Source organism: Papaver somniferum, chromosome 9 (genome assembly GCF_003573695.1).
Source record: "Papaver somniferum cultivar HN1 chromosome 9, ASM357369v1, whole genome shotgun sequence".
NCBI classification, from domain to species: domain Eukaryota; kingdom Viridiplantae; phylum Streptophyta; class Magnoliopsida; order Ranunculales; family Papaveraceae; genus Papaver; species Papaver somniferum.
In genome coordinates, this window is record NC_039366.1 from 21,428,919 (window position 1) to 21,573,097 (window position 144,179).

General features: G+C 37.2%; 10 protein-coding genes, 1 long non-coding RNA gene and 2 other non-coding genes across 14 annotated transcripts; 8 read left to right on the top strand and 5 right to left on the bottom strand.

Moving 5' to 3' along the window:
- The first annotated feature begins 26,419 nt into the window (after nt 1–26,419).
- LOC113307897 (inhibitor of trypsin and hageman factor-like) lies at nt 26,420–26,955 on the top strand. Its single transcript, XM_026556366.1, has 2 exons — nt 26,420–26,520; nt 26,644–26,955. Exons 1-2 carry the CDS (start codon nt 26,424–26,426, stop codon nt 26,835–26,837), a joined length of 291 nt encoding a protein of 96 aa, XP_026412151.1. The 5' UTR covers nt 26,420–26,423; the 3' UTR covers nt 26,838–26,955.
- A 5,973-nt stretch (nt 26,956–32,928) lies between these two features.
- LOC113307898 (inhibitor of trypsin and hageman factor-like) lies at nt 32,929–33,510 on the top strand. Its single transcript, XM_026556368.1, has 2 exons — nt 32,929–32,995; nt 33,116–33,510. The coding sequence occupies exons 1-2, from the start codon at nt 32,950–32,952 to the stop codon at nt 33,289–33,291; spliced, it is 222 nt and encodes a 73-aa protein (XP_026412153.1). The 5' UTR covers nt 32,929–32,949; the 3' UTR covers nt 33,292–33,510.
- A 5,374-nt stretch (nt 33,511–38,884) lies between these two features.
- LOC113308492 lies at nt 38,885–39,407 on the top strand. Its single transcript, XR_003339824.1, has 2 exons — nt 38,885–38,956; nt 39,075–39,407. It is a non-coding gene; the product is annotated as an uncharacterized LOC113308492 (long non-coding RNA).
- Nucleotides 39,408–40,103: 696 nt separating this feature from the next.
- LOC113309271 (GDSL esterase/lipase At3g48460-like) lies at nt 40,104–41,466 on the top strand. The gene is made up of 2 exons (XM_026557694.1): nt 40,104–40,773; nt 40,859–41,466. Exons 1-2 carry the CDS (start codon nt 40,126–40,128, stop codon nt 41,336–41,338), a joined length of 1,128 nt encoding a protein of 375 aa, XP_026413479.1. The 5' UTR covers nt 40,104–40,125; the 3' UTR covers nt 41,339–41,466.
- Nucleotides 41,431–46,655, bottom strand: LOC113309270 (endoplasmic reticulum metallopeptidase 1-like). Its single transcript, XM_026557693.1, has 13 exons — nt 46,224–46,655; nt 45,724–45,965; nt 45,438–45,591; nt 45,101–45,178; nt 44,815–44,889; nt 44,484–44,603; nt 44,073–44,237; nt 43,434–43,959; nt 43,177–43,333; nt 42,922–43,031; nt 42,621–42,733; nt 42,057–42,417; nt 41,431–41,876 (listed from the first exon to the last, which is right to left on the bottom strand). The coding sequence occupies exons 1-13, from the start codon at nt 46,569–46,571 to the stop codon at nt 41,563–41,565; spliced, it is 2,763 nt and encodes a 920-aa protein (XP_026413478.1). The 5' UTR covers nt 46,572–46,655; the 3' UTR covers nt 41,431–41,562.
- A 14,197-nt stretch (nt 46,656–60,852) lies between these two features.
- On the top strand, nt 60,853–63,926 carry LOC113308115 (putative aluminum-activated malate transporter 3). Its single transcript, XM_026556601.1, has 6 exons — nt 60,853–61,208; nt 61,314–61,454; nt 61,544–61,816; nt 61,948–62,087; nt 62,162–62,308; nt 63,497–63,926. The coding sequence occupies exons 1-6, from the start codon at nt 60,869–60,871 to the stop codon at nt 63,845–63,847; spliced, it is 1,392 nt and encodes a 463-aa protein (XP_026412386.1). The 5' UTR covers nt 60,853–60,868; the 3' UTR covers nt 63,848–63,926.
- A 6,022-nt stretch (nt 63,927–69,948) lies between these two features.
- On the bottom strand, nt 69,949–71,682 carry LOC113308725 (putative pectinesterase 63). Its single transcript, XM_026557187.1, has 4 exons — nt 71,114–71,682; nt 70,805–71,011; nt 70,470–70,711; nt 69,949–70,380 (listed from the first exon to the last, which is right to left on the bottom strand). Exons 1-4 carry the CDS (start codon nt 71,627–71,629, stop codon nt 70,218–70,220), a joined length of 1,128 nt encoding a protein of 375 aa, XP_026412972.1. The 5' UTR covers nt 71,630–71,682; the 3' UTR covers nt 69,949–70,217.
- Nucleotides 71,683–72,289: 607 nt separating this feature from the next.
- Nucleotides 72,290–73,243, top strand: LOC113311556 (F-box protein At3g07870-like). Its single transcript, XM_026560383.1, has one exon. The coding sequence runs from the start codon at nt 72,290–72,292 to the stop codon at nt 73,241–73,243; it is 954 nt and encodes a 317-aa protein (XP_026416168.1).
- A 7,680-nt stretch (nt 73,244–80,923) lies between these two features.
- Nucleotides 80,924–81,026, top strand: LOC113314507. Its single transcript, XR_003342447.1, has one exon. It is a non-coding gene; the product is annotated as a U6 spliceosomal RNA (small nuclear RNA).
- A 2,259-nt stretch (nt 81,027–83,285) lies between these two features.
- Nucleotides 83,286–83,924, bottom strand: LOC113311557 (chlorophyll a-b binding protein 40, chloroplastic-like). The gene has a single exon (XM_026560384.1). The coding sequence runs from the start codon at nt 83,922–83,924 to the stop codon at nt 83,286–83,288; it is 639 nt and encodes a 212-aa protein (XP_026416169.1).
- Nucleotides 83,925–86,097: 2,173 nt separating this feature from the next.
- LOC113313699 (F-box protein At4g09920-like) lies at nt 86,098–89,167 on the bottom strand. The gene is made up of 4 exons (XM_026562496.1): nt 88,793–89,167; nt 87,509–88,454; nt 87,222–87,368; nt 86,098–86,655 (listed from the first exon to the last, which is right to left on the bottom strand). The coding sequence occupies exons 2-4, from the start codon at nt 88,433–88,435 to the stop codon at nt 86,368–86,370; spliced, it is 1,362 nt and encodes a 453-aa protein (XP_026418281.1). The 5' UTR covers nt 88,436–88,454; nt 88,793–89,167; the 3' UTR covers nt 86,098–86,367.
- A 74-nt stretch (nt 89,168–89,241) lies between these two features.
- LOC113314505 lies at nt 89,242–89,344 on the top strand. Its single transcript, XR_003342445.1, has one exon. It is a non-coding gene; the product is annotated as a U6 spliceosomal RNA (small nuclear RNA).
- Nucleotides 89,345–115,906: 26,562 nt separating this feature from the next.
- Nucleotides 115,907–124,163, bottom strand: LOC113309944 (serine/threonine-protein phosphatase 6 regulatory subunit 3-like). 2 transcript variants are annotated; one of them, XM_026558459.1, is made up of 19 exons: nt 123,778–124,163; nt 122,876–122,979; nt 122,219–122,305; nt 122,021–122,096; nt 121,850–121,924; nt 121,682–121,735; nt 121,513–121,572; nt 121,277–121,393; nt 121,089–121,183; nt 120,778–120,983; nt 119,809–119,906; nt 119,582–119,685; nt 119,325–119,490; nt 119,054–119,176; nt 117,934–118,016; nt 117,590–117,716; nt 117,478–117,507; nt 117,149–117,219; nt 115,907–116,944 (listed from the first exon to the last, which is right to left on the bottom strand). In XM_026558459.1, the coding sequence occupies exons 1-19, from the start codon at nt 123,814–123,816 to the stop codon at nt 116,188–116,190; spliced, it is 2,472 nt and encodes an 823-aa protein (XP_026414244.1). In that variant the 5' UTR covers nt 123,817–124,163; the 3' UTR covers nt 115,907–116,187. The 2 variants fall into 2 exon arrangements, with proteins under 2 accessions (XP_026414244.1, XP_026414245.1); XM_026558460.1 differs by lacking the exon at nt 117,478–117,507.
- Nucleotides 124,164–144,179: the final 20,016 nt, after the last annotated feature.

Sequence of the window (144,179 nt, forward strand, 5' to 3'; positions counted from 1 at the left end):
TTCCTTTAATTTTCTGGTACGATTATCCTTTAATTTCAGTTTTAGTTTTTGGTTCACCTGAATTTGCTATTTATTTTATGTATGAGTTTCTGTATTATAATAAGGTGAGTGATCTGTGTTTGAGAAAATTACAAACTGAAATTCGGATTGTATTTTGTGGTGAATCAATCCAATACATTACATAAAACAAGGACGAAGAATTCTGATTGTGTTAATCTATGGTAGGTGCTTCTACATTTCAATTCCATTGGAGGTTTGATTTTTACCTTTCAATTTTAATGCTTATGGAGTAAAGATATGTAGACTGTTTGAACATAGTGCGGACGTACTGAAAGACATTAATATGTATTCAGGGTTTTTATTTTCAATATACCAAAATAATGTGCACATCTGCTTCCATCTCTCCGTCAACAAAGAGTGAAATTTCTAATTACTGCAGGACCCTCATTCTCAAAAAAATATATGGTGATATTTGGTGGGGTTACACTACTGATCCACTCGGGTTTATCTATGACTGGCTGGAAATTCACTAGTGGTCCCTCTTATGTCTGACGAAGAATGACCGGTTGAATTTGAAAAAATATAAGCATTCCCCTGAACATAAGAGGTTAGTGTTGGCATTGCCTCTTTGTTACCTTTTTTTCTTCCAATTTAGTTAATTTGCACCTGAAACATTTGTATTATATTCCCCCAAAGAAATCCGTATATTTGTTTATTTTAACCTTTCAACTATTCGTTCGTTTATAGTGTATCTCTTGTCAAATAGTTTAACCTTTCAACTATTCGTTCGTTTATAGTGTATCTCTTGTCAAAAGAAGTTATATGCACGATAAAAATAAACCAGAATACATAGGTGAGCCAGAACTGAGTTGTATAATTTCATGATGCCGTGCTATTTCAAGTGGAACTAAGAGATTTACTATCTTTTATGGTTTAACAATCTATACAGTAAACAAAGGTATGGATACTTAATATTTAAATATATTGGTGCAAAAGGGGTCTGAGTATCATGTTTGCTCTCCCATTTTGACTATGCAACTTGACGTGATTTCGAGATCATTTGCAGCAGGTATTTGGCAGGACTAATTGACTGGGTGATGGTTAAAAGTGGTTCAGAGGTAAGAGGCATCATCAAGAGCAGAGTTGACTTGTAATATCGTTTTTTATTTCAAATCTATTTTTTTCTTCTATTTTGCACTGTTAGACTGGCAATATCGTTTTTGTATTAGCTAATTGGTGTTTAGGAATTGAGTGTTATTATGGAAGTAACAAATTGTACCTGTCTATGTAGGAACCTACATTTGAATATGTGCAGCAGCCAAGAGTAAGCCCTGACCCTTTGCAGCTCAACTTACGTCAACATTTGGTATCTGTTGTTGTTGCCTTCTCTGTACTATTCTATCAGTTATCTTGCCTGCACCACCTAGTGATCGTAAATTTTGGATTCATTGGTCTGCTAAAATTAGTAAACATGCAATTTTTGTAAACTTTGTTGTTCGAACTACTGTGTTTTCAGGAGCCTTGCTATTCCTATGAAGTTGGTGTCCATGTTATCCAATATTGTGCATGATTACCTTGAGTTCGAATCAGTAGTCAATGTTATACATGGTTAATTTTTCATGTTTGTCAACAATTTCATTTTGATTTTTTCATTTTACAGGCTTCGTTTGCAGATAAGTTCAAGGCTATGTATGAAGATATATGATTAACTTTGAAAGCAAGGAATCCACATGTAATATTTAATACATTTTGTTCTTTCACATGTCCCATTAAAATTTTCTTTTGAAACCTGTACTAGACTTTAGTATCATTTTTCATTTGCCTTTCTTGAATGCAACCAATCGGACAAAATTGTAGTATTTGTGTTTTTCTCTGAATGAATGGATTGTATTGTCGGAATGGTTGTGTTAATAAATATTGTTTATGACTGATTTAAAAACATAGTCGCAAACAATAAAACCACTAGCGATAACCCATGGCTAGCAACCAAAAATGATTTTGTAACCATGAAACAAATGGCAAATGATATTGCAGTAATAGCCACTACAAAACCGTGGGTAATGACATGGGTAATAACCTCACGCGTGTGACTTCCAATGTTAATCAGCCACACAATGGAACCGTGGTCAATGCTCTGGCATTATTAGCCTCGGCTGAGAACCGTGGCTATTCTCGTGGCAAATAGTATTAGCCACTAAACTATTTGTTACGGCAACACATGCATGGAAAATTAGTTATTGCCACAGATTTTTGATCAATTTCCACAGTTCTTCCGCGTGACTGAAACTTAGTATTTTTGTAGTGAAATATAAATAGCTTCAGATGATCAAAATGATACAGGACAAACTTCGGGTTTTGTATGGAATGCTTTATAATATATAAAGGAACCTTAATTAACTTCACTTCACTTGATATCTATGAAATGACGAGGGTACCCAAGTACACCACAATATTTTCATTTGATCACAACCTATTCAAGACCCACCGTGTATAAGCCTCTTTAAGCAACAATCACAAAAGGAATATTTCAACACGGTGTCCACTTGGAACAGGGTTAGTTCGGACTGGCCTAACAATGTGAGAAATCAAAGCCAAGCAGCGAATCACAATACACCTTGTGTAATTATCTATGGATACAAGATTGGGATAATACAACAATAAGATGTTCACTTGATAGTTACGGTACAAGACCGAAACACCATAGGATCGATATCAAGTTCCTAGTTAACGTACAAGTGTATTTACTTTAATTATAAGATAAATATAATTATAATTCGGAAATAAAGTAAAGCACACACCAAAATTTTGATAATGAGGAAAAGTACAATTTTGTAGAAAAATCCCGGGACTTAGTCCAGTTTTGGATACTCAATGAATTAAGACGCTGCAAAAGTAAACCTGCAACTTCGTTTAGATGAGGCCAAGGAATCTAAAAGCCGAGTTACTCAGATTCAGTAGTATTCTTGCCTTGATATCATCTAGCAGAATCGAAGTTCTCAATAGACGTTAGAATACTAGATATCCTAGCAGAACAAACGTTCTCTTTAGGACTAGATCTAGTAGATCTTCTTAATGGTTCACAATAACTTCTGCTACCAATCTTTCAACTGGTATAAGCCAAGATTCCTTTGTATCGTATTTCAAACAATAAATGATCAAAAATGTTTGGTAACCAAACTCACTTTCTAATCACAATACCGAAATATGTAATAAACCACAGTTATAGATCTTCAAACCTTTAGATCTGTTACCATATCCGAAGCTCCTAGGTTACGAGATCAAACAAGACAATGATTACCGAAATAATCAATCTTGATTACAAGGTTTATGATAAAATGACAAAAAACTTGTTGATATCAAAAGGATTGTGTTTATCGAAGATAATCAACCTTTTAATCCCGGAAAATCAAGTCATGGAAAGTCACACCAAGATCAAAACACAAGAACAACGTGTTCAATCTTCGATTTAATCTTCAAAGTAACAACCCGCAAAAAAGAAACTTGATTCCTCTATTGATTTGTCGCACAGAACGGAGTCTTAACAATGGAAAATCAATGAATCTATCTTACAAATCTAGAATTACTTAAATCTGTAAAAACGTTATATCTATAATCAAGTTTGAGTGTCCTTATATCATAAGAGAAGGATCTTAGAATAAATAAACTAGGTGAAATCAAAGATTCAACAACGTTAGGTAATCAAATCAATAGTCGAAAACTAGAATAACAATGCAAATATCTAGTTTCCCACCTACGGTACTCGTAGAGCTTCTTGATCCCACAAAAGTCTTTAAACGAGCAGTCATAAGAGATTTCGCCTAATTAAGGTACTTTCCTCTCTGGATATACGGCTGCCCCAGAAACAACACGAATGAAGTTTTCCTAGATCTTAGGATAGTTTGCAAGAAATGCAAACTCAAGTATGTATAGACCAAGGTTGTTTGGTCTATAAATTCTTGAGTATGCATTTCAAAACCGAAAGATTCTCAAGATACAATAAAGTACTAATTTTGGTTTTCCTATTTCCAATTAATGTCAAACAATATTTCCAAAATCTCTCATAGAAAATTAATATTATTAGTTTAGCACATTTAATAATAATCCTTTTTTAGAGTATATGCTTTAATTGCTGGTACATATAAAATCAAAAATCATAATTAAATACTTTTCAACTATTTCGGTTTGGGATCACCTTGAGCATCAAGGAATATCTTTGAACAATTATTGATAAGAGTTATGCACATGTTCAAATAATGTCGACATCTAGAAGTTTCCTATCTTAGAAAACCCTAATTTCAAATTCACACACAACATAAAAAAAATATGTGAATTTAGGAAACTTTTTGCTCTTGGGACCGGTTCTACCATGACTCCCAAACTAAGTTAGGATCGGTTATACCATGACTCCCAATATAGGTCATGACCGGCTATACCTTGCTTCCCAATACTAGTTAGGATCAGTTATACCATGTCACTAGATATAGGTTATGATCGGTTCTACCTTGCTTCCCAATATTAGTTAGGATCAGTTATATCATGTCACACAATATATATAGGCTATGACCGGCTCTACATTGATTCTCAATATAAGATAAGATTGATTCTACCTTTTCACCTTGCATTGGTCATCCAAATATTCTTGGATGAAAAACCGGACCAACACACTTATTGATTTCCCTTTCGATTACGAAACAAGTTCGCATATCTACTTCCTTAAACCAATGTAATAATACATAGTTTCGTTGGATGAAAATCACACCTGTATCCCACACATAATCAAGTAACTAAATACATAGATTATGCTGATGTCGTATTTAAGAAGTTCAAAAGATAAGCGTTATACTTCGTAATTCAATATTATTCCTTGATACTATCATAATGCTATGACCAAGTCTAATCATTAGAGTGTTATAAATATAGATTCACATGTTATGTTTTCAATATAAAGAAACTTGAAAGATACGTTAGGAATGAAAATAAGTCAAGTCAATATTACTAACCTCAAGTGGAAGGACGATGTCTTCGTTGTAGTCTTTACTTCTTCACATTCTTTAGGTCTTCAGAGTAATACTTGTAAATCTCAACATTCCTAGAATTTCTAGTCTAACTTAAACGAAGTTGACTCTAGTAATTAATCAAGCGACTCTAGATGTGTTTTGATACTAAAATATATGACAACCAAACTTGACACACCAGTGCTTGGTGGGTTCAACTGAGCAATGCTCTAATAATTTAGGCGAATGGAAAAGTATGGAAATGGATGCACTTTGTTGTATTTTACGCCCCAAAGATGCCTAAACTGGAAGAGTTCTTTTCTTAGCATTCGCAGCCTGTATACTCTGTTTTCTTCCACCATCGGCAACATCAATGATGTTAATTAGGAAGTTACCTTCATCATCAAAACCATCAAATGTTAGGAATGTTTTGTTTAAATTGATTAGAGAATCCAATATTGACGTCGTAATAGGGGATACCATAAACTTAAGGGTGGAGGTATATGAATCATAAATGGAATACACTAAATTGACTAAAGAAAAATGTAAATAGCAAAGAAATTTATGGATAGGCAAGGAAGAGAAATTGAAACTAATTACTAACTATATGTGTAATCTGGTGCCAAACACTCTTTGCATTGTTGCGCCCTTACAACACTCTGTAAAGAGGAGAGATATAGGAATCAAACGGTTCAACCAAATTAATATTGCTTTTATGATGAATAGGACATAAAAGAGCTTCTTCTATTTGCTAAAAATATGCTTGTTTATGAACAGTGCATGAATGCGCAATGACACGACAATAACGCACTACGAAGGTGAGTCCATGCCCATAATGCAAATAGTCTTAACATGCTTTTGAGTCTAGTGATCCATTATTTATTTTGGCAAATACATTTTTTGTTGATGTGGTAGTTAATATCAACCTACAGTGGTTGGTTTTCTCCGATATTTTACAGATTCAAACTCCATTGTTGGAATCAATTTATCTTCTAAATATCCAAGCAGTAGTATGTTACCAATTTTCAATATCACTTGAGTTTTCTTCAACCAACCCAAACTCCATAAGCCTACTTATCGGTTAGTAATCTATAAATGTCAATACTGTAGAGTAATAAAATTGAACCATCAAAAAATTCTCTAGAGTATAAAGAATCCACGACTATAATAAGATTAGGAACTTATCTTATCTAACCCCAAAATTGAACTTAATGGTCAAATCTATATCACATTGTAAGGTACGAAATGAGATGAACACATAACGCGTATTTTGTCAAACTGTTAAAGAAAACATCAAACATGCATAAAAATAGGTATATCTTAACATACATTAATGATCAGAATTTACCTATTCGAAGTTCTAAAGGAAAGCGTGATGTTTAAAAACTCCATAGTCGTGAATCCAGATCAACCGAATCCACCTAAATCAGTGAAGCAAGTTGTGCATGTATAACGAATGTGAAGCAGAACCCCTAATTTTTAAACTTAAACCACGTGAAATAATTTGCTTATACATAAATTGAAACACTAAAATTTTGAAACCAGGTGAAGTAACTTGTTCCCGGTAAAAGAACAACAAAATTCCAGGTTAGGGTAAAAAGAGAGTTTAGATTTTTGGAAAAAATTCTTAAAGAAAATGGGATTCAAGATTTTGTGAAATGGGGGAAAGAAGTACGGAGGGTATTGTGTGGTAGTGGTAGTTTGTGTAAGAAAATGAAGGAGGAGACGGTGGAGGCGAGTGGTGGTGGTGACAATCGAAGTAGCGGTTTGTGTATGAAACTAAGTATAGTAAAAATTGTGATCCCGGATAGGTTTAAGTATTTCCTGGTGGTGCTGCGCTGGTTACGGTGGTTGTGATCTTATTAGTGCTGAAGGAATGATTGAGGTGCCAAATACTGAAGGAAGAGATAGAGTATTCATCAATCGATTAGAATTCGTTCGTACTATGAGTTGTTGACATAAAAGGGTATAATAGTCTTTCCGGACGACCAAAAAATGTTGATGGTCGAAAGTCGAACTTTTTCTTTATTATATTATATATATATCAAAAGTAGACATAAAAACCCAAGGTGACCAAACTTGTGGTACAAAAAATCCAATCATATTATTTTTAATGAATAAAAACCATTTGATTAAAAAATGGCACAAAAATCCCATGTCAAATAATAATGAGTAAATTTAGTTTTTATTATTTTTAAAAAATCCAAACATACCCTTTTTATTTTCATTTCTTCTTCTTCTTCTCTCTTTTCTTTTTTCTTTTTTCTTCCGCCTCATTCTCCCCACCACCACCAGCAACAAATAGCTCCGCGAAAACCAGAAGCAACACCTCCGTTACCACCATCAGCAACACCTTTGTCTCCTCCGTCTCCTCCACGAACAGATCCGTCTCTTTTTCTTCTACTTTTATGTTCAGATCTATCACCTCCTCTTCGTTCCGCACCACTACCAAATCGACGACCATTTCCAAGACCACCATCACCTCCTCCTTAACTTCTTTAGGATTTATTTATTCCTCCGTCAACATCATATCACTGTAGAACTTAGGGTTCAAAATCACTTGAAACAGAAGAAGAAAAAGAGGAATTGGATGTCAGCAAAATAACAACAAATCAACATATTGTTTGGAGAATTGGGAATCTGGTGCTCATCTCTTCGTCCATTGATTCACTTCTTCAATAGTGTTTGTACAACCACAAACCATGACTTCAATCTGGTACTAATTTCCCACTTGATTTCATACGAGTTGTTGTTGAATTATAATTTTATATGAGTTTCTGTTGAATCCATTTGATTTTTTATTTTGAAATTGAGATGAAATTTTGGTTATCTTTGTTTAATCTGTCATTGGGTTTATATTTTTATGATGGTTTGGACCCGATTTTGGTTTTTTTTTTTTGGGTTGAATTGATTTTACATTCCAATGAATTTTAGATCTGAATTTGAAGTCATGATTGTTTCAGTTCGATTGATTTGTTGTGTTTAATGATAATTTTGGCTCAAGCACTTACAAGAGATGATGTTTGGGATGTAAATATATACGCCAACACAATAGTTCTCTGAAAGTGTTGGAAAAGGCAAATTAAAACACTCATGAGTAAATTTTGGATGAAACCAATTTCGGTTTCATCTAATTTTGGTGAAAGCGATTTTGGTTTCATGTAATTTTATTTTAACTTTTATCGGTGAAATTAACTTTGTTTCATTTTTTTCATCTGCATCAAAAATATATTCCTTTGTCATTGTCGTGTGTAGCTTGATCAAAAGACTCATAAGTGATTTAGGTATAAATGAGAATCCGTTTACATGATGTTTTTTCCCTTCTAATTCACGATCTTGGTTGTACAAAATTTATCTTTTTACATGTAATGGTTGAATACGTTGTATGAGGAAGCAAGTCAAGTTGCTAACGACGTTGTCCGAAATATAAGAACAGTGGCTTCCTTTAGGTGATGGCTTTGGATAAAAAGAAATGTGAAAGTCCAGTTTAAGCTGGTATAAGGCTTGGACTAATTTGTGGGATTGTATTTGATTAATGAGAGCTCGATTTGTGGAGCTTCGAAGAATGTAATTTTTTTTAAGGGTTCCCTATATAGATCTCAAAACCGTTCACTGAGATATTATTTATTATATAAAGTTCTTGGAACTATTAAGAATGGTACACATTTATTTAGTTATTCATTTCCACAGTTTGTGTTTCACATGAGAAGTTTATAATTGAAGTGGACCTAATATTTTCACATTCTTTCTGTTTGGATTGTTGAGTACTTACATATCAAGTGGTACTACAGGACCGCATGTTGCTTTCCACAAACAACAATGAATTTCCCAAGAAGCTTAATTGTTATACAACGTTTTGATAGAAACCTGGAAAAAAAGGTATCATCTGGACTACCTTTGAATTCTTCATAATATATTTAATATCTTTCTTTTTCTTATTTATTTTTGGTACAACCTATTTCGTCGACGAAACCAGTATTGTTGGCAAATTTATGGGATTGTTCTCATTGAAACTCAATTGTTTGTTGCTTTCATTTCGTCAATTTTGTGTCAAGCAATACTGGTCGGTTTACTTTTTGTAGACGAAACCAATTATTGGTGGTACTATGATTTGTGATGAAACAAGTTTTGGTGAAACCGTTTTTGGTTTCGTCTAATGTTGTTTTATATTTTTGGTGGGCGGTGGTGGTGGTGGTAGTTTCATTTGATGCTGCTAGTAAGCTTCGATTGCAGCTGAAGTTAATATTATAGAGAAGGTGGTACTGGTGTTGGATTTGAGTTGGTTCTCTATGAAGAATGGTTTGAGCTGATGCTTGAGAATGGTTTTTAAGTACAGTTGCAGGTTGAGAGTGTAGAGAAGAACTGAGATGCCTATGTTGGTGGTGATTATGAACTGAAGCTGGTGATAATCAGAATCCATGGAGGAACTGGTGTTGCTCTGGTTGAATTAATATGGATATTGCAGGTCCAGTTGAAGATCAAACTGAGCCTGAGATGGAGCATTTGTGGTGTTCAGTTATGAGCTTGAACTGAAATGGAAGGCAGTAGTGCAGTGGGTATGAGACTTGAAGTGAATTTGTAGTTACATGTGCAATGAAGTGCTGCAATACAATGAGGAATTGCCTGTAAACCTAGATGGAAAGATATACCAGGTGAAGCTGAGTAATGGGTCTTGAGACATAACTGGTGGTATTGTTGGTTAAGCGCAGAAACCAATTATGGTTTCATCTTTATTTATGATGAAACCAAAATCGATTTCATCGTATTTCAACAATGTATTTCTATCCATGAAGATGTATAATACCTCTTAAAAAATTTCTTGCAGGTGATTTCTCACGAAACCAAGATGAAACCAAAATCGGTTTCATCGTATTTATGATGAAACCAAAATCGGTTTCATCGTATTTATGATGAAACCAAAATCGGTTTCATCGTATTTTTGGGAGGTGGTGGTGGTGGGCGGTCGTGGTGCTGGTTTTGGTCGGCGGTGGTCGACAGTGGTGGTGTTGGATTGTAGGGTGGCTGGTATTGGTGGTGCAATTACGTAGTATCGGTGGTGGTGGTCGGAGGTGGTGGCGGTGGTGGTTGACAATGGTGGTGCTGGATGGTAGGGTGGCTGGCAGTGGTGGTGCAATTGCGCAGTATCGGTGGCGGCGGCAGAGCGGCGGAGCGATGGTGGTCGGTGGCAGAGCGGTGGTGGTGGCGGCGGAGGTGGTCGGTGGTGGCGGCGGTGGTGGTCGGTGCGCGGCGGCGGTGGTGGTCAGTGGCGGCGTGGTCGGTGGCGGCGGTGGCGGAAGGTGGCGTTGGCGGTGGTCGGAGGTGGTGGCGGTGGCGGCGGTGGTCGGAAGTGGTGGCGGTGGTTATCGGTGGCGGCGGTGCGTATTGGTGGTTGTTTATTTCTTGTTGGGGGTGACAATATAATAAGAATTAAAGTGTGGTTGATTTTTGTTTTTGTTGGGGTGATTTAAACTAGAAGGGTAATATAGACAGTTTATATTAAATGGGGTTTTTGCGAACAATTTGTTTTGTTGGAGTTTTTGTATATGGTTAGTGACACCTTTGGGGTTATAACTCGCGGACCGTATATATATATATATATATATATATAAGATATTTTTTAATATAGAACGAGTCTCACTGGATTATAAAAAATATTTATTTATATAAAAACGGGTCCCAATATGTTAATTTGTCCGTTATCCTATTGTGAGAAATCACATTTGCACGTCCACATGGACAAACAAATGAGCAAACCTAACTTAGCCGACTGGAGTTGCCCTAAAACTAACACCTTTCAGTAATACAAGCTTATTTACCAGAAAAAAAATAATATGCACCATGAATTTATATGATTTCAAGGATTTAAAATCCCATGTAACTATAAATATTTCGTAATTACAATTTCCACAACAAAACACACCAATACAAGTGGGGTACATCTTAAAAAGATTGTCCAAATAGTTTGGTGTAAACTTTAAAATACATGTATTTAATGCAACGGTAGTGTGAGCAAAAACAATGTTTTTATCTTGTGAGCATACACAACTTTTCCTCCTTACACTTCTTCTACTCTTCCTTGCGTTAATATCTTCATTCTTTATTCCTTGCTCTATTTTCAGAAACATGATCAAAAATAATTCTTGAATTTTTTCGTAAAAATATCACCTTTCTTCTCTCTTTATCCCAAAAAGAACCTTGTTTTCTCCATAAACGAAGTAGAAGAAGAAAAACACCACTCAAAGATCATATTTGTATTTTAAATTCAAAAAACTCTGAATTTTCAGTTGCTAACTTCACTGAAGAAAGTATTCAGTGAGTAATCGGTGATTTTTCTTTTAAATAAATCTTTTTTCTTGCTAACACATATAATTGTAAAATTACTCTTAAAATCGATTGTATCTCTCCGTTTCTTGTGTTTTCAGGACATGTTTTTGGTATTAGTATTAACAACAATATCTTTCTTTTATCACGATAATAATCTCACATTGCAAGTGCTTATTTACTTTCATCGTGTCTTGTAAGATTTCTTTTTTTTGGTAGATTGATGATGGGTTTGTGTAATTGGTTATTAAGGAAATAAGATTTTATGGAATCGAGGTCTTGATTCTATGAGTGGGTTCTTTGGATTCAATTTAATGGAATTTTTTAGGTTATTAGTATTGTTTATGAATATCCGAGAAAGAAACTTAGGGAGAGATTTTATTGGGGTTGTGAGAAGAAGGGACAAAGAAGAACTGCATATGCATATTTGATTTTGGTAGAAATTCTTCTTCATCATATCACACAAACCTGTTTTATTGCTTTTTGGCGGAAATTGTTTTTCCTTTCTCACGTATCTTTAATAATGTTTTGTAGGAATAATTTTTTACAAAAAGATAAAAGAGTTGGAAAAAAATGTTCCTTACAATGTTTATGTTAGTTCTTTAAGCGCATCTAAATAGGGTATGTTGATACCCGACACGATCAAGGTTCACGTAAGTCATAAAGTTTATGGTTTGACTATAATTTGCACCAACGACCCGGGAGTCGCAATGGATTGGGTCACAAAAAAATTGATAGTTTCAGCAAGTTATGATGTACGTTTCCCTATCACCACGTGATCTGATCTGGTGTACGGTTTCATGGTGAACAAAGAAGTATTATTGTACAAGATCATCAGGAACGTTATACCAGATGGCCTGCGTAACCTATTGAAGGATGATTTGCATCTTCATTTCCATTGATACAAGACTGATGATAACCTTCTCAGGATGTTCACAGATAAATTAGGTTTGACATTGAACATTATGAAACACTCGGGCCGGAATATTTTCCCGTTTAAAATATACATTGAGGAATTTGCAGTTATTTAGAGTATAATTAAAAAGAGAGAAAGGAAGGACCAGACTACCGCAACTCCGATGGTAACGAACAATGGAGATGGTGCAACAATGGAGGGTAAAATTCCAATCCCAGTGAGTTTGTATCTCTTGCGTGTTAAAAACATGGTAATTTGAAATTAAAGTTAAAGTTTCATGCATGCATAAGTTATCTAGATTTTTAGTCTAGAATTATATTTTACAAGAGTGCAAAACTCATGCATAAGGTTTTATATTTAATGAAATAATGTAGTAAGTGAAAAAGCGGGGGCTAACAACACCACCCAATATTTCGCTTAGCAATCTGTATGGACAAACTCCAATATAATTTTTATGAGAATCAACTAGACAGTTAGACTCAATCAATAAAAAGATATATCAAAGAGTTTATATTTCAATCTCTCGATTTGATCTTTACTCAAGCAAATGGAAATCTGCGAGTCTTTATCAAAGAGAGATAACTTGGACGGCACCAAAGACCAATGTCCAAGGATCAATCAATATCAATTAACAACCAAAGGTTGAATTTCCAGTCGATGATCTTTAACGCACAACCTTTATTATTTCAATTATATAAAAAATATAATGCGGAAAAGAAATAACACAGACACCAGAAGTTTTGTTAACGAGGAAACCGCAAATGCAGAAAAACCCCGGGACCTAGTCCAGATTGAATACACACTGTATTAAGCCGCTACAGACACTAGCCTACTCCAAGCTAACTTCGGACTGGACTATAGTTGAACCCCAATCAGTCTCCCACCGATCCAAGGTACAGTTGTACTCCTACGCCTCTGATCCCAGCAGGATACTGCGCACTTGATTCCCTTAGCTGATCTCACCCACAACTAAGAGTTGCTGCAACCCAAAATCGCAGACTTGATAATAAACAAATCTGTCTCACACAGAAAAGTCTATCAAAGGATAAATATGTCTCCCACAGAAAAACCTTAGGTTTTGTTCCGTCTTAAGATATAAAATCAAGGTGAACATGAACCAATTGATCATCTGGTCTTATATTCCCGAAGAACAACCTATATTAATCAATCACCTCTCAACAATCCTTCTTGACTACACAAGCGGTTGCCGAGGAATCACAAACAGTGAGACGAAGATGTTTGTGACTTCTTTATCTTGCCTATCGGAGAACTCTCACGATCTCAAGACAATCAATAGATTGTACTCGTACAATAGAAGATGCAAGATCAGATCACACAACTATGATAAAAATAGTACCGGTCTGGCTTCACAATCCCAATGAAGTCTTTAAGTCGTTAACCTGGATTTAGAGAAGAAAACCAAAGGTTAAAGGAGAATCGACTCTAGCGAGCGCACTAGTATCACACATACGTGTGGGGATTAGTTTTGCACAATGCTATATGTCTCCTTTATATATTCTTCAAATCAGGGTTTTTCCTAAGTTACAAAGAAATCCATATTCACCGTTAGATGAAAACCTGATTTAGATTCAAGCTAATATTTCTCAACCGTTAGATCAAAAACTTAGCTTGTCGCACACACTTGGGTAGACGTTTACTGGGTTTACCATTCCCAAACGTGTACTTTATGTTGGTTCAACATAATAACCCAAAAGGTTAACCATATGAGCATTTCATATTAACCTAGTTCTTCTTCACCATAACTAGTTCAATTGAATCAAATGAACTAGTTAGAGAGTTGTTCAATTGCTATGAGATCTTATGTAACTACACAAGACACAATTGAAACAAATATGATTCGATTCGATGAATCGGCTCATGAACTTTATAGCCACGGTTTGCATAAAGCATTCCTTAGTAATTTAAGTTTCATGTTCAGAATACATCTTTAGATCATAACCACTTAAACTCACAAACAAGTTCGCGGACTTAAGGCAACCGGCAGAGTTTTCCAAACTCAGCAAAAAATCTCGGCAAAGAGACTTCCGCCAGTTCGTGGACTAGGTTCGCGGACTGAGTTCGTGGACTAAACACGCAAACGAGTTTTTGGAAAATCCCAGCAGAAATTCTCGGTAAGAGAACTTCCGTCAGTTCGCCGACTGAGTTCGCGGACTGGGTTCGCGGACTTGGCAAAGCCAATTCCTCCAGTTTCTCTCAATCAACAAAGTTCGAAAACTTCGGATTAAGGAATACATGGTTATGTAATCTAAACTCTCATTCCAATCATTGAGACATTCTCAGAGGACGTTATATAGTCGTTATTCACAAACCGTTTCACGTCAGAGCAATTCTCAAAGTAAATGAAATTTTTCATGACTTTCGTCACTAGGTGAAGATAAACTTGATCAAAGGGAAGCGCTTTACCAACACATGATTTCGAGAAAAAGATAAGTAGTGAATACTCAGCTCGAAATGCAAATGTGTATGATCCATTCTATATAGCATACGACTTTTTGTCTCATAAGAAGTAGGAGATATAATAGATAGACTTTTGAGTGATAGACAAGTTCAAGTCTCCACATACCTTTTTGTTGATGAAGTTCCACGGTTCCTTGAGTAGATCTTCGTCGTTGTATGATGAATCGCCATGAAGTCCTTGAGCTCAACTACACTTTCTATTCTAGTCCGAGACTTAGTTATAATAGGCTAGAAATCAAGACTCATAGTTTTGATCACTAACATTGACAAACATGCTTGATATAGCAACGCATATGAGGTTGACCGAGCTATGCTCTAACAATCTCCCCCTTTTTCAATTTTAGTGACAAAACTATTAATACATATGGAATACAAAAAAGATAAACTTTAGTGGCTCCTATTCCATAGTCTAATCTTCAACATTCCTTGAAATCTTCGTCCTTCCAAGTACTCCAATGATCCCAAAGGTTGTAAGTTTAGCATCACCGTTGTTGAATATCCGTAGCTATAACAATGAGAGAAATCGATATTCTCGATCATTATTATACAGTGTCATAGTATCATTATGTAACATCAAATTCCAATTGCATCACGACTTTAACAACAATACTATGGTGATATGTATCACTCCCCCTTAGTCAATACTCCATCTCGATCATGGAAACCACTCCCCCTTACACAATGATCCGAAAACCATATGTATTTGTAGTGGGAACTACATTATTTCTCCCCTTTTTTGTCAATAATATTGGCAAAGGTAAAAGAACGGGATCATAATGAAATTTCCACAAGAGACATTTCATAGACTAAAAGAAAAATACATACCAACTTAATTTAGATGCAATCATAAAGCCGAAGCTAAATGCATTCATCAAGGAGTTTTAAGATACAAGATAACCCCTATAAAATTCCACAGCCGCACACACCGCAAGATATTACCATTAAGCACAAGTTCAAAATAACTCTCCCCCATTTGATGTCATTCCCGAAGGAACAACAAGAGCGACCTTAGTTTCGAAAAAAAAGAAGGATTTTTAATTGGACACCAAAAACCATGGAAATGATTTTCTATATCCAAAACTCAACCAAATTAATCACAAGTAAACCATGATTAATTTAATCGGAATACGCAACTAAATCAAACCACAAAAGTGATCAATTTAATTGATTGTGCTCAACATAAGAAAACTCACGGAGCTACGACTAAGATAACCACACGAAGAATCGTTCAAATACTCAACATAAGGAAAACGTTATGGAATATACGACTACATCAACCAATAGAACATGATTAGTATATCCGTTCATATACTCAACACAATAACTTGTGGAATATATGAAAAACTCAACTAGATTAATTACAAGAGAACCTATAATTAATCTAATTGGAATACACAACCAAACTAATCACTGAAGCAATCAATTTAATTGTCAAAAGATTTTGCTCGACAAAAGAAGACTTTCGGAGTAAATAACTAAATAACCAATCAAGATGATTAATTTAGTTCAAGAATGCTCAACATATAGCATCTCACGGAACAACCAACAAGGCCAATATTGATCGACATAGTTGTAAGGTGCTCAACATAAGATACACAATGGAGCCTTCATGGTAAAACATAACAAAATGGATCAATGAAGATCAATACCGTGGATAACATACAAGGATCTATTCTATTTTCCATCACTATTTGCATAACGACATAATAGACTTTATTCTTGTCAAAAGACTTCATCCTATTTTCCATCAAATAAATGACTGCATAGGCATAACTTTTGTAATTGTCAAAAGTCCATTCGTTATTTCATCAATATGGATATCAATTTATGAACGACTTTACTTTTGACACGTTATGGACCTTCAAGTTCACAGACGCAAACAATACATATCCCATAAAAATATTGCAATACTTCAAAACATATTAATGCTGCAATAATATCATCCTTCAAATATTTTTTAGAATTTAAAAAAAATAAACCTAAAAAATAACATAAGAAGATGAAAACAAAAATAGCTATGTGTAGTCACAATCTTCGCTATTCAAAGCACTGGTTATTCTTCCAACTAAACCAAAAAGAAGACATACTAGGCAACAATTCCTTTGAGAAATTCTTTATCATTCCCGAAATCCTTGTTATCGACAACCATAGGGACATAAAGTTCACGGAGATAAGTGTCAATACCCACGAACTGCCTTGGCTGAAGAGGTCGAATTAGGGTCCTCTGAATTTCCAAAGATTTAGACACGAACGTCTTTATTTCATAAATATCCCTTCTTATTTCCTTTAACTCATCAAGAACATCGGAAAACTTCTGAGAGTTAGAAGGAACATCCCTGGGTTTTCTTGTATTCCTTCTTTTTCTTTTCAGGGACTTAGAAACAGGAGATTTCTCTTTTTCCTTGATTGAAGACTTAACAATCATGTTGACATTCTTTCCATCTGACGACATAGTGCTTTGAGAACAGTTATGAACAACTGGATTTGTGTGATGGAATCACTTAACTCAACAAGCAGTCTTATAAAGGATGTCAAAAGGAATGTAGGGTTCGAAACCTATTGACAGGTTCGTATACGCTCAACTCTAAAACCCTATAAAGAGTAGAATTATCGATAATAACCCTTTCTTTTATTTGATAGACAAAAAATAACAAATCTAAGAAAAGAAGGAAAAAATTTTTTGAAGCCTGTACCAACGCTCAATCTTGTCTCTTTTCGAATAGGCACATGAGACAAGATTTTCCCAACAACGCAATCAAGTTGTGTTGCGATGAACAACGATTTGTCCATCTTTTTCCTCATGGGAGGAATCCTCTGATCTCTGTATATCAAAACGATTTGACCATATTTTCTTTTCAAATGGTTTTATTTTATCCTTGGAAACCAACTTTTTAGACGAAGATAAGATCCTACATACCTCGGAGGTCTTCTGAGCAAGTTTCAGCTTCCTTGCTAATCGATCTGCTTTTCGTTGAAGTTTGCTGGCGTGCCTTATTTGGTGCTTGTATTTTTAACACCTTGATAGTTCGTGTCCCTTCATCGAACAAAACGAGCACGTCAACCTTGGATAGTATTCAGTCATCTGAGATGTGCAAGCAGCTAGACATACAGTTGATCCTGAAACATCACTGATAGGGTTTCCAGTTATCGGATTCAGTGAATCTTCCATCTTAATTTGGTTTCCCTCTTCTCCGAACCCATTGAGGTTGATATATGTACTGGTACAAGTATCAAAATCGATGTTTTCACAAAGAAGCCCTACACTTGATTTCCTATCTTCATCAGAATCATAGGTTTCAGACATTTCATCAAGTGTTACAGCTAGACCCTTGTTCCCAATATATTTTCTACGATTTGGACATTCGTTAGCAAAATGGCCAAAACCCTTATACTTAAAGCATTGAGACATGTCCTCGTCATCAACCTCGTCAGCATCCCTGTTTTTGGGAGGTACGCGACCGTGAGGTTTGTCTGATGACTTAGGTTTGTCTCTTGAAAACCGTTTACTTCTCTTCAACAGAAGATCCCTAAACTGTCTTGTGATCAAGGTGACTGATTTGTCAAGATCTTCATCCGAAAAATCATCCTCAGATTGATCATCCTCAGAGACATGAACACTCTTACCTTTGACAAGTAATTTAGTGTTCTTTTATGCTTTAAAGGCAACATCCTTGCCGACTTTGGATGTATGCTCATGGTTAAAGATCTTAAGCTTTCCAACCAAGGTGTTTCTAGAAAGATTATCGAGGTTATTCCCCTCAATGATGGCATGCTTCTTAGACTCGTATCTAGATGACATCGATTTGAGAATTTTCATCACAATATCCTTTTCAGGAATAGTCTTACCCAATGCAAAAGATGCATTTACAATTTCAGACACTTTATGATTAAACTCATCAAATGTTTCTTCATCTGCCATACGAAGGTTCTCCCAATCGGAATTAAGATTTTGAAGCCTAGCATCCTTTTCACTAGAGTTGCCTTCAAATACGGTTTCTAAGATATCCTAAGCATCTTTATATCTAGTGCAGTTTGTCACATGATGCTGAAGATTTGGGGTAATGGCATGTATGATAGCATTCAAACCATTGGAATTTTGCTTTGCAGCAGTTATCTCAACAGCGGTGTATTCACCAATAGGTTTGGGAAAATTTACATCACCAACTGCCACAACGGGAGCATCATAGCCATTAATCACATATACCCATGATTGAAAATCACGCGATTGAAAAAAATCTCGCATAACAATTTTACACCATAAGTAATTGGAGCCATCGAAGACTGGTGGTACGTTAATAGAGATAACACCTCTGTCCATAGAGTCAGATCGCTACAAACACGGACTTGTTAGGTCTTAAACGTGTTTGCCTGCTCTGATACCAATTTAAAAGGCGGGGGTCTAACAAGACCACCCAATATTTTGCTTAGAAATCTGTATGGACAAACTCTAATATACTTTTTATGAGAATCAACTAGACAGTTAGCCTCAATCAATGAAAAGATATATCAAAGAGTTTATATCTCAATCTCTCGATTTGATCTTTACTCAAGCAAATGGAAATCTGCGAGTCTTTAACAAAGAGAGATAACTTGGACGGTACCAAAGACCAATGTCCAAGTATCAATCAATATCAATCAATAACCAAAGGTTGGATTTCCAATCGATGATCTTTAACGCACAACCTGTATTATTTAAATTATATAAAAAATATAATGCGGAAAAGAAATAACACAGACACCAGAAGTTTTGTTAAGGAGGGAACCGCAAATGCAGAAAACCACCGGGACCTAGTCTCGATTGAATACACACTGTATTAAGCCGCTACAGACACAAGCCTACTCCAAGATAACTTCGGACTGGATTATAGTTGAACCCCAATCAGTCTCCTATCGATCCAAGGTACAGTTGTACTCCTACGCCTCTGATCCCAGCAGGATACTGCGCACTTGATTCCCTTAGCTGATCTCACCCACAACTAAGAGTTGCTGCAACCCAAAATCCAGACTTGATAATAAACAAATCTGTCTCACACAGAAAAGTCTATCAAAGGATAAATATGTCTCCCACAGAAAAACCTTAGGTTTTGTTCCGTCTTAAGATATAAAATCAAGGTGAATATGAACCAATTGATCATCCGGTCTTATATTCCCGAAGAACATACTAGATTAATCAATCACCTCTCAACAATCTACACAAGCGGTTTGTCGAGGAATCACAAACAGTGAGACGAAGATGTTTGTGACTTCTTTATCTTGCCTATCGGAGAACTCTCACGATCTCAAGCCAATCAATAGATTGTACTCGTACGATAGAAGATGCAATATCAGATCACAAAACTACGATAAAAGTAGTATCGGTCTGGCTTCACAATACCAATGAAGTCTTTAAGTCGTTAACCTGGATTTAGAGAAGAAAACCAAAGGTTAAAGGATAATCGACTCTAGCGAGCACACTAGTATCACACAGACGTGTGGGGATTAGTTTTGCACAATTCTAGATGTCTCCTTTATATAGCCTTCAAATCAGGGTTTTTCCTTAGTTACAAAGCAATCTATATTCACCGTTAGATGAAAACCTGATTTAGATTCAAGCTAATATTTCTCAACCATTAGATCGAAAACTTAGCTTGTCACACACACTTGGGTAGACGTTTACTGGGTTTGTGAAAACCATGCCCAAACGTGTACGTGTATGTTGGTTCAACATAGTAACCCAAAAGGTTAACCATATGAGCATTTCATATTAACCTAGTTCTTCTTCACCATAACTAGTTCAATTGACTCAAATGAACAAGTTATAGAGTTGTTCAATAGTTATGAGATCTTGAGTAACTACACAAGACACAATTGAAACAAAGATGATTCGATTCGATGAATCGGCTCATAAACTTTATAGCCACGGTTTGCATAAAGCATACCTTAGTAATTTAAGTTTCATGTTCAGAGCACATCTTTAGATCATAACCACTTAAGCTCACAAACAAGTTCGCGAACTTAAGGCAACCGGCAGAGTTTTCCAAACTCAGCAGAAAATCTCGGCAAAAAGACTTTCGCCAGTTCGCGGACTAAACACGCAAACGAGTTTTTGGAAAATCCCAGCAGAAATTCTCGGTAAGAGAACTTCCGTCAGTTCGCGGACTTGGCAAAGCCAATTCCTCCGGTTTCTCTCAATCAACAAAGTTCAAAAACTTCAGATTAAGGAATGCATGGTTATGTAATCTAAACTCTCATTCCAATCATTGAGACATTCTCAGAGGACGTTATATAGCAGTTATTCACAGACCGATTCACGTCAGAGCAATTCTCAAAGTAATTGAAACTTTTCACGACTTTCGTCACTAGGTGAAGATAAACTTGATCAAAGCGAAACGCTTTACCAACACACGATTTCGAGAAAAAGATAAGTAGTGAATACTCAGCTCGAAATGTCAAATGTATATGATCCAGTCTATATAGCATATGACTTTTTGTCTCATAAGAAGTAGGAGATAGAATAGATATACTTTTGAGTGATAGATAAGTTCAAGTCTCCACATACCTTTTTGTTGATGAAGTTCCACGGTTCCTTGAGTAGATCTTCGTCGTTGTTTGATGAATCGCCATGAAGTCCTTGAGATCAGCTACACTTTTTTATCCTAGTCCGAGACTTAGCTATGATAGGATAGAAATAAAGACTCATAGTTTTGATCACTAACATTGACAAACATGCTTGATATAGCAACGCATGCGAGGTTGACCAAGTTATGCTCTAACAGTAAGTGCTAATGTCAAGTATTTACACTTTTATATATTCACCTGTAAATAGGCTAGTTGTAAGAGTTGTAACCAAGCAACAACAAATAGATAAAACTTCAAGTTAAAATAGTCGCTCAATATCTTATTTATTATCCATTGTGCCAACAAATTTGGTATCAGATCCAAATATGGATTCAAGTTCAAACACAAACCTTTTCAATTATTTTCAAAACTCTATTCTAATAATTGAAGGTAAAATTTATGATTTATGGAGTCTCCAAATGAAGACCTTATTCATCTTAAAGAACTTTGGGACCTTGTATAAGAAGGATATAATAAACAAACAATCTCCAGAAGCGATTGCAGCATTCACATCAGCACAACTACAGGCGTGTAAGGATAATGTAAAGAAAGATTTCAAGGCATTACGTTTTATCCAACAAGGTTTAGTAGACATGTCATATCCAGAATTTCAAATGGCACAAAACACCAAAGGAAATAGGTTTTTGAATGCTTCCTCTTTGTTTAAGGATGTGTTTGATAGGAGTTAATCCATGGAATTAACCATCTTTCCATGCAAATATCGTGTTTTCCGTCGTTTGGTCAAAAATCTGTTTCCATGGAATTGCAAAAAAAGCGTGGCCTAAAGTATATTTCAATTCCATGGAATTCCATGGAAAGTCTTTCTTTGCCTCCTCCAAGGAACTGATTTCATGGAAACACTTTCCATGGAATTGTTTCCTTTCTCTGTTATCAAACACAACTTAAGTGGTTTCAGAGAGGGAAAAGAAGGAAGAAGTTGCTTGAGAAATATTATGAAAATAATGTTTTATGTGATGAATTCCCACCCATCCCCTATTCTATTCACCCGCATCCACCCCCGCATTCACCGATTAAATTTCTCAATCAAAAGAAGAATTGACCAAGCATAATTAGGTCTTGATAAGAAGAATAAAAAATGTGAATACATCAAAATAAGAACATGAGATAAGTTTTTTAATGATTATTTTGATGAACTCCATATCTATGGGTAGCTAACTTTATACTATTGGTTAAGGATGTAGTCTTAATTCTAAAACTTGTGCTTCATTTATGAATTAGTTTTCTCTCTTCATTATCGTTCAAACTTCTACTTTGTTTCTCCATTACCTGATTGACGTAATATTGTAATATGATTTAGATGTTTGTTTAGTTGAGTGGCAAATTAATTGAACTCAAATACATTTCTATAGATAGATAGGGTTGTTCCATACGTAAAAGTGATGAACCCTGAACACAGTAGCATGATATGATTACGGATTGTAGTGATACTCCCTTGTAATCATATGTAGAACTTGACCATTGTCCTAATTGTCTGTGGGATGTATGATAATTGCATTGATTAGCCTATTTATGAAAACTTAATTAATGCTATAAGGGAATTGAACTTAGTTCGCAAGGCATTAGGTTATTCTTTAGGTAGAATTCACATCTGCATCTCTAACGTGTTTGTTGATGAACTTAGAAAATTAAAGGAGTTCTCGATATCAAGACACTCTAGGGCTTTTGATGATAAATAGATTCATTTGCAATTCTAGTCATATATTCAAGTACATGTTTAAGATTGAAGATGAATTCCTTGACCAATCTTCTCAACTATTGATTATTTTATACTATTTACTTTGCTTTTGATTTAGTTTTTTATTGCTTTGCGTAAAAATTAGAAAACTCCCCCTTGGTTACTTGAGAAATTGAAAATATAATAACAACAATAGCCTCCCGTGGAATGAACTCGTTTTTACCACATACTTAATTTATATCTGGTTGAAGTGAGAAAGTGAATTTATTTTTGATGTGTTACGACAACGATCAATAACTAACACATTGGATGAAATTTTGGTAGGGGACACCGATTTGAGAAAATTTAAAGGAATTCTGTGCTTGAATACTTTTACTTCGTTTAAAGCTCTCAGAGTAAAATCAAGGAGAAGAAGAGCCCCAGGTTAGGCCTTAGGAAAACTATTAAAGAAAACTCTTTGTTTGTAATTTATTTTAACAGAATATCAATAAAGTTTATGTTTGGTTCTTCCCAATTTACTTTTGTTCTGTAATGTTTGTTCTATCTATGGTTATTTAATATTTAAAGTGATGATGGAACATGCATCACTAGCAGCAAATCCTCATATTATGTCTTTTCTCTCAAATTATGTGAGACTGAACATCTGAAGAAATGCCAAAATTGCCAAAAACAAGAAAGAAAAAGAAAGAAAATTGCCATAACAAAACTTCTGATTAGCATTCTAAGACAACTATTGCGGAAGAAATAAAATTTCCATAACAAAACTTCCAATGGGCATTCTAAGATAACTATCACATTGATTATTTTATTTTTTTGTTGTTGTTATTGTTATTGTTGTTGGCTTGTTAGTGTCCTCTTTCATGCGAATGTTTGCTTTTCCTAGTTGTTTTGAAAATTGAAAAATTTTAAATTGTCATTTATTTATTTCATTTTTTGATTGAAAAAGCATTAGAAAAACTAGCCAAACAAAACTGTACTTTGAAACAAATATAAAAATATTGTGCTTTTAGTTGTGAGGGTGTCATCTCATTCTAAGAAATAGCGAGAGGATCTAAATATTTGAAACGACGCCAAATAAATTGATATGCTGGCCTAATAATTGAATTCACAATTGAAAAAAAATTTGACTTGAGAAGGCAAAATATATTGAGAAAACGGTCACTCAAGGTGACCAAATTACATTAAAAGACCAAAAACTGTCAAGGACAGTTTATAAAAGCATCCCAATTATAGATTAATGTTGAAAAAGGGAAACCATCAAAAAAAAATTGAATGAAGTGACCAGTTAAACATAATACACTTCCCTACCACGATAAGCTGCTTACTATTCTTAGATTTATTAGCAAAGCATCTAATGTTTCTTTCTTGCAAGATAATCCACCAAATTGCACAAGGTAACAGAGTCCAAATCTTCTGCTTTCCGAATTTTGCTTTACTAGTTCTCCAATTCTAAATTATTGCTTTAATAGACTCGGGAAAAGCCTAAACTGAACCAAAAATATAAAAGAAATAATTCCATACTAGACTTGTGAGATTGTAGTGAAGAAACAAATGCGAGTTTGTTTTTTGTTCGATTTAACAATTGAAAAGTATTCCTACTAAAATAAATTTCTGGCTCTATCGCCGATCAAAAGCCAAGTAACTGTAATTTAGAACTATTTAGATGCTTGGAGATGTATCACTTGGATTCTTGTAATCTATTTTGTTACCTAGGTTCGTTTACAGGCTTCAAATTCGTCTGAGCTAAAGATTTTCTGAACTGTCTATTGTAGAACATGCACAGAGTCTTCGATTCAGGTTTTTTCGGAGCCCAGGAATTCGATTCCATGGGAATATACCAAATTCCCTCGAACCGAACAGACGTAAAAGTTTCATAATTGAATTCAGCGGGAATCCAATTTCTTCAAAACTCATCTTTCCTATAACATCGCCGGACCCGAGGAATTGAATTCAATTCCAGAAAAAAAGGATTATCCCATAATTGAGTTCCCGAGATTTAAAACCTAAACGGAAACCGTTGTTACACCGTAGAAACCAAAAAAATTCACATTTTCAGCTTTGACAACAATGGGTTAAGAATATTTACATTTTGAATCACATTTACAGCTCATAAAATTTCTCATGAATAAATCACGTGACAACAACGAAATGACGGCGTTAACTTCTTCTTTTTTTTTTTTAGAATATTCAAGCCTAGATTTTGTTAGGCAATGTGAACTAGTTGACCTGTCCAATTTATACAGAACTGTCATCATTTAAGAACATTATGTGTGTACATATCTCATCATCAAACACGTGTATATAGGAAGCTACGTGGAAAGCATGCGGACAAAGTCATCAAAACATGATGACACACGCCCATAGCCAAGAAGCCCATCCCGTCGACGTCGGATCCTTACCCGAACAAATCTAAGGGCAGAAGTTAAAAGATGTACCGAAAACACGATGCACTACGGAGCACCAAATAACTCCCGAAGAGTTACTTTATCTCATCCCCAAAATAAGCCAAGATCAACGGTGGAGAGAAGGTGAACTGACATGGACGTGACAGGGGGAGAAGACACACTTGTCTGACACGAGCATCGCCTCAACTACCCGCATTAAACACTCTGAGCAGTGTACATGTCGATCAGCCCGTGGAACGAACGAGGATAACTCTACGTGATCAAGCAATGAACGAAGACCTCCGCGTGATGGACACAAAACACAAGAAGATAAGGTTCCAACGGTCCTCAGAAATGGGTCCCACACTCTAACCCTATAAATACCCCCTCTCCACCAAGAGTGAGGGGATCGGAAAAATCAGGGAGAGAAGGAGAGAGAAGGATTGTGAGTGTAAGTTTTTCCTTTACAATATACAGACCTATGTAAACTCCAAAGTCACTCGACTATCTCTGTAACCATCAAGTACATAGTGAAACAACAACCCCGTGGATGTAGGCCTTAGTGCTGAACCACGTAAATCCCAGTCTTATTTACATTTCAGCACTTTATATTCGACTAACGCTCCATGAGTTTTATTCTTATACTTCGTTTTCTTTATCTTCCCCTGCGTAAACGCCCCTTGCGATGTTATTAGATGAGGCTATGATAAACCCGAAGGTTTTGAGCCAAGGATTCAATACAATTGTATTATCAGTGTGAGTCTGTACATTGTTTATAAACATATTGATGCCTGCGTGATTTATGTGTTCACACATTACATTGGTTATTATCCGACAAACACGTGCCTTTTAACCGTTTTTGTATCCAAAGTACTCCAGCAAAGTCAAGGATAAGTACATGTACCTGTTTTTTTTTACTCCAGCAAAGTCAAAAATCAAATATTGCGGCGGCTACGATGTAGGTCTGAATAACGACGTTGAATAACTATGAGCATATCCGAGAATCCGATCAACTCATGTAGCCTATTTATACCTGGATGATGAGATACAGTAACAAATCACCAAAACAAGAAAGAAATTCACGCCAAGATACTAAGAACAGATGGATCAAAATGGCATCAGCATGCGGCCCAGGTCAGTTTTTGTATATGTTTTCTATTCTTCCAATTTATATACCTCTGCTTAGTAAGTAATGAATTAAATTATGCGACTCATGAATCAATGTCTGTATTGAAGCCTAACCAAATTGCTGCACAGGTAAAAGTTCATGGCCTGAGTTAGTTGGATACAATGGGGAGAGTGCAGCAAGAATAATCGAAAGACAGAATCGCAACGTGAATGCCATTGTATTGCTAGATGGAACCCCAACAACCAAGGACTTCAGGTGCGACAGGGTTTGGGTCTGGGTCGATGCAGCCAGGAAGGTTATCCGAACACCTAAAATTACCTAGAAATAGGTAGTACTATATGCTCGATAAATTCATGTATGAGGACCTGTAATAAGAAGTTGTCACTACTGATCACTTGTATCATCCATGGCTACTATAAAATTATTAAATAAAAGGGTGATTTATTATGTTTATAGCTGTGCTATTTAATTTTTGAAAATCATCAAATGCGCATGACGGGTCACATAGATAATCAAATGACAGGATGCACTCTTTTTTAAATGAACAAATTGGTGATCCAAATACCGCGTGTCCATAAGTTGGTTGCTCGGCCATCTTTCGGCCTTCAACCGCTAGAGAAAGCAGAAAGTGGGCGACCAAAAATCCAATAGAGAACTTGAACTTCTATCTCAGGTCTCGGACTGAAGTAAGCTTTCATGAAAGTTGGATATGACTCTCAAGGTGGGTGACCAAAATCCTAGTTTCCATTTGTACGAGATAAGACAAACAAATTCATCCCCAAAAGTCTCGGCAGACAGAGATAAAAACCAACAAAAAAACCGCCTCTCACAGCCCAGCCTCCTGCACGTCTCTCGAAGAGCAGGTCTACAAAAAAAAAGATGTGAGAGGTGGTTTTTACCTGGTCTGTTCTGTCGGTCTGTAGAGAACTACTGAAAGTTCTCAACTTAAGGGTTAAAGAGACTAGTTAATCACCTGTGCTACACACGGGTTTATTTTTCACCTATGAATTTGTGGATCTATGTTTTAAAATTAATCTCATTAAAAATAAATTACATTATTAAAAATTTAATAAGCACAAAACCGTTAAAACTAATAGGACATTTATAAACTTATAAAAATCCAACGCAAATAATTTTTTTTATTTAAATCATAGGCTTGCATTGCACTTTGTTGTCTTCGAAGCCGTATTTGTTCTGGCCTCAGTCTTCCTCCAAATTTTGTTACACCTTAAATTTTCAGAACTCGTGTTTTTTCCCCTGTATATTCTTATCTCTGTTGGTCCATCAAGTCATCATATGCCTTTATTTCATTAGTAGATTTATAATATTTAGATTATAATCAAGTCATTGAGATTATTTCAACTCAACAAAGGATCAATAATAAATGTGTAGATTTATAAGATAGAAGCAAAAAGTGCACAAAATTAATCGCACAACGCTGAGATCGTTTAAAAACCAAATGTAGCGCCAATACTTTTTGAGAAGGAATAAATCTAAAATTAAGGGAAAGTCTTTAAACATGCTCTTGTGTGTGTATGGTATAAAAATTAGGGGAAGGACTATAGAAAGCTTAAGCTACCATTAAACAATTAATGCTAAAACAAACTTGGATGATTCTTTTCTCGCAAAAAAAAAGAAATAAAGATACTTGGTTTTCTTATAATTTCTCGTCAACTCGTGATAATGATCTTATTTTGCATAGATGTGTAATTGTACCCATATTCTGGTGATATATAGATATCATAAAGTCACATAATTGTGGACACTGAAAATGTATATTGTTACAACCCTTCCTAGCTCGAATTGTGTAATCCTTCTGGCATGCGGTCCTTTTCTACAACTCGCAAACTGGCCATAAGTTCATATGATCTATTTGCATTGTCGTTTACTGGACATCTAAGTTTATGAGTAGGAACAAAATTTAAAAAGGTAAGGTGAACAAAAGAGGCAAAACAAATACATATGAGGCAACCAGTAAAATAAGATAATCTCGAAGGTGGAACTTTTTCCGGTTTTCCAAATCCCTGTACAAAGAATTACTGTATTTTTTGCACCCACGATGCGAGAAATAAAAATGTTAGTGCATGTAGAGTTTAAGACTTTAAGTGACACATAGAATTAGTACAAATTTTCAAAAGAGTATCCATAGATCGAACGACGCATAGAATTTGGGTAGCTGGATGGTGCTGCTCTTTGACTAATTCTCAACTGTACCAATAGGTTTCAATTGCACTGCTGGTACTACGAAGCTACCGAAAGCATATAGTTCAAGATACCAAAATCATCTACATACCTTTACCGAGAGAGACAAAACACAAGCATAGTCAACTAAATCGATATAGAGAGTATGCATTCTAGTTGACTGCAATGGCACCAACTAAATAGATTCTCCAACATGGTGATTCAACAATATCTCCATCCCCATTGAAAACTAGACACACAAAGACAATGGAAAATCACAAACAAAAAAAATTCAGGTGAACACCTTTGATGGCTTGGTTTAAATTATATCATACAGTTCAAAATACAAATTAATAGTAAAAGAATAACCAACACCAAAGCACATCACCTTTCACCAACATGGATGCAAGAAATGTTGTTAGTTAGCCTTTTCCAGATTCTTCACCGATAAGCTCATCGCAGTTGAGAAAACATGACCAGGTCATCAACTCCCATATCTACTTACCATGCAAATACGTCTTTATGTTGCTCTTAAATTATTCCGAACAATGACTTCCCCTGAATTACTTCTGATAATGTTCTTACTTCTTAACAGTCTCTCCCTTTTTCCTTTTGGTGTGTCACTTCCCATTGCTGGTGAAGATGAAAATCGGCCAAGCCTGTATTTTTATTATTATTATTATTTATTTATTTTTTTGTATTTCTTACGTATTTCTCTTCGAGTATTGTATCTGATCACAGAAGTGGAGGAGGTAATAGTTATCAGTGTAATACCTTTTTTTTCTGTTTTTTTTTTGTAAGCGAACCTATATAGGAGAAAAAAAAATACAGTATATTAATTATTTCAAGTATTGTATCAGATGACAAAAGTGCAGGACGTAATAGTTATCAGTGATTATCCTTCTCAGTGAACCTACAGAGGCGAAAACGATAAATACAGTACATTAATTAATTTTGTTTGACCTTATGATTCAAAACCCAAAATCTATACAAATAACCAAAAAGTAAGAGTTTTTTTTTATACACGAAAGCAAGTGTGGTTATAAACGCAATCTTTAGAGCATTTTTGGTTATTAGTTAGTCGCGAATACAGCCTAATATTAGTCATCTCAATGATAAGTTCTCACCTATCAATGCATAGTCATACAAAAAATAGCAAATATAATCTCTAAAGATTTTCAAATAAAAGAAAGTAAATGTCTAATAATTGATCACTTTTAATGCATTGGTAGCCCGTGGATTTTAAATAAATTGAGTGGCTCGCGTAGCATAAACCTGTAAAACCCCAGTAAGAAAGTTTGTTATTTCTTCATCTAGAGAGTAACGTGCAAAAGTACAGGAGGATCTACCAAAACATATTAAAACTCAAATGAAATAGGAAACTTGCAATTGCATAAAGGTTCATTAACTCTATATATAGATGAAGGTTTAATTACCTTATGCAGAAAGGCTTGAATTAACAGCAGAGAGAAGGAGATTATTGAGAGAGTTATTGACGTCAACAAACTGTTAAGCTCCTCAGGTTTGACACGCAGTTTTCTTCAGTGTAATTTTTCTCCCTTTCTTCACCATTAGCATACCTTGAATAAGGCGAATATTTGGTAAATGACTAAGATTCAAACATTAAAGCCAATTAATACTATTTCAGCTAATATACAGATCGATAAATCCCAACTCCCTACATAAGAAGGTTGCATCAGGCCTTAAAAAACAAAAACAAAAAAACAGAAAACAATCAATATGAACATGATCACTTTTCAGTAATGAGAAATTGAGCAAACCACTATTTACTGATTTAGCAACATCTGAGGAAATAATAATGCAAAAAAGCATCATTTGGACCTGGCGCTGGGAAACAAAAAAACAATTATGGTGTTTGATTTATATTGCAACAATATCTGCAAGAATGAGTTTTCTTTTTCTTTTTTTCTTTTTGATATGAAAAATTGCAAGAATGAGTTTGTACATTTATATTGTTTGAAGTATCATGTATGCTCGGGTACAACAGAGGCATGATATGAATGATCTAAGGATACCTGCAAAACAAACACAACGAAAATAGAGATTTGAACAAACAAAAACCTTAAATCGCAAGAAGACAAAACCGTAGAAGAGAGAAACAACATGGAAAACCGTGGCTTCTGGCTTTTGGGCGGACTTTATATAGAGAGACAACGTAGTGTAGATTCCATATGAAACAACTCTATTTTAGGAATAATATGCAATATCTAAATATTTATTTAATTTTCATATTTCTGGATCGGTAAATTTACTTCTTGCACTATATTTTGGACAAAAAATATTGAGTTTCTTTTCACAAGGCTTACGAATAGAATTAATGTTTTTTTTTATGAAGTGGACGATACAAAGAGAAATAATATCTAATCGAATGACCAAAATACCAATGGAAAAAAGGAATCTAAAAACGAAAACAAACATCATGCAAAAAAAAAATCACTCAAAAAATATCATCGTGCAAAAAGAAAAATCACCTTGAAAATATTTCTGATTTTTCCGAGTGTTAGTTTACAGCAAAGCCAAAAAGCCCTGATTTTTTTTGGGCGTCCAGTTCCTGCAAACCAAAATAACCACCGTCAATAACCACCGTCATTTTTTCAGCAAATATGATAAGCCCTAATATTCAAAAACAATAAACCCTAACCGTGTGTAAAGAAAAAAAAATTATCGGGAGAACGATGAGATCCCACCCTTGTTGCAGCACTTTATATAGAGAGCATCATGCCAAATTTTACAATTATATATTACGACGAAATAGGAAAAAATTCCCGGTTAAGTAAACAAAATCTCATACAAAATATGCGCAATTAATTAGTAACCATGAAATAAAGATTATAGAAATCGTGAATTAATTATTAACCATGAAAATTTATACAAACAAAAACCTTAAATCGCAAGAAGACAAAACCTTAGAAGAGAGAAGCAACGTGGAAAACTGTGGCTTCTGGCTTTTGGGTGGACTTTATATAGAGAGACAACGTAGTGTAAATTCCATATGAAACAACTCTATTTTAGGAATAATAGTAATCAATATCTAAATATTTCTTTAGTTTTCATATTTCTGGATCGGCAAATTTACTTCTTGCACTATATTTTGGACAAAAAATATTGAGTTTTTTTCACAAGGCTTACGAATAGAATTAATATTTTTTTTGAAATTTTATTTTTTTCTCGGTTTAATTGATAGTTTGGGGATGTAATTAGGAAAATAACATTTTTCGTGTATGTAAACGGACATTGGACACTTGATGATCATTCGATTTATTTTTTCATCACGTGATGATCATTCGATTTATTTTCTCATCACGTGATGATCATTTGATTTATTTTTTTGATTATCATGAAGGAATTGTGATTTGATATATTATTGGCATGGTAGGAGATTTTTAAAATTTTGTTATGCGAGTCAAGAAGAAGATTTTTCAAGATTTAGTTATCTTATTTTTAGAAAAATAATATTTCTTTATTTAAAATTCAATATTTTATTACTAAAAAATATAAATGGTGGGGTCAGAATCAACCAGAAGCTAGAATTCAGAATTAACCTGGAGCTCCAGTGAATGAGAACGCTTTAAAAAACTCTGTTATTATATAGAGAATGTGGCAAACTGGACAAAAACGATGTTTATTACTTGTCTCTGATTAGCCCAAGTGAAAAACTGGGCAAGTGGTGTTCCTTGTCACTAGATCCAGTTCTCCACTGGCCTTGACTTTCTAGTATTAGAAAGTCAAGGCCAGTGGAGAACTGGATCTAGTGACAAGGAACACCACTTGGGCATAGCTCTTTCAGCTTTAGGCTCATTTGTGATCGGTCCAAATCAATTTTCTAGTTTCTAAGAAATCAATTTAAAAAAAAATCCATTTTTGATAACGCATCCCTAAATTATTTTTGTTTCAAATGAAAAAAAGAAAAATCATGAATGCATTGAAATTCTCTCGAAACTAGAAAAAAGAAATTTCTTGTGGGATTTACCATTTCTAAAAAAAAAGAAAATTCATTGCCTAAACACTCTGGAAAGAAAAGCAAGCGTATCTATTTTTCTTTTATGCAATACTAGTCAATAATCAAATGGTGCACGTTTGAACAATTAACAATAACCAATCAAATAATGTTGAAGGTTTGAATAATCATGTGAATATCAGAGAATCCGATTGACTCCTGAAGCCTATTTATACCTTGATGGGATAAACTAACAAATCACCAACTCAAGGAAGAAACTAAAACCAAAATAATTATGAAAATGTCCGAGAATCCGATCAAAATGACTTCAGAATGCCCAGGTCAGTTCTTTCCATTTACATTTTATACTCTTCTGTTTAATAAGTAAAGCATACAAATTATATGCAGTTCATGAATTAATGCATGGTGATGATAGTGAAGCCTTCCCAGATTGTACACAGGTAAAAGTTCATGGCCTGAGTTAGTTGGGTTTGATGGGGAAACTGCAGCAAGAATAATTGAAAGAGAGAACCCTAACGTGAATGCCATTGTGTTGCTTGAAGGAACCCCAACAACCTTGGACTTCAGATGCGATAGGGTTTGGGTTTTTGTCAATGAGGCTGGAAAGGCTCGATGAATTCATGCATGTGCATATACATGGCAGTGAGCATTGTTCTAATGAAGTATTTACTTGTATCGTCCACTACCATTAAAATTTTAAATAAAGGATGATGTATTATGTTTGTGATTGTCTTATTTTAGTTTGAAAAGCAGATTACTTAGATATAAATGTTGGAAAAAAAATGGGTTTCACAAAGGATGAATGACACAGAGAAGAAAGTGTTGCACTCCAAAACTTTCAAGGCTTGTATAAATTTCTTTTAGACAAATATTTCTACCCTCCCAATAACAATTGGCGATTACAACAGGTATGCGAAATATTGCCTTCAGGATACAATGAAAGCCCTGCAACGAAAACTGAATTCAAGGTTTGTACCCCTTGATTCAATCAAGAACACACAAAGAGATTTCTGATTTCTGATGATGCTTTTTGAAACAGAGAAAACAGATTGATTTTTCTTATATGTTAAACGAAACTGGGAGAAGCTATTTATAAAGGGTTTTGCACCTGTTGGGAATAGGTTTTTTTATTCGCCAACAGGTTTCTATTCACGAAACGTCAGGTTCCTTCATCAACAGACATCAATGGTGTCTTTTGGATTCGAAATTTTCGAACAGGCTTTTATCGGCCAAATAAAACGTTCAGTTCAAAAAATTCTTCCGGGGACGTTGCCCCCTTGAAACCCCCACCAGGGGCGATGCCCCCCAGGACCCCCCTTTGGTTAGCGGCGTTGAAAATATTCCAACATTCTCCCCCTATTTTCAAAAACCATAAAACAAAGTTAAAACTTTTAAATCAGAGTGACTGCATCACCGAAGTGACTGCCTACGTACCCGAGTGGGATCAAGCCAACGTAGTTCAAGCACAATTGAGACTAAGCATCATCGTTGAAATCAACACATAAATGATAGGTATTTTTTTTGGATTTGAACCTTCACTTAGTGTAAGAAACTCAAAGCCTTATCGAGGTTCTATGGTGAAACCAGTCTTGAACCAAGTACCCCTTATGATAAAACCGGAGTCTCCACACATATTGATTTCATAAAATCATGTGTTCTGTAGCCAAGCACGTTAGTGGCCATGTGCTTATATCCTTGTTCATGAGTCTTCTTTAGAGAACGGTCTTCTTCTCTTAGGAAACGGCCTTATTTCCATACTCATATAGGTAAGTCTCGAAGGTGTTTCTGCGATACACCTTTTACTAATCATAGACTCATTAAGGATTTACATCCATCCTATTTTCTTGCAGAAACCAGCACTAATAAGAAATGGGAAGTTTTTATATTAGTGCTCCATAATCCACATCCATAACTTGTTGGTACCACATTGAACCTTGTTTATCCTTTTCAAAACATAGGTTGGGTTTCTGCTATGGGAGATCAAACTTCCTTCACAGACCTTAGTCCCATTTCTTTCCTTTTTATTGAAACCACTGAACTTGGTAGACTTTTCGTAAATGGGTCTGCCAAATTCCTCTTTGATTCAATAAAGTTAACCGTAACTACTCCCCTCTTGAGTAGTTGCCTAACCATGTAGTGTCTAAGACTTGCATGTATAGACTTTCCATTATAAGTCTTATTAGAGACATTATAGATTGTAGCTTGATTATCACAATTAATCAAGACCGCCGGAGTTGGCTTCTTCCAAAATGGAATTTCTATAAGTAGGTTTCTAAGCCAATCTGCCTCCTTACATGCATCAGTTAAAGCTATCAATTCTGACAACATTGTTGAATCAGAAATACAAGTCTGCTTCTTGGAACTCCAAGACACATCAGCACCCCCTAATGTAAAAATCCATCCAGAAGTTGACTTGGAATTTGATTCTACATTGTTCCAGTTAGCATCGCTGTACCCCTCTAGTGCAGCGGGATAGCCTTGGTAATGCAAACCAAAATTTATTGTTCCTTTCAAGTAAGCCATAACTCTTGAAACTGCTTTCCAGTGTTCATATCCTGGATTACTTGAGAAACGACATAATATTCCCACGGCTTGGGCTATGTCCGGTCTTGTGCAATGCATAGCGTACATAAGACTCCCAATAACACTAGAATACTCAAGTTGAGCATGAGTACGGCCGGTGTTCTTCATTAACTTGATAGTATGGTCTAAAGGAGTAGGTGCTGGATTGTCATCAAAGTGACCATATTTCTTGAGAAATTTCTCAATATAATGAGATTGAGTTAAAACCAACTCATCTCCCTTTCTTAGGATCTTAATTCCCAAGATTACATCAGCCTCTCCTAAATCCTTCATATCAAAGTTAGAACTAAGAAACTTCTTTGTTTCTTCCACAACAGATATGTCAGACCCAAAGATTAACATATCATCAACATACAAACAGAGAATCACACAACCAGAACTATCATGCTTACTATAGATACATTTGTCCGCATCATTCACCACAAAACCATATGACAAAACTACTTTATCAAACTTCTCATGCCATTGCATAGGGGCTTGCTTCAAACCATAGAGAGATTTCACTAACTTGCAAACTTTCTTCTCTTGGCCTGGTAATATGAAACCTTCAGGTTGCCCCCCAGGACCCCCCTTTGGTTAGCGGCGTTGAAAATATTCCAACAATAAATAATTGAAGAAAATGGTCAAATGGGCAGCTTAACAGTGACTTGTTGAACATAGGGTTCTTAAACTTGCAGTCTCTGAATAGTGATCTCGCCCAACAAACTAGAAACCACTTCTGCATTGGTGGGATTAAGTGGCAGGGCCTAATACTCTGACATTGACTCACCCATTTATATGTGTCAAGTGTCAATCAATTTATTCATGAATGCACCTCCAAGAGACAGTTGTGAGTCTTTCATTCATCATGACCGCAAATTTAATGTACGTATATAAATGCACCATCATCAACATTGTTTCTGGGATACTAACTGTCTCTGATCTAAGTGCAAACCTAGATTAATTCTACTAATACCATCACACACTTGATAATTAGCACCTCTGCTTGTAACAACTTAATTTCCTAACAACTTAATTTTCGACACCACTATTTTTTATTCAAGTACACTCCACGTGTTGATTTGAACACCACCAATGGATCCACAAATAAGTCAGGAGACCTGCAGACAAGAATTTATTTTCCCATTAGCACAATGTATGTAAAAAAACAAAAGAGAGTTAATTAGTGTTTGGGTCGTAGATTTTGGTATAATAGAGGATTTGGGGTCCTAAGTTTGTCCATCTTAGTGTTTGGTTCGTTGACACGTTAGTCAGCTGGTGAAGCCGTTAGCATATTTAACATCCGTTAAGGTTTTATTTACACGTTTGCCACAGTGTCAACTCCGTTCGGTATTTCATTTCCGCCACCTCCACAACAACTTTCGACTGATAAGAGAACAGTTATGTCCTTCAATCCTTCATGCAAGTTTCAATTCTATTTCTTTCCTTACATGTATGAGAAATAATGGATCACCTTCCTTTTAACCTGATGGTTCCATTTATAATATCATACTATAAGGGAAAAATAGAATTGGGAGAAATTAGGGAAGGAAAGATTCGATAGATTATAAGATAATTAAAGGGGTTTTTAATAGCTTGATGCTTCTGTTGTAAATTGTACAACAATCGGTGATACGACGATAAAGAAGCAATCCAAGTAAGTTATATACTGGTCGATTTAGTTATTTTTTGATTTATGATGTTTTTGAGATGTAATTATTGTAATTGATTCGTGGATGGTGTTGTTTTTTCTAGATGGGGTTTTGTTTGTGAAACCGTAAAGGATGGGATTTATGAGTTTTCTTTCTTGTTCCTGTTTGTTTAATTTTGTAGTTGATTAGTTGAGTTTGCAGTCGGTGACCTTAAGTATTCGTATTTGAATGTATGGATAATCCTATGGCTACTGTAAGATGGATTGCACCAAAAATAATCGAGTACATGAAGGACCACATTTGAACCATGCCATACTATTCAGAGAAGAAGGACAAGAGTATAGAGAAGCTACTTGATGATGCGCAACACAGAAAATTATATATACAACTGACTTACCAATGGAGCTCAGTGATCTTGGGTATAAAGACTTATGGATCAAAATATCAGGTTTGTAGGGAATTTGAGAGCAGCAAAAGATGATTCCTTGACGGACAACACCATTACCAGATCCTTCCCATCAAGTGTTCGACATAAGTATGGTTCAGTGGGTGTTTTCAACATGTTAGAAAGAATTCATAGGTCAGAGAGACACTGTAAATTTGATAAGAGTTTGGTGGGATTCTGAATTGTTCTGTTGCCGAGAAAATAGGGAAGAACCTTGCTTGTTTCCATGTATTTTAGTGATGAACGGAGGAGATCGAGGGCCATGACAGGACTGAGGTTGAAACTGTTCCCGTTGATTGAGACAGTAACCACGCAGATGCTTCAATCTAGACCGTATATTCAAAATTTTAAACGGAATTTTATAATGACAAATGTGTAAATTAATTTGCTAACGGAAGTTAACGGACTTTAACAGTTTGACCCTTTGACTAACGGGTCTACGACCCAAATACTATAACGGACAAACTCAGGACCCAAACACTAAATAGGACCAAAATTTACAATCCAAACACTAATTAACTCAAAAAAGAGAAAATAAATATAAAGATTAATGAAAGAATTTTAGGAGTAAACTAATTTATCTTAAGAAAATACGAGCCCATTGTATGAATTCCAAAATCATTAATGGAATCAGGAAATACATACGAAAGAGATATTAACACAAGCATTAAAGAATTTAGAAGAAATTTTAAAAAATGAAACAGATTTTATCAAAAATGAATATAAAAACCGATTTTTTAAATGAGTTAACTCATCAATCGCCCGATTTACACAAGACCTCTCTCTTCACTTCAGTCATCACGGTGTCAGAAACCGGAGGTAAACTGTGATGTGATTTAGTTAAGATAACACAGTATCTATTTATGGCTCCATGCGTCATCGCAGGCTAGACACTAGTTAGCAATTCGGTGTATGGGAAACGTACGGAACGACATACGTACGCGTGTTATTCGTTTTGGCGGAAGATAAATTGGGTCCACTATTCGGTCAACCAATTCTAATTTGGGGATAATTCGGAACGACATACGTACGTGTATAATTCGTTTTAGATATTTGAATACGGGAGAGAAAATTCGTCCCATATATAATATTAAATTCATAGGTATTCTTAATTTTACGTAGGATGAAACGAATTCTATGATTTAAATGGTTATATAGTAAATATATAAATTCCACTCAAACATTTTTCTAGTATAAACTCATATAAAAATCATCCGAATTGAATGTCCCGTATAGATAAAATTCGGATTCGGAACTATTAGTGAATAGTTCGCCGAATCCCTAACTAGGGGCTAGACCGAGCTGCAAATGTTATTTCAACTCTAGCTTCGTGACAACCTCGTGTCACTAAATCATTTTTGTTTCCATGTAAAAAGAAAAGTCAAGGATAAGTACCTACTTCTTTCTTTTAGTCCCGTAAAGTCAAAAATCAAATATTGCGGGCTGCTACGTATGAACATTTGAATTGCTAAGAGCATATCCAAGACTCCGCTCAACTCCTGTAGCCTATTTATACCTTGATGAGATACACTAACAGATCACCAAATCAAGAAAGAAATTAGTAGTGAGATGCTAATTAATTAAGAACAGATAGATCAAAATGGTATCAAAATGCGACTCACGTATGTTTTCTATTCTTTCAATTTATGTACTTCTGTTTAGTAAGTAATGAATAAAATCATGAGACTCATGAATTCATGTAGGATGATGATATTGAAGCCTGACCAAATTGGTGTACAGGTATAATAGTAAGAGCATGGCCTGAGTTAATTGGATACAATGGGGAGGCTGCAGCAAGAATAATTGAAAGACAGATTCTTAACGTGAACGCCGTTGTGTTGCTAGATGGAACCGATATAACCAAGGGGTACTACAAATGCAATGACGTCTTGGTCTGGGTCGATGAGGCCGGAAAGGTTATCCGGACACCTACTACTGGGTAGTAGTAGTACTACATGATCGATGAATTCATGCATATACATGGCAGCGTGCATTGTTCTAATGAAGTATTTACTTGGATCGTCCACTACTATTAAAATTTTAAATAAAGGATGATGTATTATGTTTGTGGTTTGTCTTACTTTAGTTTTGAAAGCAGATTACTAAGATATACTAATAATTAAAGAAAACGGTCAAACGGATAGCTTAACAGTAACTTGTTGAACATAGGGTTCTTAAACTTGCAGGATCTCTGACTTTGAGACCATTTTGTTGGTTAGATCAATATCCAATTCAGACCCTTACAGTATACGTTTTCATGCATTATCCTTGTCCTTGGTCCTTGCACATGTAAACTTGCAGTCCCCATACTTTACTAAATCAGCTTTGAATTACTACCGGTGCGTACTACGTATTAAATTTTTCACTTTACCAACTACTTTTTTTCAACCACTTGAAAGCACATTCATTCACATTTAAGTAGATCTCATTTCCCACTTCCTTCACCTCTCCATCCCAAGTCCAGCTACTTATATTTAATGTGATAATCCGTAAGCATACACAGCTTAGTCATTGGCTCTAATTAGGCTTTGCTTTTCCTCATAATAATAGTAATCCTTAATGAATTGGCCAACAAACTAGAAATTACTTTTGCATTGGTGGGATTAAGTGGCAGGGCCTAATACTCTGACATTGACTCACCCATTTATATGTGTCAAGTGCCAATCAATTTATTCATGAATGCACCTCCAAGAGACAGTTGTGAGTCTTTCATTCATCATGACCGCAAATTTAATGTACGTATATAAATACACCAGTTAGTCAGTACTGATAACCATTCTTTTACCAAGTAATGGCTTCTTCTACTGCAGTCACTCTCATCTTCTTCTTCTTCTTTATCTTTTTCATATCATCATCATCAACATTTGCCAGTACTACTGTTACAGGTAGCCGATTTTCAAAGATATACGCATTCGGAGATTCTTACACCGATACCGGAAACACGAAATCAGGGCCTGATGGACCAGCTGGTTTCAACCATGTATCAAGTCCACCATATGGAATGACATTTTTTCGTAGACCAACTAATCGTTATTCTGATGGTCGACTAGTTATCGATTTTGTCACCGAGTTTCTTTCTCTGCCGTATTTAACACCTTATTTAAACCGTGATAAATCCGATTCATCTCATGGTATTAACTTTGCAGTTGCCGGATCTACTGCTACTGATCAGAGTTTCTTTGTTAAGCAAAATGTCACTTTTTATGTTCCAAATGCTTCCATAAATGTTCAACTTGGTTGGTTCAAGATGTTTTTGGAAAGTCATGGATGCCATAATAATAAAATGGCCATGTCTAAGGAATGCACCGGTTTGATGGAGAATGCATTGTTTTGGGTTGGTGAGATTGGAGCTAACGATTACGCGTATACCTTCGGTTCTTCTGTTACCAGAGAAACCATTCAACAACTTGCTGTTAGCCGAGTAACCGGAGTTCTAAAGGTAAATGATCAGTAATTTATGTTTGTTGATTGATTTTTTGTGAATGTGCACTGAGTGCTGTTTTTTTTTTCTTTTATTTTATTAGGAATTGCTAGAAATGGGTGCTAAAAATCTAGTGGTGGAAGGTTTGCCACCAACAGGATGTTTGCCTTTAGCGTTGACACTGGCACCGACAGACGACAGAGATGATATAGGCTGTGTGGGCAGTGCAAACAAGCAATCCTACAACCACAACACACAGCTCCAGGCAAATCTTGCATATCTGAAAAAGCAATACCCACAATCCATGATATCTTATGCTGATTACTTTGCAGCTTATCGAGCTGTCATGAAGAACACAAACAAGTATGGGTTTAAGGAACCATTCAAATGCTGTTGTGGATCAGGTGCTGAACCTTATAATTTTGATTTGTTTGTACCATGTGGATCACCATCTGCATCAAAAGCTTGTAAACACCCATCTCAGCGTATCAATTGGGATGGTGTTCATTTAACTGAAGGCATGTATAAGTTGGTGGCTGAAATGTTCATCCATGGTGGATATATGCGTCCATCAATCTTTTGATAGATTATAGGAGGTAGCAAATTCCTACAAAGATATATACTAGCTAGTGCTCTGTTTCTGTTAAGGGCTTAAAGAATTAAATCCATTTTGATGCTAAAAAAAAACAAACAAAGTTGATTATTCATTGATTACGTGTGCTTTATATTACAGATAATTACTGACAGTAAGAATTAAAGAGATGCCGTAAATAACACAAAAACGATATTTACTGACATTTTAAGCAACTAGAAATCAAGTGGAAGACTAGTTAAGAAAGCTAAGCCCTGAGGGGATGTGGATTTTCCGAACAAGGAACACCACTTAGGCAACTTAATAAGAACTCTTTCAGCTTTAGGTGTCCATCTATCCACATCAGTTCGTAGTTTCAACAGAGGACTTTTGCGATCCCCTTTGGTTTGAGTTGACCGTGTAGAATTATGGGACCAAAAGAGAGTAAAATCAAACTTCGTAGGAGAATTCTTCCCTCCTGAGAACTGAATGATGTGCCAGCCATCAACACCTCCACTGTTGCCAATCTGAACCAACTCTTTTGAATTTGCTGATAACAAATGAAAAGAGAAGAATCAGTTTTTTCTTCTGTTTCTTCAATTAGATTGCTATATGTATATACCTTCATGTTTTTCGGGAAAATAATATGGTAAAGCTTAGGTTTGCCTTTATTAGCGCTACACACGAACTAGAACTTCGAAAAAGATTTTCACAGAGAAGTTATGCTTACCTTCAATTTTGAAGTCATCAATTTCCTTGGTATTGATTGCAAGAATCCATCGTGTAGACAATTTTGTATCGATTGAAACCTCTGTTACAGTCTCATCTTTCACCCTATCGTTTTTAGCTTTTATTGTGGGGATTTCTGACTCACTCCAACCACTTTCAGTGTCCTTGGAACTCCAGCAACCATAGTTGACGGTAAAAGCAACAAAATCAGTCACCTTATCTTTTCCACAAACAAATCCCTCATCATTTAGATGTTCAAGTTCCTTGACCAACTTGCCAGGAGTCTGAGAAAACATGGAAATATACGAGTTCTGTGGGGGGGTATCTCCATGTGTTCCCGTTGACTCCACAACATGCACTACCTGTAAATTATATGATATTAGTACGCCAATGGCAAATTTCAAGTTGGTTCCCCAATTTTGCTTATTAACGAACCTCGTGCAGCAAAGGGAAAGAATGCCAGTATGCAACTCACAAAATGGACGTACTTAACCAACAGGACTACACTTAATCAATCACTATGGGTTTTTAGAAGTTAAATCCCGAGACCCCAAAGAATACTTACATTAACAGTTCGAGCAACATCTTCAGAAAATGGAGGAATGGTACCAGACAAAACCCCAGCGAGTGTGAGGCCAAATAGAGCAAATGATGCAAATACTACCGACCTTTTTGGACCTACATAAATGGATTGTATACGTAGGATGAGTTACATCAAGCAATTATGAAGGATAACTAGTCCAAATCCACTTTCTAAGTAAAGAAACAAAAACACGTAATTAAGATGATTAATAATGAAGTGCATGTTGAAATTATTAGAGGATAGCCACTGCAACAAAAAGATGCAACTGAGACGAAATACAGACCTGAAAGGTGAAAATATGAAAGAAGATACACTAGAGTTAGGCAGACAACTGTTGCAACAAAGACCGCAACCATTACATTTCCTAACCACTCAGGTGTGTTGCCAGGGTTCCTGCACAGCAATGTGAAACATGCTTTAGTACGTATATCTTAGTAGCACCTAGATTAAGGAAGGGATCTCTGAAATGAACTTCAGAATAAATTGTCTCTAGAATTCATTTTGTCTTCATATGCTATAAGCATGTAAGATACCTTACCTTTCCAGTCGAACTATCATCCCAGTTATTGTCCCTGTCAACCGAATAAACGTTCCAGAAGAAATTAAAACCGGCAGAGCCGAACCCAGCACCAAGGTTGCAATTTTTAAAGGCTTCGGGGATCGTGCTTTAGTTAATGTTGCTTCAAGGAAGCCAACTATAAATTCCAGACAAGATAATTCGGTTAATTATAACACGTGATATACGATGATGCTAAACCAAACAAGTGGCTTAAGAAAAATGGAGAAATGACTTACATGCAAAAGCAGGAGAGACTAACCAAAGAAACGCGATATAGGAAGATCCAATTTTATAAAAGTTTCCTGCCATCAGAATAAGAAGCCACTGCAGGAATCCAGATTTATATATCCATCTCTCGGCTTCTAAATTAATTCTATCAGCTTGAACAACAGATGATGTATTCTTCTCTCTCTTTGTAGAAGCATTCTTTAAAAACTTAACAAGCAAAAGATACCCGATATGTTGACCAGTTAGTGCCCCAAGAACAGCTGGTGCAGCAAACAAACCAATAACTACCCAGGGGTTGGCAATGTAGGGTGCTGGTGATGAACAGATAAGAGGTAGAACAAACGCGACAAGAAGAGAAAAGCTCAGTGAGAATACCCACATGAGAAGAACACTTAATAATGATAATCCCAGAGATCCAGCAGCGGGATAACCACCCATAGATACAGATGTTGCCCATATTAGAATTGACTGCAATACCACTGAATTTTGTAGCATAGTTGCTAGACGTTGACGGTACACAACCATGTACGAACCCTGTGAAGTTAAAAGTCACACTTTACGTCATATAAAGTAGGATGATTTTATTTTAATAACATTCATAGGAGAAAAGGTCTGAAATGTCAACACAGTTTTAGTAGTTGTAATACCAGAATGTCAAAAAATACAGCCTGATCTTCCCTTGTATCTTTCCCAATTTTCACAGTCTTCTCTTTTGGAATATTAGATGACCCAGCAGTCTCAAGTAGAAAGGCAAGCATATTCTCCCCAAGGTGTTGAAGGGAACCAGGTCTGAGAAGCTCTATTTTGTCATTCTGCATTTTAGAAACATTTGGTATATGATCTTGAACTTAGAACGCATAATAAATTAAAATTACAGGTTTTTCTTTCCAGAGAATCATATTATCAGTTTTTGGGTAAAAATAGTAAAAGAAAATACAGCTCATTATTCAGCTTCCAGACGCATAAAGTTTTGATGCTCAGACTTATCAGCAGATAAGAACCAGGAAACTGGTAAAAGCACTGATATGCAGAGACAACCAACCACTAGAACAACAAACCTTAGTATGGTATACAGCACCATTATCTGTGAATGCAAAATCGAGCCCAGGGAGACCAGCAACTTCTTGGTAGATTTGGAAGTCTGTTGAAGACTTAATCACCCCAGAATTAAAGAGATCCTGCAGCATTATAGAACTTGGGTGAACTGATACTCCTAAACAAAGAATTTATTCGACAACAATGGATATGATTTCTTAGTGCTATATATATTGAATTTTTGAATTTTTGAACATAAATAATAGTAAAACTTATAAATTGCTTGGGTTTGTAGGACTTTGGAGAGAATGATAGGTGAAGAAGATAAGAAATGGAACAGAAACCATCACTAACCTGTGCAATGATTTGTGCAGCTGGATACTTGGCTACCTTGGCAAAGCTTTCAATAGCCCATGGATCAGGACCAGTCTGTTATCATGCTTAGGATTAATCTCAGTAAGAAAGAGGGTAGACAAAACGATCAAAACACAAAAAGTACATAGGAGATAGATGAGTCATGGTTAGCCTCAATTAAACTTTTTACGACTGCTACTTGACTTTACAGATAGTAGCAGATCGTATAGTTAACTATATGTGTAAGACTACCACCTAATCCCTCCAAAACTAGAAATGGTTGAACCTGAAATATGCTGGATTTCCCTCCAATTCCCATGGCCTCCAAGTCAACAGCCAAACGAATGCTACTACTCCAAGGATGCTGCACATAAATTCGATTGTTAGAAACTAAGTATCCTTCAAGGATCAGTGATGAACCCACACTTCGTTCTTAATAAGGTATACAATGAGTATCGCTAATTCTGGACAGAAATCAGATGTATGATCTTAACAAGTCAGAGTGTTGCGCAATTTCCACCAGAAAATGTTTTGTAAAATGTTTATCAAAGTCTACGACTAGATGTCATTCCTTATGACCTATCTTCAAAACGATATTTTTACATGAGTTTGATGTTCCAAACCTGAGTTATAAAGCTATGAGCACCATTAAGGCCCTCTTCCTCCCCGGTGTTGAACAGAAATATAATAGCATTCTTAAATCCACCCCATTGAGAAACTCCTCGAGCAAGCTCCAACATAACACCCACACAGGAACTGCAGTCCCCAGCTCCTCCCCTAAAAATACACTCAAATTACAATGTCCATTATATTTCATAATGGTCGCATAACAAACAAAAAAAACTATCGTATTTGATAAAAATCAACTACAACCCGCAAGTCCGAAAAGAGTAAAAGAGCAAAACATACGTTGAGTAAACAGTGTCGATATGCGAAGAAACCAAAATCGCGTTTTCTTCTGCTTCAGATGAATACTTAGGCAAGATTCTCACCACTACATGTTTCAAATCTGCATACACAAGTGTTCTCCCTATGAACAATCCTTTTTTAAGATCATTATTTGAACCAGATTCTACGTGGAACAAATCCACTTGCACTTCAACCTCCCAATGAGCCAACTTCTTAATCTTTTCTGTTTCTGCCAAAACATACTGTATACATATAGAAAATCAAAATCATCAAAAAAAACAAAAACCCCATTACTGAATTCAAACTCAAAAACCAATTCAACCAGCAATCAACTCATTCAAAACATTGAACTAAACCAATAAAACTTATACTATTCTCTCATAATTGACTTAAAAATTTTAAGCAAAATTAGGTTAAACAAAAACAAGCACATCACATAATTTTAAAACTGAATGAACTAACAATAATACTGAAATCAACGATAGCCTTAGTGCCATTACCTGTAGAGCAAGATCAAGAGCATCAGAACCAACAGGATGAGGACCAAAATCAGCTAAAGACTTTAAATGTTTGATTGCCAGTTCTTCAGAAAACCCTCTTTTACCAGCTTGTTTAAGACTAAGTGGTCTAGGTAATACATCAAATTGATAATGATGAACTGCCCATGAACTATATATGAATACACAGAGCAATGATATCCATACAAGTGATGATCTTTTGTATGGAAGACTTTCTGTTTTCGATTTAACTTTAATCTTATCATCGATGCTTTTTGATGGTAAATCAGCGTTCTCTTTGCTTTCAGTTGATGTTTTTGATGAAGAATTGGGTTTTTTTCGAGGAGCCATTGTTGGATTTTGGAACCTAAGAACTCGACTGTTTTTAGTATTATTAAACTGGTCGAACTTGAAGAATTGATGTAGTACTCCTGAAAGTGTTGTTGGATTCGGATTGAGTCAAATAACTGACTTGGGAAAGAGTGATGTCACTGACGCATGATAAACGAGGGTGGAAATAACGGACTAACAGTAATAGGGAGGGTGTTATTCGCAGTTTAGAAGTTGTTATGGGGTGATGTCAACTGGGTTTGATTTTTCAATTATTTCATATTTTCTAGAACCTGATTAATTTGTGTTAATAAATCTAATTAGCAAAACTAGTCAAGTGTTGTACATTCGATTAATAATTTGATTTAACTTTTAAGATCAATGAAGGGCATATGCCCCTCTCACGTTTTAATTTTCAAGGCACGATTTCATCATTTCCTAGTCGTAGGTAAGATTTACGGCTATATATCAAAATTATGATCTTTCTTGATGACAACACTATCTACATCTAGAAATTGTCTGATGAGAATTTTATATTTTTCAGAATTACTTGGATCTAGGAATTCATCATTTTCGAGCCGTGAACAACAAACTACGCTGGGAAACGATGAATTCCTAGTCGTAATAGGTTTGTACTTTGTGTGAAAATGAGTAATATACTTTTGGAATTTCAGATCTACATACAGCTACACCTAGTAATAAAACATAAGCCAACTAAAAATTCATCATTTTTCATCCGTAAACAACAAAAAATTATGGCAGTGACTAAATGCAACCCTCATTCAGCTAAATACAACCCTCTCTGTAAAAGCTGAAATATTTGTGAACCTAACTAATGTAGGTGTACAAAACCCGCGTTTCTTATCATCATCCCTATTTTTCTTCTATCATATTATTCAGAACAGAATTCACAACCATGATTTGCTTCAAAAAAGGAAAAAAAGTTTTGAATATTCATGGCTAATGGGTCAACGATAATATCGTACTGAGTTGGTGACTAGAAAGAAACCAGATGATGCCATAACCATCAAATCTCTTCCGGTCACTACAAATGAAATTCAATTTTGACAAATTGAAATTATTTAATACTACCTCCGTCCCTAATTAGATGACTTAGTTAAAATTTACTAGTAAATTTAGAAATAATTTATCTCTTAAACTATAAAACGGATTTTCGTAAAATTTGTATCATCGGAAAGCATTTTAAAACACCTATCTGATGAATATAAATATGACTATTAAATTTTACATATTTCTTATAATAATACTAATTTATCACTCCACTTATTTATGGTGTAGGTCATCTAATTAGGGACGGAGGGAGTATGATTTCTATAAGATCAATGAACCGAATTATTATTGCTTCAAAAAAATAAAGATCAAATGGGAAATAACATCAATCTGATGTCTATAAGAAAAGCTCTTAATTTTATCATAACAATTGCACCAAATAAAATATAAAGTAAGATTTGTTGGAGTAATTTCATTAGGGTTTCAGTCGGTTTTGGTTTCTTGTCCTTTAAATGAAATTTGTTTTTATAGCTTGAAGTAGATGAAAAAGTAGTTGTGGGTTATTCCAAATGAATCCATCAGTGAATCAATAATCCGATCTTAAACATTTATAATTAGCTACCTCAAAAAAGAAAAGAAAAACACGATGAGGAGACGAAGAGAGTCCGCCATTAATAAACACAAGTCTAACGGTAGGTTTTATTACCTACACAACTAAGGTTAATAAATATTTTGTTTTTGGCTTAAGGGTTGTATATATTCAAAATCAAGGTTGTATTTAGTCACTGCCAAAATTATTAGCATAGGCTGGAAATGATGAATTCCTAGTCGTAGGTGAACTACTTAAGGTTAGGAACATATGAACTGTTGGACATTGAGAGTGTTTAAGACTAATATTTCAGTTATTCATACCCGTAAATAGTTCCTGAAACTGAAATCGAATACTAATCTGATCATTCTAACCTATTTAAGCAATCAAAAAGAACAACAAAGAATCGTGAGTTCGTCGATTCTTACCTGATAGAAGTTGTGGATTGAAAATTATTAATTTAGGAGTCTATCATTGTATATTTTGAGTTTATCATCTTTAACATGAGTTACGAAGGAAAAGAGGAATAGATTTAGTTTTTTGGATGTAGGTTTATTTGTAGAGTAAGGATATTTTTTAACTTTTTCTACATATTAAATCCCCTATCCACATTTAGGACAAATGTTATGCATCCCTAAGCCCAATCTCTGCAGCCCCGATAATGTAGCTTATTTTGTTATTTATAAACTAATCAAGTTCATTATAAAGAGGGTCTAATAAAAAATTTGATGGGGTCCTAGCAACAAGATGGGCTCCTACTCCTTTTTGTATAACTATCCCTAATCTATGGAAAAAAAAATACACTTCTTAGCACTAATATCGACCCTAGACAAGTAATTATGAAATCTCTTCAAAAAATTCACCATGTCGTCCCCATGATCACCAAATGTCGTGAAATCCAAATAAACAAAACCATATTCTTGATCCAAACATTTCTCGAGGTATTTCTTGTGTTTCTGAGTAATGGCATTGCTCAAATATACCCCTGGTTGGAAAGTGCGAACACCACCCCCTGTGAATGATGAGATCTCAGTAACGTCCATACACACATCAACACCATTGTCCCAGTTGTAGACTAGGATGTCAGCATGGCTTAATCCACCACTGTCATTAGTCATGAATCCTTAAATCGACTTCTTTACCATCTGGAATGCCTGCCCGAAAACACATATTAGCAATAGTGTCACGGACGAGATCATGTCGCAATTTGAGGCCTACCTCATGTGAACAATGCAAAGAATGATCCCCGTAGCAGTCTATGTCCCTTTTATAGAAAACACAACGGCTATTTTCGGTGAATAAAGGGATACCCAGCCTATAACTTAAAACGGCACGAAACTATCGTGCACCTACCCTCTGGTTGAGATCTTCAATAGGTAATGCCATAAGAAAATTTTGAGAATGAGTGGTCTTGTTACATTACCAGATAGCATTATCCCGTGCAGACATAGAGAAATCAATAGTCATTTCCTTCATAAAAATGTCAAAATATTTTGCCTCCAAGGTCCTCGCTGGATGGGAGGTAGTAAGATCGACGTCTACAACAGGACCAAAAACACTAGAGACAACTCTATGGAACGTTGCATACCAAGTCCAGGCCCTTGCAAAGAGTGTTGCGAAAAATGGTTGACTGGAGCGGTTGAGACTGAATATAGGAGGCCAAACAACAATAATGAACTGCATTGGACATAAATATAAACCAAACCCACCATATCTAAGAGGAAGAGAAGTTATATGTTGTTGTAACTAACCAAAACCAGACCCATCATTAGTGACAATATGACGAAAATGTTGTGACAGATGAGAATCAAAAACAACTTGCGATTCGGATAAAAATTCAGGCATGGTAGTCCTCATGGATAAATAAAGCTTAGACACTCCCGCACAGCTTCTTAGAAGATGTAACTTGCGTTGTGATCATCCAACTTCTTCACAGCATCCATCAAATAAATAGTATTAAGCACTATGGACTTAACCAAGCTATAACAACAGTCAGTCAAAACTTATGAAAAAGTGGGGGTACAACAACCACACCCAAAATTTCGCTTAGCAATCTGTATGGACAAACTCCAATATACTTTCTAGAGAATCAACTAGACAGTCAGACTCAATCTAGATAAAAAGTATATCAAAGAGTTTATATCTCAATCTCTCGATTTGATATATATACTCAAGCAAATAGAAATCTGCGAGTCTTTATCAAATATTAGAGAGATAATTTGGATGGTACCAAAGACCCATATCCAAGTATCAATCAATTTAAATCAACAACCAAAAGGTCGGATATTCTAATTGATTGAACAACGCACAACCTGTGATATTTCAATTATATAACAAAATATAATGCGAAAAAAAATGACACGGACACCAGAATTTTGTTAACGAGGAAACCGCAAGTGCAGAAAAACCCCTGGACCTAGTCCAGATTGAACACACACTGTATTAAGCCGCTACATACACTATCATACTCCAAACTAACTTCAGTGTGGACTGTAGTTGAACCCCAATCAATCTTACACTGATCCAAGGTACAGTTATGCTCCTACGTCTCTTATCCCAGCAGGATGCTACGTACTTGATTCCCTTAGCTGATCTCACCCACAACTAAGAGTTGCTACGATCCAAAGTCGAAGACTTTAATAAACAAATATGTATCACACAAAAAAGTCTACGGTAATAGATAAATCTGTCTCCCACGAATATACCTACGAATTTTGTTCCGTCTTTTGATAAATCAAGGTAAACAGGAACCAATTGATAAACCAGACTTATATTCCCGAAGAACAACCTAGTATTATCAATCACCTCACAATAATCCTAATCGACGCAGCGAAAAAAGATATTGTGGAATCACAAATGATGAGACGAAGTGTTTGTGATTACTTTTCTATCTTGCCTATCGGAGATATAAATCTCGACCCAATTATTAAAATTGTACTCGTAACGATAGAAGATGCAAGATCAGGTCACACAACTATAAGAAAAGTAGTATCAGTCTGGCTTCACAATCCAATGAAGTCTTTAAGTCGTTAACCTGGTTTTAGAAGAAGAAACCAAAGGTTAAAGGAGAATCGACTCTAGCTATGCAACTAGTATCACACGTAAGGTGTGGGGATTAAGTTTCTCAGTTGCTAGAGTTCTCCTTTATATAGTCTTTCAAATCAGGGTTTGCAATCAATGTTAGCTTGGTAATAAAGCATTCAATATTCACCGTTAGATGAAAACCTGATTAGATTCAAGCTAATATTTCTCAACCGTTGGATCGAAAACTTAGCTTGTTACACACAAATGAAATGTCCAATTTTTGGTTTATGTAGCCGTTCCCAAACATTAACATTTGTTGGTTCAACAATAGTTAACCAAATGGTTAGCCATATGATCACTTACATATCCACCATATTCTTCTTCACCATAACTAGTTCAAATGACTCAAATGAACTAGTTAGAGAGTTGTTCAATTGCTTAAATCTTATGTAACTACACAAGACACAATCGAAGCAAAAACGGTTTGATTCACTCGAATCGGTTCATGAACTTTATAGCCACGGTTTGGAAAAGCATTCCTTAGTTTATATAAACATGAGTTCAAGAACAACCGATTTTAGATATAACCTGCTCAAGTTCGCGGCCTGGTTCGCGGACTTAAGCTCACGGAAGGATTTCACAAACTCCAGCAGAAATTCTCGGGTCGAGAACTTCCGCCAGTTCGCGGACTTGGCTCACGCCATATTCTGTTTCTCTTGATCAACAAAGTTCGCAAACTTTGGTTCAAGGAATAAGGACTTATACATATATGTGTTTCCACAACAATGCTTATATCCTACCAATGGTTATGTAATCTAAACTGTCATTTCAGTCATTGAAACGTTCTCAGAGGACGTTATATAGCCGTTATTCACAGACCATTTTTCGTCAGAGAAATTTCCAAAGTGATTTAAACATAACATGACATTCTTCACTAGGTAAAGATGAATTTGGCTAAAGCGAAGGCTTACCAACACATATTTCGAGAAACATATAGGCGAGTTACACTCTGCTCGAAATAGAAAATGTGTATAATGAAAGTCTATATATCAAAACGACTTTTGTCTCAAGAGTAGGAGATAGAGTAGATAAACTTTTGAGTGACACATAAGTTCAAGTCTCCACATACCTTTTAGTCGATAAAGATCCACCAGTTCCTTGAGTAGTCCTTCGTCTTATATGATGATTGTCATGGAGTCTTGAGCTCAACTACACTTTCTATCCTAGTCCGAGACCTTTAGCTATATAGGATAGAAATCAAGACTTATAGTTTTGATCACTAACATTGACAAACATGCTTGAGATAGCAACGCGTGCGAGTTCGACCGAGCAATGCTCTAACAATCTCCCCCTTTGTCAATTTTAGTGACAAAACTATTAATACATATGGAATACAAAAAATAAATAAATTAACTTTTGTAGCTCCTATTCCACATGCCTAATCTTCAACATTACTCGAAATCTTCGTCACTTCCAAGTACTCCAATGATCCCAAAAGTTGTAAGTTTAGTATCATCGTTGTTGAAAATCCGTAGCTATAACAACAAGAAAACAATAATCCTCAATTATTGTTATACAGTGTCATAGTATCATTACACAACGTCAAAGTCCAATTGTATCACAACTTCAACAACAATACTATGGTGATATGTATCACTCCCCCTTAGTCAATACTCCATCTCACATGGAAACCACTCCCCCTTACATAATGATCCGAAAACCATATGTATTTGTAGTGTGAACTACATATTAATTCTCCCCTTTTTTGTCAATATAATTGGCAAAGGTACAAGAACGAGATCCTAATGAAATTTCCGAAAGAGACATTTCTTGACCAAAAGAAAGCAAAAGTATATCATCTTATTTAGATGCAATCATAGAGCCGAAGCTAAATGCATTCATCAAGGAGTTTTCAAAGATACAAGATAACCCCTATAATATTTCACAGCCGCACTCCCCACAAAAATTTGGCTATTAAGCACAAGTTCAAAAGAACTCTCCCCCATAAAATGTCATTCTCGAGAGAACAACCAGAGCGACCTTAATTTCGAAGGAAAAGAATGATTTCTTTGGACATAACAAATCACATACAAGTATGAATTTGAATCCAAAATATTCAATTAAACTAACTACAAGAGAACCCATGATTAATTTAATCGACAAATGCTCAACATAAGTGAACTTATGGAGATTTAAAAACATACAATTAGATTAATCACAAGAGAACCCATAATTAATCTAATCGAAATGCACAACCAAACTAATCACAAAAGTAATCAATTTAATTGGTCGTGCTCGACATAAGAAAACTTACGGAGCAACAACTAAAAAACCAAACAAAATGATTAATTTAGTTGAACATGCTCGACGTAAAGTACCTTACGGAACAACAACATAGCTAATCATGAAAATAATCAACTTGGTCGTTCAATGCTCAACATAAGATACTTTACGGAGTCTCACAGTAATACATATAATATGGATCAGGGAAGATCAATTACTGCGGAATACACAAGGATTCATTCTATTTTCCATCACTATTTTCATAACGATATTTAATAGACATAATCCTTGCAAACAAAAGATTTTAACCTATCTTCCATCAACAATTGACATAATAGGCTTAACTTTTGTATTTGTCAAAAGCTTATTCATTCTTTTATCAATACATGCATATCGACATACGAAAGACTTTACTTTTGACAAGGTATGGGATATTCATAGTTCACGGACGCAAACACACATATCCCATAACATTGCAATATATAAAACCATAAAGATTAATACCGCAAAAATCATCTTCCAAACAAATTTAGAATTTAAACCAATAAATCTAAAAACATGTAGATGAAAGCGTTGAACATAGCTATGTGTAATCACAATAATGGATATTCCAAACTCTAGTTATTCTTCTAATAAAAACAAGAAAATAGAAGATTTACTATAGAAATAAAAGAAATCAACAAGCTATGGAACAAAAGCAGACTCCAGTGCCATGGCCGAACACGAACTAAGGTCAAATAGACGGTTCAGGATCCTCACGAGTCTTGGTGTCTTTGAGCTTGTGATTAGCAGCATCCATTGCATCTTCAGAGAAGAGTTTCTCTTTGTGAAGATCATTGATGTGAGATTTTATGAGACCAAGGTCAGATGAAACCTTTTTCAACTCAGTTTTCAACACATCAAGACTTTTCAGAGTGTCAACGAGCTGCAGTTTTGCTTCCTTAAAATACTTAAGAAAGTCATGGACCACTTCAGCGGAAATCATATCATCCTTCTCAACATTCTCATGAGTATATGCATAGTAACACGAGACATTGGGATGATTTTCATCTACAAGGATCATTTTCTTCCTCCCTTCGGATTCAAAACCAATACCTTTATCAAGAAATCCTTTAGCAAAATCACACGATTGTGAAGAGGATGACATTCTTGATGAACCAAAATAACCTAGAGTACGCAAACGTGACTCAGAGGTTTGGTATTTATATGGTTTCTTAGGGAAGAAGACCTTTAGGGTTTGCAAACGGTTGACTCGTGGTGGTAACCCGTGTACACATACGAATACAACATGGCCCATAAAGAATAAAACAACAAAAGAACTTTTGCTACATGAGAATTCATAAATGGCTCAATAAATTCCTTACCATAGGAATAATTTAGAGCACAAGTATAGCAGAACACAAAGTTGCAAAATAATTTCAAAAAGAGAGAAACGATACAAGACAACATAATACTTCTTAGGCAATATTGTCTGCAAACACTAGTTTAGCTATAAACGATAAAAGGATAGCTCAACTAAGCAGAACACCAAATTGCCATAGTATACCTGATTTTTACACAACTTGCTCAACAGGATTTTCATGAGCAAGTTCTTAACCCTTGTGATTAATTAGCACAAGTATGAGCTCTGAGCTCATTAAAAGAACTGTGTTTATGATCGAGTCTCTTTTTCCTTCTGAATCTAGAAAGAGATCCCTTTTTATGTGAGAAATTATCATAAAACTTACTGTCGTCAAAATACGAGACATAGTTAGAGTTCTTACCAGAAGAATTTTGACTTGAGGAGGATGACAACCTGTCGACAATTTCTTTATATCCTTCAATCATGTCCATCAGGTTATTTCTCATATCATCAATTTTTATTCTTTCTTCTGGAATTTGGTAACATTAAGGGAAATGTTATTTCCATAGGAAACGACATGATCTTTTCTTGGACGATTCTTGTTAAGACTCCTATTCTGCTTTAGAGCATTTGAGGAACTCATTGAATTGACCTTCCTGGTAGCATACACAGGGTAAGTACGAAAACCAACTGGTTTAGACATACGAATGTCAGTTACACCTTTGAGAATTCAGTCTAAGGTGTGTTGAAGTTGAACCAATGAGGTTTTATTCAACCTAGAGTTTCTTTTTTGTTTAACAGAGCCTTCTGCATCACAAAAGAGGCATACTTTCTGATCACAAGTATGATTAGGCAAGGTAGTCTTAACAACCTCGTTAGGGGATTTCTTCCTTCCATGTGATGTGGAACATCCTTGATCAATGGGAAATTCAGACACATTCTTTTTAACAGGAAGGGATTCCAACTTTACTTCTGGAGCTGGAAGGTTTTCAGGCGTAGCGTAAGTGCTTGGTATATTAGACTGCTTAGAGCATCCTTGAATAGAGAGTTTACTCAAGGGATGTTCAATTTCCAAAGCATACCTTTTGAGGCTAGCCTCAAGAGTCATACGTGAAGAATGATCTTCAGTATTTTCTTTGAATTTGCAGTCTCTTATTACACCAAGCAGAACATCGACATGATGTTTTAACCGATTAAATCTATCATCTTGGATTCTAGCAAGATTTAGAATCAAGACACTCTCTTCATCTATTTCCTGTTCATTTAGAGAGATAGAATCTTTTGAGGGGTAATTGGAAATACTCATGTCGGAGCCTGTCTGTCTTGTTGGAACACATGGTTCGTCTATATTCGATATCGAGGAATCTTTCTCTTTAATAGAATTAGACAAGACAGAGCCTTTATTTTTAGTGACGCGTTTATCAGAGATATTATCGTCCATCCTCAAATCGCTACAAACACAGACTTGTAAGGTCTTAAATGTGTTTGCTTGCTCTGATACCAATTGAAAAAGTGGGGGTACAAAAACCACTCCCAAAATTTCGCTTATCAATCTGTATGGACAAACTCCAATATACTTTCTAGAGAATCAACTAGACAGTCGGACTCAATCTAGATAAAAAGTATATCAAAGAGTTTATATCTTAATCTCTCGATTTGATATATACTCAAGCAAATAGAAATCTGCGAGTCTTTATCAAATATTAGAGAGATAACTTGGATGGTACCAAAGACCAATATCCAAGTATCAATCAATTTAAACCAACAACCAAAAGGTCGGATATTCTAATTGATTGAACAACGCACAACCTATGATATTTCAATTATATAACAAAATATAATGCAGAAAAGAAATAACACAGACACCAGAATTTTGTTAACGAGGAAACCGCAAATGAAGAAAAACCCCTGGACCTAGTCCATATTGAACACACACTGTATTAAGCCGCTACAGACACTAGCCTACTCCAAACTAACTTCGTTCTGGACTGTAGTTGAACCCCAATCAATCTCACACTGATCCAAGGTACAGTTATGCTCATACGTCTCTGATCTCAGCAGGATGCTACGTACTTTATTCCCTTAGCTGATCTCACCCACAACTAAGAGTTGCTACGACCCAAAGTCGAAGACTTTAATAAACAAATTTTTATCACATAGAAAAGTCTACGGTAATAGATAAATTCGTCTCCCACGAATATACCTACGAGTTTGTTCCGTCTTTTGATAAATCAAGGTGAACATGAACCAATTGATAAACCAGACTTATATTCCCGAAGAACATCCTAGTATTATCAATCACCTCACAATAATCCTAATCGACGCAACAAAAAAAGATATCGAGGAATCACAAACGATGAGACGAAGTGTTTGTGATTACTTTTCTATCTTGCCTATCAGAGATATAAATCTCGCGCCAATTATTATAATTGTACTCGTAACGATAGAAGATGCAAGATCATATCACACAACTGCAAGAAAAGTAGTATCGGTCTGGCTTCACAATCCCAATGAAGTCTTTAAGTCGTTAACCTGGTTTTAGAAGAAGAAACCAAAGGTTAAAGGAGAATCGACTCTAGATATGCAACTAGTATCACACATAAGGTGTGGGGATTAGGTTTCCCAGTTGCTAGAGTTCTCCTTTATATAGTCTTTCTAATCAGGGTTTGCAATCAACGTTAGCTTGGTAACAAAGCATTCAATATTCACCGTTAGATGAAAACCTGATTAGATTCAAGCTAATATTTCTCAACTGTTGGATCGAAAACTTAGCTTGTTACACACAAATGAAATGTCCAATTTTGGGTTTATGTAGCCGTTCCCAAACATTAACATTTATTTGTTCAACAATAGTTAACCAAATGGTTAGCCATATGATCACTTACATATCCACCATATTCTTCTTCACCATAACTAGTTCAAATGACTCAAATGAACTAGTTAGAGAGTTGTTCAATTTCTTCGATCTTATGTAACTATACAAGACACAATCGAAGCAAAAACGGTTTGATTCACTCGAATCAGTTCATGAACTTTATAGCCACGTTTTGCAAAAGCATTCCTTAGTTTATATAAACATGAGTTCAAGAACAACCGATTTTAGATATAACCTGCTCAAGTTCGCGGACTGGTTTTGCGGACTTAAGCTCACGGAAGGAGTTCACAAACTCCAGCAGAAATTCTCGGGTCGAGAACTTCCGCCAGTTCGCGGACTGAGTTCACAGATTGAGTTCGCGGACTTGGCTCACGCCACATTCCGTTTCTCTTGATCAACAAAGTTCGCAAACTTTGGTCCAAGGAATAAGGACTTATACATATATGTGTTTCCACAACAATGCTTATATCCTACCAGTGGTTATGTAATCTAAACTCTCATTTCAATCATTGAAACATTCTCAGAGGACATTATATAACCGTTATTCACAAACCATTTTTCGTCAGAGCAATTTCCAAAGTGAGTGAAACATAACATGATATTCGTCACTAGGTAAAGATGAATTTGGCTAAAGCGAAAGCTTACCAACACATATTTTGAGAAATAGATAGGCGAGTTACACTCAGCTGGAAATAGCAAATGTGTATAATGAAAGTCTATATATCAAAAAGACTTTTATCTCAAGAGTAGGAGATAGAGTAAATAGACTTTTGAGTGACAGATAAGTTCAAGTCTCCACATACCTTTTAGTCGATGAAGTTCCACCAGTTCCTTGAGTAGTCCTTCGTCTAGTATGATGACTGCCATAGAGTCTTGAGCTCAACTACACTTTCTATCCTAGTCCGAGACCTTTAGCTATATAGGCTAGAAATCAAGACTTATAGTTTTGATCACTAACATTGACAAACATGCTTGAGATAGCAACGCATGAGAGTTCGACCGAGCAATGCTCTAACAACTTACCAGGCCACCGACCAGTTTAACGCCTTCTGCGGGTCTAATAACTTGTGAGGTAAATGCATAATTGCGACGAGCATCTACTATAGGCCAGAATATCTCATTTTTTGATATGTTAATATGAAGGCCAAATTCACCTCCCTCAGACTGAATAATATCAAAAGATTTTGAGACCATCAACGTGTCCCCAATGATAGTGTCGTTGTCAAGGTACCGATCCTGGAGGTCTAATTGGAAATGTTTCGCAATCTTCTTGACCAAGGGATGAAAAGTGAGAGCAAATAGGAGGAGTCCCAAAGGATCTCCTTGTTGAACCCCCTGGGCAGATAACAAGGAAGATTTGTTGTAATATAACCTAGGGGATTTGAGTAGCAGAACTCCACCCCCATTTTGAAACAGATGGACAATGAGACCTTACTTCTTGCAACATAGCAGACATACTAACAATGTTAAAGGCATTACAAGGCAGACGACCAGAATTTGCAACAGAAAAATCGCTATCAACTGCAATGGGCATACTAGATGAGGAGGGATAATCAATGCCATGAACCAGAGAGTCTATGTCATCACCATTAATAGGACCAATTATTTTCCAAAATGAATAAATAAATTAAAATGACCAATTTGGGTATCTCCTGCATGATCGCATGATCTACTCCAAGAATAAAGAATCACACAGTCTATGCATAACCACATTTGGAGTTGCATAACAACTTCCCAAGCTTTGTAGACATCACCACTCGACTCAAATCTTTGTCTACAACGTTCCATTCCCTCTTCATGAACAAAGTGTTTATCCTGCAGATGACGGATCAACGAACCCTTCAACAAGCCTCTACCTCCTGTGTCATATCTGCATCCATCAAAGCCTCTGAAAGGACAATGGAAGAAGGTTTTAGTTTGTGAGTATGATAATGGAGAGGCACCGAGACTCTGTGAAAAACTGTTTCTAGGCATAGGAAAACCCTAAAAGTTGTATTGGAAATATATAACCTACCTAATGTCCCCAAAATTTTACCTTATGCCGGGAAGCTTCCTCACATGTAGCCGAAATAGGCATTTGGCCCTAAATCTTCCCCTAACCTATTTTACGATCCCAAATTTGTCTCATGACCTGAGTTTTCTATGTGACTTAGAATTTATTTTATGATATCAATACATATTGTTGACTCAAAATTTATCTTGCGAGCCAAATTTATTTTGTGATTCAAAATTTTCTCAGGCACCTGAAATATGTTTGCTGGCCCAAAATTTCTCTCGTGAAACAAACTTTTAAAATATATTTTATGACGTAAAATATATTATTGGCTCAAAGCTTATCGCTCGAACCATTTATTTTGTGATTCGAAATTTTGAATTTTCTGAGGCATTAGAAATACGTTGGTGGGCCTAAAAGTTCTATCATGGGCCGAAAATTTCCTTGTGGCTCCAAATTATTACGTAAAACGTGTAAATCCAGGATTTTCACAATTGCTAGATGGGGTTATCGGGTTTAGCAGAGGATACTATTTGATCCCAGTATCAGCATCGAATATAACTCTTTTGTCTCATGTAAAATGGTATCCCCTGGCCCTGCTAATTCCAGTCACCCCTTTGGTAATCATGAGAATTTTGATCATAATGCAAGACGTATCATTTGAATTAAAGTCTATCATATACTATACCTTTTCCTCGTGCGATAATTCTACTTTCCTATGCCATACCTCCTTTGCCCTCCGGGAAACTGAAAACAAGTGGGCCTAATGCACCCACTTGTCCCAGCGCAGCTGCATCACCGTGTATTATGACGGTGTCCAGCATTATTTCGGATATCAAAGAAAATCAATTATGATAATCTTGTAAATTTATTACCAAAAATCTTTTTCTTTGGATCTAATATTTAACATGTGACCAAGATCTTCCTGGCGACGCAAATGTTGCTTAGTCAACATTTTTGGGTGGTCATTTGTCACATCATTGCTCCGTCTCAGAGTATCTCCCTTTGGCCTTTGCTCGTTTATGCAAGAATGAACTATAAATAGAGAGTTTAATTCCGTTACGATACAGAAATACCGCGTGAAATAAATATACACGTACTACAACATTACAGCAAGATCTCCCTATAAACAAAAACCAAAAGAAGAAACAAACCCTAATAGACTTTTATTCTTCTCTCTTTGATTTGAAATCTTAACAAAATGGGTTGTGTCAAGATCAACATCCCTTGCCTAGATGATCAAAAACAAGCTGATTCTTCTACCAAAACCAGTAAAGAAACGAAAAAGATTAATGAAAAGAAGAGTACTGCGACTGCAAAAGGAGGAGGCGTTTTTGTTGTTCCATTCAAAAGATGTATCCATGGCATAAAGAAGTTCGCAAAAGAAGATAAAAATAGAGTGATAATATTTTCATTGAAAGTGGGTTTTACTATTCTGATTGTATCTTTGCTAGTATTGTGCCAATCACCTTATAAACTATTTGGTAATGATGTTGTATGGTGCATTCTCACTGTTGCTAGTATGTTTGAATACACTGTTGGTACGTATTATTTGGCCTTCTCATAATCGATGATCCTGTTCTTATTATTTGGATCTATTCTGATAGTTTTCTATTCTTCTGTTTGAATCATATGTATCTGTTCAGGAGACACATTTAATAAAGGTGTTAGTCGGGTTATCGGATGCTTTCTTGCTGGAATCCTTGCTGTAGCTATCGATCAAGCAGCCATACATAGTGGCCCTGTTGCCGAACCTTACATAATTGGCGTCGGCATATTCTTTTTCGGTATGTGGAATTGTGTATGTTTCATCTATTTGATTAATCTTCAGATTTGTTCCGAAGACGACCAGTAAACTAGATGTATTGTTATGCAGGAGCTCTATTCACTTCTATATTGAAGCTAAAGCCATCTATGGAACCTTATGGAGATGGTTTTAGAACCATACTCCTCACGTTCTGCGCGCTTGTGGTCTCTGGTTATCGTGTTGGACATCCGCTTAAAACTGCTGTTACTCGACTTTATTTGATTTCCATTGGAGGGCTTGTAGCGGCTCTTGTTAATATACTCATTTTCCCTATATGGGCTGGGGAAGAACTGCACAAAGAACTTGTCGAAGACTTTGACTCCGTAGCGGATTCTCTTGAAGGTCAGTTTTTATTACCCTATAGATGCAAGAATAAGCCTGCAGCTATAACCTGAGTGTGCAACCCTGAAAAGAAAAAGAAATCTATACTTCGGGATCTAATATATGTTTTAATTGTGATGACATGACTTTAGAATGTGTTAAGAAATATTTAGAGGATGATGCATCTGACCAGCCAGAGTTCTCAAAAACGGTATTAGATGAATTTCCAGATGAACCTGCTTATCAGAAATGTCGATCTGCGCTGGACTCCTCAAAGAAACTTGAAACACTGGTATTGTATATGAAAAAGAAAAGAACTCTAGTATTTAGTGATGATTTATAACGTGCTTTATTGATGCATTGTAGGCTAATTCGGCTAAATGGGAGCCCCCACATGGGAGATTTTGTCATTTTCTCTATCCTTGGTCAGAGTACGTTAAAGTTGGTACGGTTCTTAGGTATTGCGCTTATGAGGTCAAGGCTCTTCATGGTGTCCTACATTCAGAGATCCAGGTAATTTCTTTTTATCTACCGAAGATTAACCCTTACTTTAGTTTATTAGTACTTCTAGCGCATACAGTTCATTTTCCTGCGCTTCATTAGTTACAGAAGGAGGTCTGACTAGGATATAGAAGCTGCAAACTTTCTATTTTGTAACTTGTTCTGCTAACGAATTTGTACCCACAGACACAAAATTATTGAGAAGATACTCATTTCCAGACTCCCATTTGGTACTAACAACATAGTGTGAGAATGCTTGTCTATTAACCCATGTATTTCTATACTTTCTTCAACTTCATATTTACTGCCTATTGCATGTATAGCTTTAAGTGCAGCAATCTAGGCTTCAGCACGTAGTGTTGTTTTTCGAAGTCTGGAAAAGCATCAGGAAGGTAAATAATCATTAAAAAAAACTCTTATATGGGTACCAGTTATTTGATGTTCCTAACTTTCTATTTGCAAGTACATTTTTGAGTCGTTGGAGATCAGTTTTAAATAGGTACTCTTGCAAGTCCAGCTTTCGTCCTCAGAGACTTCAAGGAATTTTTCCTAGCTAGTGTAGGTACATATGCTAGTGGTTAGAGCTAGACTCTTTACTTGAAGTCTCTAAGTTAACGATTTCAGACTTTTTAAGCGTCTCTTATACAAATATATATGTTATTGAAAATCTGGGATGGCTGATCTTGAGAGACTTCATTAGTGTAATTTTATAAGCTTGCTCCTCTTAACCCTTCAGGCTCAGGTACGTTTGTCCTAATTTCTTTTCTAATTCTTGAGTTTCCCTTCCATTTCTGCAAGAATTCATGTACTGATGTTTGTAGCCTTGTAGGAGAAAGTTTTTTTGGTTAAAATTAGCTACTGGACTTACTTTATTCTTTTGCTCGAATTTTTACTTATCTGGCCTATTACAATTAATTGAAGTGAATAACAGAATTGTCATCTTTCACCCCAAAATTTTTTTTATCGTTAAATATTGGTTGATTGCAAATTTGAGTTTGGCTAGTTGGTAGTTGAGTGCCAACCCAAATGCGTAGCACAGAAATTGTAACCATAAGAATTTAGTTACATTCATGGGTAATATATTTCCCCTTGCATTTTAGTACAATTTCTTCAGAATTTTCTATGGACATCTTGCTGAACTTTTGTTGTTTACATTAGGCGACCGTTTCTAACATGTTTTGGGTTACTTTTATCATTCAGCCACCACATGTTCTTCCAACTGCATTCCAGTCAGAGATCAGAAAAGCAAGCCATGAAGCAGCAGAACTCATAAGATGTTTAGGCAAAGACATAAAAGATCTGAAACATACCCCCCATACTACATTACAAGAAAAACTCCACTCCTCAACTGAACACCTCCGCCATACAACATTCTCATGTTCCGATAGCAGCACAGCATTATCTCTTGCAGCATTCACATCTTCCGAGAGTACTGCAGCACTGTCTCTTGCGACATTCACATCTTTGTTGATTGAGTTCTTTTCTCGGCTTGATCACTTGGCTGAAGCTGTCGATGATCTCGCAAAAACAGCTAAGTTCAAACCTAATTAGCAGGGATGCATTCTCAATTGTTTCTGGATTTTGCATTTTGAGAGTATTTGTCGCTCCAAGGACTTCTTCTTAATTCTGATACTCGAATATATGGTTTAGTTGGTTTCATTTTTTAACTAATTTTGATTTTGTTAGTCTCTTTTACCATCAATTTCCCTCATATAAATCGTAAGAATACTACCATTTTTTCATCCCACACTTCTGAGATTTTTATCACTGTTCAAGAAAAGTAAAGAACATAGTTTTGTGCAGGATTTAAAGTAATGGAAAACAAAGAGTACTATCACAGTTGAGGTTTAGTCATGGGCTGCATGGCTGCTGAAAAGATTGTTTACTCTTGACCAGCTCAGCAAAGGAATCAAATCTCCAAGAGTTCCGGCTAAACCTGTGATCAAATCTTTGCCAACCAACAACAAAGAACCAATCCAATATCAAGACAACACCTCTAGTATTGTATACAAACACCACCGCTTTTGCATATAAAACACACCACGCAACGCCACCAGCGAACATGTAAAAGGTCATGTGTGAAAGGTATGCAGTTGCCTGAAGGCCCAGACAAGGGAGATGCATCACACCGAGGGAGAATGGGCTCGAATCCTCTGCCCGTCTTTCTTAAGATGCTTTAAGCCTTGGGGAACTTAGGGGGAGACCAAAAAAAAAAATATTCTCGTTCTCAGGCTCACAATTAATTTTGTATACCGTGACACCCATAATTATATGAAATTATTATATGAATCAATACATAACTGGTTATGCATACTATCTTTTTCAGGGGTATAATTGGCAGCGCAACTTGGACATAACATATCTAAAAATCCGCGCCTTAGAATTTTACAAATTTTATATCGTTGAAAATCTTTTTAAAAGAGCTACGCAACGAGTACAAACAAGAATATCAAATGTTTGTTTTTAACGAAAAAATCGGAGGTGATCCTCATTTTAGGGAATTTTTTTGAAAACTTGATACTTAACCATTATGCAGTCACCAAAAACGATGCATAACACATTCTGCAGACGCATAACGAATTATGCAACCATATTTTCGACTGCATAACAAAGTTATGCATCTATAACAAGTTATGTAACCATTGTTTTGGTTGATTTTAGCCGTACATATAAAAAATTGATGCATAATGCAGTATGCATCCATATTTACGGATGCATATCAGGTTATGCATCTATTTTCTCGATGCATAATGCATTATGTAGCCATATTTTCGGACGCATAACAGGTTATGCAGGTTTTCTGGACTGCATAACAAGTTATGCAACAAATTTTGTAGATGCATAACAGGTTATGCATCCATTTTCACGAATGCATAACATGTTATGCAGACAGTTTCTCGACTGAATGACATGTTATGCAGTCATAACCACATCATCATCTTCTTTCATGTTTCATTAACTCCCACGCAAACCATTATCTTTCAGTTATTCGGGGGCTCTTGGTCAAAATCATGTATTTACACCATCATCTTCTTTCATGTATTTACACCATCATCTGTAATTAAACCTGCATAACAGGTTATGCAGGTTTTCTGAACTGCATAACAAGTTATGCAACAAATTTTGTAGATGCATAACACGTTATGCAACCTCAACAACAACATTATCTTCCCCATATCGACTCAGCAGCACTCCAAGAATAGAATACGCATTAATCGCGGTAGGGAGTGAAAATGGTAGTGCAAATGGGAGATCAGGGACTATGATGCTCAAATCAGACCAAATTTGATCCTAATTCAAAAAAAATTCATGCTTACCAGAGTTATAATCCTTCCAAAAGGTGTAGAGTCATAAAAATGTACAGGGGCATGGAAAAGAGAATTCATTAGCTGTGATAACAAAGATTTCGTTGACTGCATTCCATAGAAACTATAGAAAGACTTCTCACGAGTATGAAAAATGTTGAGCTTAATCCAATAAGCAAGTAGACTATGAGTAATCGTAATTTGTTGACTTGAGGGTTCTGAACATTGGAAGCCATCCATGAGTTTTGTAGTATTTGCCCAATCATTGTCACGAGGTGAGGTGAGAAAGAATGCCTAAACTAAAGTAACAGAAACCTTTATTTTGGTTTAGATACATCAGGTAAGGTTTAAGGCCGGTGTCACCGTTTTCTTTTTCTTCCGGCTTAGTTAGTCGATCCCCTGCTGGTTGTTCAAATAGCATCTTACTGCGATTTTCCTTGTTATCTCTTGATGCATTTCCAGCCAATTCTAAGACCTGAATAAAACATTAAACAAAAACAATCTTTCTATCAGCCATTTTATCAAACACATTGAACACAAATTAAAAACTTGAAAATCAAAAAATTTGAGCTAATTGTTAAATTAAAAATCCATTTCGGTCAGTGGCCATGGCAGTTGATTCAATTAACGCATCTTTTCCTCGAGAATCATTACCGTAACAGGTTATGCATTGGTCCAATCATCACCACAAATCCGTTGTTGCTGCTGTTAATAATTCTCTGTTCAATCAAGTACCCATTCGTTCCCATTCCTTCTAACACCTTCTTCAATCAAACACAACACCAGATCGATTGTTTGTTGTTGTAGAGCATCACCGAGAATCCAGCGTTCAAGTCTCTGTCTCAATCTCAAAATCGATCCATTAATTCACATAAATCAACATCAGCAAACCGATTAATTTGATTCTTCCAGTGATGCCGTTAACTATTCCATTAGCTGAATCCAAGTCTCGATCTCCCCTCATAATTCAGGTGGAATCTAATTGAAGAAGAAGCCAGCAACTGCTTGCTTGAAGAAGAACTGAACTTTCTTCTCATGATAAAAAAAGCCATTAAAGAAAACGGAGGAAGAATGAAGACATAATTTTAGAAATTATGGGTGTGAGGGATATTTTAATCCAGAAAATGGGTGCGAGCTTGACTTTTCCTAGACGTGGGTTTCTCGGTGGGAAAAATCAGAAAATTGGGTACAGAAATAAACAAATACTCGTATATAAATATGGCCGCTGCTGGATAGCTTTTCTTGCCGTATTGCAAAGAAGAAGTCTAGGAGAAAAAAAAAGAGAAAAAGGCAGAAGAATTCAGTAGATAGATAGAACCAGTTAGAACAAGTTAATGGAGAATCTCTGCACAGATATTTTAGAAAACATACTGTTTCGGTTACCTGTTGATGCATCAATACAGGCCAAACGTGTTTGCACAACTTGGAGAGCAATCCTACGTAACCAAACTGAAAAGCCAGGAGGTTTCCTTTTCGCTCATTATGTTTCCTACAACAACTACATTTCGGTCTTTATAAAACAACTAGTTTTCTGTGAAGATGATTCAAAGTTGATGAACTACTATTCTGACAACACGGAGACTGGAGACAACAAAATTATTACGGAATCCCTCCCGACAAATTTCATGGTTGGGTCTTGTAATGGTTTGGTTTGCTTTGGAAAATTTTATATAAATTCTCCGCATCCTTTTCTAGTCTGCAACCCGTTTAATGGAGAATCTGTCTGTCTTCCGGAATTTAATTACTCTGAATTGCCCGGGCTATGGATATAGCAAGCTTAAGGAAACCCTATGGTCTCGTGGCAAGTGGGTTTGGCTATTGTCCTCCAACTAATGATTACAAGGTTGTTTCAATTCTTTATTGTAAAGAGGAACGGCAGGGAGGACATGTTCAAGTGTATACTCTTGGCACCGGGAAGTGGAGATACATCGGACTTACTGGTCACTGTTGCGCATTCGGTTATTCATCAGGTATCTATGCAAATGGAGCACTTTTGTGGTTGCACCAAAGTAGTAATTACAGGGTACAAGAAAGTGAGATTGTGGCCTTTTATTTGGAAGGTGAGAAGTTCCATTACATGGCATTGCCACGTTCTAAAGATTTTGAATACACAAGTTACGCTACTCCACTCAAGTTGCTTGTAGGGAGCAATAATTTGTATTTGGTTCATTTAAATAATGGAGCTTCTCGTGCTGACATATGGGTATACAAGAGAAATAATAGAGATACCAGAACTAGTTACGCCATGAAAGAGTATGATGGGGAACAAAACTACCAGGGCAGAATTTCGACACATTGGCTCATGGAGATTAGCCTACAGCTGGATTATCCTTATTATGTTTTGCCATTCGCAATCACAATGATTAATGCACTTTTATGGTATAATTATGTTAGAAGGAGCCTCTATTGGTATGACCCTAAAACTTCAAACTTAAACAAACTTGGAGGTGATTATAAATCATTCAAAGGAGCCTCGCTTTCAATATGCTTTACCAGATGCATGCTCTCAGTTTTTATAATCAAACTCTTTCAAATACCATCAGATTATATAATGCTATGCTAAGTCGTTTTGTCACAGCGATAATGAGTTGGGACAAATGAACACAGAAAGTACTAAATATAATTTCAAAACAGATCTCAATGCCAGATTATATACAAGCTAAACGAATGTACATAATAAATTTAGTTCACTGTCATGAATGTTCTCACTTTCCTGGAGCAAAGTTGGCAGCATATGACCAAGCATTGTTGTTTTGGCTTTCTTTTATCATTCAGCCACCAGATGATCTTCCAACTGCGTTCCAGTCAGAGATCAGGAAATCAAGCCATATAACTCTGTCAATGAACTCGCAAAAACAGCAAAGTTCAAACCTTATTAGCAGGGATGAATTTTCGATGAACTAGGGAGAACCTGCAATTGTTCTCGACTATATCTTTAAGAACTTAGTATGAAGTTGTAGGCTAATCCATTTTGAGCGTATTTTTTACTCCAAGGACTTTGTAATTTCTAATACTTGAATACATGATTTAGTTGATTTCATATCTATCTAGTATTCGAAGTGTTACGCTTACTGTGAATTGCCAAAAAAAATGGGAATTTTAAAAAAATGCCACACTTCCAATTTTCGGTTTAAGAAAGTGCCACCGTTTTTTTCGAAATTAATAAACTGCCACGACCGTCGTGTATTCCGTCACGGCCCACCAAACAGGTCTATCATCGTTGAACAAGTCAAGAAAATTTTCATTTTTACCTATTTGCCCTTCACAATCCTTAAGAAAATCCGATCTCTTTCATGTTCTTTAGATACCACTGTTCACTTTGGTTTTAACGTTGAACCAAAATCCTAAATTAAATTTATGTCTCCAACAGAACGTTCGGGTGGAGATTGTACCGATACCGATACGGAGATGGAGAGTGAACTGGCAGCAAACGAGATGTTGGTGTTGGTCGATGGTATATTGCAGTCTAGTTTGAAGCAGCGGCATCAATGGAGTCGGTAAGAATTGGTAGGAATGATTGAGCTATTGCAATCGGTGCAAGGAGAGATTGGAGTAAGAATGAAGGGGTAATTTCAAGTATAAAGCAGTGCGGTACGTGGTTTCATTTCATCATCTTGTGGATGGAGCAAAGAAGATACTTGGTTTATGGATCTGTGTCTTGATTACATTGTGTTGATTATTTTTTTTTGATACTAATTTTAATGGTGAAGTTCTGTGTCTCTCGAATTATGTTGATTAAATTTTGTTGATTAATGGTGAAGTTCGGGTGGAATTGAGTTTGGGGGTGCCAGCATGGCTTCGTTCTCTCGAATTGGTGGTTGCCTGGGGTTCTATCTAGATGAGTTTTGCAAGCTAATTGAAGACGAATTGCAGATGCAAGAAAGCGTTTACAGGGAGTGTGGTATTGTTGGTTATGAAGCTACAGAATGAATTTAATGCTGCAATGGAGGCTTGAATCCATGTTGGTTAGGCTTGGTGTTTACAGTGAACACAACAACAATTTTGGTCCAAGAGTTGGCTGAAATTGATTCAATCAATGTGATTTTATATGGGATTCTCCGTTTAAATGACATGGTCTGTATGTTACTACTGAATTTGGGCAGTAAGAAGACGGCAAGATGTTGTTGTTGCCGGATGAACTCGACGTGGTCTATCTGTTCGGTGAAATGCTCCAAAGAACACACGAACTATAGGGAGATGATTGAAGGGCGTAAATGTCTTTTACTAAACTGAACTACTGCCACCTATGAACTAACGGATGTCAACTATTTTTTAAAAAAAACTGGATGGAAAAGGTCAAATGTGTGACACTAAATAAATTCTAGAAAAAACAGTGGCACTTTCTTAAACATGAAATTAAAAGTGTGACACTTTATTAAAATCCCCAAAAAAAATTGTGCAATGAGCTTATTATCACTTAGCGATCTTATGCTCGCAAAAATGAACAACATGCATTTCGTCTGAAAACGGAAAAAAAAAAAAAAACTTGGAAACTAAGCATACTAAAGTGTTTCTCTACAAGTCGAATCCGTACAAACCGAAGACAGGCCAAACTTGATACGGAATTGACTGAGAGCTGGAATTTATTTGACTTGGAGGAGGAGGGAGAAGCCACATTATTTGACCGGAGGAGGAGGGAGAAGCCAGTTTGCAGCTCCTATGTAATTGAGATCCATGAAGGGTTTTGCTTCTGCATCTGTTAATTTCTTGGCAAATTTTACTCGACCCCGTAGGTTTGCTCCTGGCCCCGTACACATGTACTCTGCATTGTATAAAGTACTGCACCAGCCCAAGACAGAAAATATGGTTAAAAATTTTGAGTTTCATTCAAATACATTCAAATACTACGGATAAAAACATGTAAATACCTATCAACTCCAGTATTTCCATTATCGCTCCATCCTTCCGGATGGACAACATTTGACATGTCTGTGTACAAGAAGACAGTTTTTCCATAGGGTTTCCACAATCGACCTAGGTATGTTTGTCCATTACTGACACCCGAAATTGAACAGTGCACAAATGCAAATCCAGTATCGTCTGACGGTTTTTCCTTTCCGTGGGCTGTTATAACTCCCCCTAAGTCCCAAAGTGCTTTTATCTCCGTATTCTGCATTAAACACGAAAGAGCTCATTTCCCATGAAGTGGCACGCGATGTAGAAGACATACAGATGCAAAAGAGAGATCATATTATTATTATACCAGATAGATTGTTTTGGCATTTCCAAATATAAAATCAGCCATGCCTTCGATATAACAATCTTTGAAAAAATGATTGCCATGAAGATCACATAATGTGTCTTGAAATCCTTTGAACCTGCAATTGTATAGCGCGGCATTTTCCCCAACCAGAGTTAATGCCACTGCTTGACCATCCATGCTTCCCAACTTTGGCATCGGCGATGAATTCTAACAATTTATCAAGAAACGTACAACAGAAAACGTTAAAAATAACAATCAAATTGCAATATCTGTGGAAAGAAGCAAATCCATTGATTAGATTAAACTCACCTCGAAGATGACATTGACAGCCATGAAAAAATTGGAATAAACTGTGACAGAGCCACAAAAAGTTGTACCGCCATATTTTTTGGATGTACCATCAAACGTTAAAGTTGGCATATCTTTGGGATCACCATAAAACGTAACAAATGGTTGGTCTCTTTCTATGGTTACCTTCTCTTTGTAAACTCCGGGACCAATCGAAATGATGGTACGTCTAGTATTTGCTTTCGGTATAGATTTAACGGCTTCGGTTAGAGTTTTGAATTGACCTGAACCATCTTTACGAACTTTGATTATTACTACATCTTTCTCGGCTGTTACAAGAGCTGGATCAAGATCAGCTTCACGTTTATCAAACGGGAGTATATTTGCAGCAAACCAACTTTGCAAACTCGCTTTCCTAGTCGGGATCGGTGCTAGAGGAGCTGAGAACACAGGAGTTATATGTAGTAATATCAAATTTAGGTGAAGAACAAGAAGGATGGGAGCTAAAAACGTTGCAGAAATGATGTAAGTCTTCATTTTATTTTTTATTTTCTTTGGCTGGTTTTTGTTTGTATTTTAGAAATTTCAGAAGATGAAATCTTTATAAGAGAAAGAGAGAGTATTTAACGGTGCTTTTTTGGCATGAAATTGACTCCTGAAATAGGTTATTAATTAGCATTCTGAGGTTGATATTGTCTGTTGTATATATAGTAAAACAATTTATATAGTATGTAATTTTACAACCAGCAGTCCATGTGCCTTGGAGGCATTATTGATGGAACCATACTTTAAAGTCACATGCTTTGCTACAAAAGCCTCTCTAAGCACTAACCATTTTCGCCGTGTGCTGTGGCCTCGAGACGTATCAAAAGATGACTGCTAGCTATAATATTCTTGTCTTGTTTCATGGTGTCTGCGATCCAAAATGTTTTCATGTGAGATTTTTTAAGTGCAGAATTGTATGACTTGGCTGCAAAAATTTCATCAGTTGTCTTGTTACAACCATTTCCTTCCAAGTTGTAATACTGTTTTCGTTTTTCTCTGACTTCTGCCGGGGTTGTCAATTTTGTACAGGAAGTTGCCATTCCAACCATTATAACCCATTTATGGTGCATCACACCGAGGGAAAATGGGCTCGGATCCTCTGCCCCGCTTTTCTTAAGAGGCTTTAGGCCTTTAGGGTACAGAAATAAACAAATGTACTCGTATATAAATGAAATCATCTTCTCTTGCCGTATTGCAAAGAAGGAAAAGAAAAGAGAAACCGTACTCTTTCGATTACCTGTTGATGCAGCAATACAGGCCAAACGTGTATGCAAAACTTGGAGAGAAATCATCCGTAATAAAACTGAAAAGCCAGGAGGTTTCCTTTTCGGTCATTATGTTTCCTACAGACTTATCAAACAACTACTTTTCTATGAAGATGATTCAAAGTTGATGAACTACTATTCTGACAACATGGAGACTGAAAACAGCAGATTCATTACGGAAACCGCCCCGAAAAGTTGCATGGTTGGTTCTTGCAATGGTTTGGTTTGCTTTGGCAAATATTATGCATATTCTCCGTATCCTTTTCTAGTCTGCAACCCGTTTACTGGAGAATCTGTCTGTCTTCCGGAATTTAATTACTCTGAATTGCCTGGGTCTAGGGATATATCAAGCACAAGGAAACCCTATGGTCGTTTGGTAAGTGGGTTTGGCTATTGTCCTTCAACTAATGATTACAAGGTTGTTAAAATTCTTTATTGTAAAGAGGAACGGGAGTGTGGACATGTTCATGTGTATACTCTTGGCGCCGGGAAGTGGAGTTACGTCGGATTTACTGGTCACCGTTGCGTATTCAGTTATCTATCGGGAATCTATGCAAATGGAGCACTTTTCTGGTTGCACCAAAGTAGTAAATACAGGGTACACGAAAGTGAGATTGTGGCCTTTGATTTGAAAGGTGAGAAGTTCCACTACATCGCATTGCCACGTTGTGAAGATTTTGAGTACACAACTGATTACAATTCTCCACTCAAGTTGCTTGGAGGGAATAATAATTTGTATTTGGCTCATGCATATAATGGAGGCTGTCGCACTGACATATGGGTATATAATAGGAACAAAATTTTCCCACATTGGCATAAGGAGTTTAGCATAAAGTATTAAGGAAAGTGTTATCTTAGGAATGTCGTAATACTTTCCAAGACCGTAGTGGTCAGTCTATGGAAAGTATTGCCCATATCAGTCACGAACTTGAGACTGAGAAGGTAAGTGGTAATATATTAGGAAAGGATTGTTTATGTAAGTCATGATTGTGAGACTTATAAGGAAAGTCTCAAATCAGTGTCTTAGGAAAGTTTTGAGTCTTCAATCCGTATTGTATAAATATCTATGAAAGTATCATGAATGAAATAAGAGAAGAATTACCAAAGTTTTAACATGGCATCACGAGCCAGTTGATTGAAAAAAAAAAAAAAAAAAAAAAAAAAAAAAAAAAAAAGAATGGGTGGTGATGAAGAATCAAGCAAAGACAAGAATATAGAATATGATACGCAAAAGAAGAATCCAGTGTATCACCTAGGATCAAGTGATGGTCCAGGTATAATTATCACACCGGTTGTTCTAAAAGGACATAACTATGATGAATGGGCTAGAGCCATAAGAAGATCATTAATAGCTAAGAGGAAGTTTGGTTTCATTGATGGAACAATCAAAGAACCTAAAGAAAGTGAACAGTTGGAAGAATGGGTGGCAATTCAGTCGATGCTTGTCTCTTGGATCAGCAACACATTGGAGCCGTCACTTAGATCCAGTTTGGGAGACTTTGATGATGCCAACTTGTTGTGGAATCACTTGAAGAGACGGTTTTGTGTTGTAAGTGGAACACGAACATGCCAGCTGAAGACATCTTTAAGTGAATGTAAACAAAAGCAAACAGAAAGTGTGGTTGCTTATTTTGGAAGATTGAATAAGATATGGGATGAGATGATCACATATATGAAGGTACCAACGTGTAAGTGTGGCAAGTGCGAATGTGATATTGCAACACAGGTTAGTACTTTGAGAGAAGAAGATTTATTACATTATTTCTTAATTGGACTAGATGCTGTCTATGGTTCCTTGCGTGAACAATTGTTGGCAAGAGATCCACTGCCTTCAATAGATGTAGCATATCAAACAATGATAAACTCGGAACGTCTTAGAAAAGGAGATGTAGCTGTTACACCGGAAGTTCATGACAATGTGATGGCGTTCAAGGTACAATCTGATCAACGTCCTCTCAATAACACTTATGATCCAAATAAATATTGCAAGCACTGTAGCAGACAAGGACACTCGGATGAAGGTTGTTTTCAGCTTATTGGATACCCTGAATGGTGGGGAGATAAACCTAGAAGTGGAAGAGGATATGGTAGAGGACGTGGTGGTTTTGCGAATGGAAGAGGAGGTAGAGGACAAGGAACGGGAAATCAGGTTCGAGCACATAATCTAAATATATCAGAGACAAAGCAGTCAAATAACACATATTCCTCAGACGGCTCAGATTTGATGGGAGTAACCGCAACACAGCTCAGACATGTGCTTGAGTTTTTGAATGCAAAGAAAAATACGTCCCAACTGCAAGGTAAGCAAACTAAACCGAATTGGATTATTGACACGGGAGCTACAAATCATGTCACGTGTAGAAGAGATGACATGATTGATGTGAAAGATATTGTGAAGTGTACGGTTGGACTCCCAGATGGGAAATATGCACAATCTGAAAAAATAGGGACTATTATTCTGCAGGGCGGTTTGAGACTTGATAATGTGCTTTATGTGCCTCAAATAACCTGTAACCTAATTTCTGTCACACAACTTATTGATGAATTAGTATGTACGGTACAATGTACTAACAGTTTATGTCTTATACAGGACCGGTTGACGAGGAAGGTGATTGGAATGGGTGAACGACAAGGTGGACTATACATTTTCTGTGGTGTGCCTCAAGTTGAAGTTATGGCAGTCAGTGGAGAATCATACGATCTGTGGCATCGACGAATGGGACATCCATCAGAAAAAGTATTGCAAAGGTTGCCGGGTGTGAGTAGATTGAAGAAGCATAATGAAGTTTGTGATATTTGCCCAAGAGCGAAACAACATAGAAGTAGTTTTGCTAGTAGTCTAAGTAAAGCCAGTTGTATTTTTGAATTGATTCATATAGATCTATGGGGTCCTTATAGGGCTACATCGTCTTGTGGAGCACAGTATTTTTTAACAATAGTAGATGATTTTTCAAGAGGCGTGTGGATTCATTTGCTTCAAAATAAAACTGCAGTTGAACGAACGTTTCTTGATTTCATAGCTCTTGTGAAACGACAATTTGATAAAGATATCAAAATTGTTAGAAGTCATAATGGTACTGAGTTTAATTCATTGCGTGGATATTTTAAGACTAATGGGATAGTTTTTGAAACATCGTGTGTAGGCACTCCGCAAAAAAATGTAAGAGTGGAGAGAAAGCATCAACATATATTGAATGTGGCAAGGGCTTTAAGATTTCAAGCCAACTTGCCAATACGGTTTTGGGGAGAATGCGCATTGACAGCTGCGTATTTGATTAATCGTACTCCTACACCTATTCTGGAAAATAAAACACCGTATGAAATATTGTTTGGAAAGCAACCTCCGTATAATCAGTTGAAAGTGTTTGGATGCCTGTGTTATGTGCATGATCAAAATAACAAAGGGGATAAATTTGCAAGTAGAGGAAGGCGGTGTGTTTTTCTTGGATATCCATTTGGTAAAAAGGCATGGCAAGTATATGACTTGGATGAAAGGAAATTCTTAGTGTCAAGAGATGTCCAGTTTTGTGAGAATAGTTTCCCATATAAGAATGCAACGTCTGTGGTGCAGCAGCCAACAGTTGCACCACGCACCGAGAGTGATCAGCCTGGTCATTATATTGAGACCGAGGGGATTGGTGTATCAGCTGAGACTTCTCAGTTGCATCCAGCATTTGACTGGAGTGATGATGAAGAGGTAACAGCAACAGCAACAGCAGGAGACGTTGTAGGCATACCTGATGCAACTGCGACAAACGGAGATGGTGTAATAGTTCAAGATATGACTGCGACGGAAGAAGAACGTGTAGCAGTCCAAGAGAGATCTGCTGAAGCAGTCAGTCCGGGCAATAGTGTTGCAGTAGAAGGTGATATGGGTAAAGGAAAGCGTATGAAAATTCCATCGAGTAGGCTTAAGGGTTTTGTGACGCACACCACTAGATAAAATGGTCCATCTCATCTTCATACATCACAATCATCCTCCTCAGGTACGCCGTATCCTTTGACATATTATGTTAGTTGTGAAAAATTTTCTACACCATATAAGAAATTTCTTGCAGCTATAACTGCGAGTTCAGCACCTTGCCATTTTAAAGAAGCAATGAGACATCCAGGATGGCGGAAAGCAATGGAAGAAGAAATACGAGAACTAGAAGAACAAGATACCTGGGTTTTGCAAGAATTGCCGGAGGGCAAGAGAGCACTAGGAAGTAAATGGATATATACAGAGAAGTATGATGAAAATGGGAATTTGGTTCGCTTAAAAGCAAGATTGGTGATCTTTGGAAATCATCAGGTGGAAGGCTTAGACTACAAAGAGACCTTTGCACCGGTAGCAAAGATGACAACAGTGCGCACTTTTCTAGCTGTTGCAGCTGTTAAAAATTGGGAAGTACATCAGATGGATGTACACAATGCGTTTCTACATGGAGATTTGGAGGAAGAGGTGTATATGAAAATACCACCTGGATTTGCGAAAGGCAATCCTAATATGGTATGTAGAATGAAGAAATCATTGTATGGTTTGAAACAGGCTCCACGTTGTTGGTTTGCAAAACTATCAACAGCTTTGAAGAATTATGGTTTTCGGCAATCTTATTCAGACTATTCTCTCTTCACTATGATCAAAGGAAAGATGCAACTTAATGTTTTGGTGTATGTGGATGATTTGATTGTTGCAGGAGATAATATAGTGGAGCTAAATAAATTTAAAACATACTTGGGACAGTGTTTCAAGATGAAAGATTTGGGAAAATTAAAATATTTTCTGGGCTTGGAGATAGCTCGCAGTAAACAAGGCATTTATGTTTGTCAACGGAAATATGCATTAGACATTATTATGGAGACGGGGTTATTAGGAGCAAAACCAGCAGAGTTTCCAATGGAAACTAATCATCGTTTGGCTTTAGCAACAGGGCCGTTGTTGAGTGATGCAGAAAGGTATCGACGATTGATCGGAAGATTGATTTATCTGGCTGTGACTAGACCAGATCTAGCTTATTCTGTGCATATTTTGTCACAGTTTATGCAGCATCCAAGACAAGAACATTGGGAAGCTGCACTTCGGGTAGTTAGATATTTGAAAAAGAATCCTGGGCAAGGAATTTTGTTGCGCTCTGATAGTAGTTTAAGTTTAAAAGGATGGTGTGATTCAGATTGGGCAAGCTGTCCTTTGACTAGACGATCGTTGACAGGATGGTTTGTGCTTCTTGGAGATTCACCAGTGTCTTGGAAGACCAAAAAGCAGTACACAGTTTCTCGGAGTTCAGCTGAAGCAGAATACAGATCTATGGCTGCAGCTACTTGTGAATTGAAGTGGTTGAAGCAATTACTAGGTGATTTGGGAATTCGTCATACACAGGGAATGAGTCTTCTTTGTGATAGTCAGTCGGCATTGTATATTGCTCAGAATCCCGTATTTCACGAAAGAACTAAACATATAGAAGTGGATTGTCATCTCATCAGGGATGCGATAGTACAGAAAATTATTTCTCCCTCGTATACGCCCACGGGGTTACAGTTGGCGGATATCTTCACCAAATCATTAGGCCGAGTTCAGTTTCAAGGTCTTTTGTCCAAGATGGGCATTTGTGACCTGCATGCTCCGTCTTGAGGGGGGGGTATTAAGGAAAGTGTTATCTTAGGAATGTCGTAATACTTTCCAAGACCGTAGTGGTCAGTCTATGGAAAGTATTGCCCATATCAGTCACGAACTTGAGACTGAGAAGGTAAGTGGTAATATATTAGGAAAGGATTGTTTATGTAAGTCATGATTGTGAGACTTATAAGGAAAGTCTCAAATCAGTGTCTTAGGAAAGTTTTGAGTCTTCAATCCGTATTGTATAAATATCTATGAAAGTATCATGAATGAAATAAGAGAAGAATTACCAAAGTTTTAACATAAAGCCTGGTTTTCCATTTTGTTCTCAGCCAATCGCAATCACAAGGAGTAACGCAGTTTTATGGTATTGTATTTCTGGCATAAGCCTCTATTGGTATGACACTAAATCTTCGACCTTAAACAATCTTCGAGATGATAATAAGGATAAGCGTGGCGAACGTGTTCACATTGACGCAAAACCTCATACGCGTAGCATTGTTCCTTTGAAAGGTTTGGGAGAAACTAATATCACTTCTTTGAAAGATTTGAACAAATTGAAGTTAATTACCTAGTAAGATTTGAACACGTGTGTCCGAGGCTAAGATCTTTTTAATCATCGAAAACAAGTAAGACCATGATTGGTGAATCGCATTCATGTTTTGTTGCATGTCCTTCACAATTTTTTTGCTACTTAATGTTTTTGCATATATTTAACCGCATAGCAGCGGCAAGCAAGACTGGGTTGGCTCTTTATGGAACCGCATAACTTCAAGCTTTGTAGATGAATTTAATAATGTCAGGAATTAATAGAATTATAAACCAAATGCTAACTTGTTAACGAGTTTGGACACATAAACGTACTAAATATAATCTCAAAACAGATCTCGGTGCCAGATTATATACGAGCTAAATGAATGTACCTGATAAATTTACAAGTAGTACACTGTCATGAATGTTCTCACTTTCCTGGAGCAAAGTTGGTAATATATTTCCCCTTGCATTTTACTACAATTTGTTCAGAATTTTCTACGGATGTCTGCTGAACTTTTGTTGTTTACTTGTTTACATGAGGCGACTATTTCTAACATGTTTTGGGTTTCTCGTATCATTCAGCCACCACACGATCCTCCAACTGCATGCCAGTCAGAAAAGAAAATAACGTAGTTTTAATAAAGGATGGAAATTGTTTCAGATGGATGTAGAAAATGCGTTCTTACACGGAGATCTAGAAGAAGAAGTATACATGAGTGTGCCGCCGGGCCATCCCGCTGAATGTAAACCAGGTGTAGTATGTAAACTTAAGAAGACGATATATGGGCTAAAGCAATCACCACGAGCATGGTACGCAAAGCTTAACTCAGTTCTTATGATGAATGGTCTTAAACAAAGCGGTGCAGACCCGACATTATTTGTCAAACGAAGCGCATCAGGTATTATTGTGGTTTTAGTCTATGTGGATGACATAGTGATAACAGGTGATGATCATTCAGAGATTACAAGGCTCAAGACTCTCTTGCACACCAAATTTGCTATAAAGGATTTAGGAATCTTAAAGTATTTTATTGGTTTAGAAATCGCCTACTCTAAGAAAGGTATATTTATAAACCAAAGAAAATATACACTGGATTTACTAAAGGAAACAGGGAACTTATGGATAAAACCATCGGACACACCTATTGATTGTCGGGTGAAGATTGATGAAGATGGTGATTTGCTTCCTGATAGTGGTCAGTTTCAAAGATTAGTGGGTAAGCTTATTTATCTCACCATTACAAGACCAGAAAAATCGTATGCCGTAAGTCTTGTAAGTAGGTTTATGCATGCTCCTGCATATCAGCACATGAATGCCGCTACTAGAATTCTACAGTATCTTAAGGGATCACCGGGAAGAGGTTTGTGGATGCGTAACAATGGACATAACTATATTACTGGTCAGTCTTCTATTTCTAGTTCAGCCTACACCGACGCACATTGGGCTGGATGTCCCGTCGATCGAAGGTCCACTACAGGATATTGTATGTTTTTTGGTGGAAATCTGGTAACATGGAGGAGCAAGAAACAAAATGTAGTTGCGCGATCAAGTGCCGAAGCAGAATATCGAGCCATGGCACTAACGACTTGTGAAATAATTTGGCTCAAAGCCTTATTACGAGATTTAGGTTTTGTGTCGTCTCAACCAACCAGGTTGTTTTGCGACAACCAAGCTGCTATGCACATTTCCTCAAATCCAATCTTCCACGAGAGAACAAAACATATTGAAGTCGATTGTCATTTTTTTCGGGAAAAGTTGAAAGCCAACGTTATCAGTACGCCTTTCGTTCCTAGTGCTTTGCAGTTGGCTGACATTTTTACAAAATGACTATCCGCTGCCAAAGTTAAGGAGATATTGGGCAAGTTGGGCTCGATAGACATCTACACACCAACTTGAGGGGGAGTATTGGAGAGAAGAATAAGGAGAGGATTGATACTGACATATATTGTTTTTATACAAAGTGCTTACCGTTTTCTATACAAAGTGCTTACCGTTGACACAAACTTTCTCTCTTTAAACATATCATATCTTCACTATAATAGGAGTATATGTAATAGCTGTACCTATATCTCCATCGTACTGTAACAGATTCTTAATAAGAAAGAATCATCTTTTTTCTCTTGTGGATGTAGGCTTAGAGAGCCGAACCACGTTAATCCTCTGTGTCTTTATTGAATCTTCACTCGTGCCAACTGTTTCTACAAAAGAGTATCATAGTTGCGGTTTAGGAAAGGCTGCTGAAAAGATTGTTTGTAGCTAGAGAGTTTCGAACTCTTGACCAACTCATCAAAGGAATCCAGAAATTAAGGTCGTTGTGTTCGTTTAGTCCAACAGCGCCTGCATTACAAAACAGAGATTGGTTTTAATAGCTGGAGGTTCTCAATCAGCTCGTCCCTTCGGGGACATCCGATAAAATTGGAACGATACAGCGAAGATTAGCATGGCCCCTGTGCAAGGATGACACTCACAAATCGAGAAATGGTCCAAATTTTTTTGCTTTTTTTTTCCTTTGCTTTTTTTCCCTCCTGCTATTGCATGCAAACGCCATGAATCGTATTCCCCAGTATATACCTTCCCTGGAGGATCAATTTAGTCGTCAACTTTGATAACATTTATTTTTGATGGGAGGGCATGTGTTTTTGTTGGATTGGTTAATAGGTTTTAATGTTCTGTCAAGTTAACAGTGCTAGATTGATTTTGAGTCGTGATAAAGTTCATGGGGAAAATGTGTTTTTCATAATATTGTTTTTTGTTTTTCATCTATTTTTGGTGGGGATCTGGTACAAGGGAGATGTATGGTGGTACAAGTCTTCTCTTTTCAAATTTAAAGAGAAGACTCCCATCTGAAGTTAGGTGTGAAAGCATTGGAGAATCTCAGCACAAGGGAGATGTATGGTGGTGGGGGAAAATTGGCTCGGATCCTCTGCCCGCCTTTCTAAAGAAGCCTTAGGCCTTTAGGGTACAGAAAAATAAACATATATAGTCGTATATAAATATGGCCATTGTTAAAACAAATTAGCTTCTCTTGCCGTATTGCAAAGAAGAAGTCTAGAAAAGAATAGAGAAAAAGGCAGAAGAATTCAGTAGATATATATAGAATTGGTTAGAACTTAATAATGGAGAATCTCTGCACAGATATTTTAGAAAACATACTGTTTCGTTTACCTGTTGATGCAGCTATACAGGCCAAACGTGTATGCACAACTTGCAGAGCAAGCATCCGTAATAAAACTGAAAAAAAAGGTTTCCTTTTCCCTCATATTGCTGACAATTATCACCCCCATAGATTTACAGAGCAACAACTTTTCTATGAAGATAAGTATGGTGATCATTCAAAGTTGATGAACTACTTTTTTCACAACAGATTTATTGATTCGGAGACCGCAAGGAGCATGTTTTTTAAGGAACGCGTCCCGAAAAATGTCATGGTTGGGTCTTGCAACGGTTTGGTTTGCTTTGGCAGATATTATATGGAATCTATAAATCCTTTCCTAGTCTGCAACCCGTTTACTAGAGAATCTGCATGTCTTCCGGAATTTAACCGGAGGATGTAGCAAGCATAAGGAAACCCTATGGTCGTTTGGTAAGTGGGTTTGGCTATTGTCCTTCAATTAACAATTACAAAGTTGTAAAGAGGAAGAGGAGGGAGGACATGTTCAAGTATATTCTCTTGGCTCCTGGAAGTGGAGATACGTCGGACTTACCGGTCACCGTTGCGAAATCAGACTTTTCATCGGGTATCTATGCAAATGGAGCACTATTCTGGTTGCACCGAAGAAGTACTCGTAGAGTACAAGAAAGTGAGATTGTGGCCTTTGATTTGGAAGGTGAGAAGTTCCATTACATCGCATTGCCACGTTCTGAAGATTTTGAATACGTAGCTTACAATACTCCACTCAAGTTGCTTGCAGGGAATAATAACTTGTATTTGGTTCATACATATAATGGAGCTTTTCGTGCTGACGTATGGGTATACAAGAGAAATATTTATAATAGGGATACTATTTCATCACATTGGCTCATGGAGTTTAGCCTACAGCTGGATTTTCCAACTTGTTTCAAGCCATTGGCAATCACAGGGAGCAATGCACTTTTATGGTATGATTAGATTGGCGGGAGCCTCTATTGGTATGACCCTAAAACTGCAACCTCAAACAAACTTCCATATGGTAGGGAACACGCAATCCCTCACATGCGTAGAATTGTTTCTTGTAAAGATTTGGGAGAAACTAATGTCACTTCCTACAAAGATTTGAAGAAAATGAAGTTAGCTGCAATGGAATTGTACAAGAGTCGGAAGAGGCAAAGAAGGATTTTAAGTCGTCCAAACCAAAAAAGACCATGATTGGTGAACTGCTTTCATGTTTTCTTGCATGTATTTCACAATTTCTTTATTAGTTACTTCGCTTTCAATATGCTTTACTAGATGCATGCTCTCAGTTTTTATAGTCAAACTCTTTCAAATACCATCAGATTATATAATGTTATGCTAAGTCGTTTTTGTCACAGCGGTAATGTGAACACAAAAAGTACTAAATATAATTTCAAAACAGATCTCAATGCCAGATTATATACAAGCTAAACGTATGTACATGATACATTTAGTTCTCCATCATGAATGTTCTCACTTTCCTGGAGCAAAGTTGGTAGCATATGACCAAGCATTGTTGTTCACAAGGTCAGAAAGGTGATCAGCAAAGAAACCAAACATTGAGAACATAGCAAGTCTTCCATTCTTGAGTTCCTTCACCTTTAGCTCAGAAAATGCCTCTGGGTCGCAAGTCCCAAGGGGTCAAAGCTACCACCTGGGTATAGTGGGTCGACGATATCACCTAGTGGACCTCCGGCAACTCTGTATCCCTCAACAGCACCCATAAGGATAACTTGTGTCGCCCAAATAGCTAAGATGCTCTGTGCATGAACCAGGCTGGAGTTTCCCAAGTAGTCGAGTCCGCCTTCACTGAAAATCTGAGAACCTGCTTTGAACCAGACTGCTTCTCCAAACTTAACTCCATTTCTAGAGAGAAGTTCAGGGAAAACACATCCCAAAGCGCCGAGCATGGCCCACCTGGAATGAATCACTTCCAGTTCCCGGTTCTTGGCAAAGGTCTCTGGGTCTGCGGATAGTCCAACAGTATCCCAGACGTAGTCACCAGGGAATTCACCGGTCAGGTATGATGGAGACTCGCCAGAGAAGGGTCCAAGGTACTTGACACGGTCTGGACCGTACCATGGACTTCCTGAAGAAGCAGCAGGCTTCTTTGCTGATGTCTTCCTCATTATGATCATTCCTTTGCTGCTGGATCTAACATTGGTTGGGAATTTTGATTGTGAGTTCAAAGTTAGAGCTGTGCCTGCAAATGATGGGGATGAGAGAGCCATGGATGCCATATATATGTTTTTGTAAGAAAAAGAAGAAAAAAAAGCTGGTGAACTGTTGGAAGAAGGTTTTGGTGTGTTTTTTGATGAATTAGGTTGATTGAGTTCATGTCCCTTATATAGGCAATTATGGGAGCAGATATATCTATCCATGCAGATCTTCAGGCATCTTCTTCCTTTCTCAGCCAAGGAACTTACGCTGTCATGGATTTTATCACCAATAATTGGATACTGATAGGGACATACCACAATCCAGATTTCCAGATTCCAGATGTCCCAAATAGTATACTTGGTGTAGTAAGATGTGTATGCATTATTTTATTTTAGAAAAATACAGAAGAGTACAGGCTCTATTATAAGACCCAGAACAGAATTACAAGCCCAAGCCCAACAAAAGAAAACTACGAAGAGACAGAACCGAAGACTTACTAAGATACCAGAGACTACTCTCTGCTAAAGCTGATATAAGTGGTGTCAGGAAACTCCAGTCTCACCAAATTATTCGGCCTGCAATTGAAAGCTATCACTTCACCTTTATGCAAGGAAACACCCTTCTTTGCGAAGTAGTCTGCTGAAAAGTTAGCTTCGATATAAGTATGCAGCTTGCAGCAGATATGCTTCCATCTACCCCGAAAATTCCAGGGAAGTTTCTGACTCATGAAAGCAGTAATACAAGCTTTCGAGTCAGATTGCACTATAACCCTCCATTTCTGGTGTTCAATTACCCACTCTAGAGCCCAAATACAAGCCAGAAATTCAGCAATATAGTTAATGGTAATAATACCCATGCCTCCAGATTGTGCAAATACAAAAGTTCCAATATGATCCATAGCCTGCCATCCCCGAATTACCTCTAGATGCACCATCAAAGCAGAGAAAAGTTTTGTATACACTAGGCAATTCAAAATATACTTCAGTTATTTCTGTTTGAGTTGATCCTTCTGCATTTCATATAAAAAAACTTAAGAATGTGAAATTCATAGTCAGTACCCCACATATGGTTCTTCCTAATTTTACTCTCTTCCTAATTTCACTCTCATGAGTGATCTTCATCACTCAGTGCTTTACTTTCTCAAAGTCGGGTTTTGTATTATCAAAACAAGCTTTGTTCCTTAGAAACCACAGCTCCACCGTAAGAATGTACGCAGCAATAAGCCATAATTCCTGAACAATATGACTTCGATTTTTACAGTTTTTCATATACAAGTGAATTTTTAACATTCTACTATTCTAGCTATCAGTAATAATAATCCAGTGCTACATCAATAACGAGGGAATTGACAAGGGATGGCTGAGTGTGTCGCCTACATATGGCCTAGGCTCACTTAGAGCCAAAGGAAACATTTTTCAGCTGGCACAAAAATTAGGAAAAGAACCATATGTTTAATACTCCCTCCGTCCCACTATTAAATGACCTACTTTAGTGGGACAGAGGTAGTATGAATAAATACAAACAGCTTAACTTCTGTTTCTGCTCAACAGCTTAGTATGGTATGGGGTGTGAAACACAAACAACAAAAGCTTAAGAACACTTTGAAAATGATTGAGGTGCTGAACGGAAGCATGTGTTACACAATGTTGAGACAGTTTGGTTAAAACTGCTCTATAATATTCACAGTTTCCTGAACAACTTTTACTATAAATCCATGCGTCAATGTAGTATGGACAGGAAAAGAGGTAAGGTGTTTTTAGATGAAACTGTGAATGACAAGGTTATGTTTCAATCAGAACATACTAATACATATACCTCTAGTGGGCACTCAAGTGGATCAATACAGGGCTGAAGGCAGCATCCAAAGTTCAACTATGGCTTAGACAGTCGAGTGTTTTAGGGGGGAAAAATTATGCAAGATTTCAATAAATTTCTTAACATATGAAAACCAAGAAATGAGCAGCGAAAATGAAAATTTTGAAACTTACTGATGTGGATCCCTCTTCACTTCATAGCCCCTTCCTGAGCTGCCTCTGAAATTTCATCCATCAATTCCTCCCAAGTTGAAACTGTTAACTCATATCAACACAGTTAGAAAAAATCATAAACTTCAAGACATCCAAAATTCAACCAACTGAATTGCAAAGCTACAAAACAACACGAATAAATTTAATCACAATAAACCTACTTACAAATAAGATATCTGCTTGAATCAGTAACAGAAAAGTTTAGATTCGCATCAAACAGAGATAATGACTTTTCAGATATACCATTGAATTATAGAGCGTCATTACATCATCAACAAAATTAAAAAAAACTACCCAACTAGAAATTACTTACACTAAAAACCCAAATTTCAACTTCAGCTTTGCAACAATACCCAGGAAAACTCCCAAAAGAACCCTAACCTCCAAACATTAACTCTCAAAAAAAAAAAGATGGGGCGTAATCAGAACATTTTAGTACCCAATCCTTGATATTAGTATCCTCGTAAAAATTAGAATAACAACGCTGAAAGTATTGTTAAGCGTTTTCATAGCTCATCAAGAACTTAACCACACAATTTGCGAGTCTTGGAAACTCTAATAATTGCTTCATTACATTTACTTGTTCATTAGTGTGGTTAGATAGCTCTGGAGAAGCTACTATGGTTACAGTCTCAAGAAATCCAGCATACTTCAGAAAGAGTTTAATTGCAGTTAGCTCCATTGGCCCTCCTCGAAAATTTATGAATTTGATTGACTTCAGGTGTGGTAGCGAACCTTTAGGATCAAGTGACCAACAATCATCATCTTCAGGGAAGCCAATTCTCTACAACAACCAAAGCAAGAGATCAGCAAAATATGATACGGCAAAAAAAAAATAAGTTGTGATGCTAACAGATGCACAAGCTACTTAGTTTTTAAGATATGGCCCAAACAGGGGTATGCAAAAGAAAGATAATGAAAGCTAAGTGAGTTGCAAAGGAGAATGACAAGTTCAGCCTAAACCATCGTTTAACAATACAAATCGACTTGTTTTGCCACGTATGATAACACTAGTTTTCACTGAGAGAACTGAATGCCTATGCTAACCAAAAAGATATTTGTACCGCCTAGTCAAGGAGTTATCTCTATGACTGGATGGTATTTTATTTTATTTTATTTTATTTTATTTTTATTTAATATGTCCCAAACAGGGGTATGCAAAAGAAAGATAATGAAAGCAAAGTGAGTTACAAAGGAGATGCCAGTTTAGGAAACCAACGTTTTACAATACAAATCGACCTGTTTTGCCGCATATGGTAACACTAGTTTTCACTGAGAGAACTGCATGCCTATGCTAACCAAAAAGATATCCATTTTACTATATTGGGAGGTAAGAGGTGAGTGGCTTGCCTTAGCAAAGACAATCGATTCAAGATTAGGCCAGAGCTGGAGAAATCTGAAAAATCTTCTCAGAATCGCCGCTGAGCTGACTTCCAGATGTATCAAATTGTTAAATGCAGGCAAATCGGCTAAGAGGATATCCGCCTGACTTAGAATCTAATCATTAAGGAAAAAAAAGAATCCCAATGCATAAGAGGAAAAACAATAGGCACGATAACATTATACTTCAGAAATGCTACATTGCTTAAATTTACAACAACAAAATCATAAAGAAGATTTGAAGTATTATCGCATACCTGAAAGAAGGTACCAGACCCTTTAAGAAGCTTTACATTCGCAAGCTTTTTATAAAGCTTGGTAAGGACAAATTTTTCGGCGCCATTATGTTCGCGAGATAATATGTCCATATCGGCCTCAAGTAATGACGGGAAACTGTCGATTACAAAATCTTTTGGTAAGTATTTTCCGTAACTGATGGTCGACAGATTAGGTGAACAAATCTTCATTGTAGACTCTTCAAAATAACAGTAGCTGATGTACAAGTTCTTCAGTGCAACATTTGCAATGCATAAAACTTCAGACTTCAAACTAACACAGTGTATCAAACTCAACTCTTCAAGGATGGGGCAATTAGAAACTAATTGGTTGAGCGAGAACCCATTCACAAAATTCATATGTCTTAGGCGAAGCAATTTGAGCCTTGGAAAATGAACTTTGTTTGGAACATTGAGTCTTGCCATGCCTAAGTCCAACACGGTCAACGAATCACAAGTAAATAATGATAGAGGAAAAATGAAGGGTGTTGTTGATCCTTTTGAAAGAAAAAGTTCTTCAATTTTACGCTTCACAACAATAGCAATCCAGTTATTTACTCGGGATTCATCAAAATGCTCATCCCAACTGAGACAGAATTTCTGAATTTTAGGCTTCTCATGAAGACATAAAACCCTATCCAAAAAATTCATGAACGGTTTGGATTCCTGCAGCATTTCTTCTTCATTTCTATAACCAACTAGAGGTCGCCACCGTCGAAAATCAAGAGTGGGGATAGAGTTTGATAAATACTTCCATCTTGTAGATAAAATGCAGGTAGACAAAGCACATTTGGTTGGAAGGAAAGAAAAAATATGATGAATCAGTGGATCGGGCAAATTACTTATCTTATCCTCTCCTCCAACACCCACATTGCTGTTGTCCAATGATATTTTGTGTTTCTTCTCCATGATTCCACTTGATTTTTTTCTGAAAAGGTAATTAAATCGGAGTCAGTGAGCGTATAAAAGAGAAAAAATTAAGCAAGTCATTGTATCAAACACATTGCATGCATGAAATGAATAATCAAAGATGCACAAAAATTTTCAATAGAACAAACTCTTTTGGATCAACAGAACAAACTTCAAATCAAATACTTGGATTCGTAGTTATCCAGACCAAATTTGACACTCTTTGACTACTAGTACTAAGTCTTAAATTCATTCAAAATGGTTAAAAGTTGAAAAAGAGTTTAGGGTTCTGGATTTTGACCCCCTTCCTTCTCAAAAACATGAAATCAAAGTAAAGAGAGTTGAGATCAGGTTTACCTGAAGAAGGTTGTGGTGAGCAGAGATTACTCACTGTGAGAGAGCGAGAAAGAGAGATAACAAGGTTGCGAAACTATTGAAATGGAAGTGTGAAATTAAGAATATTTTGTTATCTGCTGCTTAACAACATCAACACTCTGTGTTTATCTCTTGCCTTCACGCTGTTGGTCTTTGTTCATTTAGCCTGTCTAAATATCACCATTGTACAAAAATACAACTTCATACCTATGAATGAATGTATTTGAAAGGTGAGATCGAGGCAGGGATGATGGAAAGATTGTATATTTGTAACTAGACAGTTTCGAACCCTTGACCGACTCAGCAAAGGAATTCCGAAACTTGTGTTTTGAATAGCTTATCTGAACATGATTGCTGTGTTGGTTAGTCCCACACTGCTCATGTTACAAAACAGAGATCGGTTTAAATAGCTTTGGCTTGGTAGTAAGCTTGTCCCTTAGGGGACATCCGATAAAATTGGAACGATACAGAGAAGATTAGCATGGCCCCTGCGCAAGGATGACACGCACAAATCGAGAAATGGTCCAAATTTTTTTGGTTTTTTTATTTATTTAATTTTTTGCGGATGTCTCTAGCCAAACTTAGCCTTTTCTTATTTTTTTAATTTTTTGCACAGGGATGACAATCACAAATTCAGAAATGGTCCAAATTATTTTGGTTTTCTTTATAATTGGTTGCCTCCTTCTACAATGATATGTTGGAGATCCGTGTCTCTAGCTAGCCAAACTTAGCCTTTTCTTATTTATTTAATTTTTTGCACAGGGATGACAATCACAAATTCAGAAATGGTCCAAAATTTTTTGGTTTTCTATATAATTGATTGCCTCCTTCTACAATGATATGTTGGAGATCCGTGTCTCTAGCCAAACTTAGTCCCAAAAGGTGTGCTCTTACTTCATCCCTCGACGGAGAAATTTTATGAAAAGCAAACAGTTATGCATCTCGAGTAATTGTTGTTGCTGCACACATGTTCTTGTCAAAAGCTGCATCAACATCAATCTTTACAACATTCTAAGGTGGTGTTTCCCAAACTTCACTCAAGCAACCATCAGTATGATTGAAAGCTAACTGCACATCTTGGTCAGATTTTGGTTGTCCACTGTGAAAAAATTTGAAGTCATCCCAAGCTTTCTTGATTACACCTTTCTCTCGAGAATCTAATAGACTTGAATATGATTTCATTTCTCATTTTCCAAATATTCCACATCACACAAGAACCCAAAAAAACAAAACACGTACCACCATCACCTATCTGTAACCACTTCATTATGATTTCCTTTGGATCTGATATCACAGAAATATCAGAAACTGATATGGAAAAACACTAAACATAGAAATTGATATTGGACAATGAAATAAACAAGTGTATAATGGTTTCAATCTGATCTGAACAAAGAGTACAATTGGCATCAATTGAAGTATTGAATCTCGCAATATTCTCCTTTAATGTTACACCGTTATGAACCAGTTTCCAAACAAACACTACACCATTTTAAAGATATAGAAACCCGGAGCAGTCACATCGTTGCTAAATTTCCGTTGTTATATTTTCGCAACGGCACATTTCTATTTCGGATGTAGCGACAGCAGATTTTCGGTTGAGAATAGCAACGGCAAGGTGTTCATGCATGCGAACCACGCGTGTGGTCGGGAACACTTTGACGTTTTTTACTCCCAAGTCAAAGTTTGGTCACTCCTCTTCTTTATTTTTCCACCCCTTCAGCCTTATCTACCATTATACTTAGAATTTTCTCAGCCATTCTTAGCCATTTTCATTTTTCATAACCCTCTCTTTTTTTTTCTGCTCCGGAAGATATTTTCTCCCCTTGATATCAACTGAAGATTCAGTTGCAGTCTCAATCTAAATCGATTTAAAATCGTTCTTCAGTTGCAGTCTTCTAAGATAACCATGGTTAAGGGGATGTTCGGTCCATGGAGGAGATGAAAGTATGAGATACGAAGAGGCTATTATGATCCTTATGAAGAAAGGATTCTACATATTCCTCCAAATGTAAAAGAAGAGGAGTGGATAGAGTTCTGTAAGAATGAAAACAATACAAAAGCATAGGAAAGCAGAGTTCAGCACAAGAGGAAAAGACAACTATATGATCACTCTCACACCTCCGGTCATAAACATCAATCTTTGGTGAAAGCTGAACTGGTATGTGTATTGATTTCAAAAATCTCAATTTATGGCCATTATGATTAGTCTCATCATTCTCTAGATTGATTAATACATATCAACTCGTCATATTTTTAAATTTAGGAGCGCGGGAATCCTGGTGTGGAAATCAGCACCTCTGATGTGTGGATTAAAGTTCATACTCAAGAGGCTGGGGAAATTATGCCTAGTGCGCAAAAATACTTTGTGAGTCGGCATACTGTTTCATCTGTACTCATATACGTACTATCTGCTAGTCATCTATGTATTTTATATTTGACAGTGTTATGCTCGACATGGCAGGATGAGCTTAAGAAGGCCCAAGAAGATATCAAGGGGAAAAAAGCTGCGGGTGTTCCTGTATCAGATTTAGATGTAATGATTAAAGATTTTCGGAAGGAATATAGAGGACGGGTTCGTGTTGTTGGTCATGTTACTCGTACTCAATACGATTATTCTGCTCCTGCGTGTACCAAAGTACAAGAGTTGAAATCTAAGGATGGATCTGTTAAGTATCAGTTGGAAGACCTAGGTAACAAGGTGGGGATTTTGATCGAAGGCTTGGGATCACTATGTCACATTGTGAAGGATATCCAGTCTGCAATGTCGGGGTCAGTTGTGGCATCAAACAACAACGGTTATTTACAAGGTCATGCAGCTTCACCTGTTCAGAATAATTCTGTTGTGCATCAGAAATGATTAGTTAGGTTGGCGGTCGACCTACTTTTTTGGTATCTCAGCCATCATCTAATGATCGATAACTGACAAACATATATGGCTTTATCTTTTTTTGCTTATATATGTTCACACTTTTGTACATGCGCTTGGCATGCTAACATGTAGATTCTTATGTAGTTGTGAATAAGGAAAACTCTCAGGCAGTTGTGCTTTATCTTTTTTTTTGCATTTTTTGAAAAACTTTTGTACATGTGCTTAGCATGTCGATTCTTATGCAGTTGTGCATAAGGAAGACTCTCAGGCAGATTCTTATGCAGTTGTGCATAATTAGGAAGACTCTCAGGCAGTTGTGCTTAAAAAACTTTGAATCGTAATGTATCAATGTTAACCGACAGTATTAATATAATCAGTTTTTCTTTATGGATGTGTGTGGTTTGGGTTCTGTTGTATTTCTTTGCGCAGGTGACTGCAATGCAGGTCAATTGAAGCAGTAGTAGCCACCCGGGGGAATATCAATCCCTGGTAAGTACACTTCTTTTGCTTATGCTTATCATATTGAGTTCAAATGGATATTAATCTTCAGTATATAATTTCTTTTGAGGTAATATGTTGTTCGTAATGTTGCTACAGGATTATGTTGTTGCTGACCTTTTTCCGGAAAGTCTCTGTTGTGATCTTCATTATTCTTACGAAGCCATTGGGTCTGGTGGGTCTTCATAATTCAATAAGTTCCTAATTCTTTCATAATTGTGTAATTGGCAGTTTCAGTATGTCTATTTGAAAATGCGGGGGTCTAACAACCACACCCAACAATTCGTTTGGAAATCTGAGAAGACTTACTCCAATATACTTTATAGAGAATCAACTAGACAGTCAAACTCAATCTGGAGAAAAGTATATCAAAGATTTTATATCTCTAACCCTTATTTCAATCTGCAATCTGCAAATAGAAATCTACGAGCCTGATTGAATATGAGAGGAGTAACTTGAACAGTACCAAAGACCAATATTCAAGTGTAAATCAATTTAAATCAACAACCAAAGGTTGGATTATCTAATTGATTGATCTTAACGCACAACCTGTGATATTTCATTATATAACAAAATATAATGCGGAAAAGAAATAACATAGACACCATAATTTTGTTAATGAGGAAAACCGCAAATGCAGAAAAACCATGGGACCAAGTCCAGCTTTGAACACCACACTGGATTAAGCCGCTACAGACACTAGCCTACTACCAATGAACTTTGGACTGGACTGGACTGTAGTTGAACCCTAATCAATCGCACACTGATTCAAGGTACAATTGCGTTCCTTACGTCTATGATCCCAGCAGGATACTACGCACTTTATTCCATTACCTGATCTCACCCACAACCAAGAGTTGCTACGACCCAAAGTCGAAGACTTGATAAACAAATCTGTCTCACACAAAAAAGTCTATTGGAATAGATAAATCTGTCTCCCGCAGAAATACCTATGAGTTTTGTTCCGTCTTTTGATAAATCAAGGTGAACATGAACAAATTGATAACCCGGACTTATATTCCCGAAGAACAGCCTAGTATTATCAATCACCTCACAATAATCTAAATCATATGATGGCGAAACTAGATATTTTGGAATCACAAACGATGAGACGAAGGTGTTTCTGATTACTTTTTATCTTGCCTATCAGAGATTAAATCTCGAGCAAATCTTAGAGAAGATAGTGTTAGAGCACTGCTCGGTCAAACTCGCATGCGTTGTTATATCAAGCATGTTTGTCAATGTTAGTGATCAAAACTATAAGTCTTGATTTCTAGTCTCTTATAGCTAAGTCTCGGACTAGGATAGTAAGTGTAGTTGAGATCAAGGACTTCATGGCGATTCATCATACAAGAAGAAGATCCACTCAAGGAACCGGTGGAACTTCTCGACAAAAAAGTATATGGAGACTTGAACTTATCTGTCACTCAAAATTCTATCTATTTTATCTCCTACTCTTTGAGACAAAAGTCGTATGCTATATATATAAACTAGATCATACACATTTGGTATTTCGAGCCGAGTATACCTCGCTGATAAGCACGAAAGTGTGATGCTTTTCACCCATAATTACATTAGCTAGGCCTCATTTTATTGCTAATAAACTTGTTTTAATTCTTTTGAAGGGAAATAATCTCTTATGCAGAAAGTTGCTCGAAAAGTGTATTTGGTCCCAGAAAAGTACTAAAGGCATCCAAATCTTGGATAAGGGCACCCCAGAAATGTGATAAAGGCATCCGGAGGAGTTGATAAAGGCATCCAGGAGTTTTCACTATTTACAGTCCAAAATTACTCCTTGTACCCCACAAATTACTATCCGCACCCCAAGAATTGCTAAATGTACCCCAAATTGCTAAAGGGACACTGGAATTGGTTAAGGGGCAGTCATCTTCAAGCTTTTGAATTTGATTATATGGCGGGAAAATGGTTTTAATGGAAACAGAATTAGGGTTTGGAAATTGGGCGTGTTTTATGGAGACTAAAGGGCTGAAATTAAATGGGTTTGTTCTAATTGACCTAACAGGACTGGTAATGGGATCCGTTTCGATTGAAACTGGCTAGAGTAGTGGATTTAAAGAAAACCATTTCGGGAAAAAAAATTAGGGTTCGACTCTTCAAGAATTTCAGTTAGATTTAATCACTGGATTTGGTTGGAATGATCTTAATGGAGTTAAACAAGTCTGGTAAGGTCCTTGGAATCGATTAAATTTGGCCGGGATCATAGAGTTGAAGCAAAACATTGAGAAGTCTCAGAGTTACCTGCGATATTTTCTGGCAGAGTTTTGGGGACTTTCGGGTGCGACTCAATGACAGATTACTAATGGTTTAGGCCTGTTTCGATTAAACGGGCTCGACAATGGACTTTGACTCGAAGAAATTGAGTTATCCACGAAGTTTTGGTAAAACAGGGAGGTGAGAAGAACACGAGTTTTTCTTGGGTTGGTTTGCTGAAGTCACGCAGAAATATCAGCCTGGCAAGAGTTTGACTCAACCAAGGGGTGTGTAGAAACGTGCTGAGATGCAGAAGATGTGTGATTGAGAAATAAAAGGGAAGATATTTCCCGTATCTGGAAGGAGAATAAAGAAGATCAAGCGGAGTTATTATGGAGATTTGATTCTTCTGCGAGGTATAAATAGGGTGTTGGGATCATATAGAAGGGATATCGAGTGATTTGGGAGGCCACAGAAAGGAATAGGAAGCTGCAGAGCAGATTTTTCTGCTGCTGCAGTGCATAAGAAGCTGAAGCACTTTGTACTGTCAGAAACTGTCGTTTAAAGTGTCTTGTATTTAAACAGTTTGTAACAGTCTGTTTGCAACATATATTGTAACAATGTGTTCTGTAACGCTGTAAAAGGGTTGCGAATCTCTGTTTTATCTTATTTCTCCAATAAAAACACCATTTGAGATATGAGTTATCTTTTTGAGTGTGTTTTTACTATGTGGAGCTAAACCCCGATGCTGGGACAACGGTGGAAGTCGAATTGCATACATGGGTAAATTTATTGTATTCGTTATATGACTTTTGCACTAATTAAAATAGAATTATGATTTTGATTAATTAGTTATTATTTTATTTGATGGGTCATGCTTGCTTAAATGTTTGATGTCCCATGCTTACGATTTATAACTAATATTTTGAGAATCTACCTTGGTAAAATTAAGAGTCCGTTTTTTTATTTGTTAAGCTATAATTGCTGAAGATTAAATAATTAAACCTATTGAGAATTCGGTGGAATCCTAGTCCTAGTAACTCTCGATTTTATTAAATGTTTAAATTTAATCTTCACAAGTCTTAGAGTTCGAATCTTAATTACTACAACAACAATTAAAAATCCTATCACTCGCCTATCTATATCTTGAAATATGTGTTGGTAAGCTTTTCGCTTCGACCAAGTTTATCTTTACCTAGTGACGAAAGTCATGAATGTTTCAATCACTTTGAAAATTTCTTTGACGAGAAATAGTGTAACAACTACATAACGTCCTCTAAGAATGTTTCAATGATTGGAATGAGAGTTTAGATTACATAACCAATGGATTCCTTGAACCGAAGTTTTCGAACTTTGTTGATCAAGAGAACCAGAAGTATGGCAAGTGCCAAGTCCGCGAACTCAGTCCGCGAACTGCCAAAGTTCTCAAACCCGAGAATTTCTGTTGGAGTTGACAAACTACTTGCGTGAGCCAAGTCCGCGAACCGGCGTAGTTATCGAACCCGAGAATTTCTGTTGGAGTTTGTAAACTCTATCCGGTGTCTTAAGTCCGCGAACCTAGTCTGCGAACTTGATAAAGTTATATATCTAAATATGATTTATGAACTTAATCTTAAAAGACTAAGGAATGCATTTGCAAACCGTGGCTATTAAAGTTCATGAACTGGTTCGAGTAAATCAAATCATCTTTGCTTCAATTGTGTCATGTGTAGTTACATAAGATTTTCTTGCAATTAAACAACTCTCTTAACTAGTTCATTTGAGTCAATTGAACTAGTTATGGTGAAGAAGAACATGGTTGGTATGAAACGCTCATATGGTTAACCTCTTTGGGTAGACTATTGTCGAACCAACAATGTATACATTTGGGTGCGGTTAACAAACCTAGAAGCGCACAGTCATTTGTGTATGACAAGCTAAGTTTTCGATCTAACGGTTGAGAAATATTAGCTCGAATCTAAATCAGGTTTTCATCTAACGATGAATATTGATTGCTTTGTAACTAAGGAAAAACCCTGATTTGAAAGGCTATATAAAGGAGACATCTAGTATTGTGCAAAACTAATCCCCACACCTTACGTGTGATACTAGTTTGCGTGCTAGAGTCGATTCTCCTTTAACCTTTGGTTTTCTTCTTCTAAGACCAGGTTAACGACTTAAAGACTTCATTGGGATTGTGAAGCCATACTGATACTACTTTTATCGTAGATGTGTGATCTGATCTTGCATCTTCTATCGTAACAGTACAATAGAAGATGTGATCTGATCTTGAGATCTACTTTTATCGTTGATTGGCTTGAGATCGTGAGAGTTCTCTGATAGGCAAGATATAAAAAGTAATCACAAACACCTTCGTCTCATCGTTTGTATTCCACGACATCTTGTTTCGCTACCATATGATTAAGATTGTTGTAAGGTGATTGATTAATCTAGGCTGTTCTTCGGGAATATAAGACCGGATTATCAATTGGTTCCTGTTCACCTTGATTATTATCAAAAGACGGAACAAAAACTTTAGGGTTTTCTGTGGGAGACAGATTGATCCTTTAATAGACTTGTCTGTGTGAAACAGATTTGTTTATTGTTAAAGCCTGCGATTTTGGGTCTTCACAACTCTTAGTTGTGGGTGAGATCAGCTAAGGGAATCAAGTGCGCAGTATCATGCTGGGATCAGAGACGTAGAGAGTACAACTGTACCTTGGATCAGTGGGAGACTGATTGGGGTTCAACTATAGTACAGTCCGAAGGTAGCTTGGAGTAGGATAGTGTCTGTAGCGGCTTAATAAAGTGTGTATTCAATCTGGACTAGGTCCCAGGGTTTTTCTTCATTTGCGGTTTCCTCGTTAACAAAATTCTGGTGTCTGTTTTATTTCTATTTCCGCATTATATTTGTTTATATAATTGAAATAATACAGGTTGTGCGTTTGAATCAATCAATTGGAAATCCGACCTTTGGTTGTTGATTGATATTGATTGATCCTTGGACATTGGTCTTTGGTACCGTCCAAGTTATTCCTTGTGTTTGATTATAGACTCGCTGATTTATATTATCTTGAGTGAATCAAAACAAGAGAAAGATATTAACTCCTTGAGATACTTTTACCTAGATTGAGTCTGACTGTCTAGTTGATTCTCTAGAAAGTGTTTCGGAGTTAGTACATACAGATTGCTAAGCAAAATATTGGGTGGTGTTTTTAGACCCCCGCTTTTTCAATTGGTATCAGAGCAGGAAAACACGTTCAAGACCTTACAAGTCTGTGTTTGTAGCGATATGACTCTATGGACAGTTGTGCTATCTCAGTAAACGTACCACTAGTCTTTGATGTCTCAAACTACTCAGGGTGAAAAGTTGTTATGTGTGCTTATCTTCAAGCTTGTGATTTTCGAACCTGGGTACGTATTATTAAAGGCTATGATCCTCCGGTTAATACAAAGGCGATGTATCTATACCTGAGGATGTTGGTAGTTATATTCTTGAAGAATCTCTTGCTGCAATACAAAACTCTAACGGATTAAATGCTATCAGACAGGCCGTTACCCCAGACCTTCAGCACTAAGTGTCTACATGCACTAAGTCTAAAGATGCCTGGGATATCTTAGAAACTGTATTTGAAGACAAGAGATACGTTTCTAAGAAGCATGACACCAATGGAGGAAATAACCTCAACACCCTCTCCATGAATACCTCTCTTGGACAGGTGAAAATTCATGATCCAAATTTTGTTCAAACCTTTGCATTCAACGCTGTTTTCGAGACAAGTAAATCCTCTAACGTTTTTTGGGCTGATGAGTGCTGTTCTAATGATAATAGGTTTGATAAACCATTATTCACAAAAAGGATCAAGGAATTTGTAAAAAGAAGCATTAGATGTGATAAACATCTCCTGTCAGTTGTTGCTACTAAAGATTCTATGAAAGAAAATTCTCTAAGTGTCAACGCTTTGAATGTGTCTATTGGATGTGATGAAACCGTAGCTCTCGCGGCAGAAACCTCCACGTACTCAAGGTCTGGTTCAGAAGTTGAGTCTGACACAGAGATTTTTGAATTCTTGAATAAAGAGGTTCTTCAAGAAAATCTTCAATTAAAAGCTTCATTGAAGAAACTAGAATCTTTAATCCAGGTAAAAGATCTTGAGATAGATTATCTTAATGATCAATTCACCAGAACTGTTGTTCTAAAGGAAAAAGAGATTAATACTCTCAAAGATGATCTTCAACGATTGTCTGGAAGTTCTGATAAAATCTCAGCAATGTTATTTGGTCAGAAATCCTTTGGAAATACCAATGGTTTAGGGTTTAAAAGCAAGTCTGCAGGTATTTTCAACCATGGTCCAAAGTGTCATGGGAAATTGAAGGTTGGCAGTTGTGATAAACAGAAGGCACTTCAACAAGACAAGGAATCATCGATTTGTTCATTTTGTGGAAATGCAAATCATGCTCAAAGCACGTGTTGGAAGTTCAAGAGAAGCAACAAAAGAATGTCCAGACTGCAAAAGAGCATGCAAAAGATGAATCTGGAGAATCAACAAAAGTATTATAAAATCAATGCTTCCAGAATCAGAAGAGGAAGGAAACCTATTTATACAACAAGCCTTGGTAAACAAGGGGAGCGTCTGGCTCACATTGTCTCTATCTAACTCCAGAGACGTTCACATCCTCATCCTTAAATTGAGAAAATGAGGCTCTGCATTTGTGTGGCTCAAGTATTGTATCTATTTTTGTTAATAAAATATTCTCCTAACAATATAGATTGTGGACTTTTAAACTGTGGAAGACTGTGTCAAGGATCTCTAGGGTTTGACACTTATAAATCTTCTCATATTCTTTTTCCCTCTCATACGTTCTCATGGATCCTGTAACCAGAGGCACTTCCAAAAGTGATGCAGTAGAAGCAGTCAATGTATATCTGTGCAAAGGAATCACTTCCTCGAGGATGATAAAGAAGAAGTCAACAATCTATGAAAAAGGTTCTTCCTCTAACTGTCTCTTTTCTGTGTATCATAATAATCATTTGACAGACATGGTGAAAGCTTTCATCAACAAGCGAAATAATCTAAAATATCGAATCATTTCCTCTTTGGAAGAGATAACTCACTATGAACAAAGGTTTTCTCTAACCAAGAATGCTTTGCGTGATCTAAAAAGAAAACTTAGTGAGTTAACTGACATTTCTGAAGATCTAGAGGAATTGAACGATCCCATTATCAATGGATTTTTCAATAATGAGAAGGAGTTTTCTGTAGATTCCTTGAGAAAAATCTATAATGCCTAGTAAGTCTTCTTTTTGGTTTAGTTGGAAGAATAACTAGTGCTTTGAATAGCGATGATTGTGACTACACATAGCTATTATTTTCATCTTCTTGGTTTTTTGGTTTAAAATTATAAAAATATTTGGAGGATGATGGTTTGCAATATTTTTGATTTTGTTATATTGCAACTTGTTATGGGATATTTGTGTTTACGTACGTGAACTTTGTTGTCCCATATTTTGTCAAAAGTAAAGTCGTTCATGATCGATATTCATGTATTGGTTTAAGAATGAATAGACTTTTGACAAATACAAAAGTTAAGCCTATATTGTCAATCTTTGACGGAAGATAGTTTAAAATCTTTTGTATCCAAGGATTATTGCTATTGTATATGCTTGTGCAAAAGAATGAATCCTTGTGTATTCCACGGTATAGATCTTCATTGATCCATCCTTTTTTTGTATTACTGTGAGGATCCGTAATGTGTCTTATGTTGAGCACTATACGACTAAGTTGATTAATTTTTGATTAGCTTGGTTGGTTGTTCCGTAATATACTTTATGTTGAGCATTTGTGAACTAAATTAATCATCTTGTTCGGTTATTTAGTTATTGCTCCGTAAGTTCTCTTATGTCGAGCAAAACAAATTACAATTAAATTGATTACATTTGTGATTAGTTTGATTGTGTATTCCAATTAGATTAATTAAGGGATCTCTTGTAATTAATCTAGTTGAGTTTTCATATACTATCTTAATCATTTTCTAATGGTTATGTTAGTCGTTGCTCCGTAAGTTTACTTATGTTGAGCACAATGAATTAAATTGATCACCTTTGTGGTTAATTTGATTATGTATTCCAATTAGATTATTCATGGGTTTACTTATGAATAATTTGATTGAGTTTTGGATATAAAAATTATTCTCATGGTTTTGGTGTCCAATAAAATCCTTCGTTTCTCTTGAAATTAAGGTCGCTCGTTGTTGTTCCCTTGGGAATGACATCTAATGGGGGGGAGTTCTTTTGAACTTGTGCTTAATGGTCATATCTTGAGGGGTGTGCGGCTGTGGAATTTTAGAGGGGTTATCTTGTATCTTTAAACTCCTTGATGAATACTATTAGCTTCGGCTATATGATTGCATCTAAATAAGATGATGTGTGTTTCTTTCTCTCAGTCATGAAATGTCTCTTACGGAAATTTCATTATGATCCCGTTCTTGTATCTTTGCCAATTTTATTGAAAAAAAAGGGAGAATTAATATGTAGTTCACACTACAAATACATATGGTTTTCGGATCATTGTGTAAGGGGGAGTGGTTTTCATGTGAGATGGAGTATTGACTAAGGGGGAGTGATACATATCACCATAGTATTATTGTTGAAGTTGTGATACAATTGGACTTTGACACTGCATAATAATACTATGACATTGTATAACAATGATCAAGACCGATGCTTTCTCATTGTTATAGCTACGGATCTTCAACAACGGTGGTGCTAAACTTACAACCTTTGGGATCATTGGAGTACTTGGAAGTGACGAAGATTTCGAGGAATGTTGAAGATTAGACGTGTGGAATAGGAGCTACTAAAGTTTCATTATCTTTTTTGTATTCCATATGTATTGATAGTTTTGTCACTAAAATTGACAAAGGGGGAGATTGTTAGAGCACTGCTCGGTCAAACTCGCATGCGTTGCTATCTCAAGCATGTTTGTCAATTTTAGTGATCAAAACTATAAGTCTTGATTTCTAGTCTCTTATAGCTAAGTCTCGGACTAGGATAGTAAGTGTAGTTAAGCTCAAGGACATCATGGTGATTCATCATACAAGAAGAAGATCTACTCAAGGAACCGGTGGAACTTCTCGACAAAAAGGTATGTGGAGACTTGAACTTATCTGTCACTCAAAAGTCTATCTATTTTATCTCCTACTCTTTGAGACAAAAGTCGTATGTTATATATATATATACTAGATCATACACATTTGGTATTTCGAGCCGAGTATACCTCACCTATCTATATCTCGAAATATGTGTTGGTAAGCTTTTCGCTTCGACCAAGTTTATCTTTACCTAGTGACGAAAGTCATGAATGTTTCAATCACTTTGAAAATTACTTCGACGAGAAATAGTGTAACAACTGTATAACGTCCCCTAAGAATGTTTAAATGACTAGAATGAGAGTTTAGATTTGAAAAAGCGGGGGGTCTAACAACACCACCCAATATTTCGCTTAGCAATCTGTATGGACTAACTCCAAAATACTTTGCTAGAGAATCAACTAGACAGTCAGACACAATATAGATAAAACTATCTCAAGAAGTTAATATCTCTCTCTTGATTTGATTTTTACTCAAGCTAAAATCAATAACGAGTCTTTATCAAATACAAGGAATAACTTGGACGGTACCAAAGACCAATGTCCAAGGATCAACCAATATCAATCAACAACCAAAGGTTGGATTTCCAATCTATGATCACGAACGCATAACTTGAATTATTTCAATTGTATAAAATATAATGCGGAAAAGAAATAACACATACACCAGAAATTTTGTTAACGAGGAAACCGCAAATGCAGAAAAACCCTGGGACCTAGTCCATATTGAATACACACTGTATTAAGCCGCTACAGACACTAGCCTACTCCAAGCTGACTTCGGACTGTACTATAGTTGAACCCAATCAGTCACCCACCGATCCAAGGTACAGTTGTACTCCTACGCCTCTGATCCCAGCAGGATACTGCGCACTTGATTCCCTTAGCTGATCTCACCCACAACCAAGAGTTGCTGCAACCCAAAATCGGAGACTTGAAAATAAACAAATATGTCTCACATAGAAAAGTCTATCAAAGGATAAATATGTCTCCCACAAATAAACCCTAGGTTTTTTTCCGTCTTAAGATATGAAATCAAGGTGAACAGGAACCAATTGATAATCCGGTCTTATATTCCCGATGAACAACCTAGATTAATCAATCACCTCTCTACAATCCTTGCCGACTACACAGGAGGTTTGTCGAGGAATCACAAACAATGAGACGATGATGTTGGTGACTTCTTTATATTGCCTATTGGAGAACTCTCACGATCTCAAGCCAATCAAATATTGTACTCGTACGATAGAAGATGCAAGATCAGATCACACAACTACGATAAAAATAGTATCGGTCAGGCTTCACAATCCCAATGAAGTCTTTAATTCGTTAACCTGGTTTTAGAGAAGAAAACCAAAGGTTAAAGTAGAATCGACTCTAGCGAGCGCACTAGTATCACACAGACGTGTGGGGATTAGTTTTGCACAATGCTATATGTCTCCTTTATATAGTCTTCAAATCAGGGTTTTGCCTTAGTTACAAAGCAATCCATATTCACCGTTAGATGAAAACCTGATTTAGATTCAAGCTAATATTTCTCAACCGTTAGATTGAAAACTTAGCTTGTCACACACACTTGGGTAGACGTTTACTGGGTTTGTGAAAACCATGCCCAAACGTGTACGTGTGTGTTGGTTCAACATAGTAACCCAAAAGGTTAACCATATGAGCATTTCATATTAACCTAGTTCTTCTTCACCATAACTAGTTCAATTGACTCAAATGAACTAGTTAGAGATTTGTTCAATTGCTATGAGATCTTATGTAACTACACAAGACACAATTGAAACAAAGATGATTCGATTCGATTGAATCGTCTCATGAACTTTATAGCCACGGTTTGCATAAAGCATTCCTTAGTAATTTAAGTTTCATGTTTAGAGCACATCTTTAGATCATAACCTCTTAAGCTCACAAACAAGTTCGCGGACTTAAGACAACCGGTTGAGTTTTCCAAACTCAGCAGAAATTCTTGGAAAGAGAACTTCCGCCAGTTCGAGGACTGGGTTCGCGGACTGAGTTCACGAAATTAACACACAAACGAGTTTTGGAAAATCCAGCAGAAATTTCTCGGTCGAGAACTTCCGACAGTTCGCGGACTGATTCTGCGGACTGGGTTCCCGGACTTGGCAAGCCAATTCCACAATCCTTCTGATTTCTCTTGATCAACAAAGTTCGAAAACTTCGGTTCAAGGAATACATGGTTATGTAATCTGAACTCTCATTTCAATCATTGAGACATTCTCAGAGGACGCTATGTAGCCGTTATTCACAGATCGATTCACGTCAGAGAAATTCTCAAAGTGATTGAAACTTTTCATGACTTTCGTCACTAGGTGAAGATAAACTTGATCAAAGCGAAACGCTTTACCAACACATGATTTCGAGATATAGATAGGCGAGATATACTCGGCTCAAAATATCAAATGTGTATGATCTAGTCTATATAGCATACGATTTTTGTCTCATAAGAAGTAGGAGATAGAAGAGATATACTTTTGAGTGATAGATAAGTTCAAGTCTCCACATACCTTTTTGTCGATGAAGTTCCACGGTTCCTTGAGTAGATCTTCGTCGTTGTATGATGAATCACCATGAAGTCCTTGAGCTCAACTACACTTTTCTATCCTAGTCTGAGACTTAGCTATGTAGGCTAGAAATCAAGACTTATAGTTTTGATCACTAACATTGACAAACATGCTTGAGATAGCAACGCATGCGAGGTCGACCGAGCTATGCTCTAACAATCTCCCTCATTGTCAATTTTAGTGACAAAACTATTAATATTTATGGAATACAAAAAAGATAAACTTTAGTGGCTCCTATTTCATAGTCTAATCTTCAACGTTACCTGAAATCTTCGTCCTTCCAAGTACTCCAATGATCCCAAAGGTAGTAAGTTTAGCATCACCGTTGTTGAAGATCCGTAGCTATAACAATGAGAGAAATCGAGATTCTCGATCATTATTATACATTGTCATAGTATTATTATGTAACATCAAAGTCCAATTGTATCACGACTTTAACAATAATACTATGGTGATATGTATCACTCCCCCTTAATCAATACTCCATCTCGATCATGGAAACCACTCCCCCTTTCACAATGATCCAAAAACCATATGTATTTGTAGTGTGAACTACAATATTTCTCCCCCTTTTTGTCAATAGAATTGGCAAAGGTATAAGAACGGGATCATAATGAAATTTCCACAAGAGACATTTCATAGACTAAAAGAAAAATACATACCAACTTAATTTAGATGCAATCATGAAGCCGAAGCTAAATGCATTCATCAAGGAGTTTTAAGATACAAGATAACCCCTATAAAATTCCACAGCCGCACACCCCGCAAGATATTACCATTAAGCACAAGTTAAAAAGAACTCTCCCCCATTTGATGTCATTCCCGAAAGAACAACAAGAGCGACCTTAATTTCGAAAGAAAAGAAGGATTTTTAAATTGGACACCAAAAACCATAGAAATGATTTTCTATATCCAAAACTCAACCAAATTAATCACAAAAAAACCCATGATTAATTTAATTGGAATACGCAACTAAATCAAACCAAAAAAATGATCAATTTAATTGAAGGTGCTCAACACAAGTAAACTTACGGAGCTACGACTAAGATAATCATACGGAGATGACTAACTTAATCGTTCACATACTCAACATAAGGAAAAACCTTACGGAATATACGACTACATTAACCAATAGAACATGATTTGTATAGTCGTTCATATACTCAACATAAGAACTTGTGGAATATACGAAAACTCAACTAGACTAATTACAAGAGAACTTATAATTAATCTTATTGAAATACAAACAACCAAACTAATCACAAAAGTAATCAATTTAATTGTCAAAGGATTTGCTCGACAAAAGAAGACTTTCGGAGCAAATAACTAAATAACCAACCAAGATGATTAATTTAGTTCATAATGCTCAAAATATATCATCTTATGGAACAACCAACAAAGCCAATAAGAATAATTGACTTAGTTGTATCGTTCTTAACATAAGACACACAATGGAGCCTTCACGGTAAAAAATAGAAAAATGGATCAATAAATATCAATACGTGAATAACATACAAGGATCTATTCTATTTTCCATCATAACGACATAATAGACTTTATCCTTGTCAAACAAAATGTTTTATCCTATTTTTTATCAAATACATGACTGCATAGGCATATCTTTTGTAATTGTCAAAAGTCCATTCGTCCTTTCATCAATACGAATATCAATTTATGAACGACTTTACTTTTGACACAATATGGGACCTTCAAGTTCACGGACGTAAACAATACATATCCCATAAAAATATTGCAATACTTTAAAACAGATTAATACTGTAATAACATCATCCTCCAAATATTTTTAGAATTTTAAAAAAAAATAATAAACCTAAAAAATAAACATAAGAAGATGAAAACAAAAATAGCTATGTGTAGTCACAATCATCGTTATTCAAAGCATTAGTTGTTCTTCCAACTAATCCAAAAAGAAGACATACTAGGCAATAATAAAGACAAGCTAGAAAGAGTCAAACTCCATTGTTTCCCTTTTCTTTATCAAACTCAAAGTATATACCATTATCAACAAAGTCTTCAGGCAAATACCATGAAGAAGAAGCCATTTGACGAGAAACCTAGAGTAGAAGATTTAACTCAATAGGAAGGGTATATAAACGTTTTTGAGGAAATTAGGGTTTAAAAAGTAGGTATAAGAAACTCATTCTAAAACCGTACATGTACCCTTTCTGGATTCCTGCAGTGAAGATAAACTACTCATGTCGAAGTATGTGACTAATTATCCATCTAAGAACGATAAGAAAATAGTTAGATAATCACAGATACTTTGTGCAGAGCATACCTATTCAATTCTCACACAACTAGGATTTTTGGTGGGTGAGAAATCAACCTTGTGATTAATTTACACAAGTATGAGCATTCAGCTCATTAAATGAACATTGCTTTTGTTTGGCCTTTCTTCTTTGATTACCACTCAGTTTCGAAAAATAAGACATAACTTGTTCTGCATATTCTTCTGAAGGCTTTATCTGAGGACTAAATCTAGGACCTCTTGTAATTGGTTCAAGGGGATCAGAAAAGATGGGAAGCCTTTTTCTAGATTTAGATTTACTAAAAACATTCTTATAAACACTGTGAATACATTCATCAGTCATATGAGAGTTAGAATGTACATGTGTCCTCTGATGACTTCTAGGAGGAATTCCAAGTTTATAAGTTTCTTGGTTTTCTGTGGATATATGATTCACTGCGGTAGTCGTCTGACTATTTGTTCCATTGATAGTGGATAAGAACAAATTACGAAGCTTATAAATTTGTTTCCTTCTGGCAAAACAATGGAGAGCATAGTGATTTCCTTTTCCACATAAGGTACAGGTTCGTGGAGGAGAAGTAACAACGGGCACTTGTTTGAACTTCATAGCCACCGGAGAAGATTGTAAGTTATGAAAACTTTTCTTGACACAATCTTCATCTGGAGAAAATTTCATTCTGTACAATAACTCATGAGAATTGGTTTGTGCAGAAGAACTTTTCATTGAGACAGAGTTTTCCTTTTCCAGGGAATTGCACTGTCTATGGGCTAGAACAAGTGAGGATTCAAGTTTCTCTTTATCAACACGAAGTCTGTCAAGATCAGATGAATGCGTCTTGATCAAACATTTTTCTCTGATTGAGCCTTTTTTAACCAACTTTTCAAGATCACAAATCTTTTCACGTTGTATATTGTTTTCTTGAGGAAGTTTCTCAATTTCCTTAGAGAATGACACTATAATGTTATAGAGTACCTGTTCACGATCAATAGACTTTTCAAATTCATCAATGAGCTGTACATGATCCTTGAGATCAACAAACTCTGTAGAATTTTTTTGAAATTTTGGTAAGCTCCTTTTCAGCCTTTGCCATTATGTCCAATGTCTCATTGGAGGAAGAATGACCAACACAGGATGGAACCATCTTCTTACCTCCGGATTCAAAAGAATCATCTAAGGAGTGACCCTTTGAGGTATTTCCGAGACACTTGACAAAGTTGACAGCTTTAGGAGGCATTTTTGGTATGCGTATGAGATTCTATCCACATACTCAGATTGCCACAAACACAGACTTATAAGGTATTTAACGTGTTTGTCTGCTCTGATACCAATTGAAAAAGCGGGGGTCTAAAAACACCACCCAATATTTCGCTTAGCAATCTGTATGGACTAACTCCGAAATACTTTGCTACAGAATCAACTAGATAGTCAGACTCAATCTAGATGAAAGTATCTCAAGAAGTTAATATCTCTCTCTTGATTTGATTTTTACTCAAGCTAAAATCAATAGCGAGTCTTTATCAAATACAAGGAATAACTTGGACGGTACCAAAGACCAATGTCCAAGGATCAACTAATATCAATCAATAACCAAAGGTTTGATTTACAATTGATGATCACGAACGCACAACCTGTATTATTTCAATTATATAAAATATAATGTGAAAAAGAGATAACAAAGACACCAGAATTTTTTTAACGAGGAAACCGCAAATGCAAAAAAACCCCGGGACCTAGTCCAGATTGGATATACATTGTATTAAGCCGCTACAGACACTAGCCTACTCCAAGCTAACTTCGGACTGTACTATAGTTAAACCCCAATTAGTCTCCCACCGATCCAAGGTACAGTTGTACTCCTACTCCTCTGATCCCAGCAGGATACTGCGCACTTGATTCCCTTAGCTGATCTCACCCACAACCAAGAGTTGCTGCAACCCAAAATCGCAGACTTGATAATAAACAAATCTGTCTCACACAGAAAAGTCTATCAAAGGATAAATCTGTCTCCCACAGATAAACCCTAGGTTTTGTTCCGTCTTAAGATATGAAATCAAGGTGAACAAGAACCAATTGATAATCCGGTCTTATATTCTCGAAGACCAACCTAGATTAATCAATCACCTCTCTACAATCCTTCCTGACTACACAGGCGGTTTGTCGAGGAATCACAAATAGTGAGACGAAGATGTTTGTGACTTTTTTATCTTGCCTATCGGAGAACTCTCATGATCTCAAGCCAATCAAAGATTGTACTCGTACAATAGAATATGCAAGATCAGATCACACAACTACGATAAAAGTAGTATCGGTCTGGATTCACAATCCCAATGAAGTTTTTAAGTCGTTAACCTGGTTTTAGAGAAGAAAACCAAAGGTTAAAGTAGAATCAACTCTAGCGAGCGCACTAGTATCACACAGACGTGTGGGGATTAGTTTTGCACAATGCTAGATGTCTCCTTTATATAGTCTTCAAATCAGGGTTTTTCCTTAGTTACAAAGCAATCCATATTCACCGTTAGATGGAAACCTTATTTAGATTCAAGCTAATATTTCTCAACCGTTAGATCGAAAACTTAGCTTGTTACACACACTTGGGTAGAAGTTTAGATCGAAAACTTAGCTTGTCACACACACTTGGGTAGACGTTTACTGGGTTTTTGAAAACCATGCCCAAACGTGTACGTGTATGTTGGTTCAACATAGTAACCCAAAAGGTTAACCATATGAGCATTTCATATTAACCTAGTTCATCTTCACTATAACTAGTTCAATTGACTCAAATGAACTAGTTAGAGAGTTGTTCAATTGCTATGAGATCTTATGTAACTACACAGGACACAACTGAAACAAAGATGATTCAAGAAGTAGGAGATAGAAGAGATAGACTTTTGAGTGATAGATAAGTTCAAGTCTCCACATACATTTTTGTTGATGAAGTGCAACGGTTCCTTGAGTAGATTTTCGTCGTTGTATGATGAATCGCCATGAAGTCCTTGAGCTCAACTACACTTTTGTATCCTAGTCCGAGACTTAGCTATGTAGGCTAGAAATCAAGACTTATAGTTTTGATCACTAACATTGACAAACATGCTTGAGATAGCAACGCATGCGAGGTCGACCGAGCTATGCTCTAACAAGATTACATAACCAATGGATTCCTTGAACCGAAATTTTCGAACTTTGTTGATCAAGAGAACCGGAAGTATGGCAAGTGCCAAGTCCGCGAACTGCCGAAGTTCTCAAACCCGAGAATTTCTGTTGGAGTTGAAAAACTACTTGCGTGAGCCAAGTCCGCGAACCCAGTCTTCGAACCGGCGTAGTTCTCAAACTCGAGAATTTCTGCTGGAGTTTGTAATCTCTATCCGGTGTCTTAAGTCCGCGAACCTAGTCTGCGAGCTTGAGAAGGTTATATATCTAAAGATGATTTCTGAACTTAATCTTAAAAGACTAAGGAATGCATTTGCAAACCGTGGCTATTAAAGTTCATGAACCGATTCGAGTGAATCAAATCATCTTTGCTTCAATTGTGTCTTGTGTAGTTACATAAGATTTCCTTGCGATTGAACAACTCTCTTAACTAGTTAATTTGAGTCAATTGAACTAGTTATGGTGAAGAAGAACATGGTTGGTATGAAACGCTCATATGGTTAACCTCTTTGGGTAGACTATTGTTGAACCAACAATGTGCACGTTTGGGTGCGGTTAACAAATCTAGAAGCGTACAATCATTTGTGTATGACAAGCTAAGTTTTCGATCTAACGGTTGAGAAATATTAGCTTGAATCTAAATCAGGTTTTCATCTAACGGTGAATATTGATTGCTTTGTAACTAAGGCAAAACCCTGATTTGAAAGGCTATATAAAGGAGACATCTAGTATTGTGCAAAACTAATCCCCACACCTTACGTGTGATACTAGTTTGCGTGCTAGAGTCGATTCTCCTTTAACCTTTGGTTTTCTTCTTCTAAAACCAGGTTAACGACTTAAAGACTTCATTGGGATTGTGAATCCAGACCGATACTACTTTTATCGTAGATGTGTGATCTGATCTTGCATCTTCTATCATAACAGTACAATCATATTGATTGGCTTGAGATCGTGAGAGTTCTCTGATAGGAAAGATATAAAAAGTAATCACAAACACCTTCGTCTCATCGTTTGTATTCCAAGACATCTTGTTTCGCTACCATATGATTAAGATTGTTGTGAGGTGATTGATTAATCTAGGCTGTTCTTCGGGAATATAAGACCGGATTATCAATTGGTTCCTTTTCACCTTGATTATTATCAAAAGACGGAACAAAAACTTTAGGGTTTTTCTGTGGGAGACAGATTGATCCTTTGATAGACTTGTCTGTGTGAGACAGATTTTTTTATTGTTAAAGCCTGCGGTTTTGGGTCGTAGCAACTCTTAGTTGTGAGTGAGATCAGCTAAGGGAATCAAGTGCGCAGTATCCTGCTGGGATCAGAGGCGTAGGGAGTACAACTGTACCTTGGATCAGTGTGAGACTGATTGGGGTTCAACTATAGTCCAGTCTGAAGTTAGCTTAGAGTAGGCTAGTGTCTGTAGCGGCTTAATACAGTGTGCATTCAATCTGGACTAGGTCCCGGGGGTTTTCTGTATTTGCGGTTTTCTCGTTAACAAAATTCTGGTGTCTGTGTTATTTCTATTTCCGCATTATATCGGTTTCCTCGAAACATTACATGGTTGGGTCTTGCAATGGTTTGGTATGTTTTGGAAGAGAGAATAATTCAAAGCTACATCCTTTTCTAATCTGCAACCAGTTAACTGGAGAATCTGTCTTTCTTCCGGAATTTAATTACTCGGAATGGCCTGAAGATGCATTAAGCACACTATTGGTCACTTAGCAAGTGGGTTTGGCTATTGTCCTTCAACTAGTGAATACAAGGTTGTTACAATATTAAAATATAGGAAACATGAACAGGGGGAAGGATATGTTTAGGTATATACTGTTGGCGGTGGGTGGAGATACATCGGATTTACTTACCGATGCGCATTGAATTATTCATCAGGTGTCTATGCAAACGGAGCACTTTTCTGGTTGCACCAAAGAAGTACTCGTAGAGTACAAGAAAGTGAGATTGAGGCATTTGATTTGGAAGGTGAGAAGTTCCATTACATCGCATTGCCTCGTTCTAAATATTTTGAGCACGTAGCTAATTACAATTCTCCACTCAAGTTGCTTGCAGGGAATAATAACTTGTATTTGGTTCATTCGATCACTAGAGCTTCTCACACTGACATATGGGTATACAAGAGAGATAATAAGAACAAAATCTTGTCACATTGGCTCAAGGAGTTTAGCATACAGATGGATTTCCCACATTATTTTGAAGCGTTCGCAATCACAAGGAGCAACGCAGTGTTATGGATTTATAAAAAGGGCAAGAGCCTTTATTGGTATGACCCTAAAACTTCAACTTTAAACAAACTTTGGGATGATAAGTCTAACGGTACGGAACCTGTTTACATAGAGGCAATTCCTCACACGCAGAGCAATGTTTCTTTGAAGGATTTGGGAGAAACTAATGTTACTTTCTTTGAAAGATTTTGGCCAAGCTTCCAAGGCTAAAAGTCGAAGAAGAATTGTTACTCATCCAGCAGATGTGTTGTGGTGAATTGCTTTCATGTTTCATTGCATGTCCTTCACAATATTTAGTTACTTGTTTGCAGTATGCTTTACTTAGTCAAAAAAAAAAAAATTGTTAAAATTCTTTCAAACAACATGAGGTTATGTAATGTTTTGCATTCATTCAATCGCATATCATGGTCAGGAAAGACAGATACAGTGTCGTTCTGTCACATTGGTTGTCTTCTGATGTGAAGCACTAATATGCCAAATCTCAAATGTTCCTGTTGAAACAATGCCTCAGCGATATTTTATGACTTGGCTCCAAAAACTTCATCACTTTTCTTGATACAACCATTTCGTTGATTAATACACTTCTGCTTGGGTTGTCAGTTTTGTACTTTGAAGCTGTCAAGTTCAACCATTAAGATCCATTCAATTGTCATTGCAAGCCGAACACCACCACACTCTATTTCCATACACCTGCTCATGACGAGGTCTGTTTTCAAACAAGGCTACATACATGATTCCCGTATAACTTCCGATACTTCTGAAAATATTCCATAAGTGTATGACAAAGCTGTATGCCCGAGTAAGCTCACCAAACCCATTCCACTAAATCTTTCATAGACTCCCTACTGATTTCTCTAACCAGGTGTTGACTAAAGCTCAACTAACGCACAGCAACAGCTCTCAATTGTTCATACACAGCCATACACTAATGTAACAGAAACCGGTTCCACATAAAATGCTGCAAACAAGTAACTAAAAACTTATGAAGGACTTGGGGAGGAGGAATAGGTGAACAATTGAGAGTTGTTGTTGCAGTGGTGAGAAAAGATGAGGAATCACTGCAAAAACAAGGAAGGATTGGTACGTATGGAACTTAAGAACTTGAAAACCAAAAAGAGTAAATCCTTACATTCCTTTATTCGATGTTGGAAGAAAGAAAGCATACACTAGGAAAAGATGCACTATACATGCAAGAGAAAACACCAATCCTGACAAAATTTTATATCGACAAACATAGCCATCAGATGCTTTACTAATTTCTATACCACTAGCAGATAGAAGACACGCCAAAACCCTTACAGTTACAGTTCTGAGTTGGTTTCCAAATCATACACCGACTCAAACTTCTGAGTTGTGAATTCAATTCCTTACATAACAAATTTAGCCTTTTAGGGTACAGAAATCATCAAAGCTTCTCTTGGCGTATTGAAGAAAGAAAAAAAGTACTAAAGTACTCTAGAAAAGAAGAAGAAGAAGAAGAAGAAGAAGAAGAAGAAGAAGAAGAAGAAGAAGAAGAAGAAGAAGAAGAAGAAGAAGAAGAAGAAGAAGAAGAAGAAGAAGAAGAAGAAGAAGAAGAAGAAGAAGAAGAAGAAGAAGAAGAAGAAGAAGAAGAAGAAGAAGAAGAAGAAGAAGAAGAAGAAGAAGAAGAAGAAGAAGAAGAAGAAGAAGAAGAAGAAGAAGAAGAAGAAGAAGAAGAAGAAGAAGAAGAATAGCACAAAGAGTTAGATCTTAATATTCAGCATGGAGAATCTTCCTGGTGATATCTTGGAAGACATACTTTCTCGATTACCTTTTGAGGTAGATTTACATGCCAAACATGTATGCACAACTTGGAGATCAATCATAATCCGTAAGAAATCTGAAAATCCGGATTTCCTTTTCGCTCATTCTGTTGAGCATCATCGTTACGACACAGTTATAAGACAACTTTTCTACGAAGATGAGTATGATCATGATGATCATTCAAAGATGGGTATGAATTCGAACTACTACTATGACAAGAATTTTATTACGGAGATAGAACACAGCAGATCTATTAAGCATATATAATCTATATGACTGGGCACATATTTTTCTAATATGCATCCCGTTAACAGGAGAATCTATCATTCTTCCCGAAACTAAACACTTTTCTATCATATATTTTGCAAGTGGCTTTGGCAGCGTCCTCGTCCTGAAACTAATGATTACAAGGTTTTAGCAAGGGGGTTCGGCTATTGTCCTTCTACTAATGATTACAAGGTTGTTGCAATATTTCATCATAAACAGGAACGGGAGATAGGACATGTTCTTGTATATACTCTTGGCACCGGAAAGTGGAGATACGGTGGATTTACTGACCGATGCAGATTCAACTATTCATCGGGTATTCATATAAATGGAGCACTATTCTGGTTGCACCGAAGAAGTACTCGTAGAGTACAAGAAAGTGAGATTGTGGCCTTTGATCTGGCAGGTGAGAAATTCCATGACATCGCATTGCCACGTTCTGGAGATTTTGATTACATGGATTACAATGCTCCACTCAAGTTGCTTGCAGGCAATAATGTATTTGGTTCATTCGATCACTAGAGCTAAACGCACTGACATATGGGTATACAAGAGATACTGGGTTGACACATTGGCTTAAGGAGTTTAGCATAAAGCTGGAGTTCCCACGCTTTTTTGAAGCTTTGGCAATCACAAGGAGCAATGCAGTTTTATGGATTTATGATAAGGGAAAGAGCCTCTATGGTATGACCCTAAAACTTCAACCTTTAACAAATTCGGGATATTGATAAAGATGATTATAGAGACGTGTTTACGTTGAAGCAATTCCTCACACGCAGAGCAATGTTTCTTTGAAAGATTTGGGAGAAACTAACGTTACTTCTTTGAAAGATTTTGGCCAAGCTTCCGAGGTTAAAAGTCAAAGAAGAAGATGATGAGATTTGGTGAATTGCTTTCATGTTCATTGCATATCCTTCACAATTTTTAGTTACTTTTTTATATGCTTTGCTTGGTTTTTGTTTTTGTTTTTAATCAATATGCTTTACTTAGTTGCATGCTCTCAAATATTGTTGTTAAGCTCTTTCAAACAACGTCGGGTTATATAATGTTTTGCATTTGTTGAATCGCGTAGCAAGGTCAAGCAAGACTGGATTGGCTCCGGATACAGTCAGTCTAGGTCTTTCTGTCACATCCGTTGTTGTCTGATCAACTGTTAGCAGACAAGCATTTGAACCTTTATCTAAGGCATCACCGGTTTCTCTTACATTTGCCTCGAATTTAAGAACTTAAAAACCAAAAAGAGTAAATCCTTACATTTATCCACTCACAGCCTCCTGAACCTGATTTCAAGAAGACTGATTCCCGTATCTAGTTCCTATACTTCTGAAATTATTCCACTGTATCGAAACAAAGACCATAGGGTGGTACTAGATTTTAAGTGATGGAAAGAAAACATATCACCATTACACGTTTAGGATGTTGGAAAGATGATTGTATTGTATCCAGGTGGTAGAAAGTTGTGACTAAAGAGATTCGAACACTTAACCGCCTCAAAAAGGGAATTCACAAACTGTGACTAGCGCGTTTTGAATACAAGTACGTGATGGGTTTTGGTGTATTTAGTCCCACACTGGCCATAATACAAAACAGATGCTGGTTTAAATAGTCTGAGCTTCACCCTTAGCTCGTCCCTTCGGCGACATCCGATAAAATTGGAACGATACATAGAAAACTATCATGGCCCCTTCACATAGTCTGAGCTTCACAATCATCAAGGATGACACGCACAAATCAAATCGAGAAATGGTCAAAAAAAACAAAAAAAATTCCCCTCGAGTCCTCACTGATTGGAGTTATGCTCCTCTTTCCGATTCTAGACGTCCAACGCGTCCAAAGTTGGAGTTACGCTCCTGAATTGCAAAGAATTCAGGCGCTCATGAAGTCGAGCCTTGGATGTGACTCACCGGGCAATATGTGCACCCGCCTGCATTTGCTGATGGTATAGCTAGTACAATTACTAGGGGAAGTGCTTACCTAATTTACAGTGTACCTAGTTGAGCGCTTACAGGACCTCGAGCATAGAGCAAACACACAAGGTGGAATTTTGTCTCCGACTACTGGAAGCATTTGCTAATCTACAAATAAAAGATGCGGATAAACAGTAATCTTGAGTGATTAACTCTTGGAATTTGCCGTCGTTTTCTTTACTATGAACAGCACTTGATCTCTCCACTAGTAGTAATCACAAATAATTCAAAGAATAGAACAATGATATTAAAGAACAAGACAATGACATAACCCTGCAATCCATTCATTCCTCCACACTAGGTGCAGGGGAACACTATACAAAAGGAAAAAACTATTTTCTAAGATGAGAACATAGTTTTTGTTGTCTCCAGTCTTTGTTTGTTGAGGTTACAAAATACAATCATTAGCTCTCATTCTTGAACACCAACCTCCTGATCAACCCTCCAGTAGTTAGTATCGTTGAACTCCAGTTTCTCTTCCCCATCTTTATCCATTTTCTCATTTTCACGCCCAGCATTTGGCGTTAAGTGCTTCTTCAGTGGCCCTGCTTCATCTACTATTCCCTCTTTCAATGCTTGGTCCATAGCCCTCTCTGATCCCTCTAACTCCATACCAACAAACTCGACATCTTTTTCAGATACAGTTGGCTCACTGATAACTTCATTTGGGCATGTCCCCAGTTGCCCGTTGCTAGAGACACTCGGGCTACTGCTACCATTTGACAATATATTACCGTTGGGTAGAGAACTCTTCTCATTCTCATCTGACTGATCAGCCTGCAAATCCGTAGACTCTCGCCATCCAACCCAGTCAGGTTGACTAACACTGAATGGATCATCGCCGTTGACAAAACCCATAGCACCACCAGGAGTACTTGCTTTCTCATCCCATGCTTTAGGGTAAAAGTTATCGACCCCATTGGTTGCAGTGCTTTTGCTTGCCTCATGTGAAAAACTTGTACTGGATCCTGATGGCTCATCAGTGGAAGTTGCTGTGCTGTTTACCAACTCCTCATCCTCACCAACCACCACCTCATCGTCACTACTGCTGCTCCCACCATTTGCTCCATTCAAATTGACTTCATCCAATTTCTCTTCAGAAGTACTTAAAAGGTCACTATGAATTCCATCATCTTGGAAAGCAAACCAGTTCGAATTTGTAAACAAACTGTTAAAATGAAGGGAAAACAAAAGACAGGTGTCAGAAGTTAACTAATGAGAAGTCCCCAAAAAAAATAACACGATAGTGTGTCACATTGTTCGCTATCCATCAGCAGGCCACGTTTGTTGCTATGCATCGTTGCTATACATCAGAAGACCACTAATAAATATGCAAATTATAAGCACATGCAAGTATTTCAAGAAGTGGTACCTCTGCTGGTCATCACCAAGCCTCAGTGATGAGATCACAACTTCAGCCGATTCATCGTCAAAATAAACATCCTGCAGTTGTTAAATAGATCAAGAAAATATCAACAAAAGTAAACATAAATTTCACAATTAGATCAGTTTCTGTGAACAGCTAATGTGTTTTAACTGTATTTGAAACCTATTATTGCATCACTCTTCCTATTTCCACCCACACATGGACATCCCTTTCGTTGAGAAACTATCTACAACCTAATTGTAACTAGGCAGACATAACAGCAACTAAAATACACATTTATATCTGCTCTCTCTTAGCATAATTGACTATATTACCTCATCATCTCGCTCAAGAGATCCGTGCACCTGAAAGCAGCACATTCAAAATAACAAATTCAATTCATTTCGAGATGAGATAGAGGGAGAGGGAGGATGTAGGATGAGGTACCTGTTCGGCATCATCATTTTCATAGATGCTGTATCTGCTAAATGCCTGGCTTAGGTTATTTGCTAGGCCTGCTACATCATCCTCCTCGTCGCTGTCTCTCATCCTATCTTGCAATGCACTTGGGCGGCTGCATCAGTTAACAGAACAAAAGAAACGATTCAGAACATCAAATTATACGAGAACAAAACAAATGGAAATATTTTATGCGTAAATGGTAACCAGATCTTAGAAAAAACACGTTTAAACTTCAATAAGCATTGGGAAGCTTGGAGAATACAAGACAAAATTCAAAGAGAACATTAACAGTTTTTCATGATACAACTACAATACGGTAAGAAGCATACCCACAGGCCCACCGGTTGACATTTTCTACATTGTTACGCTCTTGTAAGATACTTGTTTGCCAACTAATCCATTCATCATTTTCCTGCACAAAAGTGAATGCAAATCAGATTTATTAAGTACATCCCTATGCTTGGATGGTTCTTGTTAAAATTAATTTGACGGTAGACCTTGTTCTGGAAGTAAGAACGAACACACTTTAGCTGACTTCTACGAGGACAAAGGGTTTTGGAACTAGTATAAGAGTTCATTTCTAAGAGGACATGGGTTTTGGAACTAGTACAAGGAGGAGGTAATGTAGACTCAGTTATATGAGCGAAATTTACGTAGAAAATAATAAATTGATTGGAGGAAGTTCAATAGATTACTTTGATGTTTAATCGTCTGAAAAACTAAACTAACAGATGCAAGAATTTCTTTCGCTGCACTTTTTTCCCACAGGGAAGTTGCAAAATCAACCAGACCCTAATTCCAGAAATAACAACAGACCATAATTTAGCTGATTTTAGTTGGGGCGAGGTTTTGTATTTGACCAACTATGCAATTCGACAATATAGACCAACAAAATATGAAGCATAAAAGAATTAGAGCAAGCTACAATTAATATGTGACATTGTAACATTGGAAAGCAAGAAAATCATTGGTGATACACTTTGCTGCTGTTTAAAGGAGATCTAAATCATCTGCAAGAACATATCATAAAGATTCGCAAAATCTCAGCTGTGTAGAGAAAGGAATAGATGTATACATAGTAGTAGTACAACTAAGGAGCAAGAAGCTGGTCCTCTTTTTTAACCATTGAGTTACTTTTCATGCGTACCAACAATGAGATTTTCTATTTTCAATTTTCATTGGAAGGACGGCAGAAGTAAATCAGATCACCATTGATATACAGAAAATATAACAGACTCACTGAGAGGCATGGTATACTACCTAGGAAGATGAGTCATCTATCAGGGAATGCTTTAAACTAAAACCCATGCTTCTTATAGGACGCATTGGTGTAAACTGATTCTTATTCCTAAAGAGTACACTTCAAGGGAATATAGAGTGAATTAAAAAAGAAATTCAGCTCACAAGGAAATTAGATTCTTAGCATAACAATTGTGCACTGTCACCAACCTGTAAGTATGCCTGGATGTGACTGTTGCCATTTCCCAGCTGAATAAGCTTATTAGAGATACGTGTAATGTGCCCAAGATTACCGGCTCGAGGTACTTGCTTTCCAGCGGAACATGAAGTCGGCTGCAGGTCAAAAATTGATTTCATTCTTGCTTTAGATGACTATTCTACTCAGCTAATGGCATAGATCAAAGATTCACACTGTGCTGTACATAAAATGAAATACAAGAAATGCAGAATCAAATCTAATTTTCAATAGATTGAGGAGTACCTGATCTGAACCACCAGAAAGAATGGGACTTTGGTCCGCTTGTAGGATTTTACCCACTACATCGCAATCTTTAAGCAGATGATCAACAACGGTATTATCCTTGCTCTCCAAACATGACAAGATGATACTTTCTACCTGATGATGCAACGCATTATGAAATGGGTACCTGCATGATGTATTTTTATGGATCACCATCATTATCGACGTTTTGCCCATTAAAACATGCTCCAGAAAAACATAAGGAACCAACAGCTTACTCAAAAAAGAGTTCAAGGATTCTTCGTATAGCACCCGAGCTAACCAACTCCTTCTCAGCAATTTCATTACCACTCCTCAACAATACCGCAATGAACTCTACAATCTGAGACCAATCGCATATTAGAACTAACCATATCAAACAAAAATCAGAGAGACACTTATGGTTTTAAAAATCCTTGTCTACATGAATCAAAATTTAAAAAATATAACACACAGTAAAGGCTACCTTGAGGCGATGCTTCCCAAGAGGAGGCTTTAGTTCGCCATATGTGGTAGGCAACACCTTACTATCAGAGCATACATTCAAAAGCTTAAGCAAGTCTCCTGCACATAAACGGAAGAACGGAGATATAAGATGCAGTAACGAAACAGCAGTAAGAATGCTTTCCGAAAAGTAAGCCAATCAGCATCCATTCATTCATCATATACAGATGCGGTCAAAGACTAATGAAGCAACAAGAACTAAACAAGGAAAAATCCAATAATATCAAGCATGCATTGCAACAAACAACCGGCACTTGTGAAGAGTGAAAACTAAATATGCAAACCATACCAGACACACAAAATAAAACAAGGGAGATAATGCACGGATCTAATATTTCAACAAACAGAAGAACCTGCCCCGCTTGCTTTATGGAGAACTAACACACACCACAGGGGTATCTCACAACCAAATATTGAAGAATCAGATACTTATCCAACCAAGAAAACAAAGGAAGTATAAGAATTCAGCATGCTGCTTCAAAGCTTTCCATGAAAACCTAATGTAACAACACCATAGAATATACCGTGTTTGGCTCATAAATGATGAGCCACTGAAGAGTAAGTTGCACCCAACATTTTCAAAGCACAGAAGTTCCAGCCTTCCATTCCATACAGAAAAACATAACTGAAAGAAAAACAAAGACTTAAAAAAGAAAAATTATACACCAATAGGTTGCAGGATTTCACAAGCTTACAGACTCGAACCAAACAAGCATCAGGAAAAGTTTAAAATTTTGCGTGAATATCTACAGTGCAGAACAAATTAAGCATCAGAGAAACGCATACCAAAGATGATTCATGAGTATATGAAGGCAAGATACAAGAAAGCAAAGAAGAGCATCCACTACAAGAAAAGTAACATTCACTTCACAAAATAACAAACAACCCATGCCAAATATTTGCCCTAATCATCATTAAGATAAGAACATACCAAGTTTTGGCAACATGGCACTAACTGTCTCGGGATTAATAGGAATCTGTGGTTCGTACAAATGTTGACTTCGAATAGAGTGAACTAATGGAGAATAAGTTGCTCTTTTGGAATCCAACAACGAGATACACACAGAAAGTGAGTCCACAAGACCAGATTTAGATTGTCTATCTTCCAGGGCATGACCAAATATTCTTTCAACGAAGCTGCATATGAATTTGTGGAACACCGGACTCTTTAGCATATTATCTACTGACAAAAGAAATCAGGGATTACGAAAATAATAAATACATTAAAAGAGAAACACCAACCTCGGGCTAGAGAGTTTAACAGATAGAGCTGATGGCGCGTTACGAGTAATGGCACAAAGTGTTTCTGCTGTATTAGCGTGAACCTCAGGAGAACTCTGAATCCATTAAAAACACCATAAATGTCAGGCTTTGTACTCTTCCGCAAAAAATATTAACCATTCTTCGAAATACGAGATTTTGAAACTTACTGATGGGTTCAGTTTATCCACAATCATTTCTAGCAAATTGCTATTAGCTAGCCACTCCATCACGTCCATGAAATTAGGATAGACATGATCATCAGCACCAACAAGTCGAATCAACACCTGCAGATGACCACCTCGTTAAAACTCAGGAGACTATCAACCTTATCCTTACCGGAGAAGTAAATGTTACATATATCCCATTAAACTACTGCGTGGGAAATTTTGATTTTGTTATTTACCTCCATGATGGATGTGATTCCTATCAGATCAACTAGCTGCCGGAATACATCCTGATGAGCCTAAATATTGAAATATTTCGTCAGTCGAAAAAGTAGTATGGAAGAAAATCTTATCAAAATATGAAATATCTATATATATATAATAAGGGAAAGGAATAAGTATCCTTACTTGGACATAGTTCATAAGTGACACTGTCTTCCGCAACATAAGGCATACAACAACCTACAGCGCAAGATTAAAACTTCAATTGAGTGAATTTTTGGCAAACCCAGTAAGTTACAAGTCTAGTAAGGAAATATAGATTAACTTAACAAACAATTGAAGAATACCGTTTACCTTGCTAAAATACCCAGCTAACAATGAACTGTGTGGGTGGTTTGGTTCCAAGAAAGAAAAGAGTAAATCCATCAGCTGCAATTCCAAGAAGACACAAGCAAAATCAGAATATCGAGCCAAGTTTTACATTAGTTATAGACTTCCTGGACTATAAAAATCATGGACGCATACCTCCTCATCCTCCACCAAGGTTTTCAGAATAACGTCAATTTCACATGTAAATACTTCACATGCAATGAACGGAAACCTACATCATGAATGGAGAAGATAAATACAAAAGTTCACAGATGGTTTTATATTTACACCACATAGAACATTGACTGCTTATAGTCCTAGAAGATCTGATTTCCTTCGGGTTAAGAATTTTACTTGAATGCTCGCTTGCTTTCAGCATCCTCTGGTGCCTCCTCAACAATGTAACGCAGCAACTGCTCTACCTGAGCTCTCTCTCTTAAACTGGAAACATATACAAAAGATAATAAAAATCTATTTTGGTCAAATTTGAAACCAATCAGGTTGGTTTAACATGAGATGTCAACCAACATACAGATAATTGCAACCAATATAGTGTTCTGATTTTATATGAGTAAGACGTTACAACCAATTTCATATCAAATATAGTGTTAACTACATCCTAATTACTCATACTCTTACAAAGTTCCACCAACTGTAAAACACGAACATCAGTGATACATCATTCCACGGAAGTTACTACAACAAAACACAAGCTGGCTAGATATATCTTTTACTACCGTCACTGGCATCACATTTTTTAAGTGGTCACGTATTTCATCCAATCACCACCAGCAGGTATTATCGGTGGTAACTACCAACAACTCTTCTTAGTTTCAAATGTACGAATTATGGTTAACACCTCTTCTTTATAATATTCTTTATCAACGCTCAACTATATATAGTTTCTTGCTTTTCAATGTATGTTCTTCATAATGGTAGTAATAAGGTGAAATTTTATATGAAAGTTACAGCCTGCAAAGCAACAAAACAGATAAGATCATAGAAACTTACAAATTTATAAGTCGACTGTTTAGAGCTTTGCATTCTTGAATGACCTCTTCTTCGTCCAGGAGCTCCTCCAAAGTAAAATCTTCCTTGTCTAAAACTGATTCCACCTGCAAAATTTTGATAATGAAACGATGAGAACAGAGTCGAATGACATAAAAAAACAACGCACCAGAACCGGACTATGTGTGACTATCTGGTTTCCCAACTTTAACCCATTGAAATCAAACTAGTTATACGTGCTTTATAAGCGAACAAACTAACACATATTAAGTACTTTACCAGAGACATCTAATTGTAAAAGAGTGAAACCATCTAATTCCTAGTACTGTCCACTGCCACTATAAACCCATTCAAGAGTTTAGCAGCTACCGCGAAGTTACAGTGACTTGGGAAGTACATAAAATTCAGTATGACGCCTAACAGACGGGCAGCAAAGAATACATAACTATGTACTTGTAAATGTAATACAACATGAAAAAGGAAAGTAAATATTCTAACTCAATCAGATTAACTAATACACTAAAAACACAAATTGGCTCAATTCAAATCCCTCAAAGAACACCGTCATCCCTAATTAATAAAATCAAACTTAAAATTCTTAACTAATGTGAACCAAACAGTTAACTAACTCTACCTTATCTAATCTCTTCAATAAAGCCCGCAATAAATATAAAAAACACACAACATAAATAACCTGAAAACTAAAACACCATAATTTCAAAATCCCAGATCCCCCCAATACATTCCCTAAAATCACAACGACCCCAATAATGAATATCAACCCTAGTTCCCAAATTAACCAAACAAAAACCCTACTTAAAAACCCATCCAACAACAAATAATAGCACTAACAAGAAGCTTAAATTCAACCACAAGTTATCATAACATTTCTTCAAACAACTTACAGGAGAGGAAGCAGAAAGAGCAGTCATACGCCAAAACATCTTGTCCAAAGCTTAATCCGAAGATCTCTCTGTAAACCCTAATTTTTGAGATTCAAAATCGTTTCCCCCTTGGCAACGAGTATGATAAAAGAAGAGTAGTTTGGGAGTTGGAGAAAAAAAATGAAAACCCTAGAAAAGAAAAATCTACTTTACTCACATGTAAAGTACTCTTACTAGGAGAAATTGATGGAGAGAAAGATAAATTAAGCCGACAAAAAAACCTTTTTATTTAGTAAATCGCTCGCTCAACAGATTTTTGATATTTTAAACCAAGTGGGTGACGAAGAGGAGAAAAAGAAATTTGGATGTGTGAACCACGTAATAGGGTTTTCTTCTCATAATATCAACGGCAGAGAGGTGACACGGACACTTCTTGAAAGTAGAAAGAATTTAAGCTACCTACTTCTTATAAAAGTAGGTCGTACGGTCCTCCCTATGTTAGTAATCTAGGCTAGTATTTTTCAAAGTCTGATATAGTAATGTTCGGATATTTGCATGATCCAAACTATTCCAAGCTTGGAAGTAATAATGTTTGGGCATTTATAGGATCCAAACTATTTCAAGCTCGGAAAAAATGTAAAGTGTCAAAGTTTAATGATTTCAAAGTTGGAGCAGCTTTTCACAAACCATGTTGTAAAATTTTATTGGAAGAAAGCTTGGAAGCCAAATTAAAGTGTGAAAATGAAATAGCATTCATTTTTATAGGAGTGGCATTCAATCGTGTACTTGATATTGTATCCAAATTTGATAATATTTTTTTGATTGTTGACCTTGTGAGCCAGAGATGGAGCGTCATCATTCTGACGTTTGGAACCTATTTCATCTTCTACCATTCGACTTGCACTTTTACGATCTATTCCAAATAACGAGGTGGTGTGTAATTTGTAAGATGAATATTCCACCATTAACGTAAAATCTTAGTTTTTTGAAGCTTAGGAAAAGAGTGGAATGTGAAGTCTAATGGCTTCCGAATTGGGGTCATCCACCCTTTTTCCAAGGCATGTTCCAAAGTTTCAGAAGATATCTTAGAATCCAAACTAAAACGCCAATCTGAATTGCGGTAGGCTCTATTATGATTTGCGCGTAGTTGATTTTGCTTCTAAATCTGATTGTCCCTTCCTAATTGTCGATGTCGTAGGCAAGGATTAAACGAAACTTGGAATGGCATTTCTTGCAATTTGGATTGGTGTTTTGAAATCCATTTTACCTTTCACCATTAAACTTGGATTTCCAAGATCGACTTATGGTCTTATAAGGTTCACCCAAATCAATTTTTATATAGAAAGTTGGAAATTTTTAACATACGCATCAACTAATTAAGAATAAGAATCGAAGATATTATGTATTGGTCACAATTTTGTGCTTGGATTTGAGACTGGAAATCTTACATCTGCCATTTTTAAAATATTTGAAAGCTAAACCACAAATTGAGATTAAATTTTAAGCATATGTTTTTTGTACCCACCATGTAATGACCTGATTCTGTATACATTAGCTAATATTATCATCACGTAGCCACTGCGGTTTTCCAACAACGTGGGACTTTGCACGGTACGCTGTCATCATCCAGCATCAGCTTTCTGGGAGGTCACCTATCCTTCGATTACTCCCACCCACCACGCTTAACTGCTGAGCTTTTTTTAATCTTAGAGACAATTGTGTTGAAAAATCCTCGTTTTTTTGTTTAAAATATATCATTATTTTTCATTCGGCCAACCACCGACGAATATTGGGTGTTACAATTTCACCCCTTAGATTGGGGTCATCCCCGACACTATAGTATACAAGCCCAGATCTTCAGCGTTTTCTGGCATGATGCAAATACCTGGCCCAACATGTCCAGTGTATGTTCCCACCCTCGACAAGTGACCCATTATCGGCTCTGATACCATCTTGAACAACCCGACTCATATACATCAGTCAAGGATGTTCCCTCTTAGCCACTGTAGTTGTCCACCAGTGTGGGGGTTTTTCACGGGCGGCGTTTGGGTAATCCGTCAGCTTCTCAGGCGGTCGGCCGTCTTAAAATTGCTCCTATCCCGGGATTGCTTAACTTTTAAAAAAATTGGACTGATGAAGGCATCGAGCCTAAAAGGCCTCGGCTGATTTGAAAAGGCGAGGGTACCCAAATATACCTCAAGCTAAAACTTTTAATACCTATAAGTCCTTTCTCCGAAAGTGATTGTCTATGGACATAGTTGAGAGAATACAACTAATCGTTTCACACTTCGTGTGATCGTCTATGGATACGAGATCGAGACAATACAACAACAAAGTATGTTTACTTGATACAAAGGTTCGGACTTAACCAAACACAATAGGATTGCTTATCAAGTAAATAGGAATTAACGTTTGTGTAATTTACTTTAATTATAATAAAACAACTATAATGCGGAAAATAAAAGTAAATGACACAGCAAGATTTTATTCACGAGGAAACCGCAAATGCAGAAAAACCCCGGGACCTTGTCCAGAATTGAATACTCTCGGGATTAAGCCGCTACACAAAATTACACCTAACTTCGTATAGTTGAGACCAAGCAACTAAACCTATAGTTCACCTAGTTCCGTCTGTATTCCCACGCCTCCAACTTATAAATAAGTCACGTACTTGGAACAATTCATTTGGTTCGTATTCCAAACAGTAAAGGAACAACAAATCTGTTTGGTATCAACTTTATTCAACCAAGTGATATAGTTGGACAAAGGCTCTTTATCTTAACATAAACTCCTTAGTCAGGTCCTTAGATCTATCTTATGTTCAATTACCGAAGTAATCGTTTAAGATTAATCCAACAACACTCTTAATCCAAAGAATTGTGTTGATGTCGATCTACTCAATTAATCAATCCAATCTACCACAAGGATAAACGATTATTAATTGGATCCTATTTTACTAAAATAAGTATTGTGCACACCAAAGATTATAAAACCCAACTCAGATCTTCAATATCTTCTTTGTCTTCAAATTTTCTTAAATCTTCAATAAAAACATGCACACAATCACTTGAATCTCTTGTGATCAATCACGCACAGAACGGATCTGTTAACAATGGATTATCACAAGATTGTCTTTAGAACTCACAACAGTCTAAAGATCCCTGTCGAAACTCTGAACTAGTTTGAATAAATCTTATATCAGAAGAGAAGATTCTCAAGAATAAACAAACTAGGTGCAATCAGATTTCAACCACCGTTAGTCAATCAAATCAATCGAAAACAAAAGATAAACCGCAATTATCTAGTTTCCCACCAACGGTACAGGATAGAGCTGCTCAATCCCAAAGAAGACTTTAAACCGAGCGGCCGTAAAGGATTTCACCTAATTAGGTTACTCTCCTCTCCGAATAGGCGGCTACACCAGTAACAACAACAAAAGAGAAAGTTTGTTGTTACGAAGGATTAGTTTGCTAGAAAGGAAAACTTCAAGTATTTATAGACAAGGAAGTTTGGACACCAAGGAATTTCCAAAACCGAAAATATTCTCAAGATATTCATTAAAGCACAAATTCCGAAATCTCTCGGAAAATCTAATTAGTAAATGCACATTACTAATTCTGGAATTTCCCTACAAAATGAAATTAATAACCTTAATTAAAAGATTCTTAACTTACTTATGTTTCGATCCTAGGATTCTCTTCCCTTAGCCGTTAAGGAATATCTTTGAACAATTAAAGAAATAAACATTCACAGCACATGTCCAAAGTATGTCGACATCCTTACTTTGTAAGTTCTCTTTCACACTTACAACCTTGAAACCGATTTGCCACACTTCCAAACAAGTTTAGAAATTGGTTCATCTGACTTTCAAGAATTATGTGATTGATCAAACCAACACGAAAAGAATCTTACAAATCATAAAACTACAAGTAGTTTTATTTTTGATATGTTTTAACACTCTATCCCTTTCAAAACGAGCGAGAGTAGAGCTGATAGAGTGTATTTTCTACCGTGGGATAGGGAAGGAAAAGAGTTTATACGGCTGATGATATGCCGTGAAGTAAAAATGGTTAATAGAAAAACTAATGTCTGACACGGCAGGGGAGTTCTATGAATTTTTAATTATTAAAAGATTGAAGTTTGATGTGGGCCCTACAGATTGGAAAGCAGAAAACACTAAAAGGCAAATAATGAGTCGTTTGTTTTTACTTCCATTTTACACGTCAAATGAAATGCCGTTTTTATAGCCTTTTTTTCAAACGGAAAACAAACAACCGTTCAGAGGAGACTTTCGCTCACTCGTTCAATCGAAAGAGAGTGTGATAGAGTTTGGAGTGAAAGGGGGTTACACTCTACCCATAGTTTGACCAAATTTGATCAATTCCTTCATTTGAAAGAGTCTCTCAACCCCCATAGCCCTTGCTCTTAAAAGTAGGTCGTACGGTCCTCCCTATGTTAGGGTCTGGGCTAGTATTTTCCAAAGTCTGATATAGCAATGTTCGGGAATTTACAGGATCCAAACTATTCCGAGCTAGTGTTTTCCAAGTTTGATGTAGCATTGCTTAATGGTTTAGGCATTTGAAGGATCCAAACTATTTTAAGTTCAGAAAAGGTGTAAAGTGTCGAGTTTAATGGTTTCTAAGTTGGGGTGATTCACGCCTTTCGTAAGCCATGTTTCAGTATTTTTTCGAAGATAAATTTGGAACCCAAATTAAAGTGTGAAATGAAATGGTGTTCCTTTTTGAAAGGAGTGATGCTCAATCATGTACTAGAATTCAAATTTGATAATCTCTTTTTGATTGTTGATCTTTTGGGCTAGAGATGGAGTGTCAATCATTTTGACTATTTGGAACTTATTTTATCTTTCACCATTGGACTTGCACTTCTAAGATTTATTCCAAATAGCGAGATGGCATGGAATTTGGGAGATGAATATCTTCCATCATTAATATGAAATCTCAGATATCTCAAGCTTAGAAAAAGTGTGGAATATCAAGTCTAATGGCTTCCTAGTTAGGGTCATCCACCTTTTTCCAAGGCATGTGCCAAGGTTTCATAGAAGATACCTTAGAATCCAAACCAAGACGTTAATCCAAATTGCGGTGAGCACCGTTCTGATTTGTTGATTTTGTTTCTAAATATGAGTGTCCATTTCTAATTGTCGGTTTTGTAAGCCAACATTAACGCAATTTGGAATGACACTTCTCGCAATTCAGATTGGTGTTTTGAAATCCATTTTACCTTTCACCGTTAGACTTGGATTTCCATGATTGACTCCGAGTCTTATACGGTTCACCCAAATCAACGTTCATTTAGAAAGTTCGAAGTTTTTAACATACACATCAATTAACTAACAATAGAAATTGAATATATTGTGTATTGGTTACAATTTGGTGGTTGGATTGAGATTGGGATGGAATCCATGATCCATTTTTAAAACCTTTAAAAGTTAAACCACAAATTGAGATCAATTTTAAACATATGTTTTTTGTATCCATCATGTAATGACCTGATTTCGTGTACATCAGTCAATATAGTCATCGCGTAGACATTGTGGTTTTCCAATAGCGTGAATTTTGTACGGCACGCTGCCTTCATCCAACAATAGTTTTCTGGGAGGTCATCCATCCTCAATTATTCCCACGTAACCATGCCTAACTGCAGTGTGTTTCTTTTTATCTTAGAGACAATTATGTTTAAAAGGTCTTGTTTTTTGTTTAGGATATATCGTTATTTTTTATTCGGCCAATCACTAATGAATATTGGGTGTTACAATCTTACCCCTTAAATTAGGGTCGTCCCCGCCTCTATAGTATACAAGCCTAGATTTTCAGCGTTTTCTGGCACATATGAACCCAGTACTTGGTCCAACCTGTCCAAGGTACCTTCCTACCCTCGACATGCTGACCCATTATCGCCTCTGATACCATTTGTAACGACCCGATATTATATACATCATCCAACATTGTCCTCACTTAGCCATTGTGGTCGTCCATCGGTGTGGGGTTTTGCACGGGCCATGTTGGGTAATTCGTCAACTTCTCGGGCGGTTAGCCATCCTAAGATAGCTCCTGACCTGGGCTCGCTAAACTTCAGAATTTTTTAGATTGCTGAAGCCATTGATTCTAAAAAGCCTCGGCTTATCATATATAACGAATATATGTATGATTCATTTCCACGTGCTCTTCCTAGGTGTCGTGGGATCCACCAAGCCAAAGCAAAATGTGTCACAATCCCACCATTTCAGAATATAGTTGTCCTTGACTCAAGAAATATAACTCGGATTTATGACATCTCATGCCCCTTACCTCGGCACATGGGACCCATCAGTGGCTCCGATACTATTTTAACCACCCAAACTCGTATACATCAATCAATATTGGGCCTCTTTAACCACTGCGGTCATCTAGCAACAGTATCCCGGGAGGTCGCACACCCCTGGATTATTTCTTCTCAAGTTGCTCAACTGCAAAACTTTTTCACCTGGAGTTAATTGTGTTGAAAAGTCCTTGGGTTTTGTTTAGGATGTATCATTGCCAAAGTAGTTAATATTGTGTATCGGTATTGTATCGGTCAGGTCTAATACACCTGTATAAAAGATTATATCGGTTTTTACCGGTGATACATCATTAAGACTAGAATTTTAAATATTTATAAATGTTTCAATATAAAATATTTGGTGCAATATGATGCATTAATTCTCAAGATCAAAAGCTTCACAGTACAAATTCAATCGCATTACATATCTATACCTAGTAATTTCCTCTTTATTTTCACCATCGTCTCAACTAAATTTAACCCATATTGGAATCACCTTTCTCCTGCAAATTACTTTTTGAACTCAAATTGTACCTTATTCGTTGATACAGACCCACATGATTCACGGTTAGCAAGGTTCTCATGCATAGGCAAAACAACAAGGCGAAGGACACTGAAGAGTACAAATAACGTAATCATCCCACAAGGATAATAAACTCATTAGGAAAAATGAAATAGTTGAAAATTTCTTTACTGAATCGGTCGAGCTTTCAAGAATACAAAGGAACAAGATAATTATGAGGAAGGGTTTTGTTTACAAATTTTCAGATCTAAATAATTTATTCTACCAAATTACCCTTACTGATATTATCAATGTACTGCTGAACCCGATATATCGGCTTGCACCAACAGTGTTTGTGGGTGAAAACCGTTTCTGCTAATTTCAGTAATTTCGGGTGTGTGGTTGAGAAACGAATCTAAACCCAAAACAATGTACTGCACGGGAGTACTTTTGATTCGAGAGATCAATCTATACAATCCTGGCCTAAACCAAGAAATGTTGGTTCCATGCTTGCTTTGGTCACAAAATGAAGGAGAAGGGTTGGTCTTAGGGAGGGAAGCGAAGAAAGTGTTGAGACCAGAATAGTTGATTCCGGAAGTGTGGGTGTTTCGTGACTTGTATCAGAAAGTTGAACTGGCTAGCTGGATGAAAGCTATCAGATGATTTCTGGAAGTCGTATTGTTCGCCTGACCAAAACTTTTTGTTTGGTAGAAATAAGTGAGACCTATTTATACAAGTCGCAATAAAACGTACCCTGGTCTCGTAGGAAGTGGAAGCGATTGAATGGTGGAAGAAAGCGGTAACGGGTAACGCCTGGAATTGATGTTTCCATAATGAAAGATACGTTTCACCATTATTTCTTGCTATTACTAACCGCCTCACTTTTATGACACTTTCTTGTAACGGGCGTATTGCACGCCGCACGCTGTAAACCGCCAGACCAATACCCTGATGAGTATCCCCCAGTTTGTGACATGTTTTGATGTCTCGAGTGTTTTCATGGAAAACGTGTAGCGCTTTGCTACGTGTGGCAAGTTTAAAATTGAGAGGCTTGCCGTAAGTAAATAGCGCGTGATGCTATTAGGCTCATTTTGGTTGGTCGCCTAGAACTTTCCACAAGATCGCCGGCTTGGTGGCGAATTTCGATGGCCGAGATCGCATCTTATGAAACAAGGGTAGTCGTTGATTGTGGCTGCCTTGCGTTGGCATTCGATGAGTTTGGTGGCGCGACCAAAGGATTTGGCGTCGCGGCCAAATTAGGGTTTGGCGCCATGACCAAAGAATTGGCGTTGCGTCCAAAAGCTCGCCACAAGTCTTGCAGTTTGATGGCGAACTTGGACGGCTGAGATTTGCATCTCAAGAGGAAGGGTAGCCGTTGATTATGGCTACCTTGCATTTGTGGCCAGAGGCGTGGTAGCGTGACTGGCATGGCTTTCGCATGCTTTTTGGCACGGTGGCGTATCCAATTTTGGGTTTGACGACACAAACCAAAGGATTTGGCGTTGTGGCCAAAAAGTTGCCACAAGTCTTGCGGTTTGGTGGCGAACTTGGATGGATGAGATTTGCATCTCAGGAGGAAAGATGGCCATTGATCATGGCCGCATCTTGTTTGCATAGCGGCATTGGCAACATGCTGGTGGTATGCCAGTGGCGTAGCCATGGCATAGCCGTGGTATGGTGCCATGCTAGTAGCCGCGTCATAGCGTTATGCCAGTTGCGGCATGGCCAAAGCTAAAATTGGCGTTGTGGAAAAATTAGGTAGCAACTTGCCCAAATTAGGGTTTGGCGTGTCGAAACCCTAATTAGTGTGTGTAGTATGCAATGGCATGGTGCGTCTGGCATGCGCATTTGCATGCGCGTGTGGCATGCGTGTGCAACATGTGCGTTTTGCATGCGCGTGTGGTATGCGCGTCTGGCATGTGCGGCATGCGCGTGCGGCATGTTGGCGCGTTTTGGGAAGTTTGCGCTTTTGGGAAGCCGACTTAGTATGACGACCTCTTTTGAGGCTGCGGCAGGTTTGGAGCAACTTAATTGGTCCATGAAAGTAGGGGGCGGCAAGCTAGGGCGCGACCACTCTTCTAGTGCGCGTGGCGAGTTTAAGGCGACCTGATTGGTCGATGGAAAGAGGGCGGCATGCTAGGGCGCGGCCACATTTTTAGTGCGCTGTGGCGGATTTGGTTGCCTAGTTTGGCTAAGCCTAGTTTCGACCAACGGGGTCTAGTATACTGTGGGGGGCGTGAAACCCTAATTTTGCAAATTTGTCGGGTTATTGAGTTTTTTTGAAGTTATTACAATAGTTGGCTGGATTTTGTATGCTGCCACAAAAGAGCATTCCGTTCTATGGCCTTAACTTTGGTACTTGGAGGTTCATGCTACTCCGATGCGAGTGAACACAAATCCGTAATGCCATACCGATATTAAGGGTTTTGCTGGGGAACATAGCATAGGAAAGTACACAGCGAGTCTTGTATTGGCGAGGTGCCAAAATTTACAGAGTGTTTGGGATGGTTGCTACATTCGCCAGTCTGGATAAATTTCATGTAAATATATTAAATGGCTCAATAAATATGCTGGTGGAGAGGTTAGCACTCACGGCACCGTTTCCTTGCAAAGTGACGTCAGATGCAAGGTTTTACGATTTTAACCCTAAGCTAAAAACCACCATCAACATTAAGTCCCCTGCTTAGCACGCAACAGTGGCATTGTTGCGGGGTAAGCATGAGATGGTGACATACAAGAGTAAAATCGAAATATCAAGACGTGAAGAGATTGCCAAGGAAATTCAACTATCCTTTGGTGGAAGGCATGAGGAATCTGTGATCCTTGTGTTGGCGGCTTTGCATAAATTCGGCTTGGCCATAGTGGGTTGGCGTCAGCGCTGCAACTTTGGATACTGTCCGGCAGAGGTAACACTGCAACTTGGTCCGCGGAACGGGTGCTGGCCGGCTACAGAAAGGTAGATGGATCTGCTTTGACTAACTAGGTCAATGGCGCTGCTGCCTATGGAAAGGTGAATGGCGCTGTCGAGGACGCGGACTGTTGGCGTCGGCTGTGGAGCGGATTGTTGGCGCTGGCTATGGAGCGGATTAGATGGCGCTGCTTTGAACGACTAAGATGAGTGTTGAGGTGATGGAGCTGTCAGCACTATAATGTATTGAGGCAGTATGCCTGACAACAGAGTAGTGAGTGTTGAGGATTTTACACGTCTCAATACTAAGAGGATGAATGTGTTAAGGAAGTATGCCTTGTAACACAGTAGTGAGTGTTGAGGAGTTTACACGTCTCAACACTAAGAGAAAGGATGTGTTGAGGCAGCATGCCTGGCAACACAATAGTGGTGTTGAGGAATTTGCACGTCTCAACACCAAGAGAAGTGTGTGTTGTGGAAGCATGCCTGGAAACACAGTTGTGGTGTTGAGGAATTTGCACGTCTCAACACCAAGAGGAAAATGTGTTGAGGAAGCTTGCCTAGAAACACAGTAGTGGTGTTGACGAATTTGCACGTCTCAACACCAAGAGGAAGAATGTGTTGAGGAAGCATGCCTAGCAACACAGTAGTGGTGTTGAGGAATTTGCACGTCTCAACACCAAAAGGAAGAATGTGTTGAGGAAGCATGCCTAGCAACACAGTAGTGGTGTTGAGGAATTTGCACGTCTCAACACCAAGAGGAAGAATGTGTTGAGTAAGCTTGCCTAGCAACACAGTAGTGGTGTTGAGGAATTTGCACGTCTCAACACCAAGAGGAAAATTTGTTGAGGAAGCTTGCCTAGCAACACAGTAGTGGTGTTGAGGAATTTGCACGTCTCAACACCAAGAGGAAGAATGTGTTGAGAAAGCATGCCTAGCAACACAGTAGTGGTGTTGAGGAATTTGCACGTCTCAACACCAAGAGGAAGAATGTGTTGAGGAAGCATGCCTAGCAACACAGTAGTGATGTTGAGGAATTTGCACGTCTCAACACCAAGAGGAGAATGTGTTGAGGAAGCTTGCCTAGCAACACAGTAGTGGTGTTGAGGAATTTTCACGTCTCAACACCAAGAGGAAGAATGTGTTGAGGAAGCATGCCTAGCAACACAGTAGTGGTGTTGAGTGATGAGTGCTAAAAAGTGCATATTTCTATATATTTTTTTGGCATTTAACTCATCCTTTGTGCATTAATTCTACATTTTATCCCATATTCTGTATTTTCATTGTTTTTAAGAATAAATATTTTTATTAATTAATTTTGCATTTTTAGGTAATAAATAAAGACTAGATGAGTTGCGGAGCGAAAAGAGCAAAGACACGAAAAAAAGCCGGAGGAAACTAGCGGAAAAGAAGTGCAGAACGCGGTATGGAAGACTCAAGGATGAAAATGGGCTTAAAAAGGAAGAAATTGTTCTTAAAGAAGAAGTGGGCTCAAGATTACCTAAGCCCAAATCCAATTCCTAAACCCAAACCCATATCCTAAACCCAAAATTCAATACCCAAACCCGTTTTCCTTCTTAACCGTAAGATTGGATCCATTCCATCATCCAACGGTCGCTGCGTCATCATTCATCAGATTTCGATGTACCTGAACAACACTACAACACCTAACTCCATCTTGAGCCGTTAGTTTCGTTGTATTTTTGCATCCAACGGTCTCTCATAATCTGTCTCCATCTCGCCGTTAGATTCGTTTCAGAAGTTATCATCCCACGGCTCAGCTTCGCGAAACATCAAAATCTTTATCCCTGCCTCACACCTTAATACCCAAATACCTAATACCCACACCCAAACAAGACCCTAACAAATTTCCATCGGGTTCTCCTTCTTCTCCCCCTTTCTACTTCTCCACAGCAGAGCCTTCCCCTTCCACCTGCTCCACCAACTCGCTGCCACCACCACCAACTCCACACGAGCCCTCAAATCTCTTCCATACGTAAACCCATCACTACCCTACCCCTCTATCAACTTATTTCATCATTTCTCAACCCTTTTTCTCTGAAACCCTAGGATTAAGGGATGATGAAATAAGTTAGGTTAGAGAAGCAATTGAGAGTAGCAGGAGACGGAATAGAGGAAATAGAAGCATGGGTCGAAGCTCTCAAGTGTTTTCAGATATTAGGTATGCATTAGTTTCAATTTTTATCAAACCCTAATTTTTCTGTTTTTTTGGGGATTTTGGAGAGAGTGTGTATAAACTATAAATAGATGTTTTGGGGTGTTGTAATAGGTGTTCTTGGGTTAGCCGAGATACCCCTTAATTGGGTTAATTTTAATTTCAATTTCATGTTTAATTTCAATTTCAATTATACTGTCAGTACTTGTTCTTCACTGTTAAACTCTGTTCTGATGTTATGTTCATGTTCTTGTGTATGTTAATGTTCATGTAAATCACCATGTTTGTTATGTTCTAATTCACCACTAGGGTGAGAAGACAACTGAACTTTGTTGGTTAGCCATTTGGGTTAGACCCTGTTGAGCTCAAAACATTTAGGTTAGTAACATTCCAAAGGTTCACTGGCTTGTGATTAGTGGTGCTTTAAACAGACCATTAATGCTAGGAGTTAGTGATAATCTAAGGGATTCACAAAGCCATATTAGTTAGAGACCTAGACCCTAAATGACCTGTGATTGCCTATGCTTTAATCAGATAGGCAATGCTAGGGGTTATCCAAGGACTTTAGGTAGTTAACTAGCCACATGACAGGGATGTAACCAAGGTGAACTAGCTAGGTGAAGGAGAATTCTCATCCATCTTCATACACTTCCATCTTCAACTGTTTTGCTTGTTTTCTGTTTTCTTTCATTTTTTTTTACCTTCATTGCTCACTGTTTGTTTTCCCCTCATGCTCACAGTGGTGTCTTAACACCACAATCTTTACTTGTTTCACTCACTGTATACTGCCCCCATTCAGCTCTCATACATCAGTCCATTCAGCTCCATGTTAGCTTAGGAAGCAGCTAGAGAAGCTAGAAAACAACATTTGCTCCCCCTTGTCCCCGTGGACTTTCCCTTTCTTCCCATTCTATCTACAATTGACCCTGTATACTTGCAGGTCAATTTGTAGGTTGTTTATAAAACCCATCATTGAGGAATTTGCACGTCTCAACACCAAGAGGAAAATGTGTTGAGGAAGCTTGCCTAGCAACATAGTAGTGGTGTTGAGGAATTTGCACGTCTCAACACCAAGAGGAAAATGTGTTGAGGAAGCTTGCCTAGCAATACAGTAGTGGTGTTGAGGAATTTTCACGTCTCAACACCAAGAGGAAGAATGTGTTGAGGAAGCTTGCCTAGAAACGCAGTAGTGGTGTTGAGGAATTTGCACGTCTCAACACCAAGAGGAAAATGTGTTGAGGAAGATTGCCTAGCAACACAGTAGTGGTGTTGAGGAATTTGCACGTATCAACACCAAGAGGAAAATGTGTTGAGGAAGCATGCCTAGCAACACAGTAGTGGTGTTGAGGAATTTGCACGTCTCAACACCAAGAGGAAGAATGTGTTGAGGAAGCATGCCTAGCAACACAATAGTGGTGTTGAGGAATTTGCACGTCTCAACACCAGGAGGAAAATGTGTTGAGGAAGCTTGCCTAGCAACACAATAGTGGTGTTGAGGAATTTGCACGTCTCAACACCAAGAGGAAAATGTGTTGAGGAAGCTTGCCTAGCAACACGGTAGTGGTGTTGAGGAATTTGCATGTCTCAACACCAAGAGGAAGAATGTGTTGAGGAAGCATACCTAGCAACACAATAGTGAGTGTTGAGGAATTTAGACGTCTCAACACTAAGATATTTTAAAATTTATTGAATATGCCTAATAGATACAAAACATTTAGTTTAAGGATAGTTACTTAGCTCTGTCTCCGCTAGGCATGTCCTTCGCGCATGATTGGTCTTTGGGTATTTTAGGCTCCCCCATGAGTAAGCAGCATCAGGCGTTAATGATGACATCAGGACGATGACGGGTTGACATACGGAAAAAAGTCCCCAGGTCTTTGATGGGATGAAGAAAAAGTGACCATAACTATCAACCTTGGCTGGATGCGATCACGATCCTTGACAGGGACGAGTGTGGTGGCTACGGGCACGAACCTTGGAAGGGAGAAGTGGCGGCTACGACACGATCCTTGGCAGGAAGGAGGCGTTGAAGCGGCTTCGGCTCTTGGAGAGGACGTTGAATCTTATGGAGTAAAACGCTGAAGCTTCGGCTTCGGATCCTGAAGCAGCTTATGGAGAGAACGCTGAAGCGGAGCGGCTGCTGGAGCGGACGTTGAAGCGGAGCCGCTGCTGGAGAACGTTGAAGCGGAGCGACTTCTGAAGAGAACGTTGAAGCGGCTCCTAGAGAGGAACGTCGAAGATGCTCCTGGAGAAAACTCCAGTGAGGGAGCTATTAATCCTTGACTTCGAAAAACGACTTGATACGATATGGCATATGGGAAGACGGCACAAATAATGCTGGTCGACAAGTCGTGTTGTTCTCTCATGTTAAAGAATACGCTTCTTATGTTTGATTTTCCCTTGCAACTTTCAGAGCCTTGACGGTTATGGTGGGCCCGGAGATGTGTATAAAATTGAGCGTAATGAAACGCGGGCCTACAGTAATACCGCAAGTGCACGGTCGTCAGTTGTAGCTCGTGCAAGTACGGGTCGATCCACAGAGACTGGGTGTGTTTTGGAGTGTTTAGCTATTTTGGGTTCTAGTTGCTATTGTTGGGCTTTGGGTACCAATGGATTTTGGTAACCAATGGGTTATGATTGTGCTTTAGGCCTTGGGCCTTTGAATTGATCTGAGCCTTGGACTCAGTTGGTCTTAAAATGAATTGAACTGGGCCTTAATAATGAACTTGGGCTTGGAGCCTTAATGAACTGGGCTTCAACTTTTGGTTCAAACCTGGGCTTGGTATTGAACTGGACCTATAGCCAAGCAATGAACTGGGCTTGGTTTCAGTGAACTGATTTGAGCTTTGGGCTCAACAGTTCAACTGTGAATTGGGCTCAGTGTTGAAGTGAGCTTTGGAGCAGCAGCAGACAGTGGAAGGGAGGCAACAGCAGCAACACAAGGCAAAGAAAGCAGCAGCAGCAGCAGCAGTACTGCACAGCAACTGCACAAGCAGTGGAAGGGAGGCAACAACAGGGCAAAACAAGGCAAGAGGAAGAAAACAGAGATGGCAGTGAAGCAAAGACTATGGAGAAAATTTACAAGACAATGACTAAACAAGCAAAACAAGGCAATATAGCAAAGGGAAAGAACACAGCAACTACAAGCAGAGAACAATGCAAGTGAACCAAGGCCTAAGCCAAGGGCAGGGGAGATGGTGAAACTGAAATGGTGACAATGCAAGGCCAAGGCAGTGGCTCTAGGCATACAAATAGAATGGGAAGAGAATTAGCTTGCTATGAGCACTAATTTCTCCCAATGCTCAATCAACACAATGCATCCTAAGCATACAAATGGAATGGAAAGAGAATTAGCTTGCTATGAGCACTAATTTCTCCCATTGCTCAATCAAATCAATGCTTCAAAGCTCTAACCTAGCATTCCACTTCTTGACAGTGAATTAAACCTAACAGTGAACTAAACATAACAATAAACATTTACAGTGAACTAACATGGAACACAAACATCAACAGGAACATGCACATTTAACAGGAACATCAACAGGATTTAAAACAGGAAATTAAAACATGCACATCAACAGGAACATAACAAACATGAACATCAACAGGAAATTAAAACAGGGAAAGAAACTAACACACATGAACATCAACAGGATATTAAGAGTGGAACATTAACAGAACATCAAAGTTCTGGACACTGGCTATTCCAGCATAAAAATTACACACACCACAGTCCTCAATTTATACCCAAAGAAATTTCCCTCAAATTACAAATTAGGGTTTTCACCCAAATCCCTAAATTACAGACAAAATTAGGGTCTGTGAAAAGTTAACCCTTACCCTGAAATTGTCTCCTCTGTCGAACCCATCTCTCTTATGCGTCTCTGATGCTCTTCCTCAGCTCCTATTGTTCCCTACTGATGCCCTAGCTAGCTGTTTTACAAACTCCACACCCTAGGGCTTCACGGGATGTGAAATGGGCAAAACATCTAGCCTAGAGAGATGGTGGTGGTGTCGGTGAAGAGATGGTGGTGGCAGTGATGGAACTGGTGGTGACGCTCTGATTTGGTCGGGAGAAGGAGGAGCAGCTCTGAAAATTTTGGGAAGAAGGGGAAGAAGGAGGAGAAATCGATAGAATGGGAGAAGGGTCTGTTTGTTTGGGGTGTAGGTGTTCGGTCGCTAGGGTGTGAGGCAGGTTCATCTGAAGTTGATGAGCAGCGAGGAGATCCGTTGGATAATCAGTTACTAATTGAATCGAACGGCACGATGTAAACAAGCTCTGAGCGACCGTTGGATTAGGTGATACAACGAAGCTGACGGCTCCAGATGGGGTTAGGTGCTGTAGTGTAAGGCGGAGATATTAAACTTTGATGAACAGCAAGGGAGCAACCGTTGGATTCAACTACCATCTAATCTGAAGGCTTGGAATTTCAGCGCTGTGGTGCTTGGCAGAGACTTCAGATTTTGATGCTCTATGAAGGAGCGACCATCGGATGCTTCTGAGAACTGATCTGATGGCTGAGAACGGAGGCGTTTTTGTGTGTAGAAAATGAGGTTGTGCGCACCATTCTTCGCGGCTTCCTTGCGTGATTTCTCCCGGCTTTTCACTACTTTTCTGCTCTTTTTGCTCCGCAAGTCATCCAGACTTTATTTATTACCCTAAAAATGCAAAATTAAGTAAGAAAAATATTTATTCTTGAAAACAATGAAAATACAGAATATGGGATAAAATGTAGAATTAATGCATAAAAGATGAGTTAAATGCCAACAAAAAGGGATAAATATATACAATATTTGGCACTCATCAGGTTACAATGTTGAAGTCGGAGGCCGCGTCAGTCAGCGTGCTGTCAAACTCGACATCCTTCAAGTGAACAATGATTAGGAGTCCCCAGTTCCATCTATCAATCGTGCTTTCCAGGAGAGGTTGGGGTTTGGGAACGGCTTCCCTAGCTGGAAACAACTGCTTTCCTGATGAAGTGTGGTTGAGGGCTGCAAATATGTCTTGACGCTGCGCCTTAGAGAAGTATAGAATCTCACATAAATGTTTCATCATAGACTGCACGATTTTGTGGGAGAAGTCCCCAGAAATCATGCAGCTCGTGACGGGAAGAGGGTCTCTGTGAACTCAGGAGGGTTGCTGATTTTCTTTGCCTCGATTTTGGAGAAGTCGTTCCTGATCTTCACGTGTGATGAAATTGGATTGCTGATTCCCTTCTACTGGGCGTTCAAGAACAACGCGAGCCTCTTCATCTATAAACGCTCGTCCTGCTGAAGTGCCTGCGCCGGATGTTAAAAGTATTCCTTGTCAGATCCACCTGGGGTTGACGTGACTCTTGTGGTGGCCGCTCCGTTAGTGTCTTGAGGAAAATAGGTATCTCTTTCTAAGTTGTACCCATGTCTGCCAGAGCCTCACGAGAACCTTTTGTCTTTCCATAAAATCAACAGTGGTAAGAGGAGGTCGGCTTCTTCTGGATCCTTCAGTCTCTCGTCCTGATGGTGGAGTAGCAGCGGCTCTGATGACGGTTGAAGCTGTCATACTTGAAGAAACGTTGGGAGTGGCGGCAACGACTCTGGTTCTGGGGATCGGCGATGTAACACCTGAAGGAACATTTTTCGCGCCGCTGGTGTTGGCAGGTGGCGTATTAGTGCCACTGGAAGGAGCGTTAGTGTAACGATCCTCAAACTCGTCAACGGTATTAGACCGGTCAAGTATCGATTTAGTCATTAATAACTTGATTAGTTTAACACGGACGATAATTAATAAGAATTAATCTAACAACTATTTAGATACGAAACTGGTACCACTCGATAGATCTCGAAAAGTTAAACGAAATGGACTACTCGAACGTGTCATTCGGATATAGGATGAAGAAGATTTATCAGTTTGATTACGGAGGGTAAGATAGTTTTCTTGTTGATGGATGTTATGGCAGCCCTTATCCAAGATATGGGTGCCTCAGTATTTTGGTCATCCTTATCTGCGCCATTTCGAGAGGATAAACTCTCATTTCTTCTTCTTCTTCTTCTTTCTCTTTTATTCTTCTTTCTTCTTCTCTTTCCTCATTCTTCTTCTGTTCTTCTCCTCTGCGAATTCGAGAGATCAATTGAGAGACTTCTGAACGGTAGAAGGTGGAACAGATCATGGGGTTATCTGTTAGTGGTGAAGTTGTTATTTGTTGTTGATTCAGATTTGAAGAAGGTAATGAAATATGAGTTAGGGTTTCAGTTGAGTCTCAAAGAGGAATTAAGAGATGAATAATGATGAGATGGATTACGCAGTGACTATTGGTGGTGGTGTTGATTAGGGTAAATGATTCAGAGTTGATGAAAAGGGTTTCTGAATTCATTGAAGTTGTGATTAGAGACGATTAAGGAGAAATTAATGGTTGGGTTTTGAAGAGCTTGAGGTAAAGAAGAAGTTTATGATATTAATTTAAAGATTCAGTTAATGAGAAGAACTTTAATTGATAAATTGAGAAATTAGGGTTTCACTTTGATTCGGGGTTTGGATGGAATTAACAGGTTTATTGAGTTACAATCAGATAAGGAACGAAGGGTTTTGTTTAATTAAGATTGGAGATTGATTTTGATTGTGAATCGAAGGATTAGGGTCTGGTTCTGTTTGAGTGAAGATTTTGGGAATTTGCTGTGATGAACTGTGGATTATGGGATAGGTGGTGATGAGATGAGTCGAATCAGTCCAAAGAAGGGGTTGATTTCAATTGGGGGAGGAAGTCTTTTGAGGTAATTTACTTCTTAGTATCTCAGTGAAGTTTTGATTTCATTTAAATGAATTATAGATGTTTAATGATGTGGAGTTGTAGATGGTTGAGGTGATGATATGATAATGTTTAATTGTTGAAGAGACTGTGTTTAGAGTGGATTGAATTGAGTTTTAGAAATTGTATTTATCTTGGATACATGAAGCTGAATTGATTTGGGTGAATGAGATGATGCTGGTGGTCAGGGTTTGATAAACTACAAGACTCTGGAAATGCCAATGAGACTAAGAGATTGATACAAGTTGGTTGATATGTGATTCAGTTGAGTGTTACTCAGCTAATGGTGGTGATAAGCTTTATGTGTTGCTATTGAAGTCTTTGAATTGGGTTTCTTGTGACAATGGTGTTATAATTATAGGTTGGTTGAAGGCTGAGTTTGGGTTTGGAGTTAGTAAGGGAACTGAGTTTGCTTCAGTTTGGTAGTTGTGTTGTTGAATGTGTTAATTGACAGAGGTAAATGTTATGAAGAACTTGTGCTTTCAGGTGCAAGTGAAATAAGATGGAGATGTGATGAAGTTGTATTTGAATTTGTGTGAGTTGATGAAGAAGTTGAGATTGGATAGTGGTGCAGGCAGTGTATGTTTTGAGACGAACTCAGAATGATGTAAGAGCTGAGGGTATTGGAGTTGTAGGTGGTAAGGAAAGTGAAATGGCAGAACTTGCAAAGAAGAGCGGAGTTAATGATGAACTGTAGATGTGTGTGCAGTTATGTTTAGTTGTTACATGATAGGTAGGGACTGTAATTGAAGTATTGGAATGATGGATTGGATGATTGTATGAAGTTGAACCTCTCTTGTAGAAGCTCAGAAAGGCTGCAATTGCAGGTAGGCATAGTTTGTGATTGTAATTGAAAATTGAAGTTTGTTTAAGTTAAATGTATTTTTATTGAATTATAGTTAAGAGTATTGGTGTTGCACAATGTTTGTGCTTAGTGTTCTTGGCCTGAGCTATGGCTCTGGCATGTAAAGAAGATTAGACCTGTTAGCCATCCTAGTCACCTGTCTGGCTCGTTTCTGTTTAGCTGACTCAGTTACTCTGACTGAGTCAGATGTGAACCTGACCAATGTAGTCAATATCGGCCGTATATCGGGGATATTTCGGATATCGGCCCAGAACGATACGATAAGAAGGATATCGGGGATACGATATTCGCCCAATAATATCGGCCGTATCGCTCGAATATCGGCCGTTTCGGTCAAATATCGGTCGTATCGGTCGATACGAAATTTTCCTACATTTCCCGATATGAGACGGTATTGATCGTTTTCTATAAAGTTTAAGGGTAATTTTGGCGAAGAAAGTCTTCCAGGTGGTAGTAGAGGTGCATGTAGCTCTCGAAGCAAGTTACTAAAGTTACTCTTTTGTTTTTTTGATAAAATTGATGTTATCTATTATATCTTATCCGAAAATGTGTGGAGAAAATGTTTAATATAAAATTATACTCTCTAAATCCAGAACCGATATTATACCAACGATAATATCCCCGATATAAAATCGTACCAGTGTATCGGTCCCGGCCGAGATGAACCGATATCCGATATTAACTACATTGAACCTGACTTACCTGAATCAGTCTTGTTGACTGAGTTAACCCATCGAATCACCCGATTTGACTCAGTTAGTTGACTGAGTTAGTCAATAGGCCATTTGACCTGGACTTAGACGTTGACTGTTAGTTGACTCATTTTGACCGTTAAGTTTGACTGTTAGTTGACTCAGATGGACTGGACCTTA

Bases quoted from the DNA above. Each gene is read 5' to 3' on its own strand.
- LOC113313699 (XM_026562496.1), bottom strand. From the start codon at position 88,435: ATGGAGAAGAAACACAAAATATCATTGGACAACAGCAATGTGGGTGTT. The intron at 87,369-87,508 runs GTATGCGATAAT...CTTAATGATTAG, and splicing joins GGTCTGGTACCTTCTTTCAG to ATTCTAAGTCAGGCGGATAT. The intron at 86,656-87,221 runs GCAAGCCACTCA...TGGTTGTTGTAG, and splicing joins AATCGATTGTCTTTGCTAAG to AGAATTGGCTTCCCTGAAGA.
- LOC113307897 (XM_026556366.1), top strand. From the start codon at position 26,424: ATGATGAGATACAGTAACAAATCACCAAAACAAGAAAGAAATTCACGC. The intron at 26,521-26,643 runs GTCAGTTTTTGT...ATTGCTGCACAG, and splicing joins GGCATCAGCATGCGGCCCAG to GTAAAAGTTCATGGCCTGAG.
- LOC113309271 (XM_026557694.1), top strand. From the start codon at position 40,126: ATGGCTTCTTCTACTGCAGTCACTCTCATCTTCTTCTTCTTCTTTATC. The intron at 40,774-40,858 runs GTAAATGATCAG...TTATTTTATTAG, and splicing joins GAGTAACCGGAGTTCTAAAG to GAATTGCTAGAAATGGGTGC.
- LOC113307898 (XM_026556368.1), top strand. From the start codon at position 32,950: ATGAAAATGTCCGAGAATCCGATCAAAATGACTTCAGAATGCCCAG. The intron at 32,996-33,115 runs GTCAGTTCTTTC...GATTGTACACAG, and splicing joins AATGACTTCAGAATGCCCAG to GTAAAAGTTCATGGCCTGAG.
- LOC113309944 (XM_026558459.1), bottom strand. From the start codon at position 123,816: ATGTTTTGGCGTATGACTGCTCTTTCTGCTTCCTCTCCT. The intron at 122,097-122,218 runs GTAAAATTCTTA...TTCATGATGTAG, and splicing joins GAAAGCAAGCGAGCATTCAA to GTTTCCGTTCATTGCATGTG. The intron at 121,573-121,681 runs GTAAGGATACTT...TTCAATATTTAG, and splicing joins CACTTATGAACTATGTCCAA to GCTCATCAGGATGTATTCCG.
- LOC113308725 (XM_026557187.1), bottom strand. From the start codon at position 71,629: ATGAAGACTTACATCATTTCTGCAACGTTTTTAGCTCCCATCCTTCTT. The intron at 71,012-71,113 runs GTGAGTTTAATC...ATAAATTGTTAG, and splicing joins CTGTCAATGTCATCTTCGAG to AATTCATCGCCGATGCCAAA. The intron at 70,712-70,804 runs GTATAATAATAA...TGTTTAATGCAG, and splicing joins ATGCCAAAACAATCTATCTG to AATACGGAGATAAAAGCACT.
- LOC113308115 (XM_026556601.1), top strand. From the start codon at position 60,869: ATGGGTTGTGTCAAGATCAACATCCCTTGCCTAGATGATCAAAAACAA. The intron at 61,817-61,947 runs GTCAGTTTTTAT...ACATGACTTTAG, and splicing joins CGTAGCGGATTCTCTTGAAG to AATGTGTTAAGAAATATTTA. The intron at 62,088-62,161 runs GTATTGTATATG...GATGCATTGTAG, and splicing joins CAAAGAAACTTGAAACACTG to GCTAATTCGGCTAAATGGGA.
- LOC113311556 (XM_026560383.1), top strand. From the start codon at position 72,290: ATGTACTCGTATATAAATGAAATCATCTTCTCTTGCCGTATTGCAAAG.
- LOC113309270 (XM_026557693.1), bottom strand. From the start codon at position 46,571: ATGGCTCCTCGAAAAAAACCCAATTCTTCATCAAAAACATCAACTGAA. The intron at 42,734-42,921 runs GTCTGTATTTCG...CCATTTATGTAG, and splicing joins TTCATATTTTCACCTTTCAG to GTCCAAAAAGGTCGGTAGTA. The intron at 41,877-42,056 runs GTAAGCATAACT...ATTTGTTATCAG, and splicing joins TGATGACTTCAAAATTGAAG to CAAATTCAAAAGAGTTGGTT.
- LOC113311557 (XM_026560384.1), bottom strand. From the start codon at position 83,924: ATGGCATCCATGGCTCTCTCATCCCCATCATTTGCAGGCACAGCTCTA.